This window comes from Oncorhynchus tshawytscha, linkage group LG19 (genome assembly GCF_018296145.1).
Source record: "Oncorhynchus tshawytscha isolate Ot180627B linkage group LG19, Otsh_v2.0, whole genome shotgun sequence".
Taxonomy (NCBI): domain Eukaryota; kingdom Metazoa; phylum Chordata; class Actinopteri; order Salmoniformes; family Salmonidae; genus Oncorhynchus; species Oncorhynchus tshawytscha.
Window position 1 is genome coordinate 7,834,093 of NC_056447.1, and position 144,179 is coordinate 7,978,271.

At 42.4% G+C, this 144,179-nt stretch overlaps 2 protein-coding genes and 1 long non-coding RNA gene across 16 annotated transcripts; all 3 read right to left on the reverse strand.

Moving 5' to 3' along the window:
* Positions 1-4,726: 4,726 nt before the first annotated feature.
* cpeb1a (cytoplasmic polyadenylation element binding protein 1a) lies at positions 4,727-26,889 on the reverse strand. Of its 4 annotated transcripts, none has more exons than XM_024379000.2 (12): positions 26,504-26,889; positions 25,831-26,005; positions 24,259-24,456; positions 14,203-14,405; positions 8,448-8,733; positions 7,975-8,088; positions 7,738-7,827; positions 7,233-7,369; positions 6,776-6,974; positions 6,420-6,514; positions 6,214-6,294; positions 4,727-6,017 (listed from the first exon to the last, which is right to left on the reverse strand). In XM_024379000.2, exons 1-12 carry the CDS (start codon positions 26,516-26,518, stop codon positions 5,907-5,909), a joined length of 1,704 nt encoding a protein of 567 aa, XP_024234768.1. In that variant the 5' UTR covers positions 26,519-26,889; the 3' UTR covers positions 4,727-5,906. The 4 variants fall into 4 exon arrangements, with proteins under 4 accessions (XP_024234768.1, XP_024234766.1, XP_024234765.1 ...); XM_024378998.2 differs by having other exon boundaries at positions 6,214-6,326; XM_024378997.2 differs by having other exon boundaries at positions 7,723-7,827.
* Positions 26,890-27,062: 173 nt separating this feature from the next.
* LOC112218315 (adaptor related protein complex 3 subunit beta 2) lies at positions 27,063-116,975 on the reverse strand. Of its 11 annotated transcripts, none has more exons than XM_024379007.2 (29): positions 116,758-116,975; positions 74,706-74,781; positions 68,063-68,137; positions 67,469-67,564; positions 66,018-66,178; positions 65,845-65,911; positions 65,388-65,570; positions 65,064-65,273; positions 64,853-64,950; positions 63,911-63,965; positions 63,671-63,742; positions 63,508-63,570; positions 63,201-63,333; positions 58,773-58,882; positions 58,253-58,429; positions 56,596-56,782; positions 56,186-56,304; positions 47,982-48,020; positions 47,020-47,134; positions 44,448-44,634; positions 38,836-39,007; positions 36,922-37,009; positions 36,438-36,550; positions 32,529-32,757; positions 32,149-32,233; positions 31,794-31,891; positions 31,257-31,277; positions 29,632-29,770; positions 27,063-29,389 (listed from the first exon to the last, which is right to left on the reverse strand). In XM_024379007.2, the coding sequence occupies exons 1-29, from the start codon at positions 116,868-116,870 to the stop codon at positions 29,203-29,205; spliced, it is 3,468 nt and encodes a 1,155-aa protein (XP_024234775.2). In that variant the 5' UTR covers positions 116,871-116,975; the 3' UTR covers positions 27,063-29,202. The 11 variants fall into 11 exon arrangements, with proteins under 11 accessions (XP_024234775.2, XP_024234772.2, XP_024234769.2 ...); XM_024379004.2 differs by lacking the exon at positions 116,758-116,975 and adding an exon at positions 97,830-98,180 and having other exon boundaries at positions 27,063-29,353; XM_024379001.2 differs by lacking the exon at positions 116,758-116,975 and adding an exon at positions 97,830-98,180.
* A 21,409-nt stretch (positions 116,976-138,384) lies between these two features.
* LOC121840018 lies at positions 138,385-141,837 on the reverse strand. Its single transcript, XR_006079319.1, has 3 exons — positions 141,538-141,837; positions 138,696-138,837; positions 138,385-138,466 (listed from the first exon to the last, which is right to left on the reverse strand). It is a non-coding gene; the product is annotated as an uncharacterized LOC121840018 (long non-coding RNA).
* Between the last annotated feature and the right edge of the window lie 2,342 nt (positions 141,838-144,179).

Below are 144,179 nucleotides of genomic sequence, written 5' to 3' on the forward strand. Positions count from 1 at the left end.
GGTTTTTTTACGTGTTATTTCTTACATTGGTATCCCAGGTTTCATTACATACAGTTGGGAGGAACTACTGAATATTTTTTGCCTCCAAACTCAAGACCCTGGGTCTCGACCCCGCCCTGTGCAACTGGGTACTGGACTTCCTGACGGGCCACCCCCAGGTGGTGAGGGTAGGTAACAACATCTCCACCCCGCTGATCCTCAACACTGGGGCCCCACAGGGTGCGTTCTGAGCCCTCTCCTGTACTCTCTGTTCACCCACAACTGTGTGGCCATGCACACCTCCAACTCAATCATCAAGTTTGCGGACGACACTACAGTGGTAGGCTTGATTACCAACAACGACGAGACGGCGTACAGGGAGGAGGTGAGGGCCCTCCGAGTGTGGTGTCAGGAAAATAACCTCACACTCAACGTCAACAAAACTAAGGAGATGATCGTGGACTTCAGGAAACAGCAGAGGGAGCACCCCCCTATCCACACCGACGGGACAGTAGTGGAGAGGATAGAAAGTTTTAAGTTCCTCGGCGTACACATCACGGACAAACTGAATTGGTCCACCCACACAGACGGCGTGGTGAAGAAGGCGCAGCAGCGCCTCTTCAACCTCAGGAGGCTGAAGAAATCCGGCTTGTCACCAACAGCACTCAAACTTTTACAGATGCACAATCGAGAGCATCCTGTCGGGCTGTATCACCGCTGGTATGGCAACTGCTCCGCCCACAACCGTAAGGCTCTCCAGAGGGTAGTGAGGTCTGTACAACACATCACCGGGGGCAAACTACCTGCCCTCCAGGACACCTAACACCACCCGATGTCACAGGAAGGCCATAAAGATCATCAAGGACAACAACCACCCGAGCCACTGCCTGTTCACCCGCTATCATCCAGAAGGCGAGGTCAGTACAGGTGCATCAAAGCAGGGACCGAAAGACTGGAAAAACAGCTTCTATCTCAAGGCCACTAACATTGATTGGCTGCTGCCAAAATACCGACTAAACTCCAGCCACTTTAATAATGGAAAATTTATGTAAAAATGTATCACTAGCCACTTTAAACAATGCCACTTTTATGTCTACATACCCTACATTACTCATCTCATATGTATATACTGTACTCGATACCATCTACTGCATCTTGCCTATGCCGTTCTGTACCATCCCTCATTCATATATTTATATGTACATATTCTTTATCCCTTTACACTTGTGTGTATAAGGTAGTTGTTGTGGGACTGTTAGGTTACTCGTTGGTTATTACTGCATTGTCAGAACTAGAGGCACAAGCAATAAATCATTATCTACTATTATTCTGACATTTCACATTCTTAAAATAAAAGTTGTGATCCAAACTGACCTAAAACTGGGAATTTTTACTCAGATTAAAATGTCAGGAATTGTGAAAAACTGAGTTTAAATGTATTTGGGTAAGGTGTATGTAAACTTCCGACTTCAACTGTATATCCCAGACAAGACTTTAGAATGGGACAAGTGAATACAAGTCAGTGACTGTAGCCATTTGTATGAATTTGAGACTTTTGCTGTACTCCCAGATACGGCCCTGGCTTCCGGTACCACTGAAGGCTACAGTATTCAGTCAGGCAGCTTGAAGAAGATGTGTGACCATCCAGGCCCATGTCACAGCATGCAGTGGCCTGTTGGGGAGATTACAATAAATGCATGATGCACCTTTCATCACCAAAGCCATGTTAGTGTTTACTGCACATGCTGCTGAACAGTTCTACTCCTTAGTTTGTGTCATTGATATGGAAATTCACCCACAATGTTCAGTTCATAAGCATTGACTATAATACCTCTAGGGCAGGGGTGGGCAACCCTAGTCCTGGAGTGCCGCAGGCACTTCATGCTTTTGATTTAACAAACCAACATGGAGGCAGCAGTACAAAACATGGTACAAACATTATTGGGCACGACCACAGCACAAAGGGCAAGACGGTAGAGACAACACATCACGCTTAAGCAGCCACAACTGTCAATAAGAGTGTACATGATTGAGTCTTTGAATTAAGAGATTGAGATTTTTTTTTTTTAACTGTCCAGTGTGCGTTTTTTTGCAACTCGTTGAAGTCGCTAGCCGCATCGAACTGACAAGAGGAGTGAGGCCTAAGAGGGTTTTATAAATAAGCATCAACCAGTGGGTCTTGCAATGGGTATACAGAGATGACCAGTTCACAGAGTGCAGTGATGTGTCCTATAAAGGAGCATCGGTGGCAAATATGATGGCCGAATGGTAAAGAACATCAAGCTGCTTTAGAGCACCCTTACCTGCCGATCCATAAATTACGTCTCCGCAATCAAGCATGGGTAGGATGGTCATCTGAATCAGGGTTAGTTTGGCAGCTGGTGTGAAAGAGGGGCAATCACTGAACCGATGAATCAGCTGTTTGTCAGGGGTTCAGTACATAAAAACGTAATAGAACATTCAATTGAACGGAAACTGTTGTACTATTCAACCAGTTTAAAAACGGGGAGGGTAGGGGGTTCAAAATGCACCGCTGCCCTTTTAAATACGTCACTCATTGCTTCAAGACACACTCCGGTACACCCACCGAACCGAGCAAGCGTAGCTCAAAGTATGTTCAAGAACGTACAATAATGTTTTGGGGAAACGCACCCCTGGTGTGGCGCCTTGTTGGACAAAATCCGTCAGTACTTTAGGTTTACGAGTGTTTCAACAATGCATCGTAAAAATAATGTCCGAAGATGTCACACCAGTTTCCCAAAACACACAGTGCACTCGTTACAAAGTTACATTTAACTGTGTCGTTACAGGAGCTTGGTCCGTGAAAATTATTCCAGCATATAAACTAAAGAGCTTGCAGTAGCTCTTAAATGATACATGGCATTTCAAAGTAATGTAATGAAACAGCAGGGAGCAGGTCTCGAACCCTCGACCTTCGAGCCCGAGCGCTAATTGAATGTGCCGCAAAAGCATGCTCGTGCGGCAGGATCGATTTCCGCGCTTATAAACCCAGGGTCGTTACAGTAATCTGTTGTACACAATACCGTTTTTTTCAAAGTAATCTATTGTACACAATACAGTTCTCGTCATAAGAATACATTTTGTGTAGCCTATTCTAAAGTATATGTTTGTATTGTTTGCCATTTGTTATGTATTGTTTTTTCGTGCTGTTTTGCATGCAATGTTTGCTTATATAAATTCTGAATTTCTTCAGTTTGTGTGAAAAAAAAGTCGCTATAGAAAATATCAAAGGTAACTAAAAATAGGATATGTTGACAATAGCAGCTAGTGTAACCGATGTGAAAGTTGTTACATTGGTGCCGTGACCCAGCTCACTGGTTGCTGAGGAAAAGGAGGGTGAGTGTAACCGATGTGAAATGGCTAGCTAGTTAGCGGTGGTGCGCTCTAATAAGCGTTTCAATCGGTGACGTCTCTCACTCCGAGACCTGAAGTAGTTGTTCCCCTTGCTCTGCAAGGGCCGTGGCTTTTGTGGAGCGAGGGTGACTTGTGTGCAGAAGGTCCCTGGTTTGAGCTCGGCAAGGGGACAGACGAAAGTCATTGCTAGCTAGCACACATACAGTGCAGATAAATTCTTCACATTCGTCTGATCACAGACAAACATGGCTGACTTTTGGATTATCACAAGGGTGGATGCCATTCTAGTATTGTAATTCCTAATTCTATGGCATTAACCATCATTCAGATATCAATATGCTGCAGCAGCTGTAGAAAGTTGATAACAATGAGACTTAGTGACAGGTGCAATCCATGAATACTAACATTCTGTAAAACTGGCAGGAACTTGGTTTATGCAAGATAGTCAAACAGGACATACAGTTGAGGCCAAATATATTGGCCACAAAACAGGCACTCTACATGGTGATGATTTGTAGAGAGGAACTAGCTAGTTTAGCATAAGTATTGACAAGTGACTTGAACTAATCCCCATTCATACACACACACACACACACACACACACACACACACACACACACAGTACCAGTCAAAAGTTGACACAGCTCATTCCAGGGTTTCTCTTTATTTTAACTATTTCCTACATTGTAGAGACATCAAAACTATGAAACATGTGGAATCATGAAGTAAACAAAAAAAGGGTTTAACAAATCAAAATAGATTTTAGATTTTTCAAAGTAGCCACCCTTTGCCTTGACAGCTTTGCATTCTCTCAACCAGCTTCATGAGGTAGTCACCTGGAATGCATTTCAATTAACAAGTGTGCCTTGCTAAAGGTTCATTTGTGGAATTTCGTTCCTTCCTTTGTTTAAGGTCTACTTGACCAAGGAGAGTGATGGAATGTTGCATCAAATGACTTGGCCTCCACCATCACCTGACTTCAACCCAATTGAGATAGTTTGGGATGAGTTGGACCGCAGAGCGAACTGCTTCAAGACTGTTGGAAAAGCATTCCAGGTGAAGCTGGTTGAGAGAATGCCAAGCACGTGTAAAGCGTGGCTACTTTGAAATATCTAAAATATATTTTGATTTGTTTAGTACATGATTCCGTATGTGTCATTTCATAGCTTTGATGTCTTCACTATTATTATACTACAATGTATAAAATAACACAAATAAAGAAAAACCCTTGAATGAGTAGCTGTATCCAAACTTTTGATTGGTACTGTATATAAATACACTAAGATCATGTGTACATATGTGAATTTACTCTCATATTCCCTTGAAGCCAACACTCAATGCAGGTATTTTAGCATAAACAAGGAACCAATGATAATGCTTCAACACCTTTATTGTGCAATCAGAACGCCCTCCACACCTGTAGGCAACAGCAGCAACATTAGCAAACCAATGAGGTAGACTTTCAAACCCTAAAAAGCAGCACAAGAAACTTGATTAAAAAAAAGAGAAAAAGAGGGATGACAACAAAAGGGGTGGGAGACTGGTATGGGGAGGTAAGCCATGTTTGGTCGCATCATACTAGCAAAGTTAGTTCTAAATGCAACAGGAACCAAGCGGCTAAGAAAAACACTTCTGATGAAATCTGTCCTGCTGAAAAAAGATAACAGGTGATTAAAAAAGTCAAACCTTTTCTCAAATGCAAATCAAAAAGTACAACAGTAAGTTGATTAAAACTATGTTCAGTCGAGATCAAGGTTCGTTCCAGTGTTATTTCCATATTATCTGATCAATAGTTGAAACCCTGTTGGTTTGACTGGTCAGCATCTGGCAATGGATGGCTAAAAATACTGGAGCACCGACAGCTAGGCAGAGCAAAGGCTTCAACCACTTCATATTTGTAAAAAAACTAAAATGTACAAACCGACAGCCCCAGGTAATTACTTTGAAGGGGCAAAAACTAAATCGGGCAAAAAGAAATTAAAAAGCAGTCAAATAGATATTATATTAAGTTACCATGTTAGGACTTAAAACCATGAGTAAAAATGTGTAAAATACCTGCGTAAAAATATCAAGGTACGCTACTGGACAACTGATTCCCAAACTCCTCACCCCCCCAACAAAAACATCTACCTCTGAGGAATTTTGGTAGGTGTGGTGGGATGGTCAAAAAAATAAAAAATAAAAAAGGCAGTCTGGCATCTGCAATGAAGAACATTGGGACCTGAAATATATCAAGTTAAGGATCAACAACAAAATCAACTCAAAATCTAGGGAGAGGAACATCTATGGATGCCTTTTAATGTCCTGCCCTGAATTATAATAGTTGTCTCAACTCCAACCCTTTACTGTACATAAGGGCCATTAGTGAAAACAAGTAAACGGCAAAAACAAAGCACAGTGCAGTAGTGAATATTCCTAGTGGTTCTTCCCCTGGGCCCTGTTGAGGGGGATAACAGGCTCTGGGGCTCCTGTGGTTAGCCTATCCCTCATCCTGGCTCCAGCTCCTGTAGGGGATCTCTGGAGCCCCCTGGAGTGTTGCCATGGCAGGCAGCTTAGCTGCAGTCCAGGCGCTTCTGGTTTCTCATGAGAGGCCTGTGGCTGCGGAGCACGTCCATGGAGTGCTGCCAGTGCCAGCAAGAGCGGCAGAAGTACTTGAAGCAGGCCTGTAGAGAAAACAAGTCACTCAGTCAGTCACCACTTCAGACTGGAGCACTCGCATTTATTTCACTAATAACAATACCTGCAATGAATCATCCCCAAACTGTTTAGTATTAAGTAATAACCCATTGGAGATAACACATCAATAAAATTAGTGCTGGATTAGTGTCCTCTACCCTCTATTGTATGGGGTGTTCTCACCAGGTCTCTGCAGAAGAAGGGCCCTGGTTGTCGGTTACACACTTGGCACATGGAGTCCTCCAAGTAGGGGTCGATCTGAACCTGAGTAGACAAATCAATGCATTGATCCAGCCCTGTAAAGGAGGTTGAGTACTGGGTAAGGCTAGAGAGCTTAGGTTGCCTCAATCCATCTCTCAATGGAGATGCCCAATGGAAGCTCTCCTTACCTTTTTGGTGAACTTTGGAGTCTTGATCTCCACAAAGGCGGCGCTCACAGCCTTCAGGTAGCTCCTCTGGTTGTTGAAGGTCACACGTCCCGACCCTGCCGTTAAGGACACATGCTTAAACATCCCCTTCGTCAAAGTCACAAATAGCTCGGTCAGAATGTCAGCTATTAACAGATTCACTTTCCCTTGTACTATAAAGGCACTATTCCCTTTTTGAATATCATGCTACTTGTTATCCCTGAGAAAAAACAGCTCACGTGGTCCAGTAGATAATGATAGAGCTTGGGAGGGTAAAGACTAGTGTCAGGAGACAAGGCTAACCATTCCCAGAGTGCGTTGGTCCACACTTCACCTACCTATGGGGTACTTGTGTTTGTCCGTGTCGATGCCAGAGTACATGACCCCTCCGAAGAGGTTGTTCATGATGAAGGCCAGGGCCTCTGCGTTGAGCATACCATGCAGCGCACCTACAAACACAGTCTTACTGGGGACCAGCCGCTGGGACGGGCAGCGCACAAAGTTACTGTCAACCAGCACCCAAGGGATTACCTGCACCTGAGGACATGCGGGGAAGGGGAAGATTTAAAAAACGAGAGGAATTTGAATACTGCAGCCAATTATGAAGGCTCCATCCAGTCAGTTACACATGGAAATGAGTCTAACCCTGATGGGGCCAAAGACTGGATTAGTGAGAGCAATATAGCAGAAGAGCCAACCTCATTGCCTTCACCCATCTAATTCCTACAGATCAGGTGCTACAAGAACGTCCTATGGACAGAAATGGAACCAGACGTTTGAAAGGTCACTACTCACGTCCTTGCAGCGCATCCTTCGGCTAGACATCTTGTAGTAATACTCCCTATAGTCATCCTTGTGGAGCAGGTCCTGTGTGCAAGCCTGCAGCAGCCCATGGACAGACCGCTCACTCTCAAACACCAGATACACATAGCCTGCAGAGACCAGTGTCAGTTAAAAAACAGACAGAGAATATCATTCCCTGACGAAGGCTAGACATACAACGTGTCAGTGTTTTTCTAAATTTTTCAATATCTATATCCCTGCAGTATATCCTTACTGCCTACACGCAAAAAAAAAAGAAAAGTAAATAACATTTGCCCATTTCCCTGAAATACAATTCAGGTTGACTATGGATTTTAGGTTATTTTATTCCACCGAAGAATAAACAAAAATAGAAGGCACCACTTACTGTGAAACACCAGAAGTGAATACATGCCAATGTACGTGTCCACCTCTGTGCTCTGGGAGAATGTGTAAAATAAAATTCCTACCACATCAGGATTACCTTTAGGCATATTACCTTTGGGTGGGCAGCGTGGGTGCCTCCCATCCTTACCCGGCCACTCCACACTCAGAGGTCCGTACACGCTGAACGTGCCGACCAGGCTGGCTGTGGAGGGAGGGGAGAGAAGAGGTTAGTCACAGTAATTTAGCAGATGCTCTTAGCCATCAAACCTGGGTTATGTTCAGTAGGGCACAACGTTTTGAAACTGAAACAAAATTAGCATTCTTATTGTTTTTTTTTGGCTCTCCTCACCTACAGTCACATCCCATGGCACACCGCCCAGGAACACTTTACATGAGTACACTTGGTTCTTGTAGTTCCTGGGAGGCAGCTGGCCGCTCCATGTGAAGGTGGCCTCGTTCACAGCTGGAAGAAAAAGTAAGAAAGATGATAGCACAGTACAACTGTAGCATGTAGAAGAATAAAGAGTAAAATGCAACTAAATTACTAGACTCCTGAAATTGTCAATCATTTACATTAAATTGGGCAATCAAGTTGAGTGAGGGGGGAACCAGCAAGAACATGGCTGTGGAGAACTGGGGTATATTCTTTACTTCTTGCAACAAAAACATTTACTGTTTAAGAACCAAAACAGAAGTGAACAGAGCAAACGGAAAGAGGGGCCTACATGAATCTGTCCAATAGAAACTCTTGTTTTCATTGCAAAATGTTTTCCGTTTGGAGTAAACTGTGTTGCAAATTATTTTGCAATCGAATCCAACAACCTGCAGCCTGTCTGTGCAGGCGAGCCTCCCTCTCGATGTTGAAGGGCTTCTGGGGCTCCTCCAGCAAGTCCCAACTGGGCCACACTGAGGCCTGGGGCAAGCACTTGGCCAAGGGCACCCCACAGCGGCTTTGGCCCTTTAGGGTGGGGGGCTCAGGGCTGAGAGCAGAGTTGTCGTTGTTGAGGTCCAGGCGGGAACAGCCAATGGCTGTGCCTAGAATGTGGGGGTCCCTCTGTTGTACCCCCGGCATCATGAAGGGCAGGGGCGGGGAGATCCGCAGAGAAGACTGCAGAGAGGGAACACACACACACTTAACTACAGCCAGAACTGTGCACAGAACTCTAGTGCCCGTTCCAAATCAATACCTACCAGTGTTGTGTTCGAGACCGATTCAAGATCAAGACCGGGAGGGGGACAAGGGGTTGGAGACAGAGTCAAGACCAGAAAAATGCCAGTCCAATTCAAGACCATTGTAATTTTGTAAAATCACCACCATAAGAGCGCAAAATATCCAGTATTTCGGTGTTCATATTTCAGAACATATGGATTCTTCAGACATTCAGAATAGTGAAAAAATACACTGAGGGAAAAATAGAGCCACTACAAATTATTACTAGCCCAAACACCATGGGGAATAATTGGCCTTCTAAAACCTTCAGAGAAGGGGTAAGGATTTATAAAAACGTAATTATTTTTTAAATATTTCCGATTTATTCTCTTTAGTTTTTGTTGGAAAGGGTTAACACGAAAGAGAAAAAATCAGGATTTACAGTGCCTTGCGAAAGTATTCGGCCCCCTTGAACTTTGCGACCTTTTGCCACATTTCAGGCTTCAAACAAAGATATAAAACTGTATTTTTTTGTGAAGAATCAACAACAAGTGGGACACCATCATGAAGTGGAACGACATTTATTGTATATGTCAAACTTTTTTAACAAATCAAAAACTGAAAAATTGGGCGTGCAAAATTATTCAGCCCCCTTAAATTAATACTTTGTAGCGCCACCTTTTGCTGCGATTACAGCTGTAAGTCGCTTGGGGTATGTCTATCAGTTTTGCACATCGAGAGACTGACATTTTTTCCCATTCCTCCTTGCAAAACAGCTCGAGCTCAGTGAGGTTGGATGGAGAGCATTTGTGAACAGCAGTTTTCAGTTCTTTCCACAGATTCTCGATTGGATTCAGGTCTGGTCTTTGACTTGGCCATTCTAACACCTGGATATGTTTATTTTTGAACCATTCCATTGTAGATTTTGCTTTATGTTTTGGATCATTGTCTTGTTGGAAGACAAATCTCCGTCCCAGTCTCAGGTCTTTTGCAGACTCCATCAGGTTCTCTTCCAGAATGGTCCTGTATTTGGCTCCATCCATCTTCCCATCAATTTTAACCATCTTCCCTGTCCTTGCTGAAGAAAAGCAGGCCCAAACCATGATGCTGCCACCACCATGTTTGACAGTGGGGATGGTGTGGTCAGGGTGATGAGCGGTGTTGCTTTAATGCAAAACGTTGTGTTTAGCGTAGTTGCCAAAAAGTTCAATTTTGGTTTCATCTGACCAGAGCACCTTCTTCCACATGTTTGGTGTGTCTCCCAGGTGGCTTGTGGCAAACTTTAAACACTTTTTATGGATATCTTTAAGAAATGGCTTTCTTGCCACTCTTCCATAAAGGCCAGATTTGTGCAATATACGACTGATTGTTGTCCTATGGACAGTCTCCCACCTCAGCTGTAGATCTCTGCAGTTCATCCAGAGTGATCATGGGCCTCTTGGCTGCATCTCTGATCAGTCTTCTCCTTGTATGAGCTGAAAGTTTAGAGGGACGGCCAGGTCTTGGTAGATTTGCAGTGGTCTGATACTCCTTCCATTTCAATATTATCGCTTGCACAGTGCTCCTTTGGATGTTTAAAGCTTGGGAAATATTTTTGTATCCAAATCCGGCTTTAAACTTCTTCACAACAGTATCTCGGACCTGCCTGGTGTGTTCCTTGTTCTTCATGATGCTCTCTGCGCTTTTAGCGGACCTCTGAGACTATCACAGTGCAGGTGCATTTATACGGAGACTTGATTACACACAGGTGGATTGTATTTATCATCATTAGTCATTTAAGTCAACATTGGATCATTCAGAGATCCTCACTGAACTTCTGGAGAGAGTTTGCTGCACTGAAAGTAAAGGGGCTGAATAATTTTGCACGCCCAATTTTTCTGTTTTTGATTTGTTAAAAAAGTTTGAAATATCCAATAAATGTCGTTCCACTTCATGATTGTGTCCCACTTGTTGATTCTTCACAAAAAAAATACAGTTTTATATCTTTATGTTTGAAGCCTGTTTGAAGCTTTTGCCTGTGGCAAAAGGTCGCAAAGTTCAAGGGGGCCGAATACTTTCGCAAGGCACTGTATATACACACAAGAAAGGCCGGAGTTGAATGGCACTTCACCTTAGTGACTGTTCCCTCAGCTCTCCTCTGCTCTATACAAGCTGCCCGCTCTACCTGTGCCCCCAGTGGTGTTCATATGCCACAGTTCATTACTGCAGGCATGACTGTGCCTCAGGGCCAAAAGGGCACAGCATGGAGGCGTCGTTGTGTTCTGTGTCACATGAAATGCACCACTTGTTCAGTTTGCCTCTGCTTTACATCAGAAAGAGACTGCTATGGGACATGGCACAGGCAGCAAAATATTATGACGAGGACTTCCAAGGGGTGTACTGTTTAAAAAATATATATATATTCATTTTCTAATATTTTTTAAAACATTTGTGTGTGTGTGTGTTAGAATTGCTTTTTGATATGTTGTATATAGTTATTTGCACTGCTGTATATAGTTATAGGTCATTTCACCAATTCGGGCCACATTTAGGCAACTTGTGAGGGACACCTGGGTGATTTCATGCTAAATGTCATGTAGCTCACCCATTCCTGAAGTTATCAGTCTGAAACTTTGCACACCTGCAGTTGCCCTCTTGTGTATCCATCAAAATTATCTCCAGCATCCTATCTGACTGTGTGGCTATTCTAGTACATGTGAAAGATGATGCTACAACAATAAAAAACAGAAAACGTATGCTCTTTCTTTCTCTTTTCTTCCAACAGATCTACTGTGTTATATTCTCCTACATTCAATTAACATTTCCACAAACTTCAGAATGTTTCCATTCAAATGATACCAAGAATATGCATATCCTTGCCTCTGGGGCTGAGCTACAGGCAGTTAGATTTGGGTATGTCTTCAGGTGGAAATTGAGAACAAAGGGATGCAGCCATAACAGGCTAAAGTCCATATAAACCCCCTTTACAGCCCTATTGATCAAACAAGGTAGGCTCTCTCCATCAGTTATGCACATCAACTAATGCTATCCAGAGCAAGAGGAGCTAAAAATTTAACGAAGCAACATTAGATAAACCCTCTCAAACCTTTTCAGCTAGTTGACCGTCAAAATTGCACTGATAAACGATGGGGAATTGTAGCCTTGTCATCCTTCTGCAGTTGCCTGCCAATGCATGCTTGTCCCAACCTAGCACCCAAGCTAACTGGCTAAAGTTGGCTAGATAGCTACTTCCAGACAAATGAGAGAACACCTCACTGACCTTAGCGGAGCTGGTTACACGTTATCTAGAGCATTCTTGACCATCACGCTCCCCATCCAACCTGAGAGCTTGAGAGGATCTCCAGAGAATGGGAGAAACTCCCCAAATACAGGTGTGCCAAGCTTGTAGCATCATATCCAAGAAGACTTGAGGCTTTAATCGCTGCCAAAGATGCTTCAATAAAGTACTGAGTAAAGGGTCTGAATACTTAAATCCAGGTGATTGAAGTTTTTATTTTTAATACATTTGCAAAAATGTAAAAAAGGGGTATTGTGTATAGATTGATGAGAAAATGTTTTTTTAATCCATTTTAGAATAAGGCTGTAACATTAAATGTTGAAAGTCAAGGGGTCTGAATACTTTACGAATGCACTGTAAGTTGAAACGTCTTTCCTTCCCTACCGATGTCATTCTTCTGTGAGCTGCTCCTTGCCAAAACAAGTTGAAAGCTGCACAATCTTGCTGCCTGCAGATGATATTGCACTGAAACTAGGCTGTGTGCGGCACGCATGTGAATATATTTCACGCGCTTTGCGATTATGTAGGCAACTTTGTGCATGATTTATCTATTGTACTACATAATTGATAAGTCGTATACCTCCACTACACTACTTTGATACATATCAGTAGGGATTAAGTAGCGAGTATACGCAATTCCCACTGAAAAAAAGGTGGGTATGTTTATACCTGCGTACACCCTCTACACCACTGGCCCTTTGTGAGTGCGCTGGTATTACGTTTGCTGTCCTTTCAGAATCACAAATCTGTCACACACAGAAGGCTTATAGGTTCGCCACTGCGCAAACATGTCTAATAGAAAAGGCTGTTAAGATAATGTTTTCAAGAAAGGAGTCTATACATCCATCCTGGTATGGCAACAGCCTCCGACCGCAAGGCACTACAGAGGGTAGTGCACATGTCCAAGGACATCACGGGCCACGCTTCCTGACATCCAGGACCTATATACTAGGCAGTGTCAGGGGAAGGCCCAAAAAAAGACTCCAGTCACCCAAGTCATAGATTGTTCACCGCTACCGGAGCGCCAAGTCTAGGACCAAAAGGCTCCTTAACAGCTTCTACCCCCAAGCCATAAGACTGCTGAACAATTAAATCAGATGGCCACTATCTATTTACATTGACACACCCCCTTTTTTGTTTTTACACTGCTGCTATCACTTATCTATGCAGTCACTTTACTCCTACCTACATGTACAAAATAACTTGACTTGCCATACCCCTACACCCTGTATATAGCCACGCTATTTGTATTGTGTTACTTTTTAATTTGACTTTTTACTTCAGTTTATTAAGTAAATTTTGTCTTAACTCTTTCTTGAACTGCATTGTTGGTAAGTAAGAATTCCACAAAAAGTTCTACACCTGGTTAAGGGTTTGTAAGTAAGCATTTCACAATACCTGATGTATTCTGCGCCTGTGACAATTCAAATTTGATAGACATTTGGTCTGGCGAAGCAGTTATGCGCTGACAGAATGGAAGCTGAATTATTATTATTTACATTTTTTTTAACGCCGCTGATCTCGGCTGTCTGAGACGGAGTCAAGACAGAGTACAAATGTATCTGACAAGACCGAGCCAATGTATGATATCGAGACTGGTCTTGAGTACTACAACACTGATACCTATCCAACCTTTACTCTGACATACATTTTTCACAATTAGTTTGTTGTTGATGGATCCAGACAGTTTAAGTGCATACCAGGAATATGTCTAGCTGCCTCAGGCTAGCCATAACTGATTATAGTGTAATCAAATGTGGCAAACCGCTATTTCACTATAAAAAGCAAAAAAATGGCCTACACCATCTTGAGTATAGCTGAGGAGTGATCTGATTAAACAGGGCCCCTTAACTTACTGTTGAGCTGGAATTAGACATCAGCAGTGCTCCTCGTCATTCACTAACAGACCGTAGCTCAATTATTAGCCTTTAAACTGCAACATTTTATCTCCACCCCATGCCAAAGTGTGTTGAATTGCAGGAAATTAGCTTTTGATTTGGTTGGTGGGGTGTCGCAAAAGGTCCCAAGGTGGTGGGGCCCCCCCAAAAAATTTGCTTAGAACTCCCAAAAGGCTAGGGCCGGACCTGAATCTGGGCATATGAAACTGCGCCATAAAGACGTCTATTCTAGGGTCTTCAATCAAAACTCACCAGCAGCTCAGAGAGGTGGTCCGATCCGGAGCTAAAGCCGCTGGTTTCAGAGTCGGCCGGGCTGCTGCAGCGCGAGTCCAGGAAGGAGCGCCCCTCCACGCGGGGATTTCCACCCTGACTCAGCCCAGGGAACATCACCAGCAGATCTGTGGTGCCCAGAGGTTCCAGAGCCTGGCCAAGTTGGCTACCCAGCATGCCTAGCACTATAAATACAAAGAATACTCATGTGCTCATCATACTGCAACTTGAGAGGGACATCACTGAAGGAAACCTCAACAAATTCACAGAGCCAGTGAAGACAGCATTTTGTTTCCTCAAGGTCAGCGTTTCTTAATTCTGGTACTTGTGCGAAGGGCTGCACGTTTTAGCCCCAGCACTACACAGCGGATTCAAATAACTAACTCAAGCTTTGAATCAGGTGCGTAGTGTTATGGCAAAAATGTGCACCCCTTTGGATTCCTGCAACCAAGATTAAGAAAGGCTGCTCTGGGTGATTTCAAGTTATTAACCTGGGAACACATTAAAGTGAAGCACACAACCTTAATGTATGGGTTTTAATGGTAAAAGGTTAGAGCAGAGGAGGATTCAGAGGAACAGCCCTGGACCAGATTTCCCAAAAGCGTCAACACTAAGTTCATCATTATAACTTTCATAAGAGCGTCATTAAATCGGGAGCGGTTTCCCAAAAACATTGTTAGATTACGAGCGTTTTTCAATTTCAATGTTAACACCTGCCTAAGACCGCTCATAGAAGAGCTAAGTACGTCATTAGATACTTTTGTCATCCCACGTCACTTTATACAGATCTCCACTATACATAGAATCACATGGATTATCCATATCTCTGTGACAGAGTTAACTTCAGAACAAAGTTGATAAGTTGCCAATGTCTTTGCAATTGATACAAACAAGCAACGTGTAAAACGATGCATCAAATGAAAAAAATCATATTGAAACACATTTCATGTTCAAGCAATTGAGTTCCAGTTTGCTACTTGTAGGCTACTGTCCAATTTGTCTCGATACATTTCATGTGTAGCCAAACAGTGTCGAATCTGTAATTGAGTGCATTTTCATTTTGTAAGCATTAGAATAAGCCGCCTCAATTTGCAGGCATAGGTGGTAATATCCCTAGGAGCTGATCAGATGTTAGTATTGTGAAATTATAATTTTAAGGTAAGAGAAAGTACAGCGCTCCCCTTCTTTTGATCCTATCAGTATTGACATGCTCCAACGACACACTTAGCATCTCTGCATGGTGTTTTGGGAAACTCATGTTACATCTTTGGCCGTTGTAGAAAAGATGCATTGTTAAAACACTCCTAAGCCCCATCGCTATTGGGAAACTGGGCCCTCGGCATTCAAATGTGATTACATTCTGTGGCCTCACTGCCCTGGATGAGGGTGCCACTGCCAGGCCAAACAAAACTGCGTCAGCAGCGAGTGTGCCATGCCAGAGACAAAACTGATTAGTCATAGCAAAGAATTAAGAGACGTGATGAGGCAGAACCAGGGCTGGCCCCTTCTGGAAGTGTGTTTACCCTTGTGCACAGAAATGGGTCTGATGAATCATCCTTGGAAGTAGGAGCTCATTGCTGCCTCTTGCATCAGAGGCCATCCTAATCCAGAGAGCACATTATAGATCAAAAATCATACCAGCACACCCCAAAAGATTAGGGGGTTCTATTAGGAGATTTGAAAGAATGTGATAAACCTGGCTGTGATTCAAAGGGTTATATTAGGGCTGTGGCGGTCACTACATTTTGTCAGCCAGTGATTGTCAAGCAAATAACTGTCGATCTCACGCAAAAATGTGCTTATGTTAATTAACAGCAATTATCATGAACACATTTCACATCTCCCGGCTTCCACACAAGCCACTGATGCATACCTTTGGAACATCTACATTTTAAAAAGTCTATAAGTCCATGTAACATAGGCTACACCTTCACAATAAATCCATTATTTTAGACAGTGTAAGAGCAAAATTGCAAGATTGTTATAACACTTTTAATTGCATCAAATGGTCGTTTTATGCAACAGAATAGAGTTCTTAGAACTCTCTAGTGTCTGTGTGAACTGAAAGTGGGCCTCTGGGAGAGAACACTGACAGGAGATTTACAATGTCTTTGGGGATACCGCATTCTAGAACATGAGTTAATGTTTCTGTTCTATACGGTACCAGAGAGACATGGCTCCAGCATGGAGTTGAGGGGCCAGACACTGGTCTCTACACAATGAAAACCTTTTACAGCAGATACTGTTTGCTGTATATTATCTTTCCTATAAATCTTAACCTCGTGACCCATTCCATACATCTGTTGTGTTTATGTAGACTGGAGGATGGACTTTGCTGGCTCAAACAAGCTTGTTGAGTTTGCAGTGATCACCTCCAGGGGAGGTTACTGACCAGCTCCATTACTGCAGTAATTAAATAAATGTTTGATTTTTAGATTTCCTCAAAACAATCTCTCCTTTTGATTACAATATTTCCACCACAACAGGCCTAAAGAAACATGATATGAAGAAAATGTGGTCTTTTTCAGAAGAACAGAAAAGCATACTCTGAGTTATCCTTATGTTAGGTACTGACCTGCCTATGCCATATGGCTGTGGGCTACAATAGTTCATTTAGCAGACAAGATTTTCTTAGTATTACGTGGCATTATTTTATAGTATGAAGAATACAAATTTAATAGCAAGAATATTTTCTCCAAACGATTTGAGGGAGTGCGCACATGCAGCTATTCCATGTTGAGCGGTTAACAAAGAAATAGATACTCCTATATACTTCATTTAGAGTTATTTAGAGTTGCATCCCTGAGTGCTGCCTCCCCCGAAGCACCTCTGGCTCACGCGGCTCCATCACCTGATCGGATCTTTCTCACAGGCTACAAGTGAAGACAGCCACATCTGGACGCCACTGCGTGCGTCCTTATCCAATTCCAAGGTACATATTGAAGATATTTGAAAAACTGTCCACATTTACTTCGTCAGCCAACAAGATGAGTAGGCCTAACGAACAGCAAAGGCACTAGCCTATGTCAATCTACTAGCATAGTACAAAAGTTGACCCATTCTACTCTGTGCCAGAAATAAATAATCCTCCTATAATCCTGGGACAGTTGTGGGATGTTAATTTGGGATCTAAGCACTAGCATAAAAAACACTTTGTGTAATGAGGCTGACTGATGTAATGTGACTGATTTCGTCACATTATATAAGCAGCAATGTGCACACAGCAGTAGGCTATAAGCGTGAATGGTCCATTAGCGGGAAAACACCATTATCATATATATTAAATCATGTACCATTAAATGATCTTCCCCAAACATGAAACTAACACACTGCATGAGCCAGTTAGGCCCTACACCTGTTTTAATTTTAAAGAAGTTATTCGGCCACTTTAGTTACGATACAAACCTTATGAAAACATACGGCCTATGGGCAAGGCTATATGTGGCAAACTGTGATTAGAAAAAGTTATTTAAAAAAAGGCATGGTTTGCCTTAAGCTGGGCATCATTCCCAAGTGCTAATATATAATTCACAAGTGAGTAGGCTAATATTGTCACCCATCAGACTATTCTTGATTTAACCTTTACATATACTAACTAACATGTGTGAAATTCATTTTGATTTAGAATGGACCATTATGCACGGTCTCTAAATTGGGGCAGGGGAAAAAAAATATGTCATTATTAAATAGCGAATGGCGGAGACTTTTTTCTGTGGTTCATTTTCATGCCAGCCAGGTAGGCTATACACCTGTTGTAAAATCAAATCGAATTTTATTTGTCACATGCGCCGAATACAACAGTTAGTGAAATGCTTACTTACAAGCTCTTAACCAACAACGCAGTTAAGAAAAATAAGTGTAAAATAAATAATTAAATAATTAAAGAGCAGCAGTAAAATAACAATAGTGAGGTTATATACAAGGGGTAACGGTACTTAAGTCAATGTGCGGGTGCACCGGTTAGTCGAGGTAATATGTAGGGATGCAGGATATATCGGAATCGGCCGATATTAGCTAAAAATGCTAACATCAGCCAGCTGTCCAGTTTAACGTTGATGTGCAAAACTGATGTCAAAGCTGACGTGCATACCTATAACGTAGGTACATGAAGTAAAGACGCTACATAAAATGTTGCGCAACACATGCAACACAGCATTCCTAACCGAGACCACAATGTCTTGTGTGGATCAACAAGTCAACAATTTGAGCAGTCATTTGAAATAGTAAGAACACTTCAGCGAGACAACTCAAAGGCAAAATCCATTAACACCAAGATAATGGGATTCATTGCCCTTGACAATCAACTGCTCTCTGTCGTGGGTGATGTTGGCTTCGCGACTGGTTGAGCACCGCCGGAACACACTACCAAGTGTGCCATTTTTCATGTTGCCCTACCGGAGTTACACACATTAGCTTCACGACATACTATGGAACGCCGTTTGGGTCTGTGTGTGTCAAAAAAGACACGTCAATTAACACTATTTGACACGTTAAATAAGCTTTTAATTTACCACGTCAAATAACAGTTCTATTACAGAATGCTGTGTGTTCTGAATTTGCACGTGCAAGCCAAGCGCCACCACTACTATCAGTAGCACTGTCAAAGTCTGCAAACAAGCAAACACTGGCCACGAACGATGTGTTTACAATACCACGTTGGTAATAAAGAATAATTAGTTCAACTGCAACTTCTGGGGTAGCTAGCACCAATACAACCAGCCTGAAGACCATGACCAGTAGAAACAGCAGTTATTTTCATTATTCTTAGTAATGATTTAGGAGTCCCTGTGAGTAAGTATTAGCTAGGTAGCAACTTGTTCGCCTATTGAAAATAAATAGCTAGCGTTATAAGCAGCCAGCTAGCTTCATCTGGCTAGTGAAGCTCGACCGGAACGGGTTGTGTTGTGAAGCTAGCTTCGCAATAAGGATTAGGCACAATAGTGGAATTTGCAGTTGGCCTTCAAGATAAAAAGCACCTCATTGAAAGTGTTGCAGAAGGTTACAAATTGGTGGAATCATGCCATATTTAGACTAGATAATATTAAACAAGGTTGGAATGTGAAGCAATGAAATGGGGTATCAGTCTACTCTGTGATACCCACAGAACACAATTGTTAAGAGTTAACGCGAATATTAGCGTTGTCTCATAGCGGGACTGCGACTGTGAAATCCACTACCCAGTCAGCCTATTGTGTGTATTGACATATTGCACTGTACAGCTTTACCTAAGGATTGGGGATCAATGAAATAAGCTATCAGTCTACTCAATGCCCAATATATTTTTTCCCAACGTCCTCAGACTTCAAAATACCCACGCAGTATTGCTTTTCCTCGGGAATAGTGTTCAATACACATAAGTTGACAAATGTGGCTCAATTTACAGTTGTTTCAGAGTCCCGCAATAAGAGCTACGACGCTAATGTTCTCTGGGTGTCACTGAGTGGACTGATACCCCATGTCATTGATCCACAGTCCATAGGCTGTACAGTGAAATAAGTATGCCCCCAATGCAATTCTAAAGTATAAAACATCTAGTGTGATTTCAACAGATTAAATCATTTGTTAATTTGACACTTTTTTTTTTTTGATTTTATGTAACATGCCAACCTCGATTAACATGATCTATTCAATTATGGCATAATTCTACTATTTGTATTCATTTGCATCACTGTCAATGTCATATTTATATTTTGAAAGCTAACCTCAAAGTCCTCGTGGCTAATCCTTATTGTGGCGAGCTTCACATAGATGGGTCCGAGCACCATTAATCAAGTAAAATAACTTTTATAAACTAGGGTAATTTTAGATGACACCTAGCTTTATAGTTAGCTAGGTAACTATCGCAACTGAGACAGATGTCGTTTTCTATGTTTCTGGGGAAGAACATTGTTTGCATCCATAAACTAGCTTTTTTTTTAAATGACCAGCACTGTAGGTGTGCGAGACAACTTTACCAGCATCATAGCATACGTATCGATGAATCGTTGTGACATATGACATACAAGTGAGTGTAACCAATATGTAATAACTCCGTAAAAAATGTATGAACGTGTTAAATTATTATGTGACATGAGGTCATATTCAGGTCCTGATTGGTCAACAAACTTATTTGACGTGTATCTTTCTTGACACGCAAAGACCCAAACTGTGTTCCATAGAAATCCTGGTTGAGAATGAAACGACTGAACAAATGAAAAACGAAACAGCACAGCAAGTAAGTGAAAGAAATAGGTTTTGATTATGTTTTACTGGTAATGGGGACAAACGTAAAGGCCAACAAAATAACCTTTTGGTCAGTGTGGTGTGTGTGTAACCTTTAACTAGGAAAGTCAGTTAAGAACAAATGATTTACAATGACGGCCTACCCCGGACGACCCTGGGCTAACTCTGCGCCGCCCTATGGGACTCCCTATCACGGCTAGATTTGATATAGCCTGGATTCGAACCAGGGACTGTAGTGACACCTCTTGCACTGATATGCAGTGCCTTAGACCGCTGCATCCGTGTGTGTTAACTATTTAACTGTACTAGAATGCTTAAAAGGCCGCTAAAATGTTGGTTATTGGCTCCAGGATGCTGGCCTTCTAGGCAGCGTTGCAAAGAAAAAGCCATCTCTCAGATTGGCCAATAGAAAAAAAAGATTAAGATGGGCAAAAGAACAGACACTGGACAGAGAAACTCTGCCTAGAAGGCCAGCATCCCGGAGTTGCCTCTTCACTATTGACGTTGAGACGGGTGTTTTGCAGGTACTATTTAATGAAGCTGCCAGTTGAGGACATGCGAGGACACAAATGTACTTGTCCTCTTGCTCAGTTGTACACCGGGGCCTCCCACTCCTCTTTCTATTCTGGTTAGGGCCAGTTTGCGCTCTTCTGTGAAGGGAGTAGTACACAGCGTTGTACGAGATCTTCAATTTCTTGCAATTTTTGCATTTCTCAGAAGTATAGACTGACGAGTTTCAGAAGAAAGTGCTTGTTTCTGGCCATTTTGAGCCTGTAATTGAACCCACAAATGCTAACGCTCCAGATACTCAACTAACCTAAAGGCCAGTTTTATTGCTTCTTTAAATCAAAAACAGTTTTCAGCTGTGCTAACAATTGCAAAAGGGTTTTCTAATGATCAAACAACACAATGTAACTCCAAGTCAATCACACTTCTGTGAAATCAAACTGTCCACTTAGGAAGCAACACTGATTGACAATCAATTTCACATGCTGTTGTGCAAATGGAATAGACAACAGGTGGAAATTATAGGCAATTAGCAAGACACCCCCAATAAAGGAGTGGTTCTGCAGGTGGTGACCACAGACCACTTCTCAGTTCCTATGCTTCCTGGATGATGTTTGTCACTTTTGAATGCTGGCGGTGCTTTCACTCTAGTGGTAGCATGAGACGGAGTCTACAACCCACACAAGTGGCTAAGGTAGTGCAGCTCATCCAGGATGGCACATCAATGCGAGCTGTGGCAAGAAGGTTTGCTGTGTCTGTCAGCGTAGTGTCCAGAGCATGGAGGTGCTACCAGGAGACAGGCCAGTACATCAGGAGACGGGGAGGAGGCCGTAGGAGGGCAACAACCCAGCAGCAGGATCGCTACCTCAGTCTTTGTGCAAGGAGGAGCACTGCCAGAGCCCTGCCAAATGACCTCCAGCAGGCCACGAATGTGCATGTGTCTGCTCAAACGGTCAGAAACAGACTCCATGAGGGTGGTATGAGGGCCCGACGTCCACAGGTGGGGGTTGTGCTTACAGCCCAACACCGTGCAGGACGTTTGACATTTGCAAGAGAACACCAAGACTGGCAAATTCGCCACAGGCGCCCTGTGCTCTTCACAGATGAACAGGTTCACACTGAGCACATGTGACAGACGTGACAGAGTCTGGAGACACAGTGGAGAACGTTCTGCCTGCAACATCCTCCAGCATGACCGGTTTGTCGGTGGGTCAGTCATGGTGTGGGGTGGCATTTCTTCGGGGGGCCGCAGAGCCCTCCATGTGCTCGCCAGAGGCAGCCTGACTGCCATTAGGTACCGAGATGAGATCCTCAGACCCCTTGTGAGACCATATGCTGGTTCGGTTGGCCATGGGTTCCTCCTAATGCAAGACAATGCTAGACCTCATGTGTCAGCAGTTCCTGCAAGTGGAAGGCATTGATGCTATGGACTGGCCCGCCCGTTCCCCAGACCTGAATCCAATTGAGCACATCTGGGACATCATGTCTCTCTCCATCCACCAACGTCCAGGTCTGAGAGGAGATCCCTCAGGAGACCATCCGCCACCTCATCAGGAGCATGCCCAGGCATTGTATGGAGGCCACACACACTACTGAGCCTCATTTTGACTTGTTTTAAGGACATTACATCAAAGTTTGATCAGCCTGTAGTGTGGTTTTCCACTTTAATTTTGAGTGTCACTCCAAATCCAGACCCCCATGGGTTGATAAATTTGATTTCCATTGATAATTTGTGTGATTTTGTTGTCAGCACATTCAACTATGTAAAGAAAAAAGTATTTAATTAGAAAATTTCATTCATTCAGATCTAGGATGTGATATTTTAGTGTTCCCTTTAATTTTTTGAGCATATACGTATACATACATACACAGTGGGGAGAACAAGTATTTGATACACTGCAGATTTTCCTACTTACAAAGCATTTAGAGGTCTGTAACTTTTATCATAAGTACTTATGTCATGCAATAAAATGCAAATTAATTACTTAAGTCATACCATGTGATTTTCTGGATTTTTGTTTTAGATTCCATCTCTCACAGCTGAAGTGTACCTATGATAAAAAATTACAGACCTCTACATGCTTTGTAAGTAGGAAAACATGCAAAATCGGCAGTGTATCAAATACTTGTTCTCCCCACTGTGTGTGTGTGTGTGTGTGTGTGTGTGTATATATATATATATATTTTTTCATCAGCCATTTCCAGCTCCAATAGTAATTTACAACATTAACAATGTCTACACTGTATTTCTGATCAATTTGATGTTATTTTAATGATTTTTAAAAAAAAGTGCTTTTCTTTCAAAAACAAGGACTTTTCTAAGTTACCCCAAACTTTTGAACGGTAGTGTACGTGCTCGTAGTTCGTCTATTTTATAGTCCAATGATTGTACGTTGGCTAATAGGACCGATGGTAAAGGCAAACCCACTCGCCATCGGATCCTTACAAGGCACCCAGACCTACATTCAAGATATCTCCCTCTCCTGCGAATGACAGGGATGAGGGGCTTGTCGGGTGTCTGGAGTAAATCCTTCGCGCCCAACTCGTTAAGGAAAAATAATCTTCTTCCAGTACGAGGTGAGTAATCGCTGTCCTGATATCTAGAAGCTCTTTTCGGTCATAGGCGATGGTGGCAGAAACCTTATGTGCAAAATAAGTTACAAATAACACAAAACAAGACAATAGCACAATTGGTTAGGGGACTGTTAGGGGACGGAAGCCATCTCCTCCGACACCATTATCCTGTCCTAGAAGCAATGTACTGAATATTAGGAAGGTTGAGAAATAAACGTAGTAGGCCGAGCCTACAGAAAGCTGATGGAATCCTCTTTTTAAGAGGCCATCACTTTGTTTTCTCACGCAATTGCATAGCCTATAGAAATGTTACACAACATGAGCTCTCATGAAGTGATTAGATTTTCAATACATTTGTATTGATGTCAGAGTGATTATAGGGACAATAGAGTGCTGAGTACCAGGCAGTTAGCAAGTTTGGTAAGCTACTAATAAGCATCATCGGCATCAGATTGGAAAAGCCTAATTACCGTGACCTAAAGGTCACATAGAATTGGACTGTCTTCATGACCGTGATACGGCCCCCGCTACAGCCCTAGGTCCTATTCCTTCCCAGTGATCCCAAAACAAGTTTCTAACAAAGCAAAAATCATCATTCTTCCATTTATCCAAAACAGACTACTCCCACCTCACCTACATTTCATAAAGGTTTTTTAATTTCTTAAAGAAGAAACCCATTTTCCCTCCCTTATGAAGGTTTTGTAGGTATGTGTATAATATGGCACTGATACTCACTGGAGGGCGAGTTGGTGTGTGACGGAGGCTCCATGGTAGCGGAGGGCTGCTCCCAGCAGGCTAGGCTGAGCGACTGCAGCCCCAGGCCCAGCTGAGTGAGATCAGACAGGCCACCACCACAGATCGTAGAGCCCTGGGCTATGGAGGGGCAAGGAACCTTGCTGCCTATAGGGCTACCCATCGCTGCAAAATCCCCATCTAGTAAGTATGGAGAGAAGGAGAGAGCGAGATAGAGTATAAACGAGGCAGAAAAGGCGTACAAAGAGAGAGAACCAGACAAACCAAGTTGGGAGAACCTGAGTAAGGGAAGGCGTGAATCAGACAAAATGACAGAGAGCAGGTATAAAGGGAGGGTATAGTGAGAAAACATTCACAGCAGGCAACACCAAGAGAAATGCAGAACCTCTGGAAAATCCATTCTACATAGGTACTAGACTAACTACCTACCACCTGATCCACCACACCCCTCCCATCATCTCAGCCTTACCAACCTACTGTACCCGGGCAAGTGCCCAGAGGCTGCCATGCCTCTGTCGGCATCACCACCCAGCTAAGCATGTGACCTGGGCTCGGCTGCCCTCACACACTCCTGACGCTGCCATTCGGTGGTGTGAGAGATGGGTTGAATAAAGCTCTCACTCAGCACATGGATCCAACCAGGCAGCACCCGTGGCTGGGTGGCTCAGGAAGCAATGTGCTCCACTCGGTATCTCTCGGTAGAATGTGTGTGAGCGTGGGGCTCAGTAGTGCTCCCCAGAATCTCTCGTCCGACTGTGTGTGTGCGCGTATGGCTGACTCTCCTGTAGCTCTCGCGAGTGTCCAACCGCCTCTGCGCACTGATCAGACAGGCTGAGAGCTGCTTTCTCTTGCCTACCTAAGCATGTGTTCTAAAACACTGACTGGATTCACACAACAGCGATCTGAGGAGAACAGCAGTCTGAGAAGTTGGACCCCCTCCAGATTCAGCCCCTCCCCATATTCCTCAGTCTGGTCTGACTCAGCAAATCGGACCGGTAGGGAGGCAGACAGATTCAGCTCGCTTGATACCAACACTACTATTCATTCAACACTACAAAAAAAGCCTAGAAACTTATTCAGAAGAGTATAAATTTACTGCTCAGATAAAGATATGTTTTGAGATGCATAATTCTCAGCCTTGTAGAACAGGGCATTATGTCAGTTCAATACATTACAATTCTATCTGCAATGTTACAAAACTTGTATCTTGCTGAATACGCCCTTTACCATTTGGCAAAACTAACAAGACGTCCCTGTAAGGAGAAGGAAGTCAAGTTCTGCCTCGGTATTGGCAGGAGCCAGTACCTGGATCGGTTACAAGAGCAGCATGAATGAGCTTCAATGCTTTCCCAATCTCATTGACAAAAAGAGAATCAGCTGACTGCCATTGTGGTCTCATACTGCTATAGAATGAGTTCTGCAGGAGTTATGAGAAACAATGCTGAGAACTCAGCACATTTATCAAAATAAAACTGAAAAGGGATGCCTCATAGCTGTTCAATTCTAGACTAGGTCCAATTTTACAATGCATTTCTTAAATGGCTTTGGAATTACCTGACAGGTGATGGACACGCTCCCCCTTGTGGTTTGTGGGTGTAGTGCACACCCCAGTGAAGTCCAGAGAGTTGCCCAACATATTGTTAATTCGGCGGAAGATATCACCATTGCTGCATGTAGGCAGGGCTTGAGAGCCTGTATGCCAGTGGTCATGGAGCCTCAGGTCTTCTTTCTGTTTGCAGTATGAATGTAGAATATGCAATGTACAACTGGCAGATAATACTGCACATACATAAAATGTAGGCTTATTCCCCAAAAAAGTAGGTTTATTCCCCGTGTAGTCTAGATAGGAAACGTTGAAATAGGCCTAGTCTTTACAACTTGGCCTTGTTGGCTATTATTTCTCCGGTTGTCACTGCGTTTGAGGTAAACTTATCATCAGTCAAGTGACGGTAAAAACGCTATTAAATATGCACTAGACATAAAAGGCAACCATAAATACATTTACATCGTTAAACAGTTAGAGCTGGACTGGTGATTTATTTATGAATGGGAAAATCTTAAATTGAAATAACATATTGAAAAATGTCTACAGCTAACGTTAGCAGTTGCACCGTGGACAAAAGCTAAAGATGCTAAAGGTTCATTTTACAAAAGGACATAGTCGTTGAACGACTGGGAGGTTTATTTTATAGACAGCGCTCGACTATTCACACAAAAGTCTACTTACCAGAGAAAATGCCATATTATTAGACAGGAACCCGCGGGGATGTGTCAAATATCTGTCTGCCTGCCTCGAAACACTACTTGAAGACTACTTTCAATACTCAGGTGTCATGATTAGGAAAATGTGCGTCAACTTATCTGTTAACGGCATGCAGGGTAATTCATTTGAAATGGCTGAAGCGGCACCACTGAAGTAGAGATGCACAGACCTACAAATCAAATTTTAACTAAATTAAAATGGGGTACATCACGTCGTAGTTTCAGTACTATAACTTCCAGTATTTCATTGCCTCCTGTTAACCTCTGAAAACGGATTTTGAGGCACCTATTGAACTATTTTAAGGTTCAGCACGCGGAGGGAAATCACACTGTCTGCTCATGGGCCCTAGGGTCAATTGCTTCCAGACATGACGTCATATCACATCTAAATTGGATACATTGTACTTGACAAACAGGAAGTAGCTGAATTTGAAGACAAGTCGATAACAAATATCCACATCAAAGAGTATCAAGTTAGGTTTTCCATCTCTCCGGTCCATATACAAAAAGGCTATAGACATTGACACATTTCATCCGTTTTATTTCATTATTTTCATTTGAATAATAAATAAAAGCTTAAACATCACATTATTTCATAACCACACAGAAGATATGGTAGACCATAATCATGACATCAGAAAGAGAAAGCGAGTGTGCATTAAAATAACAATACCCTTTAAATGATTGCTCCATCCACTATTATCTTAAATTCATTGCAAAGTTTTCATTTTGAGAGAAAGGTTTAACCATTTAAAGTTATATATAGCTTTGTATTTTAGGGGAGGAAATAATAGACCACTGCCACGTTTAACAGTACTTTCAATAAGGTACTTTTCATAAGGTCAATAGTATGAGTTAAGCAAATTATGTCCTCAAATTGTCTGCATACCAGTAGTAAAATGAATTTGAAATGACATGTATATTCAACTTAAATGATTTGTTCTTTGACGGTGTCATGACTTCACAAACCTGTGAATTAAGTTCACAAGCTTGAAAGATTTACCAGTGCGATACTGAACAAATAAAACAATTCAAATTTCAAGGAGTAAAAAACTGCTGTCATTTTCCCTTTTCTTTCACTCTCCAACTTTCTATGATAACTGTTATTGATGCTTGCTGCATTGAACTCCTTTGGTGTGACGATACAAATACATGTTCCTATGGCAAAGAAAATCTAAACAAATAAATAAATAACATCAGTTATGTCACGAAGGCAGCTCGCAGATATGCAGGTGGGTTATGTTATATCATATCACGTGTCTCCCAGATACAGAGCAAGGCCCTTTACCTGGTGTGACCCATAGTGCAGTTTCCTTAGGATCCCATTTCCATAGGTCTCATTATGACAACATCAGTGGGTTTATAGCATGATAGAAACCACTTTTAAATATAGCATGGTTAACCTATACTGGAAATACAGTAAGTATATGCAAAAGTCATTGGAAAGGCAGGAAAACACAGATAGATGCTGATTACAGAACAGTTTGCCTTGGGCCATGATGATTTAACATTGTCATGTTTGGAAATCATTCATACACACAGACACAGACACACACTAACACAGACCTTAGATTTTGTATTAAATATTGCAATGCATTCAATCACGTTTACTGTATATCATTTTCAACTGCAGGACTCCCACTCAATAACATCTATTCTATGTGTGTGACATTTAGCGGGCCAGGCGGTAGAGATTGAGAATAGAGAACTACACTATTCAAAAGGGGACTTCCTTGAACATTCAGCAGACCAAAGTAAATTGAGGAGTGACCACTTTTTTCTTGATGATGATATACCCTGTTACTGTACCTAAGTAATGTTGGTAATGGTACCACACTACATTTTTAAAAAGGCATGGTGTTTTCTACATAGTACATTTGCGCTTGGCCGAAACAAGTATAGCAAGAGTATAGGTGAGGACTCGCAGTCTTTAGTTCAGACAATAATGTACTATACATCATGAGCCATTCGTAGATATGGCTAAAGAGAGCATGTCAAACCTTTACAGCAGTCATGACAAATGAGAAGGAGGAGTTTTGGTTAGGATAAACATCCCACTGGGCACTGACCTCAGTTCAATGTCTAGTTTTGATTAAAACATTTTTGAGTTAACATGAATTCAATGTGAAATCAACAAACAAATATAGGTTAAAAGTTGTGTGAAAAAAAAAATCCCTTACGTTGATTAGTTTTTGCAAATCCAATCAGTTTTCCATGTTGATTCAACGCCGTCACAGATTTTATTTGATCAGTGGGATGATTCTTAATGACTTATTGTCTTTACAAATCGTGTACAGTAATGCCATTCTGTAATTTGTTACGACGGTTCGTAGGAAGTGATTTTAAAAGTCAAAGTGGGGCCTATTATTTCCCCCAGATTTGCATCTCTCGTATAAGTAAAAAATCATCATAATTTGTTTGAAACCTGCATTACATGGAGAATATCAATTGAGCGATGGATCAAACCTGTCTTCTACATATTCTTATCAGACTACCAGTATCTTAAGGAAGAGAAAGAGGACTCTAAGTATTGGGGTATTTGGAATGGGAGTGGATGAATGTGTGGTTGTATGTATGTGAGTGAGCAAAGGGAGACAGAACCGAGCTGTAGGAGAGGAAGGAAATTGCTGGGGTCAAAGGTCAGGGGTCAAGAGTTAGGGGTCATCACTGTGTGAGGGCCTGAAGGATGTCCTTGACCAACATCGTGCCAATCACCATTTTCTCACAGTTGACCGTCAGCTGGGCGGCCCCGTCCTCTTTGGTGACCACACTGACCAGTACAAGGCTGCCACTGGTCACCGTCTTCCCAGCGAACCTGTGAATCGGAAATGGGGGAGGAGGTACAGGAGGGCTAAGTTCAAAGATCAAAGAGCAGAAGTAAAGATGAAGTTGAATAGTTGAATAAATATGACACAAAACAGCAATATTCTTTCATGATATCATAACTTCCTATTTGACACATTCCCCTACTATCTCCCCTGTCTAATAAAACATGCAACATACTAATCAAATAAAAATAAAAATGTATATCAATATTTATTCTGGCGACATCTGCCAACTTTGACAACTTTTCCAAATGCCCGCCACCCTCACCTGCACTCCTTGTCTGAGCCACAGGGCACTCGGCTGAGGTTGGCGGCAGTGGTAACCCTTTGAACGACAGCGTGCTCGCCCTGACACTTCTCCTCCAGGGTCAGCTTCTCTGTGATCTCATTCATGCCCATCAACTGACCTGAGGACAGTACAAAATAGCGGTGATCAACAGACGAGTGGTCAAGGAGTCTGCATCAGCATCTCAATTGATCTTCCCGCGATTCCTTGCATCCTATCTCCTCGGCTCCTTCCCCTCCGTATTGGAGGAGACGGTCCAAGGTCTCTCGCCTCAGACCTTCTTCTCCAATACCTTTTTAGGGATGCAAGGAAAGAGGATGTGAGGAATCGAAGATGAATTACAGGTTCCAGCTTGAGTGAGATTGAACATGTGTTTGAAGAAGGTGAACTGAATTTTTGTTTTTATGAATGCTCATTGTCACCAGACTCCTTCGAAATAGGAGACTGTCCCGTGAATACCTAACGTTTTAACCAAACCTCCTTGTGTAATATCTCACACTATATGGAGGCATTTGTGTCCATATACCATTTGATACTACAACAATCTAAAAGCCATACAACTCTATAGGATCTACTACCATAAAAGTGTTGGGTTTTACACAATTCTCTTAGGACTACACTAACTATATAATGCCTTAGGATTAAAAGACTAGAGATATGAGCCATTACATAAGCATGAAAAACCATCTCGCAAAGCAGTGACACTTTCCTAAGAATAAGAACGTAATCTGATATTTGCCAAAAAACAGGAGTTTGAGGGGGAATAGCCTGCATGTGGATTATTTTATTTATCATGTTGCAGGTCTATAACTCATATTTCTATCCTGCTCGTCTTTTTGTCAAACTCATTTTCTCATATATCACTGTCAAACTTCCTTGAACATAGAAAAGGCTCCCTGAAAGAAATTGAAATGTTCCCTCTTCGTTCTGTGACGTCTTAGTTGTATTTAGCTGAATTCAGCAAACTTCCTCCACACTAAATCTAGAATACAATGACCATTAACTTGAAATGTATTATAAAACACCATTATATGCATTACAGCATGCTATACTGCATGCTATACTGTCCTCTCACCACTCAGACAAAGTTAAGTTAGCTCTACTTCTCTAAAACATCTGAATGTGGTCTACAGTATGCATTAGTTACAGCCCATGTGTCTTACAGCCCGTATAACACAATCAATGCTGTGAAAGAAGAGCGCAATGGTTTCAAATGCAGTGCCTTTAAAAAACAAAATGGACATCCTCTTTGCGCATTCCCGGAACTACTGTAGGACATTGATTTGGGATTAGTGGATCTAAGTGGAGCATTCCCAGTCATTCCCAGTGGAGCTACAGTACATGTTAGAGGCTGGGATGCAGGTTAGGTTAGGTCAGTTGTGTCTGCCATTGAAGTGAACTGGAGATACATAGTGCAAATAGTCATTGGCACCCAGGCATTAGATATCACTGTGGGGGGTATAGGAGGGAACAGCTTGAAGCAAGGGGGGAGATGTTGAGGGGAAGGATGGGGAAGGAGAGGTTGAGTCTCGTATGGGGGGGTAGGTTGTTAAGGCAGGTGGCACATAGACAGCTGACGAGAACAAGTTCTATCAAAGGAAACTTACCTAGACTTTGTAATAGCATCTCTATTGGGGCCAGTATCAAGAGGGAAGAACGGAGGATATGACACGTTTAAACACACAATATGGTTGGATTTGAGTTGAAAACCTTGCCCAGTGTTAGTGATTATGCTCCAAGGGTGACCATTGCTATTAAACCAAGTTAGAATGAATACCAAGGTTTCCTGGTGGATGTGGATTTGATCAAGTCAGAGGTGATAGTGCGGTAGTAGTCACATGCCATTGTTAGGGTTAGTTTGTGTAGTGACTGGTGGAAACTGCCATTCATCACTGACAAAAAAATAAATCTACTATGATTTGCCTCAGAAATGTATTAATTCTTGAGTGTTCTTTTGGATACCAACTCAAAACAACACCCAGCGAGGCAAAGACATCTCAAAACACACTGCATCAATTCAGGGATTTTACTATTACAAAACTGTAAAGTTGTATTACTCTTTGTTGACACTAGCATTGTTTCTTTAGCGCAGTCAAAATGGGGCCCATATTGTTTGATTTCCATGCATTGGTTCCTGTGCTCACCTTGCTCCTTTTTGAACTCATTTTCTGTCATAAAGATTGGCATCATCAGCTCTCCAACCGGTGGCTGGATCGACACAAAGAACTTCCTGGTGTGAGTGCTGCAAAGGAACAATAAGACATGACATGATTCACTTATAGGAGAATAGAGCAATAGGACTGTGCAGTGATTAGGGTTGCAAAATTCCAGAAACTTTCCCAGGAATTCTCTGGTTTTCCAGAACTCCCAATAAGTAAAAAACAGGATTTCTGAAAAACCAAGTTTCCAGAATTTTGCAACACTAGTTTGATACTTGACTGGCCATATAGGGGGAGGGGGGCTCTCCCTACAGCCATCAGGGAGCAGGCTCTTTCTTACCAGAGCTGGAAGTTGGCTGCCTGTGTGGAATCACAGAAATCGATGCCCATCACCACGCTGACAGTCTCGCCCGCAGGTAACACCTCTGAAGACAACACAAGATACTAGGTAAAAGAGACAGTGCACTAACTAGCCCAGAACAATGACAAACAGCTACCTAGATAGATCACTGAATGACTGAGGTGTAATTCTAATTTAAACGGACCCCGTTGCAAAACTTAACCCAACAAAGAACCATTTCTTTCAATTAGCTTTTCAAAAAAGTATTCTTCAGATAAAAAAGGGTTCCATGTAGAACCCTACCGGTCCTCAAAGGATCCTTTTAGAACCCCTTTTCAAAACTATTAAAAGAGGAATTCTGTTGTGAAATGTTGACTGACCGATCTCAGGGAACTCTTTGATCCTCATGCCTGATTGCAACTTGGCGTCCTCCACGTGCAGGCTCTTGGCCTCAGAGGTGGCGCTGTTGGTGAACTGGATTTTGACTGCCACCATGTGCGGGTCGGGGCTGAACGGCTGGCGGCTGAAGCAGTACTCCACTGACAGGCCCTCGCCGGTGATACGGTGGAGCAGCTCGTAGGTCTTCAGATTGCCGGATGGGATGATGGTCTGTGGTACGGAAACAGGTAGGGGGGGGGGTTGAGTAAAAACTGCATGTACAGCCAAGCAGGCTTACATATTGTATCAAACACCTGGACACTGGCTATAGTGTTGGGTTGACTGTCGCTGGACACAGTTTAGAATCCCATTTGGGGTTACTGTAGTAGGTTGGTCCTTGTGGGTATCCATACCTATGTATGACTATGTATGGCATGTGCAGACTAGGCTAGTAAACATGCTGAAGCAAGCACCTCGTTGTTGTACCTCCTTATTTTAGATGATACTGCATTGTGTCAGAAGTGGCTTTAATAATCACATAAACGTGAAGGACTTACCAAGTAAATCATACATTCAGTATGTAGATGACGTGTGAAATGCTTGATAATGTATGTGATATCAACAGAGAGGTATATTTTCTGGGTGATTTAAATATTGACTGGCTTTCATCAAGCTGCCGACTCAAGAAAAAGCTTCAAACAGTAACCAGAGCCTGTAACCAGGTTATCAGTCAACCTACCAGGGTAGTTACAAACAGCACAGGAATGAAATCATCAACATGTATTGATCACATCTTTACTAATGCTGCAGAAACTCTATTCCACATCAAATAACTCATGCAATCAGTTAAATTAGATGTAAAAAACGGATAAAAAAACATCTTATGGAACAGCGGGGACTGTGAAGCAACACGAACATAGGCACAGACACATGCATACACACACACACGATAATATACACACTATACACACACGTACACATGGATTTTGTACTGTATATATGTGGTACTGGTAAAGTAGAGGCCTGAGGGCATGTGGATGTATTGTAATGTTTTTAAAATTGTATAAACTGCCTTAATTTTGCTGGACCCCAGGAAGAGTAGCCCCAGGAAGAGTAGCCCCAGGAAGAGTAGCCCCAGGAAGAGTAGCCTTGGCACCAGCTAATGGGGATCCATATTAAATACAAATACAAAGCAAATGCATGAGGTCTCAGAGGAGGAACAGCAGCTACAGTGGGACAGCATCTTTCTGGGACAAGTAAGGAAAAAACAATGATGGCGGGCACTCGGATATTAAACTCAATGGGGAGGTTGTGTCATTTAAACCAGACACATGGGCAGCAGTGACCGCAATCCCCACAAAACTATATAGCTATAGTAGAAATGGCCCTTTGCTCTCTACAAACTAAAAACTGTAAGATATTACCAGTGGTAGGGCAGTTGGTGAGTAAACTGGAGAGTAAAGACAAAAAGTGCCATCCAACCTGTCTTCGCCATTCACTCTCTGGCCAGACCGTTGCTGGGGCTGCCAGCAATTGAACTGGAGGACCCAAGGGATGTTTTCCAAAAGACATTCCCAAAAGGGTTTTCTGGCCTAGGAAGGTGACTACAAAATCCCCCCGGTGTGCCTATCCCTTTATTGGCAAAAGTAAAGGAAGAGTTGGTGAGTATGGAAGAAATTGGGGCTGTCTAAAATAGAGAGTCCCACTGGCAGGCGTGCAGGGATGATGGTGGTCCCAAAAGCCAATGGGGACTTGAATGAGACTCTCTGCAGAGAGAGACACATCTTACCATCAGTGGAGCAGTCGCTAGCTCAGTTGGATGCCTCACAAATCTTCACAAAACTGGATGCCCGCTCAGGACAGTTTTAACGTTTTGCCATTTGGAATCGCTTCCGGTCCTGAGCATTTCCAAAGACACATGTTCCAATTGTTGGATGGGCTGAGTGGAGTCAGAGGTCTTGTTCTTGGGACACAAAATCAGTGCAGCTGGAATAGAGCCGGGCCCGGAGAATGCGGCTGAAGTCAGGACCTTCTTAAGCATGGCCACATATGTGGGTAAGTTCCTCCCACAGTTTTCAGATACAACCAAACCCCTGAGAGACTTACTAGCCAAAGAGAATTACTGGTCATGGGGTCACATGCAACAGGTGGCATTTGACAAGATCAAAGGAGACCTGCTGTCACAGAGAGTGTTGACCCAGTACCGTCCCCACGCTATGACAAAGGTGTCAGCAGATGCATCATCCTTTGGGCTAGGGGCGGTCCTCACACAGATGCAGAACAACATGGAGTGGCGTCCAATAGCATACATCTCACAAAGCTTATCCGACACAGAGCAAAGATATGCTCAAGTGGAAAAGGAGGTGTTGGCTATCACATGGGCAGGTGAAAGGCTCAGCCAATACCTTATTGACCTGCAGTTTACAGCAGAGACTGACCACAAACCACTGTTGGCTCTGTTAGGGACAAAAGCACTGGACGACTTGCCTCCCAGAGTTCTGCGCTTCCGCCTCAGATTACTGAGGTTCACCTACAATATGGTGTATGTGCCAGGGAAGGCACTGATCACAGCAGACGCACTCTCCGTGCCCCAATGAAACGTCCATTAACAGAGGAGGAGCCATGTCTAGAGGGGGAGGTACAGGTGTCCATTAATACAATAAGGGACAGTCTACCTGCATCTCAGACCAAACTGCAGCAGATTGCAGAGGAGCAACAGCGAGACCCCATCTGCCGACAGATAGTGCAGCAGTGCAAAAAGGGATGGCCCAGGCAGGAGGAACTGCCTCAGCTACTGAAGCACTATTGGGTGCACCAACGTGACTTCCACTGTAATGGAGACCTTCTCATGAAAGAACAAAGGAGAGTTATCCCAGAGACTCTACAACCGGAAATTCTAGAGAGTGCATGAGGGACCCATGGGGATAAACAAATGCAGACAGAGGGCTCAACAGTCGGTGTGGTGGCTGGGTCTGAGCACTTAGATTGCCAAGCTGGTGGCCCAGTGTGAGGTGTGTGCACAATGTTAACCTTGTCATCCTGAACCAATGATGGCGAGGGAGCTGCCAAAACAGCCATGGCAAAAGGTAGGGGCAGATAAGAACTTATGGAAAAAAAGACACCCATAACCACATCAGCTGGTGTTATCAATGTACTAAAGTAATTTTTTTTCTGGGCAAGGGGTTGCGGAGGTCCTGGTTACAGATAACACTCCCCAATTCTCCGCAAGCTCCTTTTCTGCATTTGTCGTAGAATATGAACTTCACACATGTGACCAGAAGATCTTCTAGGCACACAGGTTGAGGAGGCCACAGACAACGCACAAAAAGAGGGAGAAGGAGAGAGAATGCTCACAGAGACACAAGCTCGCCCAAAAAGGGATGTGAAGCCACCAGAGTGGCTGAAATACTATGTTACATGAATAGAATGCATACTGTTGGGGACCATACCCAGCAAAAAGAGACTGTACCTAAGTTAATGCATAGGTGTTAAAGAGAATAATAGTGGTTTCCAAACTGCATTTCAGTTATGCTTCAGTGGTTATGAATGTTGAATTATTTTTCATTGGAGAGGGGAAGATGTAGTAGGATGGCCCTTGTGGGTATCCATACCCATGTATGACATGCACAGACTAGGCTAGTAAACACGCTGAAGCTAGAACCTTATTGTTTTGCCTTCTGATTTTAGTTGATACTACAGTTACCTGCTCAAATTTGCCAGAAAATACTATACATCTTCAAAAATATTCAGTAAAATTGGCACTCATAAAATGTTATAAAGCTTGGAATGTATGGTACTTAATTTCTCTTTAAATCTACATTATCTTTCTCTAGCAATCTACATCTATATGAAGTGCTTAGGCCTTCAGGGGTTAGGGGCTATGGGTAGTTTGTCCTAGAAAGGGTACTCACCGTAGGGGACAGAACGTTGTCGGTCAGGGACAAGCCCTCCAGATCTGTCACTAGGCTGCTGGACAGGAAGTTGTTGAGGGGCGTGACTTGAGACGGAGATGGAGCGGGGTCAACTAGGAAGAGGAAAGAGCACAGCGTTTTCTCAAAGACTGGGGAGCAATCATGTATAGTCTGATGCTGCGCTAATGTAAACAAACAAGCTATAGCGGCGATTCTGCATCATGGACAATGGCGATTGTGGACTTCTGAAGTTGCAATGTTCAGTACCACAGACACGGATATATTAGATTTTAAACATTTGATTTCGAATTTGAAATAATAGGGAATAAATCTGCACATACTTAAAATAGACTTATCAAGTGACATCCATTACTAATCGTTCATCATCCCATTCAAATTCTATGTAGGACCACTTGAGGGGGAAAGTGTAGACTGTCACTGTATTCCTGGTATCGTGGATTTAGTAAAAAGGAGGTGAACTTACAGTCATCAAAATCAAGCAGAGACATTTCTTTCTTTTCTTTCTTGTTCTCTTTTTTGGGTGGTTTGGATGGAGGTTTAGATGCTGTGGTCTGAAAAGAAGAGAAAGAGAAACTAACCCACAAGCAGAAGGAGACCTGCCACCTGAATATAGTGTATAAAAGGAGGGAAACAAGTAAATAGATATGAACTATATTACCACTTGTGCATGAAAGCAAAGGAATATGTTCATACAGTCCCACGCTGGCGCGTTTTGGACTTCTAACCCTTTTTAAACATAGTGTGTTTGAGCTACTGGGTTGTACCATTGGATTCATCTATCTCTTCTGCATCCATTGAAACCAATCACTAGTCTGTGTGATTAACTTGGGCTGAGCAAGGGCAGTGTTTGTGAGACAAGGGCGGGTCCCAAAGGGGCCTGCGGGCGGTTCTTCTCACAAAAAAGTCTCTAAAGCCAGAGTGGTTTGAGCGGAGACTCTTTTGAACACGTACATGTAATCGTGCATGTTTTGCATGCATTGTTTGCTCTATGACGCTCACAAGCCATACAACAGTTTTTTGAGGGTAAGGTGTTTTTCTACATTGAAGATCATAGGAAATCCCAGGACATACTGTCTATAATACTGTAATAGGCTCAGATAGTTGCTGTCACGAATTCCAAACTTCACATTTGCCACTGACTAGTTGGATATTCATTTCCCAATGAGCAAACATAAATTCATTTTTATCAGGTTTTTACATTTGTCAATAAAACTGTTTATGTCAAATTGTAAAACACTTCATTGTGAAGCTAAATATAAGGGCTAGACATGCAGATAAATGAAAGTAGTGCCTAGGGCAACTGCACGACTTTTCAACCTCATTCTCATTATCTCCAGCACAATACCCGTGTCAATATATGTGAAAATGGCGAATTTTGACATTTTGTATAATTTCTTTGTTAACAAGTTCTACCTAATGACATCATCAAAACTTAAAACATTTTATTTGACGGGAGCAAGAACACACCCTCCCTTGGGCTAGAAATTCACTGCAGGTTTTGATCCTACCTTGTGATGTCATTGAGAAGCATTTCTATTTTAACCATGGATCGCTCATAGAAACACTGTTTTCACATATGTAGAAACTGGTTGGTGGTGGAGATTATGAATATGAGGTTGAAAAGTGGCAGAATTGCCCTTTAAGTTTATTAGTTTACTGTATCCATTGGGAATGTTGACATCAGAGAATATCTACGTGCTTTATGCCAACCATCAGATAATGCCAATGTAGAATGGGTGTTACGTTGTTCCTTTATGAAGTCTTATAAATTGAAAAGTTATTTACAGCTTATTAGCGTACACCTAATATGTTCCCCCTGTTGACGATGCTCATTATAGATTAAGGTTGAACCAAAAGATTACATGTAACAAAAATAAAATCCGAAATTATTATGTGAAATTGAATGAAACAATTTATGTTGATGCTAATATGATGTACAATATTCCATGTTTCTATATGATAACAATAGCGTAATATATTTAATATTTTTTAACTATTTTTTAACAGTTTCACCAATTAATTTGAATTAACTCAATCATTATGACACACCCCTCACTATTGTCATTGATTACACTAATAGCACTGTGTGTCTGTCTACATAACCTGGTTCAAGTATTCATGACATTACACTGAGGAAGGCACAGTGATGCCGAAACGTTGGTAAATACCCATTACATTGCTGGGAGTTTATTCATGGAGTGTGCCACTTTCTTTATTTGATAGTCCACTGGGAATTTTGACATCAAAGAATATCTATGTGCTTTATGCCAATATCAAATAATGCCAATTTAGAATGTGTGTGTTACATCTCTCACTGTGTGTGTGTGTGTGTGTGTATATCTGTAGTACGTGTATTTTCGAGTCTCTCATTACCCACCTTCTTTTTCTTCTTGGTCTCCTCCTCTGACTCCTCCTCTGACTCCTCCTCCTCTGACTCGCTGCTCTCTGACTCACTATCGTTGTCCTCCTCGGATTCTGACTCGGAGCTACCGATCCGCGGTTTGCTCTTCTTCTCGCTTTTCTTCACATCCTCTCCACTGCTCGGCTCACTGTGATGCATTGGTAAACAGGTATAAAACGGTTTAATGAAGGAATTTCACATCTTTAGAGTTCATGTCATAGCATTGCATTTCCTAGTGCTCTGCTACAGATTTTGACTACATTCTTTGGGTTACACACATCAGATTGAATATGAATTAATAGGTAACGAAAAAAATGTGCAATTTAAACTTTTGACTGGAATTCCTCTTGAATCATTATCCAGTTGATGTATAATTGAGATTAGGGCCAACAATTCATCGTCAATGGCTGATATTAAAGATACATTATAACGGTTTTGTAGCCAGTAGTTTTGAATTATAGCCAGTAGTTTTGAAAGTAGTGCTCACGAGCCAAAACGTGTCCCGGAAAATTGGGCACAATTGTGTACATCATCACATCATTGTTCTCGAGCCTCTGTAAAGTGTGAGAAGAGAAAAAAACTATGTGGTGTGCATGTGGGCTGTTCATGTTGGGCTCATTGGACAATACTGTGCTGACCTGATCCCACCTCCCACTTTAATCTTGCAACCTCATTGGACATCGTTCCACCTGCCAATCAACATTGTCTATCAGCTTCGGTTGTCACGCATGGTCTCGTCAGGTTAGTATGGCAAACCAGCAAGCGAATGTGATAATGTAATTTTATACAACGGAAAATGTATACTTATGTTTGCATCAAATGTCTCCTTGAAAGTCAGGTATCAATTATATTATATGCCTACGTGATGAATGATGATCGCTGGCAATTAACAGCTGTAGTGTTGCCTACATTGCATTGCCCCATATCATAGAATATAAGTGTGAAAGTTTATAAAGACAAAAAGTGGACACATTAAATGATTTGATTTGGATGGACGGTTGAGACAACATAAAGGGGAATCTGGTAATGAATGGTGTGGCTGTTGAACAAGTTGAGACTAAATTACTTGGTGTTACCTTAGATAGTAAACTGTCATGGTCAAAACATATCGATTCAATGGTTGTAAAGATGGGGAGAGGTCTGCCCGTAATAAATAGATGCTCTTTTTTCATAACAACACATGCCAAAAAGCAAGTCCTGCAGGCTCTAGTTTTGTCTTGATTATTGTCCAGGTCGTGTGGTCGACTGCTGCAAGGAAAGACCTAGTTAAGCTGACCCAGAATAGAGTGGGACGTCCTGCTCTTCATTGTAATCAGAGGGCTGATATAAATACTATGCTGCCAGTCTCTCTTGGTTAAGAGTTGAGGAGGGACTGACTGCATCACTTCTTTTTATAAATTGTTTGCATAGTCAACATACACACACCTCTGACACACACACACTTACCCCACCAGACATGCCACCAGGGGTCTTTTCAAAGTCCCCAAATACAGAACAAACTCAAAAAAGCATACAGTACTATATAGAGTCATTATTTCATGGAACTCTCTTCCATCTCATATTGCTCAAATGAACAGCAAACCTGTTTTTTTTAACTGACAAAGCAACACCTCACAGCACAAAACCTCTCCCCTATTTGACCTAGATAGTTTGTGTGTATGGATTGATATGTAGGCTACGTGTGCCATTTTTAAATGGATGTACTTCTGTTCTTGAGCTGTTCTTGTCTATTAATGTCAAATCAAATGTTATTGGTCACATACACATGGTTAGCAGATGTTAATGCGAGTGTAGCGAAATGCTTGTGCTTCTAGTTCTGACCATGCAGTAATATCTAACAATTTCACAACAGCTACCTTATACACACGTGTAAAGGACTGAATAAGAATATATACATATAAATAAATGGATGAGCGATTGCCGTGCGGCATAAGCAAGATGTAGTAGATGGTATAGAGTACAGTATATACATATGAGATGAGTAATGTAGGGTATGTAAACATTTCATAAAGTGGCATTGTTTAAAGTGACTAGTGATACATTTATTTCATCCAGTTTTTAATTATTAAAGTGGCTAGAGATTTGAGTTGGTATGTCACTCAATGTTAGTGATGGCTGTTTAAAAGTCTGATGGCCTTGAGATAGAAGCTGTTTTTCAGTCTCTCGGTCCCAGCTTTGATGCACCTGTACTGACCTCGCCTTCTGGATGATAGCGTGGTGAACAGGCAGTGGCTCGGGTGGTTGTTGTCCTTGAGTATTTTTTTGATATCGGGTTGTGTAGGTGCCCTGGAGGGCAGGTAGTTTGCCCCCGGTGATGCGTTGTGCAGACCTCACTATCCTCTGGAGAGCCTTACGGTTATGGGCGGAGCAGTTGCTGTACCAGGCAGTGATACAGCCCGACAGGATGCTCTCGATTGTGCATCTGTAAAAGTTTGTGAGTGCTTTTGGTGACAAGCCAAATTGATTCAGTCTCCTGAGGTTGAAGAGGCACTGTTGCGCCTTCTTCACCACGCCGTCTGTGTGGGTGGACCATTTCAGTTAGTCCGTGATGTGTATGCCGAACTTAAAACTTTCTACCTTCTCCACTACTGTCCCGTCGATGTGGATTGGCGGGTGCTCCTTCTGCTGTTTCCTGAAGTTCACAATCATCTCCTTAGTTTTTTGGACATTGAGTGTGAGTTATTTTCCTGACACCACACTCCGAGGGCCCTCACCTCCTCCCTGTAGGCCGTCTCGTCGTTGTTGGTAATCAAGCCTACCACTGTAGTGTCGTCTGCAAACTTGATGATTGAGTTGGAGAGGTGCATGGCCACGCAGTCATGGGTGAACCGGGAGTACAGGAGAGGGCTGAGAACGCACCCTTGTGGGGCCCTAGTGTTGAAAATCAGCGGGGTGGAGATGTTGTTTCCTACGCTCACCACCTGGGGGCGGCCCGTCAGAAAGTCCAGGACCCAGTTGCACAAAGCAGGGTCAAGACCCAGGGTCTCGAGCTTAATGACGAGTTTGGAGGGTACTATGATGTTAAATGCTGAGCTTTAATCGATGCACAGCATTCTTACATGGGTATTCCTCTTGTCCAGATGGGTTAGGGAAGTGTGCAGTGTGATTGCGATTGCGTCGTTTGTGGACCTATTGGGGCGGTAAGCAAATTGGAATGGGTCTAGGGTGTCAGGTAGGGTGGAGGTAATATGGTCCTTGACTAGTCTCTCAAAGCACTTCATGATGATGGAAGTGAGTGCTATGGGGCGATAGTCGTTTAGTTCAGTTACCTTAGCTTGCTTGGGAACAGGAGCAATAGTGGCCCTCTTGAAGCATGTGGGAACAGCAGACTGGGATTGATTGAATATGTCCGTAAACACACCAACACACCAGCATGCTCTGAGGACGCGGCTAGGGATGCCGTCTGGGCCGGCAGCCTTACGAGGGTTCACACGTTTAAATGTTTTACTCACGTTGGCTGCGGTGAAGGAGAGCCCGCATGTTTTAGTAGCGGGCCGTGTCAGTGGCACTGTATTGTCTTCAAAACGAGCAAAGAAGTTGTTTAATTTGTCTGGGAGCAAGACGTAGGTGTCCGAGACGGGGCTGGTTTTCTTTTTTTTTGACTGCGACTCTACTTTGTCTCTATACTGACGCTTAGCTTGTTTGATAGCCCTGCGGGGGGAATAACTACACTGTTTATATTAGGTCATGTTTCTGGTCGCCTTGCCATGATTAAAAGCAGTGTTTCGCGCTTTCAGGTTTGCACGAATGCTGCCATCAATCCACGGTTTCTGTTTGGGAAAGGTTTTAATAGTCACCGTGGGTACAACATCACCGATGCACTTGCTAATAAACTCGCTCACCGAATCAGCGTATCTATCAATGTTGTCTGAGGCTATCAGGAACTGGGCGAGGCAGGGATTTGTATGCGTTGCGGAAGTTAGAGTAGCAATGATCCAGAATGTTGCCAGCCCAGGTCGTGCATTTGATATGCTGATCAAATTTAGGGAGCCTCGTTTTCAGATTAGCTTTGTTAAAATCCCCAGCTACAATAAATGTGCCTCAGGATATATGGTTTCCAGTTTACATAGAGTCCAATGAAGTTCTTTCAGGGCCGTCGAGGTGTCTGCTTGGGGGGGTGGGAGGGGGGATATACACGGCTGTGTTTATAATCGAAGAGAATTCTCTTGGTAGATAATGCAGGTGACATTTGATTGTAAGGAATTCTAGGTCAGGTGAGCAAAAGGACTTGAGTTCCTGTATGTTGTTATGATCACACCAAGACTCTTTAATCATAAGGCATACACCCTCGTCCTTCTTCTTACCAGAGAGACGATTGTTTCTGTCGGCGTGATGTGTGAAGAAACCGGGTGGCTGTACCGACTCTGATAACATATCCCGAGTGAGCAATGTTTCCGTGAAACTGAGAATGTTACTATCTCTGATGTCTCCCTGGAAGGCAACCCTTGCTCGAATTTCGTATACCTTGTTGTCAAGAGACTGGACTGGAGCAGTGAGCGATGTGCCCGTCATTGGAGCCTGACCAGAAGACCGCTCTGTCTGCCCCTTCTGCGGCGCCGTTGTTTTGGGTCTCCTACTGGGATCCGATCCATTGTCCTGGGTGGTGGGCCAAACAGAAGATCCGCTTTGGGTAAGTCATGTTCCTGGTCATAATGTTGGTAAGTTGACGTTGCTCTTATATCCAATACTTCTTCCCGGCTGTATGTAATAAGACTTAAGATTTCCTGGGGTAACAATGTAAGAAATAATACATTAAAAAAACAAAATACTGCATAGTTTCCTAAGAACACGAAGCGAGGTGACCATCTCTGTCAGCGCCATCATCTCTGGTCTGTTCTGTTTTTTGTCATGTTTCATGTGGACCACAGGAAGAGTAGCTGCTGCTTTGGCATAAGCTAATGGGGATCCTAATAAAATACCGAATACCAAGGTAGGCCAATAATTTTTCATCTAAAAAGTGAGTGAAAGTTTGAGGTACACATTTCTCGAGCGCATCAAAGTTGTATGTTGTCTTGCGATTCACGAAAGGGATGGATGGACACGTGCCTTGTAAAAATCTTAGAGCTTATTCCACAATATATTCCAAAATGTTAACAAAAATACACCAAAAACATAATTTAGGAGATACAAGTTGTGAGCATAGTTTTTCTGATTGGGTTAACAATGATCTTCTAATGTGTGCCTACAATGCCATCTTTAGCGCACAACATTTTCTGGTTTACAGAGAAATACATTGAAAGAGATCTATGAAACCACTACCGAGGTCTAATACATCTAACTTATAATTTTAAATGTTTTATCATTTATGATGCATGGATTTCATTGATGCATTCAATGTATTTTCACATTTATCAAAATAACTAAATGGTAAGCCATGCAGCCACTTGAAAACTTGCTTCAGAGTGGGGGTTCACTACATCACAGGAACGAGCACATTCTGAAGGATGGCAGGTTAGAATGTAGATGGTTCATAAATGCATAATAAACAATACACTGACATGTCGATTCCAAAACGTGAGGTTTAAAAAAATAACAAGGTAGTTTTCAATTTTCCGGAAACATTTCTTTAAGTGAAAAATGTGTGCTACCTTTCACTTTCTGGAACAGGTTTCCTTGCTTTGATCTTCTCCACATTCTTCTTTTTCTTCTTGCCCTCTTCCTCCTCGTCCTCCTCGCTTGCAGACTCAGACTCCTCGTTGCTCTCCTCACTCTCGGATCCCGAGCCGCTCTCCTCACTGCCACTGCCACTCTCTGAGCCGCTGGCTGTGTCTGAGGCTGGGGGGTGGAGAGGATAGGTTTCTATTCATCCCATCCTACACAGATTCTGTCTCATATACTTAAAGGTATGGTTGCAAAAGACCTGTAGGTTATTGGCATTTTCATAATTTAAAAAAATGAACAGGTAATCTACGGCAACTTTGGTAATTTATACTTGAATAACTTTTTAAAAAACGGATTCATATAAAATATACATTTTTTGTTCATCTTTACATCTGTCTCCACCTTTTCTATGAGGTTGTCGTGGAAAATAAGCGAATAAATTAAAAAAGCATGGAATCAACAATGGCATAATTTTCAAATAACTCTGCAACGGTCACAACTATTTACTTTTTTCACAACTGCCTCCAAAACATTTACAACAAAGACATATTGACATAGTAAAATAAATAAAAGTGTGTCAAAATATAAAGGATATTTCAAGCTGAAACCCTAATATTAAAAACCAACAGTATTCACTAAGTTGATGGAATATATTTAGGATAATGTTATACAGTTTTTTCATAATTTTCTTTAATTTAAAAATCATCTTCTCTTATTTATTGTATGAAAATTACATAAAATCGTTGAAAGTTTCCCAAATTCCTGTGGTTTACTGGTAAATGTAAAATACCCTCCCTTTGCAACCCTACTCATAGGACATGATAAAAACACATACAGTGGGGCAAAAAAGTATTTAGTCAGCCACCAATTGTGCAAGTTCTCCCACTTAAAAAGATGAGAGAGGCCTGTAATTTTCATCATAGGTACACTTGACAGACAAAATTAGAAAAAAAATCCAGAAAATCATGTTGTAGTTTTTTTAATGAATTTATTTGCAAATTATGGTGGAAAATAAGTATTTGGTCACCTACAAACAAGCAAGATTTCTGGCTATCATAGACCTGTAACTTCTTTAAGAGGCTCCTCTGTCCTCCACTCGTTACCTGTATTAATGGCACCTGTTTGAACTTGTTATCAGTATAAAAGACACCTGTCCACAACCTCAAACAGTCACACTCCAAACTCCACTATGGCCAAGACCAAAGAGCTGTCAAAGGACACCAGAAACAAAATTGTAGACCTGCACCAGGCTGGGAAGACTGAATCTGCAATAAGTAAGCAGCTTGGTTTGAAGAAATCAACTGTGGGAGCAATTATTAGGAAATGGAAGACATACAAGACCACTGATAATCTCCCTCGATCTGGGGCTCCACGCAAGATCTCACCCCGTGGGGTCAAAATGATTACAAGAACGGTGAGCAAAAATCCCAGAACCACACGGGGGACCTAGTGAATGACCTGCAGAGAGCTGGGACCAAAGTAACAAAGCCTACCATCAGTAACACACTACGCCGCCAGGGACTCAAATCCTGCAGTGCCAGACGTGTCCCCCTGCTTAAGCCAGTACATGTCCAGGCCCACCTGAAGTTTGCTAGAGAGCATTTGGATGATCCAGAAGAAGATTGGGAGAATGTCATATGGTCAGATGAAACCAAAATATAACTTTTTGGTAAAAACTCAACTCGCCGTGTTTGGAGGACAAAGAATGCTGAGTTGCATCCAAAGAACACCATACCTACTGTGAAGCATGGGGGTGGAAACATCATGCTTTGGGGCTGTTTTTCTGCAAAGGGACCAGGACGACTGATCCGTGTAAAGGAAAGAATGAATGGGGCCATGTATCGTGAGATTTTGAGTGAAAACCTCCTTCCATCAGCAAGGGCATTGAAGATGAAACGTGGCTGGGTCTTTCAGCATGACAATGATCCCAAACACACTGCCCGGGCAACGAAGGAGTGGCTTCGTAAGAAGCATTTCAAGGTCCTGGAGTGGCCTAGCCAGTCTCCAGATCTCAACCCCATAGAAAATCTTTGGAGGGAGTTGAAAGTCTGTGTTGTCCAGCAACAGCCCCAAAACATCACTGCTCTAGAGGAGATCTGCATGGAGGAATGGGCCAAAATACCAGCAACAGTGTGTGAAAACCTTGTGAAGACTTACAGAAAACGTTTGACCTCTGTCATTGCCAACAAAGGGTATATAACAAAGTATTGAGATTAACTTTTGTTATTGACCAAATACTTATTTTCCACCTTAATTTGCAAATAAATTCATAAAAAATCCTACAATGTGATTTTCTGGATTAAAAAAAAAATCATTTTGTCTGTCATAGTTGAAGTGTACCTATGATGAAAATTACAGGCCTCTCTCATCTTTTTAAGTGGGAGAACTTGCACAATTGGTGGCTGACTAAATAATCTTTTGCCCCACTGTATAGGCAAACATTTCCAAGGATGCACACACGCAAACGCTTTTTACGTTATCACAGTATTATTCTTCATGCTAGCACGTGTGGTGAAGCGGGTTGTGAGGTTGTGAATGGAAGTAAGCAGCCTTAGTCACCACTGTCAGCAGACTCGGTCGGGCCAGACTCGCCCTCCGAGTCAGAGTAGAATGGCTTGTCCGCCTTCTTTTCTTTCCTTTTCTCACGGCTGCTGCACTTGGTCCACTCCGGCACCTGGCAAAGAGGTCAGAGGTCAAAGAGTCAGCCATGTCACCACCATGTCCGAAGCATTTCAATGGAAGCAGAGAAGAGGGGTTCATCCGAAATGCCACCGTATTCCCTAATGCAATACTTTTGACCAGGGCCCGCATAGGGCTCAGGTCAAAAGTAGCGCGCTATAGGGGAATGGGGTGCCATTTCGGATGCAGCCAAGGATCGAAGACGCAGCATGGCCATGACTGCTTCCCCCTGGGGCCGACCCTGTGAAACAAACCAACCAGCCATAATGGGCATCCATTATGGTACAGTCCCGGGAAGCTTTAGTTTACACAATTGTCATAACATGTACTGTATAACATGTTTAACTTGTATTTATCGTTTTCCACAGCTAGGTGGCAGCACCAAGGTGATGCCTTCATGGCCAGTTTGGTAATAGTGTTTGATTTAAATTTTTTAAAGGGAGTAGTTCCAATAAAGGTGTGATGTCCTCCAGGAGTAGTCAATGTCCTGGCACTGAAAAATGTAACAACATTAAAATGTATTGTATTAACCAGGGTGTATTCTTTTCTATTCTTACTGATACGGTATGTTAGTTGTTTATCTCACATGCAAAAAACAACAACCACAAAAAGTAAGAAGAATAGAAGTTTCAACAAGTGCGAGGACCGTCAACTCTTCTGAAGGAATCGACTCTTTAATGGTAGAGGCAGAGGAGGTTGCTGAGCTGGGGAGTTTTTCTGAGTTAGCTAGGCACAGAACAGCAGCTACGGTAGGCCCGGGGTGTCAAAAAGCACTTTGGCGCTTTTGGGGAAGGAGGGGGGGGGGCTCAAAGAGGCAAGCTCTTTGCCACTGACTGACTCACGCTGGTTAAAGTTGTGACTCTTTCAAGCAGCGTAATAACCTGGCAGGACGGAAGAAAGAAAAAGATTCGGATGGAAGTGAGATGACAAAAAGGAAGAAAAGTCAAGAAAGAGGTATAAAAAAACAAGGCAAAAAGGAACAGACGGATTCAAGATGCACTTACTCAATACTGTAGATGTTCAAAAACAGTTTTCACTTCTAAGCGATTGCTACTACAAGGCCTTATCTTACTCTCTTTAAAAAAATATTATTTAACCACAATAAAGCATTCATTAAACAACATTACCAAAGTACTTTAAACATTACTTCAACAACTTGAAATTACTTCAACTAGCAATTTGTTAACTTACTTTAACCAAGTTATTAAATAACTTAATACAGTTCAAGTTAACAAATTCACAATTACTTATGGTTATCATAATCATTACGGTACATCCAATATCTAAGACTATACATCAATGGTAAAGCATGAGGTGGTGTTTGCATATTGAACTTCACTATGGTAGTGCAACCTTGATTGAATGAATCCAGCAGGGGTTGAATGGTGGAATACATGAGGAGAGGAACATAGAAGATCGAGAGAGGCAGATTTTGGATTGGAAACAAGGTTGGCACACACCGCACAACAAGAAAGAGTCAAACACAGCAGTTCACACGCAAAATACACAAACTGTACCACTAACACAAGTCCAATTAAAGTTACTAAAATTAGAGACCAGAAGCCTAACTATCCATCTAGCTACGGTCCATTTCAAAACTGAAACTTTCTCTTTATATAAATAGCTATAAGAGACAGAGCTGACTTGGACTTCTATAGCATTAATTCTTGAAATACGTTCATAGAATACCTGTAGCAATTTACCATCCTTTATAGGCTCCGCTAAGTAATAAGTGAATTCCCATCTAAACCAATCGGCACTTTGACATCCAACACCAATCTTTTTTAATATGGTGCCACAGCTGGTGTGCGATCTTTAATATTTACATCCTGCAGTACTGCTCAGCGGAGTTGGAATACTTAATTAAAAACTGTAGACCATACTATTTACCAATAATTTTCATCTATTTTTTTCGTAGCTGTCTATTTACCACCACAAACCAATGCTGGCACTAAGACCGCACTCAACGAGCTGTATAGGGCCATAAGCAAACAAGAAAATGCTCATCCAGAGGCAGCGCCCCTTGATGCGTTTTTTTTAACGCAGGGAAACTGAAATCTGTTTTATCAAATTTCTACCCGCATGTCACCTGTGCAACTACAGGAGAAAGAAATCTAGATCACCTTTACTCCACACACAGAAACAAATACAAAGCTCTTCCTCTGCCTCCATTTGGCAAATCTAACCATAACTCCATCCTCCTGATTCCTTACAAGCAAACACTCAAACAGAAAGTACCGTTGACTCAGTCAACACAGAAGTTGTCCAATGAAGCGGATGCTAAGCTACAGGACTGTTTCCCTAGACTGGAATATTTTCCGGAATTCATCCGATGGCATTGAGGAGTTTACCACATCAGTCACCGGCTTCATTAATAAAGTACATTGATGACATCATCCCCACAGTGACAGTGCGTACATATCCCAACCAGAAGCAATGGATTACAGGCAACATCCGCACTGACCTAAAGGCCAGAGCTGCCACTTTCAAGGAACGGGACATTAATCCGACATAGACGTAGAGCCGGAGTAGTAGGATTTGATCTTAGTCCTGTATTGACGCCCTGCCTGTTTGATGGCTCCTGCTATGACCTTTGACGAGCAATCAAACAGACAAAGCGTCAATACAGGCCTAAGATCGCATCCTATTACACTGGCTCTGATACTCGTTGGATGTTGCAGGGCTTGCAAACTATTACAGATTACAACAGGGAACCCAGCCGCGAGCTGCCAAGTGATGTGAGCCTACCAGACGAGCTAAATACCTTCTATGCTTGCTTCAAGGCAAGCAACACTGAACCATGCATGAGAGTAACTGCTATTCCGGATGACTGTTTGACCACACTCTCCGTAGCCGATGTAAACAGGTTAACATTCACAAGGCCGCAGGGCCAGACAGATTACTAGGACGGGTAAGAGCATGAGCTGGCAAGTGTCTTCACTGACATTTCCAACCTCTTCCTGACACATCCTGTAATACCTAAATGTTTCAAGCAGTCCCTGTTCCAAGGTAACCTGTCTAAATGACTATCACCCCATAGCACTCACATATGTAGCCATGAAATGCTTTGAAAGGCTGGTCATGGCTCACATCAACACCATTATCCCATACACCCTGGACCCACTCCAATTCGCATACCACAGATGACACAAACTCTATTGCACTCCACACTGCCCTCTCCCACCTGTACCAGAGGAACACCTTGTGAGAATACTGTTCATTGACTACAGCTCAACATTCAACACCATAGTGCCCTCCAAGCTCATCCCTAAGCTAAGGACCCTGGGACTGAACACCTCCCTCTGCAACCTGGACCATCACATTCGCCATGCTGAACCTTTAACATGTGGCCCCTCAGGGGTGCATGCTTAGTCCCCCCTGTACTCCCTGTTCACCCACAACTGCGTGGCCGCACACAACTCCAAAACCATAATTAAGTTTGCTGACGACAAGACAGTGGTAGGCCTGATCACCGACGACGGTGAGACAGTCTATAAGGTTGTTTCGGAGGACGCACGACTCTTGACCGTCGCCTCACCCAAGTCCGTACGGGAGTTGCAGCGATGGGGCAAGACTGTAACTACCAATTGGATACCAATAAATTGGGGATAAAAAGGGGTAAATAAAAAAAGATTCTATAGCTGCATTACTGAGAGCATCTTGACTGGCTGCAACACTGCTTGGTATGGCAACTGCTTGGCTTCGACCACAAGGGGCTACAGAGGGTAGTGCATATGGCCCAGTACATCACTGGGGCCAAGCTCCCTGCCATCTAGGACCTCTATAACAGGTGGTGTCAGAGGAAATCCCTAAAAATTGTCAAAGACTACACTCTGCTACCGCACGGCAAGCGTTAACAATGCAACAAGTCTGGAACCAACAGGACCCTGAACAGCTTCTACCCCCAAGCCATATGACTGCTAAATAGATAACCAAATAAAAATAGAAAACGTATCATGCAACAATTCCAAAATTTGACTGAGTTACAGTTCATATAAAGGAAATCAGTCAATTGAAATAAATTAATTAGACCCTAATCTATGGATTTCACATGACTGGGAATACAGATATGCATCTTTTGTTCACAAACACCTTAAAAGAAATGTGCCTCACAATGGGCCTCAGGATCTCATCATGGTATTTCTGTGCATTCAAGTTGCCATTGATAAAACGCAATTATTTTAGTTGTCTATAGCTTATGCCTACCCCACCGCCACCATGGGGTACTTTGTTCAAAATGTTGAGCAAACCGGTTCCCCACACAACGCAATACACATGGTCTCCTGTTGAGCGGCTGGTTGGACGTACTGCCAATTGCAATCTGTGGCATTGTGTTGTGTGACAAACCTGCACATTAGAGTGGCCTTTTATTGCATTTACATGTTGCGTTTATATATTTTTCATAATTACAGTATTTTACTAGGTGAATTTCACTTTTACTTGAGGCATTTTCTATTAAGGTGTCATGACTCTCCTGTGAGGATCGAAGGATCAGGTTACTGTGGGTCCGCTCTACAGCGCCCTCTCTCTCCCGCAGAGGGGGAGAGGGGTGACGTTGGCCATTTTATGACGCTCGTAAATACCTTGTAGAAACAGGATTGAGGGGAATGAAACCTTTTGTTTCAAGGAGATCAAAAAGGCTGGATAATTAACAATATTTCTGTAATCCAAACATTGGGAATGGTCTGTGTGTATTTAAAGAATAATGATGTTAGCCTTCTAAATGAAAAAATTGTTTTTCATATAAAGTCTTAACCAGTCAGTGACCACACCCACGTGGGCAAAGACATTATGTCGGCGTCATGGAACGCCCCCTTTGCCAGAGTGCATAAAACCCCTCGTGAAAATTAACATACAGTGGGGCAAAAAAGTATTTAGTCAGCCACCAATTGTGCAAGTTCTCCCACTTAAAAAGATGAGAGAGGCCTGTAATTGTCATCATAGGTACACTTCAACTATGACAAACAAAATGAGAAAAAAAATCCAGAAAATCACATTGTAGGATTTTTAATGAATTTATTTGCAAATTATGGTGGAAAATAAGTATTTGCTCAATAACAAAAGTTTATCTCAATACTTTGTTATATACCCTTTGTTGGCAATGACAAAGGTCAAATGTTTTCTGTAAGTCTTCACAAGTTTTTCACACACTGTTGTTGGTATTTTGGCCCATTCCTCCATGCAGATCTCCTCTAGAGCAGTGATGTTTTGGGGCTGTTGCTGGACAACACAGACTTTCAACTCCCTCCAAAGATTTTCTATGGGGTTGAGATCTGGAGACTGGCTAGGCCACTCCAGGACCTTGAAATGCTTCTTACGAAGCCACTCCTTCGTTGCCCGGGCGGTGTGTTTGGGATCATTGTCATGCTGAAAGACCCATCCACGTTTCATCTTCAATGCCCTTGCTGATGGAAGGAGGTTTTCACTCAAAATCTCACGATACATGGCCCCATTCATTCTTTCCTTTACACGGATCAGTCGTCCTGGTCCCTTTGCAGAAAAACAGCCCCAAAGCATGATGTTTCCACCCCCATGCTTCACAGTAGGTATGGTGTTCTTTGGGTGCAACTCAGCATTCTTTGTCCTCCAAACACGACGAGTTGAGTTTTTACCAAAAAGTTATATTTTGGTTTCATCTGACCATATGACATTCTCCCAATCTTCTTCTGGATCATCCAAATGCTCTCTAGCAAACTTCAGACGGGCCTGGACATGTACTGGCTTAAGCAGGGGGACACGTCTGGCACTGCAGGATTTGAGTCCCTGGCGGCGTAGTGTGTTACTGATGGTAGGCTTTGTTACTTTGGTCCCAGCTCTCTGCAGGTCATTCACTAGGTCCCCCGTGTGGTTCTGGGATTTTTGCTCACCGTTCTTGTAATCATTTTGACCCCACGGGGTGAGATCTTGCGTGGAGCCCCAGATCGAGGGAGATTATCAGTGGTCTTGTATGTCTTCCATTTCCTAATAATTACTCCCACAGTTGATTTCTTCAAACCAAGCTGCTTACCTATTGCAGATTCAGTCTTCCCAGCCTGGTGCATGTCTACAATTTTGTTTCTGGTGTCCTTTGACAGCTCTTTGGTCTTGGCCATAGTGGAGTTTGGAGTGTGACTGTTTGAGGTTGTGGACAGGTGTCTTTTATACTGATAACAAGTTCAAACAGGTGCCATTAATACAGGTAACGAGTGGAGGACAGAGGAGCCTCTTAAAGAAGAAGTTACAGGTCTGTGAGAGCCAGAAATCTTGCTTGTTTGTAGGTGACCAAATACTTATTTTCCACCATCATTTGCAAATAAATTAATTAAAAATCCTACAATGTGATTTTCTGGATTTTTTTCTTCTAATTTTGTCTGTCATAGTTGAAGTGTACCTATGATGAAAATTACAGGCCTCTCATCTTTTTAAGTGGGAGAACTTGCACAATTGGTGGCTGACTAAATACTTTTTTGCCCCACTGTATCAGACCAAGCAGGTGGACGGTGTTGAACCGGACGTCACAAATGTTTAGAATCTATGAGACCAGAAAAACGTGGAGCGTGGCTGCACGTTGAAATGGTAGGAATTTAAATCTCTAGATATAGTACATTGCTGGGTTGCTACAGGCGTGTAAAATGGTTAGACTCTACATTAGACCAGCGTGACTGACAGCGTGAGCTGAAAGATACGAAATGGTTAGAAACTCTCTCTCGAAGAAGAAGAAGAAGACGACAACACAGGAACATTCAGTCTGCAGCTGTTTAAGTATTATTCAACTGTATGTACAATTGTGGAATTACTTTGTTTTTCCCTTTCCTTCTCTTTTGAATCCGCCATTTTGTGTAACAAACCGTCATATCGGTTTAGTCCACTAGGGACCTTTCATTGCATTGTGTTAGTAGTAAACAATAACTATACTGTGTGTTTATGTATTTCTGTATGATTATATAGTTAGTTAGTAAATAAATAATTACGCCAATTTGTATATCGCTGATTCATCATTTATGCTAGGGTTCATGCAGATATCCAAGAATATTGACTGTGACTGATGTAAGAGATATTGATATCTTTAGAGTTTAGTCAGGAGATAGTAACTTGTTAAATAACTTTTCCCGTGGTGCCCCAGATTACTACTTAATGAATTGTTATATGATTAATTTAATTGCGTAATAATTGAACGTGGTATGTAATTATTTTATAAAATAACAGTCAAACACATTAATGATAGTCATGACACGACAAAGGTATTTTTACTTTCACTCAAGTATGATAATTGGGTACTTTTTCCACCACTGGATAGAATCCTCTGCAAAGGGTTCTACCCAGCACCAAATAGGGTTCCCCTATGGGGACAAATCAAAAACCCAGAGATGGTTCTACTTAGCACCTTTTTTTCTAGTGTAGCTAGATTATCCATACGATAAGATCAACTAGTTATTTGGGCAAACTACCCCTTCAAGTGTCTGGAATTAGTCATTTGGATGAACTCTCTCTTTAAGTCACTGAAGTGCCCTGTTTGAGTGGTACAGAGAAATTAGAGAGAGAGTAGGGCAGTCAGCAGAAATACACTGCACTCTCAAACGGGAGGCACCTCTCGCGTGTCTCCAAGCAAGCCGATCCGCCCCTCACTGCTGGTTATGACCTCCTCTATCTGCGGACCGAGGGCAGAGAGAGAGGTCATGGGGTCAAAAGTTACCAGATACAAATCCACATGTGAACTCGTCTGGAAATCTTCTTTGGTCATGAATGACACATTCATGCAGAATCATGGGGAATGAAAAGACATTGTTAAAACAAACAAACAGTTCACGGAGCAACGATAAACCAATGGAACAAGCAAACCAAATCAAGAATTCAAGTCTCTCCTCCAGCGCAACAAAAACATTGTTTTAAAGGTTTCTGTAGGCGGATTTGGACGTAAGGAGCGAGACTTAAGGATATTGATTTGATGTCAGCCTTTGGCACATATCGTTGAAAATGAACCGATGGCACATGGAATGATAATGTGGAAAAAATGGGAGCCTCTGTGGTTTGGGTAATTAGAGGTGTTTAGGTGAGACATTACTGCATGGCGGTTATTTGAGTCTGTGTGGTGTGTTTTAGTAACAGTACATTTGCTGGGTTGTTTTCATTAGGCATCAAACAGAAGAAAACTACTTGGAGTTGTCCAATAAACGCTTGTTATCGTTTTCCGTTGTAAAATGAATAAGACCCTGTTTTCCCTCTTTTCTGTGTGTTCCAAGCTGAGCTGCATTGCTAGAAGGTACCCTTCAACCCCCTTATGCCATGTGCCATTGGCTCAAGCAGGTGAGATATCACCAAAGAGGGTGGGGGTGTGGGTGATTGAGTGTTTGTTACCCTATAGAGGCCAGAGGAGCAAGGGGTCTAATGGGTAGCATGGTATTGGATAAACTTGGCAAGTAGGCCACAGCTAGGCCAGTTAGAGTTTACTAGCGGACACCTGACAGGGATTTCCCAATTTCACTAGTGTGTGCTCAGGTGTGATAGCTAACTAGCCTCAGCTGCCATTAGCATAACAATATTCCACTCTGTTACCAGTTGATCGGAGTTCACACTGGGACAGGTCATTCCTGTTGCCCAGTCAATTTCAGATTCATTCTGTTACGTTATTAGCTGTTACGTAATCATGTTTACTGGGCAGATAATATGGCAACCATACAGTTCAAGCATCTGGGTCCTTGAACTTGACTAAAACAGAATTAACCTTTTCAGGACACATTCTGGCACCACTGGCAGTATATGCGGAAGCAGCATCCCATTGACAATGCATGGGAGACAATAGGGATGTGCGTAGTGCATACGTGGATGACGTTATGCTAATGAACAGTGAGTGACCAGTGAATGACTGGCAGGTGGTCATGATTAATGAAGTCAGTGTTATATGTCAGTGTCTGGGTGCTACTGCAATTTGGTGGTGGTGCTGCGCCCCCTCCAAGGCATTGCCCAACTAGAGGAGCGCCCCTCGGGCCCCCCTCGGGTTTTGGGGTGCCCCTAGAGGCCCCCTGTCTCTGGCTGTTACTGTTTCCACTGCACGCACAGACTCCTTCACCTCCACGTTGCGCACAGAGGGGTCTGGGGCGGCCTCGGGCCAGTCAGGCAGCACCTGGTAGCCGCCGGCCTTGGCATTCAGTAGGTGGGACAACGAGCCCAGCTGGAAGTGGTCTCGATCTGGAAAACACAGAGAAAAAAAGACAGTAAGATCCACAGAATTACATAAAACATTACTATATTGTACCTCTATGGTATGAATTGAATTTTACAATTTATTTTAAAAGGCTCATGTCTGACAACACAAAACAGAAGCAGAAATAGCAAGAGACTCAGATCTGAGTCCCTGGTCTCAGATCTGGTTGTGCCATCTTGCCAACTCTGCAGTCATTATCGCCATAGACGTTGGCAGTAGAGCACAAACTGATCTGGGACCAGGCTAGTAAAAAAAGAACATCTGATGAAAGACACCTTTAAATGGAGATTCGAGGACAGGCGCAGGCTTAAGGGCCAGGAACAGCTTCTTGGCATACTTGCTGAGGGCACCACTCTTGTCAGTGGGCACGATGAGCTGGCGGATGAAGCGTGCCCGGTCTCGAATGTCATAGTTCTGGTCGTACTTGGCCAGGTTCAGCACGTACTGAGTGAGCAGTTTTGTCTGAGGGAAGAGAGGAACAAGGGAGGAGGGAGTGTGGGAGGAGAGGAAAAGAGAGAGAATGTTACTTTCAACTGGAGGGAGGTGACAGCTTGGTGCTAGAGACACAGAGAGAGAGACACAGAGAGAGAGATATTTCAACACTGTGGACAGTGCCATAGGGATGACTGTATCATACCAGTGGATCATTGGTGGAAGTCCCATAGACATTGTAACGACTGTACAAGAGCCTTGGCTGTACCATAATGAATCATGCTGGAAGTCTAAATCACTCCCTACCTATGGAAAATATGCTTTAATGGTGAGATGGAAGTGTTTTTATCCAAAAAGGGAGTAAGCCTGCTTGTGCAGTAAAATGAGAACAACATTACTTGCTTCTCTGCCATCTTGGGAAAGGGTTTAATACAAGACACTGCTGCGAAGCTGGGGAGCTAAAGGACGTGGCCATACTAAAGTGTTTTGGTAAAGGCTTTACAAATACAAGCTGCTGTACCAGCTGTTCCCTAGAGAACCATGGGATAGAAGGGGGAATAAAGACAAATGGAAAATATAGCCTAGTGCTGTGCCTGTCTTATTCTCATATGCTGAAACATGAGGTGATGGCGGCAGCTGAATGGCACGAGAATGGGCCTCAAGATATCTCTGTGCATTCAAATTGCCATCGATAAAATGCAATTGTGTTCGTTTTCCGTTGCTTATGCTGGCACATACCATAACCCTATCATGGGGCCCTCAATGTTGACATCAGCAAACCGCTTGCCCACACAACACCATACACGTGGTCTGCGGTTGCGAGGCTGGTTGGACGTCCTGCCAAATTCTCTTAAACGACGTGGGAGGCAGCTTATGGTAGAGAAATTAACATTCAATTCTCTGACAAAAAGCTCTGTTGGACATTCCTGCAGTCAGCATGCCAATTGCACGCTCCCTCAAAACTTGAGACATCTGTAGGATTGTGTTGTGTGACAAAACTGCACATTTTAGAGTGGCCTTTTATTGTCCCCAGCACAAGGTGCACCTGTGTAATGATCATGCTGTTTAATCAGCTCCTTGATATGCCACACCTGTCATGTGGATGGATTATCTTGGCAAAAGAGAAATGCTCACTAACAGAGACATAAACAAATTTGTGGACAACATTTGAGAGATGTAAGCTTTTTACATGTATAGAACATTTCTAGGATCTTTCATTTCACCTCATGAAACATTTTACATGTTGTGTTTATATTTTTATTCAGTGTAGATGCTGGCACCTGTTCGGAGTTGGCCAGGTAGAGTTGGTCAGCCAGGAGATGGTTATAACACATTATAACGGGGTCATACATGCTCATCACAAGTCCTAAATGCATTATAACTGCATCACCTGTTTGGAGTTGGTCAGGTAGAGTTTGGCAGCCAGGAGATGGTTATAACACATTATAACGGGGTCATACATGCTCATCACAAGTCCTAAATGCATTATAACTGCATCACCTGTTTGGAGTTGGTCAGGTAGAGTTTGGCAGCCAGGTTGATGATCTGCAGCTTGACGATGTCTTCCTCGTTGGTGAAGGTCTTGGCCATCTTCCTCAGGACATCCGGAGCGATCTTGGGAACGTGCTCGCAGTACTCCCCGATCAACCACAGGATACTGGCCCGTGCCATGGGCACCTGTGTAGGCAGACAGCGCATGAACATTGGGCATGCAAACAGGCTGGGTCAAGTGGAGAAACTGGAAGAGCTAGCTCTGGCTCTCAGTCATATGTTACAATTCCTGAAATACAATCATAATACAATACAATTGTAACACAATACAATTAACATTTCATTTTTTCAACAAAAGTGCCTATTTGTTGCTTACTCAAAAAAACTGACGGCACAACCAAGCAGGACTGTTGTGAAGGTTTGGGGACAAATATGCTTTAAAAAAACATGAATTATGACAAGAAAACGAGCACCTCATGTCGTTACACTATGGGGTCAAAGTTAAGATCAGAGGCCTACGTCCACGTACCTGGATGTTGTCAGTGAGTTTGGCCATGTGCTTGATGATGTCACTGTGCTGCTCGGGCTGCATCTGCAACAGCTTCTTAATCACCACCACCGACTCAGCCACTACTAACTCTGCAACCGACACATGTTCATGCTGATATTTCACAACCTTCATTGAACTTTTGTTATATCACATGGGTCGTTGAGAGGAAATGTTTGATATGATGTCAGCTGAAGCACAGGGAATCCTGATATGTGGAGGCGACATGAACGTACGTTCAAACCCAAAACTTGACTCAACAGGAATGACCCCAACACAGCCAAAACCCATTTGTAAGAAAATCAATACTTAAAAAAAGATGTTTACCAGCCGTGACTGTACTTGCTTTTCTTCCCCTTTTCTTCAGTTTACAATAGGATTCACTGTATCTTTACCTTTAGTAAAGATAGGCACATAATTGAGGAATATGATATAGGAACATTTTCAATAAAAAAATACCTTGTTTACATAAGTATTTAGATGTTTCTACAACTTGGAGTCCACCCGTGGTAAATTGAATTGATTGGACATGATTTGGAAAGGCACACACCTGTCTCTATAAGGTCCCACAGTTGACAGTGCATGTTAGAGCAACAACCAAGCCATGAGGTCGAAGGAATTGTCCACAGAGCTCAGAGACAGAATTGAGTCGAGACACAGATCTGGGGAATGGTACCAAAAAAATGTCTGCAAGACAAGAACACAGTGTCCTCCATCATTTGTAAATGGAAGAAGTTTAGAACCACCAAGACTCTTCCTAGAGCTGGGCGCCCGGCCAAACTGAGCAATCGGGGGAGAAGGGCCTTGGTCAGGGAGGTGACCAAGAACCCGATGGTCACTCTGACAGAGATCCAAAGGTTTTCTGTGGAGATGGGAGAACCTTCCAGATGGACAACTATCTCTGCAGCACTCCACCAATCAGGCCTTTATGGTAGAATGGCCAGACGAAAGCCACTCCTCAGTAAAAGGCACATGACAGCTTGCTTGGAGTTCGCCAAAATGCACCTTATCGATTCTCAGACTGGGGGCGAAGGTTCACCTTCCAACAGGATAACGACCCTAAGTACACAGCCAAGACAACACATGAGTGGCTTCGGAACAAGTCTCTGAATGTCCTTGAGGGGCCCAGCCAGAGTCCGGACTTGAACCTGATCAAACATCTCTTGAGAGACCTGAAAATAGCTGTGCAGTGATGCTCCCCATCCAACCTGACAGAGCTTGAGAGGATCTGCAGAGAAGAATGGGAGAAACTCCCCAAATACAGGTGTGCCAAATTGTAGCGTCATACCCAAGAAGACTCAAGGCTGTAATCGCTGCCAAAGGTGCTTCAACAAAGTACAGGAGTAAAGGTTCTGAAAACTTACGTAAATGTTGTATTTACGTTTTCATTTTTAATAAATTTGCACAAAAAAAAATGATGGGGTATTGTGTGTATAATGATTCAGGAGGAAATACAATTGAATCCATTTTAGAATAAGGCTGTAACGTAACAAAATGTGGAAAAGGTCAAGGGGTCTGAATACTTTCCGAATGCATTGTGCCTTTGAACGGGGTATGGGTAGTAGGTGCCAGGCGCACCAGCTTGCATCAAGATCTGCAACGCTGCTGGTATTTCCACGCTCAACATTTTCCTGTGTGTATCAAGAATTTTCTACCACCCAGAGGACAAGATACAACTGTTGGCGTCAACATGGGTCAGCATCCATGGGGGGTGCAACTCAATATTAGGAAGGTGTTCCTAATGTTTAGTATACTCAGTGTTTGTCCATGTGTTTGAATAATAGACCAAGATCGACCCTCCGGAGGTTGAACTCAAGTATTTTGAATAACCCACAGATGAAGGTACAAATGAATCTGGACATTTAAACCTATTTGGAACAGAATGACAACGGTGTGGTGTCACCGACTGTGCTCTGGGATGTATGCAAAGCTGTAATGAGGTGGGAAATGATCGCCTCTACATCTCTTTTAAAGAACAATAGACGAGAGAAACTTAATAAACTGCAATCTCAGTTAAAACAAGCTGAAACAAGAAATGAAAAAGATGAAGAATAAAATGGAAGAAAATGTACTTCCAAGAAGAAAATAAAAAGTATATTCCTACAACAGAGGTACTATGAAGTAGGCAGTAAGTGAAACTATTAGACTATAGACTGAAAAAATAACAGGGCAACAGTCTCCCACAAATGATTCAGCACCCCCCCCTGGGCCAATTAGTGACAATTCATATGTATGTTGCGTGGGTTAATGAGAGAGATAAAGAAAGAAAGAAAATCGAATCAAAAAGTCTAATTTGCGGAAAATATAATGGGCTGAGCTAAAAGGTCCTTATGGGGAAATGGTTGCTTAATTTCCTTATGGGGGAAGCAGATATAACTGTCTACAAGATAAGGAACCCACGAACCAAAATGATTCAACATAAAGTAGAAGGGATACAAGAGAGCTTTGAAATACTGTACAGAAACCTACACTTCCAATCACACTTTGACAATGACTTACAAATAGACACATTTTCTTACTCACTGATCTTACAGGACCCACCATCATTGAAGAACAGAATGAGATGTTAAGCTCAGAAATGACCACAGAGGAATTAAATACAGCTATTACTGGTACCAAAGCAAACAAATCCTTGGGTACGGACGGTTTCACCTCTGAATGGTAGAAATCATTTAGAGAATAGATTATCCCAAGTTTACTTGCAGCCTGTAACTGGGCATTTCAGAAAGGTTAGATCCCCTCGTGGATCTCGGTCCTAAATTTGCATTAAAACTATACACATCTATTCTAACTAGAAAAATAGAAAATATCTTACCAGAGCTCATTCACTTAGACCAGACAGGCTTTATCCGACAGACACACTCAGTACAATATTACACGAACATTACAAACGATGATACATTTCCAAAAGAATAAGGTAGAAGCCATTGCATTGGGCCTAGATGCTGAGAAGGCTTTTGATCCTGTCAGATGGGCCTTTATCTATTCAGTTAGGACATTATTAAAGCCTTTCAGGCATTATATGATAGACCATTAGCAAGAATTAAAATCAATGGTGACCTCTCAAACCAGTTTGTATAAGAACAGGGTTTGACACAGGGATGCCTGGCCTCGCCCCTCCTCTTCGCCCTATTTATAGAACCCCTGAGTCAATGGATTAGACAGAATTACAACATTAAAGTGATGGATATGGTGGGAGGAGAGAAGATATATGAGATAACCAGTTTAAAGGATGGGCAACAAGAGGCCTCTCAGTCTACTGCAATTTAGTACACAAGGGGGCACTTCAAAGCTTCCAAGTATTAAGAGAGAGCCAAGGATTAGAACGTGACGATTTCCATTAATATCTCAAAATATGTCACCGATTTGATGAAATCATAAAAGGTGGAGGACTCTGAGACTATAGAACATGCCATATTCAAATATTAATATCTGCTTATAAATCGGAAACATGCAGCAAAACTATCTCCAGACTATACAATGACTTCTTAAAGTACAAATCTGAAAACACACTATACTGTGTATATAAAAGGAGAAATGGGAAAGGGAGGGTAACATGGTCATTTCTGTGGATGAGTGGGAAACCCTATGCCAATTACAATGGAAATCAACAAGCTATTTGACTTGTGGGGAATTTGGATGGAAAAATATGATGCCGTTCTTTAACACTCAGGGTAATGGAATGGAGTGTTGGAGATTATGAGGGCCTATTGAAGCAAACCATTAACACATATTTTGGGAATGCCCGAAGCTTGTTCCATACTGGCAGGATGTCCATAAAGGAATGGAAGCCGTATTTAGGGTTGATGTCCCATTCAGAGGGGAGGTCCTGTATTTAGGGTGCATTACATTTGATCTCAGCGATGCTTTAGGCAAACACTTGATTGGGATACTTCTAGCAGCAAGTAAGAAAGCCCTGTCGATGATTGTACAGATGTGATACGTGAGATCTTGGTGATGGAGAGACTGACCTTTTCTCTGAGACTACGAAAATGTACAATCATAAATATTTGATTGAAATGAGTATAACAGTGTTAAGATCCGTTTTAGTTTCATGGTCAAAGTGGAAAAAAACAACAACATCCCCCTGTTCAACTGTTAATACTTACTGTAAGAAGAAGAAATTAAATCACGGGGATGAATGCCGAATTATTAAGACCGTCGATCGACTTGTTTTTCACTTATTTTTTTGTGCTCTTTTCCTTTTTAACTGTTAACTGACATCTTGCATACTCTCGCTGTTCATTAACGGTGGCAGCTATGTATGGACCTAGTGGTGCGGCCCTGAGGGCTGCATTGCATGAATAGACCTGCATCTGGACTATTGCCAAACTATGGAGGGGTATAAAAGAAGTCTCAATGATAATGCAAAAATGTCACGCGTGTCGGAACGGGAAGACGTCTACTCACCATCGCGGTTGGAGAGCAGCTGCACCAGGCCGTTGAGACAGGTGTCCCTCACCTCCCCAATGTTGGTGGCACAGCGGCCGATGGCTTGGATGGTGGCTGCCACAAAGTCCTTATCATTGCTTTTAATGTACGTCTGCCAGAGAGAAAACATGGAAGGAAGTTAACCCACTGTAGACAGACGTGTACTGTACCGCCATGTACCCCTAGCGACAAATGTATCCAAACACACAGGAAAGCAAAACAAATGATCATCCTTATCACAAATGGCAGTCAAGCTAACCAGAAGTCTTAACCATTTTTACTATACCTGAAATTCTCTCAGGATGGTGGATATATTTGTCTCGTTGGCCAAATTGGTCAAAACCTCCAGCTGACAAAACAATCAAGACTATAATTAAAGTTCTGAAATGTCAACGTGTTGCAGCATACTGTAACACGAAAGGATGTCAATGTGAGACGTGTTTGGTCACCTTGAGGACTTTAATCTGGGTTGGGTCTGTGGAGCGGATGTAGAAACTCTTCAGATAGGGCTCAAACATCCCCTGGGAAACACAGAGACAAATAACATGTACAATTTTAGATTGTGCTGCAGACCCCATGCAGTACCTCCTCGGTTCCAAACAATCAGCCCCTAAACAATTTGGAATCAATTTTACCATTCAATACCCCTTTTTGCACCCTTTGGAGATATTGTTGAAGCTATGACTCACCCTTCTCTTGATGGACATTGTTGCCACATTCTGAAGGACGACATATTGCACTTCACTACATGGGGATAGAAAGGGGGGGGCAGGGAGCGAGAGAGAACATTAATATAATTAATTACATGCAGCTGCCTCTCCACACACAAACACACTGAGATGTAGCTGTTGTCACGTCACATGGTGACAATACTGAAGTCATCCCTGGGCAGATGGATGTAACCTGTTCTCTGAGCAATTTCATGGTGACATTTCCTCGTTGCTGACTGATGACCTCATCACTGTGCACGCAGCTCCACAACACCAGAAATAAACTAAAGAGCAGGTGCTAGACAGCCAGGATGAGAGACAACAATTTCCTTGCTTTTTGTGACATTGTTTACTGTTTGTGCCTGTTCTTGTCTATGGCCCCATTCATGTGGACTCTAGATTAGAGTTATATTAATAATATTCAAACAATATAAAAAGTCTAATTCACAGGTGTGGGATCTTAATTTGATCACCCTGTTGTGTGAAATACAAACTTGTAGCTTATTCAAGGTTTAACAAGGCTTCTAAAGTTAGTAATTTCCTCTAAAATATCAGACTTGATTTGCTCTGAAAAAGGGATTAACCCCTACAAAAATGTACATTAATTATTTTCCACATAATGATTCCCATTCCCTGTTGCTGCAGGATTATTTCGCTGCTGTGAGAAACTGGTCAAATTAAAACTCTACCTATGTAAATGAATGACACTAATATAACCATAGAAGTTATGACAATGTAGTAGATAAGATAATTCTCTAACAAATTTAGAACAGGGTGTTGAGTTTCTCTAATGGAAAGAGAGCACTGTCTCACGTCATATAGCATGACGACGCTGTACTGAGTATAGAGAGTTCATGGCAACACGTCGGGTACAATGACTCCATCTCTGGGAAGACAATAGGAAAGAAAGGCGTCACTGACCTGTGACTCCTCATGAGGCGCACCAGAGCCTTGGCAATGACGCCTACCTCCGCTTTGGGTGCCAGGTGGAAATATAGCTGAGCCACAGCCATCACCACCTAGAGAGAAGAGAGAAGGAAGAAGAGACAAATAATCATTAGAATAGTAGTAGTAGTAGTAGTACTGGTAGTAGTAGAAGTCGTAGCAGTAGTAATAGTTGTATTATACTCACTGCTGCATTTCGACTCTGCAGTAGGGGCTTGGTATTCCTCAGCAGTAGCCGGTGGTCTGGGTCCATGACGTAAGGCTTCCTCTTGACAATGGCAGTCGCCTCAGTCTTCTTCTTCTCCTTCTCCTCTTTGTCTTCCTCATCATCGGTGTCATCATCATTATCAGAGCCATAGAAGGCCTTCTCTCCACCACCCTCCTCCAACAGGGATTCCTATAGAGAGAGGGAGGGATGAGTGGAGTAACACAGACACACACACACGCACACCCACACACAAACAAACACACAACCACGAAGACACAGTATGTGGGGACCTGCTGTACTCACGTTCATGTTGGGGTTGAGGAACTGCGTCCGGGCGTAGCGAGTGAGCATGTTGATGATGACCACCTGACCCCACTCCTCCACGTCGATCAGCAGGTTACACAGTTTACGGTAGTTCTTATGGATCAGGTCTATGCGCTCAGGACACACCTCCTCAAAGGCCATGACAACACTACCTGCCACTAGCTGCAGGCACAGTCAGAGGGAGAGAAATTCTCTAAGTCCTGTAGATACCTTAAGCTCAAAAAATGGCCATATGTTGGATTGGCAGAGGCATGAAAATTGGCACATCAGTATCATTTTCACACTTAACACAACCTGATATGGTACCATTCACGCAAGCCTGTAATGCCACCAATAGGCCAAAGCAGAATATGGGTTTAACTTAGCTTAAGTTTTCAGTCATAGTTTCCCTTGTAAAGAGCGTACAGAGTTGGCTAACGGGAAATATTTAACCTACTGTGGTTTTATCAGCCAGGAGCTTCTCAATGACCTCAATCAGACAGTCCTTCTGCTCTGGGTCCAAGCTGAGGGGAGACAACAGACATGTGTCAGGAAGTCAAGGAGCTGGATTCTATCTCTCTCTTTCTGTCTATATCTCTTTCGTACAGACACCCCCCCCCCATGTTATACCTGTAGAGTTTGGGGATGGCGTGAGCTGCCGTCTTCCTCACATAGGGGGACATGTCAGAGGCAGCCTCTTTGATGGCCAGCATCATGATAGGGACAATAATGGTGACTCTGATGCTGGAGAGCACACGCAGAGCACTGGCCCGAATCAACTGGTTAGGGTCCTAGAAAGACAGACAGAGAGAGAGACAGCGAGAAACAGAGAGAGGGAGACAGAGACAGAGAGAGAGAGAGAAATGTTATGACTCAATTAACTCAATTACTTCCTTTATTATACATATGGTTATTATTTACTGCTGGGAGGCTCTGTAGGTCCAGTGTGAATTCAGTGAAGTGTGACCGGCCTCCCGGGTGGCACAGTGGTTAAGGGTGCTGTACTGCAGCGCCAGCTGTGCCACCAGAGACTCTGGGTTCGCGCCCAGGCTCTGTCGTAACCGGCCGCGACCGGGAGGTCCGTGGGGCGACGCACAATTGGCATAGCGTTGTCCGGGTTAGGGAGGGTTTGGCCGGTAGGGATATCCTTGTCTCATCGCGCACCAGCGACTCCTGTGGCGGGCCGGGCGCAGTGCACGCTAACCAAGGTTGCCAGGTGCACGGTGTTTCCTCCGACACATTGGTGCGGCTGGCTTCCGGCTTGGATGCGCGCTGTGTTAAGAAGCAGTGCGGCTTGGTTGGGTTGTGTATCGGAGGACGCATGACTTTCAACCTTCGTCTCTCCCGAGCCCGTACAGGAGTTGTAGCGATGAGACAAGATAGTAGCTACTAACAATTGGATACCACGAAATTGGGGAGAAAAGGGGGGTAAAAAATCAACAACAACAAACAAACAAAAAAAACAAAACAAAACACCATGACCATCGATCATAGAGAAACCTACTGATATGCTACATGTATCAACCTTCCAGCTTTTTGGACCAAGTTGGACCTTATGTGTGGCAGCGAGGATAGCGTGACAAAAAAACAAGAACTCTAATCTCAGAATTAACTATCGATTGGCTATTAATCTGTGAGAGAGAGAGAGAGAGAGAGAGAGTGGAAGGGAAAGAAAAAAAGAGGTGAACACTGGAAATGGAAAGGGGAGAGAGAGATGAGACCTAGCTATTTTTTTATTAACCTCCTCTAGAATCTCCTCTCAGCTTCAGTAGGAGAGCAGGTGAAACAGATGGTTATTGTAAAATGGCTGGAGAGAAATCCCCTGCTCCTGCTGTGTCTGTGTCTGAAGAAAGAAATAATTGACTTTGATAATTGAACTCTTTTTGTCTTGTCATAACACCACCATCGGATCATGTCACGTGTTCCCAACTCAATGGACTCCCTTTACTCCAGAGTAGACAGAAGTTGCCGCTGACCACAGGTCCAGGGTCAGATATCTTTGTCTCCCTCCAATGGTTAAGGTTAGGATCAGGGGTAGGATATCTAATGCTAGATCTGTGGTTATGGGCAAGGTGACTGACCTTCAGGCCTCTCTGAAAGGTTGAAATGGAGAGCAGAGCCAGATCCTGCTGCTCCTCAGCATAGCGCACCAGGTACACATAGACCAGCTTCTTCACCTGAGATAGTGAAGAGGTCGGGGAAGAGGAGAGAAAGGGGGGAACTTGAGACATGACGGTACAACACACCATTGGATATATTCCCCAAAACCTGCCATTTATCAATCTACTATGCTGTTATTCATTGCCATTCACTGGCATTCATAGGCAGTCTATAAGAAAAACCATCACCTTAATATTTGCCTCGCATGCACACCTTGTTTCACATGAAACAGAGCAATATTCAGTCTGGATGCAAGACAACCTAAACATTGCCAAGCGTTCAACTACTCTTGTGCCTCTATATTGTTTGCTTCATTGTCTGCTTGAGATAGTTTACAAAATGAAAATAACAGGCAATTTCTCCAATGAAGGCATTAACAGTTTGATATATAGGCCTATGCACGGCTCAAAGATCTAAAAAAGTAATGCCGGTACCCCCCTGAAAAATAAATGTATATGTGACCTCAACTTCATGCTACAGTATATGTGGGATGGCTGGCTGGCTCCAAGACTTACCTCGATGTTCTTGCAGGCCACATTCTTCACCACTGCTGGGAAGAGGTCCGAGGCATTCTTCCCTCTGGCGATCATCTGGGGATCACAAACCCAGTACAGAACAGTCACACACTGGACTGCACTGTCAAAACCATCCATTTAGCCGTATGTTATTGGACTAGTGAGATATGATGAACACTCAAATGCATAGCAGCAGACAGTAGCCTGAATCTCAAATGACAGTGTGGGCTTTAAAGAAATATATTATGTCCATGTGGAATGGAGTCAAACACATGATTTCATGTGTTTGATATGGTAAAAATGTATTCAGTTCTAGACATTACAATGAGCCCGTCCTCCTATAGCTTCTCCCACCAGCCTCCACTGTAGTACACGTTCTGCTGTTCTATTGGGTATGCAATGATGTTCGAGAGAAAAAAAAACAGTGTTTGTTGTTTGCAGTAACTTTGTTGTTGTGATATCCCAAACTGACGTGGCAGTTTCCGCAATTAAGGATTCCCGCTTTAAAGGTAAACCCAGCAATATGACATCACACACACACACACACAATGAGATGTAGCTGTTGTCACGTCACATGGTGACAATACTGAAGTCATCCCTGGGCAGATGGATGTAACCTGTTCTCTGAGAAATTTCATGGTGACATTTCCTCGTTGCTGACTGATGACCTCATCATTGTGCACGCAGCTCCACAACACCAAAAAAAAACTTTGGGTTTGCTAGATGTTTATCCACACCGACCAACCACCCTCCTATCGTTGTTGACTTAAGTAATCATCTGTTTTATGTAACCATACCAAACTAAATTGGGTTTCTCGGAATTACGTACAGAATAATACGAAATGCTCTGAGACCAGGTCGTCGCAGGGTTAATAAGCCCGCCACTCACTGCACTACTATCTACGAAAAATATAAACGCTCTGTCACAACAAAAATACTAAATTGGATAAGTCCAATCAATTGTGAGATATGGCATATACATTTTATACGATACATTTTGGGTTGCAGGTTCACAATTTGACCTTTTCTGAGATTGCTGCCCATCAAAGAGGAAAAAGCCACCAGTTTATGCAACAGCACACGCAGGAGGGGGCTGCTCATAAAACACAACACACCTGCAGTTTTCAAAATAGCCTACATCAGAATTTTGCACACCACAACACGCCTTTTAGCCTACTATATTGTCAGAAGCATCATCAGACCTCGGTAGTAGCCTATTTATCTCTCTTTCAATGCTCTGGAAACCAAGCAGAAAATCCTGTGCTCTAAAGATGGCATCATAGCCACACAAATACATTATAAGATAATTGTCGATCTGATCAGAAACAGTGTGCTCACAACCTTAATCTCCTAAATTATGTCGCTGATGTATTTTGTTTGAATTTTGGAATATATTGCGCAATAGAGCCCCACGGTGGAGGTGTCATAATACCCATAAACCCTAGCAGCCAAACAGGGACATGGTTTTTCCACCATTCATTTTTCCCATAGGGAATTTTAGAAAATAAGGGCTGTGTTTCGTGTAGGCTTACACTGGCGTGATGTTTTGATAACCATGTAAATCTCTCTCAGACAAGGTGACTTATCAATATATTTGGCTCTATTTCCTCTTGGATTCAGAAATGCTAATTAGTAAATCCCTGCAAGCTCCTGCACGTCATCGCTAAGAATACATTTCCATTTGATAAAATTTGCCTACATTCTCTTGCTCGCTCGAGGAAGGCAATTTGGGGTAATAATAGTATATTTGATCTACCCCAATGAAAACTTGGATGCGAGCATGAAACACATTTCAATAGATGCATGCATCAGTACCTAAGCTATCTATTATATCTGCAACAGAAATTCATTTACAAGGATATGTTCGGTGTCAGCTGGCTTCTGGATGAAATGTATAATCAAATGATACATTTGTTTGATAAATAATCCTTATAGCCCATATATGTCATCCCATGAAGCGGAGGTTATGTTGTACACTCACTAGTCTTTCCCTATCAATTTACTAGATATATGATATGATCACACCATGCAATGACGGAAGTAGCCTACAGTCAGAGAGGGAAGACGGACAAATGTGTAAACTGCAGCCCGCAATTTGAGGCGTTCCTGCATGTGGGCATTCTTGCATCTGCAGGACTGCCCCACCCCCAACCCCTCAAGCGTCCCATTGGTTCCTTCATGAACAACCCCCCTCGAGCACCCCATTGGTTCCTACATCAACGTCCCCCCTCAAGCATAACATCTTCATGCTTGTGTGACATTTTGAATGTGGGTCAAAAGGGAAATAAAAGTATTATGCGAGTGTCCTTCACTCACGCCTGCCCTCACCGTCGTTAACAGAACTGCAGGAAAACAGTGCCCAACAGGTAGGGTCAAGAGGACACTGTCTACCGGTTGCCCCGTTTCCAGTTAGTACAGCAGGCGGGAGGCTGGAGTGAGACCATGTGCTAGCTAACTAGCTAGTGTTACCGGTGTCAAATGGGTAGCGGGGTGCACGCTAATAGCGTTTCAAATCGGTGATGTCACTCGCTCTGAGTCTTTGAAGTAGACATTTCCCTTGGTCTGCAAGGGCTCTTGTGGAGCGATAGGTAACGATGCTTCGAGGGTGTCAGTTGTTGATGTCTGCAGAGGGTCCCTGGTTCGAGCCCAGGTTGGGGCGAGGAGAGGCACGGAGGCAACACTGCGACACCATGTGCTTGCTTGCTAGTTAGCTAGCAGATTGTGTAACCCCCGCCTGATGTGTACCGGAGAAAACCGTGCCCGACAGGTGGGGGCAAAGGACACTGTCTACCAATGTTGTCCCCACTTACTGCTAACTACTCTGGTACACCGCATGCGGTGGCGATAATGTGTGCTTGCGACACAGTATGCTAGCTTACTAGTTAGCGAACCAGCACATGGTGTCGCCCCCACATGTCGTGTACCGGAGTCCTATTTAGGACTAGCTGGCTAAGCTAGCACACAGTGTCCTTCGCTCCCGCCTGCCGAATACCTGCCCTTGCCGTCATTAACAGAGCTGCGGGAAAACACTGCCAAACAGGCAGGGGCGAAGGACACGTGTGTACTAGTTGTAGCTAGTTACCATTGTTGCCCCCGGAATTAGGATTAGGTTAGCGCCTTTCCTCATTGCTTAGCAGAGATCTCAGAAAAGGTACAATTGTGAACCCACCACAGGAGGTTGGTGGCACCTTAATTGGGCAGGTTGGGCTAGTGGTAATGGCTGGAGTGGAATGGTATCAAATACACGGTTTCCATGTGGTTGAGCCATTTGCACCGTTCTGGCAATTATTATGAGCCGTTTTCCAATCAGCAGCCTCCTGAGGAACAGATTATTTCAATTCACTGTATCACAATTTCAGTTGGTCAGAAGTTTACATACACTAAGCTGACTGTGCCTTTAAACAGCTTGGGAAATTCCATAAAACGATGTCATGGCTTTAGAAGCTTCTGATAGGCTAGTTGACATAATTTGAGTCAATGGGAGGTTTACCTTTGGATGTATTTTGGAAGGCCTACCTTCAAACTAATTGCCTCTTTGCTTGACATCATGGGGAAATCAAAAGACCTCAGAAAAAAATTGCAGACCTCCACAAGACTGGTTGATCCTTGGGAGCAATTTCCAAACGCCTGAAGGTACCACGTCCATCTGTACAAACAATAGCACGCAAGTATAAACACCATGGGACCATGCAGCCGTCATACCGTCTCCTAGAGATGAACATACTTTTGTGCGAAAAGTGCAAATCAATCCAAGAACAACAGCAAAGGACGATGAAGATGCTGGAGGAAACAGGTACAAAAGTATCGATATCCACAGTAAAACGAGTCCTATATCGACATAACCTGAAAGGCCGCTCAGCAAGGAAGAAGCCACTGTTCCCAAACCGCCATAAAAAAGCCAGACTACGGTTTGCAACTGCACATGGGGACAAAGATCATACTTTTTGGAGACATGTCCTCTGGTCTGAGGAAACAAAAATAGAACTGAAAAAGGGGGAGGCTTGCAAGCCGAAGAACACCATCCCAACCATGAAGCACCGGGGTGGCAGCATCATGTTGTGGGGGTGCATTGCTGCAGGAGGGACTGGTGCACTTCACAAAATAGACGGCATCATGAAGAAGTAAAATGATGTGGATATATTGAAGCAACATCTCAAGACATCAGTCAGGAAGTTAAAGCTTGGTTGCAAATGGGTCTTCCAAATGGACAATGACCCCAAGCATACTTCCAAAGTTGTGGCAAAATGGCTTAAGGACAACAAAGTCAATGAATTGGAGTGGCCATCACAAAGCCCTGACCTCAATCCCATATAAAATTTGTGGTTAGATCTGAAAAAGCGTGTGCAAGCAAGGAAGCCTACAAACCTGACTCAGTTACACCAACTCTGTCAGGAGGAATGGGCCAAAATTCACCAAATGTATTGTGGGAAGCTTGTGGAAGGCTACTCGTAACGTTTGACCCAAGTTAAACAATTTAAAGGCAATGCTACCAAATACTAATTGAGTGTATGTAAACTTCTGACCCACTGGGAATGTGATGAAAGAAATAAAAGCTGAAAGAAATCATTCTTTCTACTATTATTCTGACATTTCACATTCTTAAAATAAAGTGGTGATCCTAACTGACCTAAGACAGGGAATTTTTACTAGGATTAAATGTCAGGAATTGTAAAAAAAAAACTGAGTTTAAATGTATTTGGCTAAGGTGTATGTAAACTTCCGACTTCAACTGTATATGTCATAACCAATTCAGTATTTTGATTGTGAGAGAACGTTTATATTTTTTATATATTTGCGTTATTCCAAAATGTTCTATCTACCATTGCAGTGAATGTTGGGGATGTATATCAGATTTGTTATGGTATTTCCACACTATGAGGTTGAAAATGATAATGCCCTTTTAGTGTAAAAAATAAACACCTAGAATTTCAGCCTGTTCAGGTGAGATGGAGTTTTTGGCCCACAGCATGACATCACATATTTTATTTGCATATGTATCCTCCTACTTTGAAGGGGTAAGCAGGGTAGACTCTGGAGTCTAGACCTGGGTGTCAAACTCATTTTGCCCTGGGGGCCACATTTGGCCACACTGACAATTAGTTATATTTCCAAAGCCATCAACATTTTTGCTAAAAATAGTCCTCTATCTATTATTTGGGGAATTTTCTATGCTCACTGGCAGTGAGTGATTATTAGTGAGATGTAAACAGTCAAGAAACTGTATGAATAGAGGTCCATTATCATTTCTACATCATTTCAATTTAGTTTGATTTATTTTAAAGTATATTGTCGCCCCCACCCACACATTTTTTAAACTCAAACCACACGAGGGCCGGATTGGACGCCCTCACAGACGGATCCGGCCCATGGGTCGTATTTTTGACACCCCTGGCCTAGACGATTATATCCGCCAATCAGGATTGTGTATATAAAAATAAATATAAGGAGGTTCAGCGAAATGATAAAACCTGTATTTGGAGTTATTTTCATAAAATAAACAGTATTTGGTTTTTTTGACATACAGTGATGATATTATTATTTTTTAAGACAGCATGGCTTTAAAAGATGTTAACCAATTATCCTATCCTTTTGTCAAAGTAGACTGAACATAAAACCTTATACTTTGTGTAACAGTACTGGCGGCAGGCAACCTACATTCGCAGTCGAACGGACTTATATTTGACCACAAACTTACCTCGGCCTAGCTTAATTTTCCCCTCCACCTCTCTAACTATTCTCAGATATAAATTATGCAGTGACGGCTGCTCTGCTTCAGTAGTAAGAAACTGACACCAATAATGAATATTCTCTCGCCTTCTCTTACAGCTGTCGTCCTTGATGGGACGTCTGGGATCAGTCTCAGGAACGGCAGATATTCAACCTCAATACCTCAGGCTATTCTTGTTATCAGGAGCACATTTTCGACAGTAGCAGAGGAGGAAATGATTTATGCCAAAGAGGAAAGAGAAAGCGTACTCCAGAAAATAAACTGTTCTGCCTTTACAATTACATAATTAATGTCATGAATATTTTAAAAGCTACTGTATTCATAATAGATGTCGATTGGAAAATGCAAAGGGTGCCTCTGACGTATGTGCTAATTGGGACAGCCAGGAGGGTAACTCACACAAGTTTGAAGACTAAAGCCTACGGATGGTTGTCGAAGCTTGGACTATGACCCTTTATAAGCCACCAGAAGGATATAAGATATGGAAGGATATAGGATGAATGCCATCTATGATATCCAAAATAGTGTGGGCTACTGTGTTTACAGAAATCAGAATTACTCAACGAGTAAGATCTGAAACTTTACCAAGGACATGGGGTGGAAAATTTCAAAATTACAGCAAAAGCACTGAAAACAGATTTGAAAGTATGTTTTTTTGAGTAATTCTTTATGATGGACAGAAGGTGTCAAGGTGACAGTGAATCCTCTTCTAAAATATTGAGTCTGTTTCTCTTTTTACTCCCGTTTGGTTATTTTGAGAGAGAGAATATTAAACGTTTTTTTCCAAAGATTCCCCATGTGTTTGATTTCTCGCCTCCACCTGAGTAATCAAGGACTTCTGAGATTCACCCAGTGAGTTTTTTGTTGTTGAAGATGCTGGCGGTTGACAGTGGAGATGAAGACAGCAGTACTCACAGCCACAATCCTCTTCATAGCTTCCAGCTTCAGGGAGTCTTTGTTGCTGTCCAGCATCTCTTTCAAGTCATCATGTCTGGGGGAAGAAGAAGGAAGAGTCTTCAATTACTGAAGTTATCCAGACTAGCCACTTTCTGGTGTAAAGGTAATTAGCAACCTTGTCTGAGACCTGAAGACTCACTTTAGCTCCCTGAGCTTATTCCTAAGGCTTTAGCTCAGGAGGCTAAAACAGTTTGTGGAGTGCCGATGACCCCGTTTTCACACCCAGTTGATCACACTAACAGACATCTACGTCTGTGGTTGAGAGCAACTTCTACCTCGAGCATGTAACTATGGCAGCTGATGGGTAACGAGATACTTCTGGGTCCCGTTCAGTAGGCACGAAACCATCATAATTTTTCAATAAGAAGCACTCATATTTGTTTTCTAATTTAAAATAGATGTAGGAAAAAAACAGGATGAGGGACATGTCAAAATCCATATTTTTTTGCACTTTAGCAAGTCTTTATTCATATCAAAATGTATTGAACTTTCCATGTGGTCTATATTAAAGGGTACAATTCAATATTGGTGCACAATTCTTACTTTAAAAGAAATCAAAGGGATGCAAAATGTACTCTGTTCTTGGAACGACCCATGAGACGAGATTTGGAAGGATGGCCACGCGAGACTATATTTGACATGCTCCATAAATATTGCAATGTAGGCTTGATCGAATATAGAGCTATGAGTCTAGGTTGACAATATTAAACTAACTGAAATCTTTCGAACAGCAATCCCAACCTATTTGTGACACTGTTTTCCTTTTAGTAGCGAAGCACGTTTTTGCAGTGGCTTGACTCATTCACTCATCGTGGCTCTACTCTGTATTGTGGAAGCTTTGTTATTGTTTCAACTGCGGCTTGCCCCTTTAAGGCTGTCACGAGAGACTACCTGTTCAGTAAAGCCACAAAGTCAGTCCCAGTGACAGCACAATGGTTATGCTATCGAGTCTGAAGATATGAAACAGTATATCAATGACAATTTGGTTAAATGGTTTACTCAGAATATAGAAAAAAAGCTAGACTATAGATATGAATTATGTGAATTATTCAATTAGAAGTGCAGTGACCATCTCAGTATATATCACAGGCTTGGATGTGAGGGATGATGCTTTCCAATCTGCCTCATTGATACTATAACTGCCTATTTAACTTTCAGTCTAGAGGTACTGTATACTCAGCAAATAGTTAAGTGATTAGTTTGGGTTGGTCATCATTTCTGATCATTACCATTGTGCCACCCCCACCCCCCTCGATACACTTCTAAGGAGCAGCAACTTGGGCACTAAGTAACAATGCTATTTAAGTAACTACGCAATTCCAAGTAACAACGCTATTCATGGCTAATTGAAACCAGTTTAGACTAAATAGTGTAAGGTAGGGGGGCAATAAAGCAATACATCATAAGACAATAAATCAAAACCATGACTCTCCGTAAAGAAAGCATGGAAGACAGTGGTTTTCACTTTGTTTTACTAAATGTAATCAGTTGGTGAGCTAAATATGGGAGAAACGTGGGAAGAATGCAGAGGGACAACAGAAGACCAAGCAACTCGCAGTCCAATTCCCCCTCTTCATGGATATATTCACTAACTGTTAAATACTCATCTGAATTAAGCCTGAACAGTGTAAAAATAGGCCTCAACACGATGGCACATGTCGCAAAAATGCTCCTGCTCCTGTACACACACATGTGCACATGCATACAGACACACACACACACACACACACACACACACACACACACACACACACACACACACACACACACACACACACACACACACACACACACACACACACACACACACACACACACACACACACACACACACACACACACACACACACACACACACACACACACAGAGCCCTCCTGGAGCCTGTTATTCACACTTGGATGAGGAGATGTCCAAACAGGCCCTTAGAGAGACAGTCCAACACCACAGCACAACACTCTATAGTTTGTGTGAAAGATAAAACACACACGGTGTTTCTATGGCAACAGTCATTTGTTTCTTTAGCACAGGTGATCAATGGAGTCGTTAGTAAGATCCCCCCCCCAGCTAACTAATTTCACATAAGAGATAGGACATGCAGGCAGAGTGTGAATTATACTGTGACATTCGGGGGTGTACATTTTTTTAATGGGAATTCCTATTTGGCGTGCACTTTTTTTTTATGGGCCTAATAGTAAAAGACATGTATTTTAACAGTACACATGTAGTGCAATTTAATGTGGAGTTAACACAAGCAGTCATGATGTTCTCATCTGATTGTTAAACAAATCTCTTAAAAAAAAAGTAGGCTACCTGTGCACAATCGTCCACTCCAAAAGAATTCCAGCATCTAAACAGTGCACTGTGCAGCTGCCATTTGATGGGAAAGAGACATCTGTTACAAAACACCAAAACGTGTAAAGACATTCGACGATTGCCATTAGACCTACAGTCTGAATTCATTTGATGCGTCTTGCTGACTAATGTACCTTTTTTTTGTCAAAAGAAAAGTCGGGACACCTGAAAAGAGGCTGAGATACGGGATTCAAGTACAGCTGTGTCTGTCCCGAGCTCATCCATGCAGAAAACTGTGAGGGCCCAGTTGAAACAATGTTGCAAGTTCGCTAGCGAAAGCTCAACAAACTGGGCACACGCTGGTTGAATCAACATTGTTTCCACGTCATTTCAATTAAATGACGTTGAACCAACGTGGAATAGACATTGAATTGATGTCTGTGCCCAGTGAGAGGGAGAAAAAGACAGAGATAAAAAGGCAGACAGAAGATGAATGCGATTGAAAGAACCTAAACCAACTGTGTCACTGGTTTAAACCATGTCAGAGATGTGGGGGTGTTCGTTTCATTTGGAATAAGCTTTTATTTTCATATTTGACACTGTAGCATAACAGTACACAATGGCATTTTAAGCAACTAGGAGAATGGTTAGACTAACGTTTGACGAAAGTTTGAGTTTTGTTGCATCTCATTCGGTGGCCATGATCCCCTGTAATTCATGCACTTTTACTATCATAACTGATTTGGTATTGACCATGCTCTGTTTAAAAGCCGCCTATATTAATATGTTACTGGAAAAAGCACACAGATGCCTGCTCATTTGCCGATAGACTCAATAGTGTACTCTACAGACACTTTACGGTAACTTACTGGCAGCCAGTTGCCTGTATGTTACCGTTAATGAAGATGCCGTATGTTACTGTACAGTATTTTACGGTATCCAATACTGTTACTGGAACTGATTTATTGTACCAATAATGCTACTGTAGCCATTTTACGTTAACATATACTCTTACCGTAATCTTTGGTATTGCTGTTTTAAGGTAACGTACAGGCAACCGGAACATCACTCTTACTAACGGTACAACAAATGTAGCCTCTTACAAGGCATGCCTATTAACATGTTAATGAGCCACAAACAACAATATCATGCACCAACTAGTGGTCAAAACGTTTTTGGCACTCCAAAAATACGTTAGGGTACTGTATTCTGTCAAGTAGAATTACAATACCATTTGAAATAAAGCAAATATTTACAGTAATGTACTGTTAAACTAAAGTTAATTTGGAATTGATGGTATCATTTAACAGTTATGCCTAAAATCATCCAGAGTGTATTGCGATTTACATCAATTTACTGTAAATGCTTGTCATTGTTCATTTTATGTGTTTGTAGGCAGTCCCCTGCCCCTGTAATATGTTTGGTGGTACTGTACCTTCCTTTCTAACTGAAAGCAATACCTCATTATTAGAAAGATGGGAGGAGTCCATAACCTGTGGGTTCAGTGCTAGGATCCATTCACTTAATCTATACATGCTGTACTGTAGTAGTACCTTCTCAATATCACACTTACACTCCTATGTGGTAAAAGCTTACAACGATACACCCATGCATAAAGACACTTGAATTCTATCCAAAAAGAGGATGATATCACATTGATACATTTGTATTCAGTCCGGGCCAGCCTGAAATGGTTCTGTAAAATTCCTAATATGTAGCTATTTGATCTGTTCCGTCTTAATGTGTTCATGGGCCATTTGGGGAGCAAAGACACAAAGACCTTGGTTCCATCCCAAATCACAGCCTATTCCCTATGCACTACTTTTGACCAGAGCCCTATGGGCCCTGGTCAAATGTAGTGCACTAAATAAGGACTATGGTGCCATTTGGGACACATATTTTCTCTAAATAGCAGCCCCATTTGCTGAGAGCCTGCTGAATGTGAAAGGAGATGGGTTTTTCATTGGGCCAGGGTGAGGGAGATTTGTTCATCTGTCATCCATGCGAGTGGCAATGGGGACAGACTAGCTGCAACACGTGTGGGCTTAGAATCATGCTGAGGGGATCTGAGGTGATATTTTCTCTTCCCCCTCACCTCCCTACACACACGCACACACAATGTCTTCCAAATTGATTTTATTATATGCTACACAGAGATTCTCTACAAATCCTATGAGAATAGGAACAATTGATCATTTTTAACCATGGCCTGATTATCTTACATGTTTGGCAGAAACTCATGAGATTACTTATTCCAGTAAACTAGCCTATGGATAAGTCATCTCGTCCCCCAAGCCGGCTCTCACTCTGTTGAACCAATTGAGCCTGGGGACGAGGTCAATGTAGAAGCCATTTCTGATCAATACACTACTGCATGCATTCATACAAACAAAACTCTGACCTAATAATACGTAGTCCGTTTGAAAAGCATTCTTCCATTAATATTGCTCAAGGACATTAATTTTTTTGCAGTATGAGTTTTAATGTGTATATTAAATCATATTGCTGTTTCTGTTCCTCTGCTAATTATAATAATTACTGGGATGTTTGGATGCAAGTCTTAAACACTCAAGCACATTCAAAGTCAACAGCATTGCAATGCAATGTGGTGTAGCACACTGTTCCAATGTTAGTTAAAGCTGTAACTTTTTGGGCGACGCAACCCAAAATTCACATAGAAATGTGAGTTATAGATCTGTCATTCTCATTGACAACAAGTCTAAGAAGCGGTAGATCTGCTCTATGTGTGCTATTTCTAAGCTTCCCATTCTTAAACCTGCACTGCGTAACTGTGTGTACATTGTCTTTAGAGACCCCTCTGGCAAGAATGCAATATTTTTTTATAGATTTGAACACGATATCCCAGAAACCCCAGCTCTCATTGGTTGTCGCCGCTGGGATGACGTAGCACAGGCCTGGGCAATTATTTTACATGGAGGGCCACATTAGAATAGATTTTTGCCATCGTGGGCCAGAATCATATTACAGGATTATACATCATGTGTTTGACTGTGTTAACAGATATATCTACTGTAAATGACATCCAGATATGCTACTTATTTTACTTTTTTAACATGCACAGAAATAAACCACTTCTATGTTTTCTCCTTTTGGTAGATATTTTCATTATTAAACATGCAATGAACTACACGGAGGGAAAAGTACACTGTGCATTCAGCAACACGGACAGAACTCTTGTTAACTCTCAAGGATCCGCCCCTTTAAATTTTTTTTTTGCCTAAAATGACATACCCAAATCTAACTGCCTGTAGCTCAGGCCCTGAAGCAAGGATATGCATATTCTTGGTACCATTTGAAAGGAAACACTTTGCAGTTTGTGGAAATGTGAAAGGAATGTAGGTGAATATAACACAATAGATCTGGTAAAAGATAAAACCAACCGTTCTTTTGTATTTTTTGGTACCATCATCTTTGAAATGCAAGAGAAAGGCCATAATGTATTATTCCCACCCAGGTACAATTTAGATTTTGCCCACTAGATGGCAGCAGTGTATGTGTAAAGTTTTAGACTGATCCAATGAACCATTGTATTTCTGTTCAAAATGTTGTATCAAGACTGCCCAAATGTTCCTAATTGGTTGATTAATAGCTTTCCATGTTCAAATTTGTGCACTCTCCTCAAACAATAGCATGGTATTCTTTCACTGTAATAGCTACTGTAAATTGGACAGTGCAGTTAGATTAACAAGAATTGAAGCTTTCTGCCAATATCAGATATGTCTATGTTACAACCTCATGCTAATCACATTAGCCTACGTTAGCTCAACCGTCCTGTGGAAGGGACACCGATCCCGAAGAAGATTTATTAACGGGTATGCACAAAAACACAAGAAAGAGAGAGAGCTCAACATTACATTTAAACTAGTCAATGTGAGGAATGAAGTCTCTGAAGTGCATTGACTAGAGTAGTGAAGTCAGGTATAGTTTCTGACATCGCTATGCACAGAATTGCTGAGAGGTGCGAGTCAGTAAGAGATGATCTGTGCCTTGACTTGTTATATTTCATCACTGAAAATGTCTGTTCACATACATAGGTTGACCCAAACAGTACAAACATCTTCTGAGCATGACCCCTAATCTTTGGAAAGTTTTGTTAATCGAGAGATGCATAGAACCTCATCAGTGACATTATTTTGAATAGTTCTCCAACCACTACATCAGACTGAAGATCAATAAGCTCAAGTTGCATGTCAGTGGGAGCGTTATCCACATTGAAGGTGAAAGGAGAGGAAACCAACAGCATGTCATTTTCCAAGCTTTTTAAATCCTCAAAACGGAGAGAAAATTCACCGTTCAAAGCACACAGCAGCGATGTATACTTCTCCCGCTGGTCATCTGATAGGGAACAGACTAGTAGTGTCGGAAGGTGGGTGAGATTGTTAGATTCTACTTGGCGGTTCAGGAGGAGTAATTTTCCCTTGAAGGCTTTGACAAGGCTGTACATCTGATGTGCAAAAAGGCCCTTCCCTAGTTTGGAATTCAGTTCATTCATGTGGGCCATGATGTCCACAGTGAAGACAAAATCAGCCAACCATTCTTTATCTTGAGGTTGAGGGAATGCCACATATTTTCCTTTAATTTGCAAAAATTCAGCAAATCTCTGACTTCAGGTCCCACACCTTTTAAGCACCTTTCCCAAACTCAGCCATCTCATGTTTGTGTGGTAGGGGAGATCTGCATGACCCAACCCTGTCTCTTCCAACAGTGAGACAAACTGCCTGTGGTTTAAAGATTTTGCTCTTATGAGGTTTACCACTTTAGTGACTGTATCCACAACAAGGCTCATTTTCAGAACACCCTCCTGATGAATAATGCAATGCAGGAAAATAATTTTCTGATCTGGTTTCAGCTCAGCTACTTGATCTTGTATCCTTCTCAAAAGGCCAACGTTTTTTCCGGGCCAAGTTTGGGCACCCATCAGTGGTGACACTGGATAACTTTTCAAAACTCAGTCCCAGCTTTGCCACAAACTTATTAACCTCATCCAATACATATTTCCCTGTGGTTGTGTGCTTCATTGACTGCACTGAAGCAAGCTCCTATGTAATTTCAAAGTCTGGGGTTATGCCTCATAACATGGAACCCAAACAGGCTGCGCGAGTGCGCCATCGTGCATACATTTATTTTGTCCCCCTACACCAAACGCGATCCCGACACACAGGTTAAAATATCAAAACAAACTCTAAACCAATTACATTATTTTGAGAACAGGTCGAAAAGCATTAAACATTTATGGCAATTCAGCTAGTTAGCTTGCACTTACTAGCTAATCTGTCCTATTTAGCTAGCTTGCTGTTGCTAGCTAATTTGTCCTGGGATATAAACATTGAGTTGTTATTTTACCTGAAATGCACAAGGTCCTCTACTCCGACAATTAATCCACACATAAAACGGTCAACCAAATCATTTCTAGTCATCTCTCCTCCTTCCAGGCTTTTTCATCTTTGAACTTATATGGTGATTGGCATCTAAACTTTCATAAGTATTTGGCTGCATTCTGTAATTTCATGTTGCTTATTTTCTTATCATTACAGGCTAAATTGCAAGAGATGTCCTTTAACGAAAGGGGAGAAGCGCTGGAGCTGGCCTCTTCCCATCTACATGGAGTGATTTTTGACATCATGGAGTACCGGAGAGCTATCCCGGGTTCTCCGGACAACCTCGCTGGTGCACCTGCATGAATTGCAGGGAGACTCCTGCACCTTACAACACACAACTTCTGCCATTTCACCACTGCAGTATTCCATTGATTTATTACCAAGTATGTTTACATCGTTGGATGGCCCTCGCTTCATATTGGTCGCCAAACCCACTGACTCCAGGTCATCTATAAGTCTTTGCTAGGTAAAGCCCCGCCTTATCTCAGCTCACTGGTCACCATAGCAGCACCCACCCGTAGCGCGCAGGTATAATTCACTGGTCACCCCCAAAGCCAATTCCTTCCAGTTCTCTGCTGCCAATGACTGGAACGAATTGCAAAAATCACTGAAGCTGGAGACTCATATCTACCTCACTAACTTTAAGCACCAGATCAGTGCAGAGCAGCTCACAGATCACTGCACCTGTACATAGTCCATCTGTAAATAGCCCATCCACCTACCTCATACTGTTATTTTTGTTGTTGTTGCTCCTATGTATCTCAGTATCTCTACTTGCACATTCATCTTCTGCACATCTATCACTCCAGTGTTTAATTGCTAAATTGTAAATATTTCGCCACTATGGCCTATTTATTGCCTTACCTCCGTTGCACACACTGTATGTAGACTTTTTTCTATTGTGTTATTGACTGTATGTTTGTTTATTCCATGTGTAACTCTGTGATGTTGTTTGTCGCACTGCTTTGCTTTATCTTGTCGAAGTTGTAAATGAGAACTTGTTCTCAACTAGCCTACCTGGTTAAATAAAAAGGTGAAATTCAAAAACATAACAGATTAATACTTTCCATGACTACACTGTACTTTATTCTTCATTTGGATCCCAATTGTGAAAAATACTTAATTCAGTGATATCTTTAGTTTTCCTTTCTTTTTTGAAATATTTTTATGGGGTAGATCAGCTGTAATATTGCAGATAGATTGTGGCTTCTATCAATGTAATTGTCTGCCTCATTTCCAATCCCCTTTCAGTGCATTCGGAAAGTATTCAGACCCTTTCACATGTTCCACATTTTGTTATGTTACAGCCTTATTCTAAAAACGATTTAATCAATCAAAAAAAGGTTCCTTAAATCTACATAGAAAACCGTTTTAGAATTTTTTGCAAATGTATTAAAATATTTAAAAAACGGATATACCTTATTTACATAAGTATTCAGACCCTTTGCCATGAGACTCGAAATTGAGCTCAGGTGCATCCCATTTCCATTGATCATCCTTGAGATAGCCACAGCAAGATTCTGCCACCACCATAGAGATGGTGCCAGGTTTCCTCCAGATATGACGCTTGGCATTCAGGCCAAAGAGTTCAATCTTGATTTCATCAGAACAGAGAATCTTGTTTCTCATGGTCGGTCTGAGAGTCCTTTTTGTGCCTTTTGTCAAACTCCAAGCGGGCTGTCATGTGCCTTCACTGAGGAATGGCTTCCATCTGGCCACTTTACCACAAAGGCCTGATTGGTGGAGTGCTGCAGAAATGGTTGTCCTTCTGCAAGGGTTCTCCCATCTCCACAGAGGAACTCTGGAGCTCTGTCAGAGTGACCATTGAATTCTTGGTCACCTCCTTGACCAAGGCCCTTCTACCCAGATTGCTCAGTTTGGCCGGGTGGCCAGCTCTAGGAAGAGTCTTGGTGGTTCCAAACTTCTTCCATTTAAGAATGATGGAGGCCACTGTGTTCTTGGGGACTTTCAATGCTGCAGGCATTTTTTGGTACCCTTACCCAGATCTGTGTGCCTCGACACAGTCCTGTCTCGCAGCTCTACGGAGAATTAATTTGACTTGGTTTTTGCTCTGACATGCACTGCCAACCTTATATAGACAGGTGTGTGCCTTTCCAAATCATGTCCAATCAATTGAATTTACCACAGATGGACGCCAATCAAGTTGTAGAAACATTGTGAAAACACGATGCACCTGAGCTCAATTTCAAGTCTCATAGCAAAGGGTCTGAATATTTATGTAAATACGATATTTCAGGTTTTTATTTTCAATACATTTGCAACCTTTTTTCGCTTTGTCATGATTACATGTTGTGTGTAGATTGATGAGGGGAAAAATATTGTATCCACATTTTAGAATAATGCTGTAATGTAACAAAATATGGAAAAAGTGAAGTGGTCTGAATACTTTCTGAATGCATTGTAATTTTTTGTAAATATACAGTACCAGTCAAAAGTTTGGACACTTTCTTTCTTTATTCTTTATTTTTACTAGTTTCTACATTGTAGAATAATAGTGAAGACATCAAAACTATGAAATAACATTTTTGCAATCATGTAGTAAGCAAAAACATGTTAAACAAATCACAAAATATATTTCATATTTGAGATTCTTCAATGTAGCCACCCTTTGCCTTGATGACAGCTTTGGCAACTCTTGTCAGCAGTGTGCTGACAAGCTATTAGCTAACGTTAGCTAGCTAATACGAACTATTGGACAAGTGGCTTGAAAACAATCAAAAAAGTAATCAAAATATTACAGGCATACATATTTACAAAAAAAGCGATTTCTGCATATTTCACCTTTGATATGAAGCTCACTTCAATAGTTTCCTGTCATACATAAATCAGTGGATGATCCTCAATCTATTATTCCATACGTGATTTTTAAATTGAGAGACTGATTAAAATACAGTATATCAAAGTTTAAGGCTTCCAGATATACACAATTCCAAACAAGTTTAACCTGGAACTGATCAAATGTGCAGCAGTCTTTTGACGATGAGTGACAAGTATCTCTAATTAAATCATTTAAATCAACTTTGTTCTCATATTCAGTTTGCTTTTCATAATGTTCTGCATCTGATTATTGCAAATGTCAATGTAAATTAGGGCTGTTACTAAACATAGGGTTTTTGTGTGTATAACTGTTTGTTTCTTTACCGTGTGTATCTGTTTGAATGAATGTGAATATTCGTATAGGTGTTTGTACAGTATGTGGTAGTGGACTTGTTTGTGAGAGTGGATGCTTCTGTGTGTGTAGGTCTGGGTCTGCAGCAGCATAGTACATTGACAATGACCATTTCTGATACTAATTAGCTGTGTGTGTGTGTGTGTGTGTGTGGTGCGCATGTCACCTAACAGCTGAGGCACATATGTGTTTGGGATCTGTTGTTTTGATACTACTCGCATCATTAGATATGTACAGTGTCTTCAGAAAGTGGATGTATTCATACTCCTTGACTTATTCCACATTTTGTTGTGTTACAGCCTGAATTCAAAATCCCCTCACCCATCTACACACAATACCCCATAATGACAAAGTGAAAACATTTGTTTATTTCGGCAACTTTATTGAAAATGAAATACTGAAATATCTCATTTACATAAGTATTCACACCCCTGAGTCAACACTTTGTAGAAGCACAATTGGTGGGGATTACACCTTTGTGTCATTTTGGGTAAAGTCTGTATCAGTTTTGCACATCTGGATTTGGGGATTTCTCCCATTTTTCTTTGCAGCTTTTCTCAAGCTCTGTTAAATTAGATGGGGAGCGGCGGTGAACAGCAATCTTCAAGTTTTTCCACAGATTTTCGATGAGATTCAAGTCTGGGCTTTGGCTGGGCTACTTAATGATTTTCACATTCTTGTTCTGAAGCCTTTCCAGCATTGCTTTGGCTGTATGCTTGGGGTCATTGCCCTGTTGGAAGGTAAATATTCATCCCAGTCTAAGGTTGATTGCACTCTGAAGCAGGTTTTCATCAAGAATTTGCCTGTATTTGGCTCCATTCATTGTTCCCTCTATCCTTACTAGTCTCCCAGTCCCTGCCACTGAAAAGCATCCTCATAGCATGATGCTGCCAAGCTGTGCCCGGTTTTCTCCAGACATAGGGCTTTGCATTCAGACCAAAGAGTAACATTTTTTGTCTCATCAGACCACATAATCTTTTGTCTTATGATCTCAGAGTCTTTCACGTGCCTTTTTGAAAATTCCAGGCGTGCTTGTCATGTGCCTTTTTCTCTGGACTAGCTTCTGTCTGGCCACTCTCCCATAAAGCCCAGATTGGTGAAGTGCTGTAGAGACTGTTGTGCTTCTGGCAGATTCTCCCATCTCAGCCAAGGAACTCTGTAGTTCTGTCAGAGTGGTCATTCGGTTCTTGGTCACCTCCCTGACCAAGGTCCTTCTTACCTGGTTGTCAGAGTCTGGCTAGTTCCATATTTTTTCAATTTTCCAATGATGGAGACCACTGTGCTCTTGGAAACATTCAACATTCTTGAAATTGTTTTATATCCTTCCCCATATATACTGTATGCCTCATCACAATGCTATCTCACAGCTCTATGGACAGTTCCTTGGTATAGTTTCTGCTCTGACATGCACTGTCAACTGTGGGACTTTATACACGGCGTGTACAAAATGTTAAGAACACATGCTCTTTCCATAACATAGACTGACTAGGTGAATCCCTTATTGATGTCACTTGTTAAATCCACTTGAATCAGTGTAGATGAAGGGGAGGTTAAAGAAGGATTTTTAAGCCTTGAGACAATTGAGACATAGATTGTGAATTTGTGCCATTCACAAAATATTTAAGTGCCTTTGAACAGGGTTTGGCTGTAAGTGCCAGGCGCACCGGTTTGTGTTAAGCACTGCAACTCTGCTGGGTTTTTCACCCTCAGCAGTTTTCAAGAATGGTCCACCACCCAAAGGATATTCAGTCAACTTGACACAACTGTGGGAAGCATTGAAGTCAACATGAGCCAGTAACTCAATATTAGGAAGGTGTTCTTCATGGTTTGTGCATTGAGTGTATAGCCAGGTGTGTTTCTTTCTAAATCATGTCCAAACAATTGAATTGGCCACAGGCGGACTCCAATACAGATGTATTGACATCAAGGATGATCAAAGGAAATTGGATCCACCGGAGCACAATTTGGTGTGTCATAGCAAAGGGGTGTGAATACTTATGTAAATGAGATATTTCTGTTTATAATTTTCAGTACATTTGCAAAAAATTCTAAAAACATGTTTTCACTTTGTCATTATGGGGGATTGGGTATAGATGGTTGATAACCGCTCCCCCACTTTAATCAATTTTGAATTCATGGCTGTAACACAACAAAATGTAGAATAAGTCAAGGGGTATGAATACTTTCTAAATATAGTGGGGTCCGAAATTATTGACACCTTTGATAAAAGGTGAGCAAAAATTACTGTATAAAATAAATAATTCAAAAAAAGTGAGCTAAATAGAATGCTAGTGCTCAGTGCTTCACCGAAATGTTGGTTACTTGTAGTTTTTTAAACTACTGTAATTGACCTACGTTGGTTCAATTATTTGAATTCCATTTCTTTTTCTTCTTATTTTTTTAGCTCAAGGAACATTTTGCAGTTTCTCTAGAGATAAATCACATCAAGCCCGAACTGTGCATTGTAGTAGGGAGTTGTAGTTTCCAACAGGCCAGTCTTCTCCATAGTTTAGAGCAAAAACTTGGTAATTAACGACGATGACCACAATCCATTGCACGCCTACTTGTCCGGTCTGTGTTTTTTTTTACGCCTGCTACATTAAAAAGAGACAGAAGAATGCGCAATCGAGAGGGATAGAGAGCAGTTGCTTTGTGAGGTATTTCTACCTTAAAATACACGATCTAAGCAATTGATAGTTGGTATTCAGAAGTCATAAAATAATGCCTTATTTACTTCGAAGAACTACTAAAATTGTGATTTTCTCAGACAGCATAAGCAGCAGCTCTATAGAGAGGAGATGATGACTTGGAGTGAAATAATAAAGTCATCAAATAAAACAAACGTAATATACACAACAACTGAAATATGTTAACAATTATATGTTAACAATTTATCACGGTTTTCGATTTCGGTTTAGCTATTTTTTAAACATGAAAATGCACTATGCATTATGTGGGTTGAATGCTGTAACAACATAATAAACTATTCATAAAAGTCCCATGATGGTATTGTCTGCCCATTACTGCTTATCACATCATTTACTCACATTACCTTACTTTAATACAATATTTCAGTTGTTGTGTATTTGAATACTTTATTATTTTATCCCAAATTCTAATATCATCACTATAAAGCTGCATGCTGCCTATGCTGTCTGACAAAATCACTATTTTAGTTGTTTTTCAAAGTAATTAAGGCATACTTTTATGACGGCTCAATACTAATTATCATCACTTATATCATGTATTTTCAGGTAGAGATACTTCTTGAAGAAACTGCTATCCCTTTTGATGGTGCATCCTTCTGTCTCTGCTTGAAGCAGGCGTAAAATAGGCGTGACATGGATTATGGTCATTGTAGTTAATTACCATGTTGTCTGCGCTAAACTGTTGAATATTAGACGGTTGGAAATTACAACTCCCAACTACATCGCACACTTTGGGCTTGATCTGATTTATCTCTAGAGAAACTCTGCAATGTGCGCGTTGAGCTCACAGAAAAAAAACGGGTAAATTAGTTGTTTAAAAAACATATAGAAAATTGCTCATCACTAGCCAGCAGAGACCTCACATGAGTATCTGTACAGTTTTTCCCTTGGCAATCCTCTACTGACCAAACCACCCCAAGCCAGTTTCTCTAGAAGACACGTCATAGCACTGAGAAATAACAATACAGTAGCCGCCCCTGAATGTCCCCCACTCCCACCTCTCTTCCAAATGAACGTCTATTGAAATGAGCCAGACTACAACAGGTTAGGCGAGGGAAGCAGACCTGGGTTCAAATACTATTTGAAATCTTTCAAATACGTAGTGTTTGCTTTAGCCAGCCTGGAGTGCCAGATGGGCGGGGTTTGGACTTTTGCCGCTATTCTATTGGTTCCATTGTGCCAGACAAACTCAATCAAACCCAGTTCAAGCATTTGAAATACATTAAAATAGTATTTGGACCCAGGTTTGGAGGGTAGCAAACAGAATTTAAAAAACTGGCTAATTGAAAAGATTCCCCTGGGATTCCGGGCTCTCCATAATTTAAATAGCTATGATATCTCTGCACAAGCCCAGGTTCTCCTGACTAGTTTCCAAGGCAACATAGAATGTGATAAAGTGAAGGGAAGTGATTTCCTGCCTCCGTCATGTCTTTGTTGCAGCTGCATGCAGAGAAGCAGGCATGAAGTGTCTAACTAGGTGTGACACTGCAGTCTTAAGAGATCATTCCCCCAGGTACATTCCTTTGAGGAAGACGGTCGTTCAAATTCACCTATCAATCAAGTCTCTTGATGTCATCTTTTGGGAGGCTGCTTGTTTCAGATCCCAGGTAGTGGCACTATCTCCTGCTATTGTGCCATTGAGCAACATACTTGTAAACAAAATCTTTACTTCAGGGGCACTGTACTATGGACCCTGACCCTGGGTTGCTCCCAAAATGTGGGCTGTCTGTTGGGGACAAAGCAGCATTTCCATCTCTGCAGATGGACTAATGATTGCTGACTAAAAGCAATATAATCAAAACAGTCATTAAAAGTCCATTAAATAACAGGACAGAGAGCACATCTGGCAAAGTAGACAGCCAAATAGACAGCCAAATTGAGAGCAAAATAGCCCTAGTCAATTGTGGGTAAAATAGCCAAGTGTGGGTGCGAAGACTGAAAAGACCATTCTTTCTTTCAACATAGCACCCATCTGCCATTGTCAGGAAAGCTCTTCTATAGGTCGTTATCAGTAAAACGTAACAATAAGGTGCAGAGCATTCTATTTGCCTTCTGGGGTGCAAGGAGACCCGCCGCTCCTCTAAAACCATTGCCAACTGCGTGCTATTTCCAAGGGATTGTTAAATAAATGTTAACTATTTGGTTGTAATGCTATCACCTCTTGAAGAGCATAGTCACGACTACACATTTCTGATTATTCCATGCAAAACAATTGCACGCATTTAGCTCAATCACGAGAGTTCTAGGCCAACAGCAAGTAGACCTAACTGCATGCTTTTTATGATCAGTATACATACATTGATCGTGTAATTTCAAATACGTGAGGGAAGCTTCATGATATCTCCCAATATTGGCCATCATTAATTGGATATTTGAGTGATATAAAATGGAAGTGAACTATACCTGACAAGTATGAGTGGTTTTGGTTAATTTCCCAGCCTTTGTGGGATCTGCCTGTCAAGCAGCAGAAGGGCGCATTTGCCGATGTAACATTACTGTAGGCTGATAATGTTTACTTTGCAAGCTACCGGTAAAAACGTTGTACAGTTGGCTAGACATAAATTGGTGAGTAGACCTTTTTCTCCAACCAAATGTTGGATTACCTAGCGAAGTTAACTACCATTATCCCATTTTCAATATTGTATTTAAATAATGTTTAAACATGATTGCTGCTGACAGACATGATAGACTACATTGACTGATGGACCATATCAAATTGGCTACCTAGCTAACAACATATCAGGTCAATATGGCTAACAAGCTAACTTTCAAGGGATAAACTAGATCGCCATATTCAAATATTGTTTGAGTTGCTTGCTATCTATATTAGGGATGACCATTAGGCCGACTGACAACTTTACCAGGACGATGTCAAGCTCTTTCCAAAAGCCTTATCTCTGATGAAGCAAGCTAAATTACACATTGTTTGCTTTAGCTAGCTAGCTAGCCAAATGGATGTGGTTACACTCACGTATCTGAAAATAAATGATGAATTGATGTTTACTGATTGCTATATAACTCTGATGATGGAGATAATTGTGGAATAGTCTGAAATGTGTAGTTTGACTATTCTCTTCAATAGGTGATGATATTAAAACCAAATAGTTATAACATTTATTTAGCAATCCCTTGAAAACGGCACATAGTTTTCAACGGTTTTAGCAGAGCTGGAGGACTCCTTGCCTCCCAACAACCAAATCAAACGCTAGTTTTATTGATAATGACCTATAGTGTTGAATGAAGCTTGGAGGGTCAGACAGGGAAAACTCTAACTTGGTAGATGATGAAAAACGTCATATCTTTCTACATGGACCATTGTTTTGAGTTGATGTTGAGGCATTTTCTTGTTGACGTTTGATCTTTACATGCAAAGCGTTCAAACATATCAAAGGCTAAATCTATTTCACTACAATCTGTTATATCCTTCGGTCCATATTTGATTAATTAAAAGATTACACAAAGGTACATAATCAAGTACAGGCAGGATTTCACAACAAAAGCCAGTACAACTTTAGGAGGGTATTATCCATGGGAGATTGCCTTAATTCCATTCAATCAGAAAAAGACAGAACATTTGATGCAGGCAGATAAAGACATCATTAAATGTGGCTGGGCCTGAGAAGAGGATTAAAGATTCAACAGAGCCAATTTTGCAACATTGAGTTCAGACTGAACTGAAATAGCTTATTCTCTCCTGAGGGTTGATGAGCATTTCTAGCTGAATTATGATTAGGAGGAACCCCTACTTTGGTCTCGGTACACTTCAGTGGAGGCTGTTGAGAGGAGGACGGCTAACAATAATGGCTGGAATGGAGCAAATGGAATGGCATCAAACACATAGAAAATGTGTTTTTTTGTATTTGGTACCATTCCACTAATTCCGTTCCAGCCATTACCACTAGCCTGTCCTCCTTAATTAAGGTGCCACCATCCTATTGTGCTACACATTCATGCAGTGGCGACCCGTCATTCAGGGCAGGTGGGGCAGAGTTATTTTGGCATTAATACGTGTGACATATCAGTTTGCAAACAATGTCCAAAAAAATAAGCATTGGGTTAATAAAGCCACATACAAACATAGTCTCTTTTTTGCTTTCTTGAGTAAGTGCTTTCTGTGGTGGTTGGGCAGCCAGCGGAAAATATGGAGCATAGGTGTTGGTAATGTTCTCTAGTTGCACCATGATTAGCTCAGTGTTCTCACTCGTGGGGACAGTATGTCACCACCAAGTTTAAGGGTAGACCTCGAAAATTCAAGCTCCTTGGATGCTTTCATAGAGTTACATTAGAGGTGCCCATCTAAGAAGGCTTACGATCATTGGCCACAGATAAAATGACGTCAAATCACATATCTACAGTAGCTTTGATTGGACTGATCATGTCAACATCATACTTTAGCAGACATCATCATGAATCAAGTTAACAATCTACTGGCAAATCCTTTTTAATCCTTGTCATATGAAGATAAACTATTAAGATAAATTATAGATAAAACGTATCGGTGCTCATCGGCCATTGGACATAAACATTTCAAAGGAATCAGTGACAGTGGCTAACTGCAAGCATTGCAAAGCAATCACTACTGCTATTCAGTGGAGTGGCTGTGTGGTCCTAAATCTGTGATTAAGTGTCTCTTTTCCAAGTTTAAAATGATAAGCATTCAACATTGGCCATGCTGTCAATGAAGCATGATTTGTGCCGTGCTCAAAACAACTGTTAACTCGGAACTGCGAAGTCTTGAACTCACTGAAGTCAAGTTAACTTGGAATTTCGGAAAAAAAGAGCTCCAACTTGGAAATACATTTTGAACGGTTATCCAACTCAAAATGTTAAGTCGGGAACTCTGGCCTCTTTCTAGAGCTACGACCTGAAGATCAATGACGCCATCATGATTTTGACCCAGACAGGAGACACCGTTGAAAGCACCATAAATCCAGAGAATGCCAGACTTTGATGGCAAAATTTGCCCACTAAGGACCGCTGTGCCACCTTCCTGTTCAAGTGAGCACAACACAACAAGGTGAGTCCAAAAATGTATTGTATGCTGCTGCATAAATGATGTAATATGCCAGGGAGATATGTATACTGTAGCTAAGAAACTAATACTAAGTGTATGTTGTGTAGTAAGCTGTTAGTAGCCCATGTGACTCACGCCAAATAATTTGGTATATTTACCCCTCTTAATTTTGCCTACTGTTCTGACTTGGTGTTGCACGATGTAGCCTACATCTTGTTTTAGAGAAATGTAATCATCAAATTTCGTAAGAACTTTCATTGTTTGCTTATATGCCCCATTTATTTATCCTACGGTTCTGACTTGGTGTATAGGGAGAACACCATAACAACAGCCCATGTTCTGAATTCCTTCGCTGTACATTTCAAAAGTGCTAAACAAATAGTTATATTGACTTCATCTGTACTAGCTCGCTCATTAATGTCTAAATCGAAATTACGGATTGCCTCTTATACACTTGTTGTCCCTTTATGCCATAGTTTGTACATCTCAATTGCCATTAGAAACCACAGTTGATATGGCTGACTTGCTTAAACAAACATGTTTTCTTACAAGGCAGTAAATGAGGCTGAATGAACTGTTGAACCGAATGAACCGTAGCCAGACAAGGCTCCACTGAAAGCCAGGTGTAGCGGTGGTAAGATGTTGGGACTGCTGTTGGGACAGCTTTATGTAGGCCCTAACAGTTTGTGGGCACCGTTTGTTACCGTTATAGTGCAACTAATATGTTGTTTTGTTGTGTTGTGTAGTGGCTTTTCTGGCATGCATCCCACTTTTTGCCCCCCCCCAAGATTTACATGTTAAAATCGCCACTGCATTTATGTTCCTCCGTGGCTTCTGTTGGTAGACTGTGCATTATTCAGTTATTTCGAACGGAACACTGGAAGCTTCATAGAGGAGAGCTAAAGGAGGACTACAGTTCCCATAAAGCAATGCACTGAACCATGCTTCCATGTAAAATTAAAATCGGGTAATAACTTAAAGTCAAAGTAAAAATGATTTTAGTGCTAGGTTAACTATCTTGCATTTGTCTCCTTATGAATACAAGTCATAATGTACATGATTGAGCCAAAATTGACATCCTGCATGACCAAAGAAGCCTTTTTGGTGGCCATCTTCAAAACTAACACTTGATTCACTGTCGTTGTCAAATGTTAGTTTAGGAATGCCTTACACTCTCGTTGTCTCCTGCCAGTAAAGAAAGACAGGTGGGTGAGTTGATCCAGAGCTAGTCAGATATCAAGTTCCACAGAGAAGGAACCTTACACCTATACTGGGTTTCACTGTCCTAGGTCTTTGTCTTGCCCGGCAGAGAATAGCTTAATTTACAAACCCAGTACTCAATTATTTAACTTACCGAGGCATTGTAGAGCACTGGCCCAATGTCTAAATTGGTGGTCAGGTTACTGGTGGTCAATTTATAAGATCAGCCAGAACTTTCTAGCTATTTTGAACTACTTTAGAAGCCTTTCACAAACGCAAAGTAGGGTGCCTATGGCAGTTACTACAAAGTTAGAGTATGTTCATGTATGTTTTACTGTGTATAAACCCATGGCAATGGCAGGGTAATTATACTGTATGTTTGTGCTAATGGATACAGTGCCTTCAGAAATTATTCACACCACTTTACTTTTTCCACAATTTGTTGTGTTAAGCCTGAATTTAAAATAGAGTAAATTGAGATTTTGTGTCACTGGCCTACACACAATACCCCATAATGTCAAAGTGGAATTGTGTGAAGACATTTTTACAAATTAATAAAAAATGAAAAGCTGAAATGTCTTGAATCAATGAGTATTCAACCCCTTTGTTATGGCAAACCTAAATAAGTTCAGGAGTTAACACTTTGCATGTTTGGGGCAAACCAACACAACACTCTTCATATTTTCAAGCATGGTGGTTGTTGCATCATGTTATGGGTATGCTTGTCATCTGCAAGGACTAGAGTGTTTTTTTGTGGATAAAAATAAATGGTATAGAGCTAAGCACAGGAGGACCTAGAGGAAAACCTGGTTCAGTCTGCTTTCCAAACAGACACTGGAAGACAAATTCACTTTTCAGCAGGTCAATTGCCTAAAGCACAAGGCCAAATATACACTGGAGTTGCTTACCAAGACAACATTGAATGTTCCAGAGTGGCTTAGTTACAGTTTACACTTAAAATCGGCTTGAAAATCTATAGCAAGACTTGAAAATGGCTGTCTAGCAATAATCCACAACCAACTTGACAGAATTTGAAGAATTTAAAAAATAATAATATGCAAATATTTTACAATCCAGGTGTGCAAAGCTCACAACTGTAATCATTGCCAAAGATGATTCTAACATGTATTGATTCAGACGTGTGAATACTTATGTAAATGAGATATTTCATGGTTTAATGAAAAACTCATGAGGTTCCAGCCGGAGTCCTGATCAGTAGATCAAACAACACAAAAGTGCTGTTGTGTTGTGAACCTCAACATGCAGAAACTTCCTAAATGAAGTAGTCAGTTTAGCTTCCAGCTAGAACAAGCTCGTACTGTGACAGCCACATCCATAAAACAAAAACATAGAAGCGGCCTCTTCTTGCATTCGAAATTCGACTAAAAAGGCTCATGTAATTTACACCACCCATGAATTCACATAAATTGACTAAGAAACTTTGAGAATCTACAATGCCCTCATGCCTCTGCTAAACTATCCATTGGTTCTCAAGAACAGCTACATTTGCTTGAATTCTCTGATGTATTGCTGAGGAGACACTACTAGTGTTTTTTTTTTTACGACAGCGCAAAAACAGACTGAACCCTTTGAACCCTGTGTACAGCTCAAACCTCTGGGATCAGGAGAGAGGCCTTGAGATCACAAAAACAAAATAAAAAAATACCTCTAGAGCAACTGTTTCATACCCTGTGCTCTTTAAACATTTACTCTCTTACGGCAGCTGAGCTGTACACATGCACACACAAAAACAGAAGCAATTCAGGTGAGAAGCTTACATTCTGTTGGCGATGGAAACACAGGAGTAAAGAACATAAATTACTAATACGTGTGAGCGCATGTGTCTGAGTAACTCCAGAGCAGCAGGTGCGACCAAGGTTTTTTTTAGGCATTTTCAGCAGTACATAACCTAGCGGTGTGCTTATTTCTGAGGTCCAAATACTAGCCGATGAGTCACGTAAGTACGCGTGGCCTTTTAAAAGACCCCCCCCCCACCCAATTTTATTAACAAATTGGGTGTGCGAATTTCCATGTGGAGTTGGTAAACATCAACAAATAGGGCACTGACAGCTGTGTGTAGCTAGCTAGCTAATGTTATCTGTTGTTGCATTTATTTTATTTGAACAACACCGTATTCAAAAGATTAACCAGCTGTCTCAATGGCTGGATTTGTCATAAGCATTGACTTAAGGAAAGCTACTGGCAACGAATCTGCTATAGAAATACTTAGAAATAATAAGATGACATTCCTGGTTATATGGATAACTGTTGACAGATAGCTGACATGCGTTTTTCTACATTGTAATGGACACGGTGCAACCATTGGTAGGTAGGCTGCTGGCATACTTCGGTTGTGGTACAGCAAAGCCAGGTCAGCCGTGCTCATGTTTCTCACAGGGGAAGTGAAAAGTGAAGCAAAACTTTAGTGGTCAAAACCATTCATGTTGGGGCAACGGGGGGGGGAGCGGGTTTTCAAAATGCTATCATACCAAGTCATTATATTTCTAAAATGGTCACACATATTTTTAATACAAACTATCTCAAATTGTTAACATTTTCAAATTATCCAGTAGATTATGATAATTTTCTGTTTAAAAAAAGTGGGAGTGCAAAACAAGTTTGCGCACCTTATTTTAATTTGCTCCATGGCTCAGGCGGCCAAGTAGATACAAGGCTGTTTGGCTCATCTCAGTCATGAAGAGGAATAACTTTGCAGTGGTTTCTGATGAATACAAATGCCATGCTGGTGGGTGGTAACAATCAAATAAAACCCAGGCCTGTAACGAAACGTAGGCTGATAATAATTTGTATGTCATATCATAGGAATAGTCACCGCAGTCACACGCATTGTACAAAGTCGGCAGTTTTGATTTGTTACTTCAAGCTTAAATATATCATACTTTGACTAAAATGATGACTTACTGACTTAAATCGTTGTGCAGCATCATGGGTAAGCTCTGGCCATCGTCTTTCAGCTCAAAAAAAAGTAGATTTCTACTGGTGTGGGCGTTTAACAGCAGTATTATTAACATAGATTACTGTTTTCACAAGGCCTGGAAGCAACAGGCATATAGTGTTAAGAGTTTGTGTGTGTACACAAGGTGTTTTCCCAGGTGTGTGTGTGTTTATGCTTATCTAATTACGCTGGTCTCTTTCTCATTATGTCTAATTACTGTCGTCTGCATACTCACTCATCAGTAACACACGTACGCAAGCGTTTTCAGGTCTGTTTATGCATATTTACACGGCACATGTGTCTCATGCTGATGGCACCCTACCGCAAAGGCTGGGTCACAAGGCTGGATAAACTGCCTCCCCCTTCCTCCAGGTGGGCCCGCTCCTCCTGGTCTCCACCTCCGCTGCCAAACCGGATGTGGCGCGGGTCGTTGGGCTCCCCGTTGTACCAGTTATGGTTTCCTCCATCCGGGGTCATCACAGGGCTTTTGGCCTCATCCTGCTGCCCCATCTGGTCCTGCGCCGTTTTCACCATATTCATCGCGTTCACCGGCAACTGGAGGAGCTTTTGCATGGGCGTCATGGCTAGCGTCGTAGAGTCCTTTCCCGAGAAGAAGCCCAACCTTATGGACTGAAGAACTCAAAAAAACCTAGACCTTCTTAGATCGTTTCCATATGGCGTAGCTGTAGATGTGGGGTACTGGAATGAGGATTGGAGAAGGTAGATCCAACAGTGGGTGTCCACTTTCATTCTCCAGAAGCTAATGTGGTGAATACAGTCATCAACAACAAGCCCAAACTATTGGTATCTTCCTTTGAGATGGTCCTACTGAGCTGGAGATAATGACTTATTCACTATGGATATTCCTTTGAAGAGGAAATAATGATGCGTCAGGTCTTGCCTTGGATGAAGCCTTAATGATGACGAGTGCTGACAGCTTCCTCTGACACCACATAGAAACACAGCCTTACAGTTGCTCTTCTCGTGTGAACCGTACGCTCTGCTATGCTAGGGCTGTCTAAGGGAGTCCAGTGAAGCAACAGTAGACTGCACAGCACAGTGAGTAGCAAGTAGGTGCTGAGGATAGAAGGCGTGGATGGAGTTCCCTCCCTTTATTTTTCCTCCTTCGCTTCCTGTTCTGCTCCTTCTCTTGCTCCTCTCATGGGGAAAGGAGCTCCGTCTGCCTCTCCGAGGGTTTGGCGTCTGGCGCTGATCTCCAGTGTTGCTCTGCACCGATGGCATAGCCCCCTTCTCTCCCTCCTTCCTCCTTCTCCGCCACGTTAGCAGCTACCACCCCTCCCTTCTCCTCTTCACTCCTCCCCCTCTCCCTCTCCATCTCGTGTGTACGCAGGTTTTCCGACGCTCTGCTCCGTTTCATCTCTTGCTCTGCCTTGACTCCAGTGCACTCCTCTCGCCTGAAACTGTATTTGTCTCTCATCGCTTGCTCTCTTCTCCCCACCATCTTTATCTCCATCATGCTTAGTTCCCCTCTTCTTCACCTGATCTTGTTCTCTTCGTTCACCACCCCTCCCTGTTTCCTTGCTTGCTTCCTTCTGGTTACATTATCTTTGTCCATGCCCTCTTTTCTCTCCCTTCGTTTTCCTGTTCCCTCGCTCTCTTGCCTTACATGACTCAGCTTTCACAGCAGTGTCGTGGTGATGATGTTGCTCTTTCTCACACGCACACTCCTCCTCGTTCTTCCGATCAACAGTGCCACCTAACAACAGGACTCCTTTCTCTCTTCCTCTCTCTCATTCCTTAATCTCTCTCATTCCTTCCCCTCTTCCTCTCTCATTCCTTTCTCTCTCTCATTCCTTCCCCTTTTCCTCTCTCATTCCTTTCTCTCTTCCTCTCTCATTCCTTCCCCTTTTCCTCTCTCATTCCTTAATCTCTCTCATTCCTTCCCCTCTTCCTCTCTCATTCCTTAATCTCTCTCATTCCTTCCCCTCTTCCTCTCTCATTCCTTTCTCTCTGTCTCTCTCATTCCTCTTTCTCCCGGAGGCTATAATGTAATGGGTTAATTTATAGCCAGAGAGAGACTGTGGGATTGTGGAGGACTGATGGCCGTGTGTGTGTGTGTGTGTGTGTGTGTGTGTGTGTGTGTGTGTGTGTGTGGGCTGATCGAGGTAAGGGAGTGCCGCACTGAAGCAAGGGAACATTAAATCACATCCTTTACTAAAGGGGCCTAGGTTGCTAGGCAAGGGTACTAAATTACCCCCTTCAGTAAGGGGCTAGGACACAGAGATGTGGCCCATGTTCTGTTCAGTGCTAAGGTTCCAGAAAACACAGATTGAGCATCAAAGTCAGGTTTTATTGCTTGTATCTGTACTGAATCTAACACACTAAATTAAACATGTCAGATGCATAAAACCTCAACAATTCTCCAATTTGCTTTTTCATGGTATGGTATGTCTCTCCTCTCTCTCTGCAGTATTACTGGTACCATCCCCCACCTATCTACTTTCACCATTTCTCACCAGGATGCCTGAAACTGTGACATCACGCTCTAGTGAATTGCACACACACACACACAGTCAGCCAATGTGGCACATAAACAGTTTCTCCTCACAGCTCGACATCATCTCATCAGTCAGCCCTGCTGCACTCTCTGCTACTCATGCCAAGTAAATTGCCCACCATCCAACAGACAAGGATACTATGACATTTCATCTTCAACTGAATTTGTCCGATACACACTCCCGTTTCAGAGACCGAGAAAGAGAGCGAGACAGAGACACAGAGATCTAGAAATTATAATTATTAGTTAGATAGGATGCAAGGTGATTTACAGATCTCCTCAAACACACACAGATAAAGAGCCCGAGACTGCGAAATCAATTGAATAAGAGGAATTGTTCAATTATTCATTGACAATTAACACTGAGTGACATTGTTGTAATCAACAGTCAAGTGAACACTGCAAACAACCAAACCAAGATGGCCGCTTAGATGGCGTACAAACATATTGAGTCTTCTGAGAAATAAACAGAGAGGATGAGTAGGTGTGGGCCACTGGAGAGAGACATTTTTCAGAGAAAAAGCCAGACAAAAATCAATGACATTTAGAGAGGCAGGGGAGGGAAAATAAAGACGATATCAGAACAGACAGTCACACGTACTCCGAGGAGGTGAGAGAGAGGAGAAAGATCAAGTGAAGTGAGCAAAAGTGAGGGAGTCAGGGGAAGCAATGTATTATACACAGTGCCTACAGAAAGTATTCGCACCCCTTAACTTTTTCCACATTTTGTTGTGTTAGATTTTGTGTCGGTGGCCTACACACAATACCCCATCATGTAAACATGGGATTATGTTTTTACACATTTTTACAAATTAATACAAAATGAAAAGCTGAAATGTCTTGAGTCAATAAGTATTCAACTCCTTTGTTATGGCTAGCCTAAATAAGTTCAGGAGTAAAGATATGCTTAACAAGTCACTCTGTGTGCAATAATAGTGTTTAAAATTATTTTTGAATGACTACCTCATCTCTGTAGCCCACACATACAGATTGTAAGGTCCCTCAGTCGAGCAGTACATTTCAAACAAAGATTCAACCACAAAGACAAGGGAGGTTTTCCAATGCCTCGCAAAGAAGGGCACCTATTGGTAGATGGGTAAAATAAAGAAAATGCAGACATTGAATATCCCTTTGAGCATGGTGAAGTTATGAATTACACTTTGGATGGTGGATCAATACACCCAGTCACTACAAAGATACTGGCGTCCTTCCTAACTCAGTTGCCGGAATGGAAGGAAACCACACCATGAGGCCAATTGTGAATTTAAAACAGTTACAGAGTTTAATGGCTGTGATAGGAGAAAACTGAGGATGGATCAACAACATTGTTGTTACTCCACAACACTAACCTTTATTACAGAGTGAAAAGAAGGAAGCATGTACAGAATAAAATATTCCAAAACATGCATCCAATAAGGCACTAAAGTAAAATACAAAAAATGTGGTGCAAATCCAACACAAACCATCACTGAGTACCACTTCATACACTATGTATACAAAAGGATGTGGACACCCCTTCAAATTAGTGGATTCGGCTATTTCAGCCACAGACGTTGCTGCCAGGTATCTAAAATCGAGTACACAGCCATGCAGACAAACATTGCCAGTAGAATGGCCTTATTGAAGAGCTCAGTGACTTTTAATGTGGCACTGTCATAGGATGGCAACTTTCCAGTAAGTCAGTTCATCAAATGTCTGCCCTGCTAGAGCTGCTCCGGTCAACTGCAAGTGCTGTTCTTGTGAAGTGGAAACATCTAGGAGCAACAACGGCTCAGCCGCGAAGTGGTAGACCACACAAGCTCACAGAATGGGACAGTCGAGTGGTGAAGCGCGTAGCGCGTAAAAATCGCCGGTCCTCGGTTGCAACACTCACTACCAAGTTCCAAACTGCCTCTGGAAGCAACGTCAGCACAATAATTGTTCGTTGGGGGCTTCATGAAATGGGTTTTCATGGCAGAGCAGCCGCACACAAGCCTAAGATCACCATGCGCAATGCCATGCGTCGGCTGGTGTGGTGTAAAGCTCGCCGCCATTGGACTCTAGTTTGTCAAGATCGGTGTGGAAGAACTTGACTGGCCTGCACAGAGCCCTGACCTCAACCCCATCGAACACCTTTGGGATCTATTGGAACGCCGACTGTGAGACAGACCTAATCCCCCAAAATCAGTGCCCGACCTGACTAATGCTCTTGTGACTGAAAGGAAGAAAGTCCCCGCAGCAATGTTCCAACATCTAGTGGAAAGCCTTCTCAGAAGAGTGGAAGCTGTTATAGCGGCAAAGTGGGGACAAAATCCATATTAATCCCCATGATTTTAGAATGAGATGTTCGACAAGCAGGTGTCCACATACTTTTGTAATGTAGTATATTTTCAAGCATGGTTGGTGGTGGTTGCATCATGTTATGGGTATGCTTGTTGTCGGCAAGAACTAGAGTTTTTTTAGGATGAAAATAAATGGAATAGAGCTAAGCACAGGCAAAATCCTGGAGGAAAATCTACTTTCCAACAGACACTGGGAGACAAATTCAACGTTCAGCAGAACAATAACCTAAAACACAAGGCCAAATATACAATAGAGTTGCTTACCAAGATGACATTGAATGTTCCTGAGTGGCCTAGTAACAGATTTCACTTAAATCGGGTTGAAAATCTATGGAAAGACTTGAAAATGGCTCTCTAGCAATGATCAACAACCAAATTGACAAATTAATTATTTGCAAATAATGTGCAAATACTGTACAATCCAGGTGTGCAAAGGCTCTTAGAGACTTACCCAGATATATCCAGAGCTGTAATTGCTGCTGATTCTACAATTTATGGACTCAGGGGTGTGAATACTTATACTTTAATATTTCTATATTTAATTTTCAATAAATTTGCAAACATTTCTAAAAACATGTTTTCACATTGTCATTATGGAGTGTTGTGTGTAGATGGGTAAAAAACAACAACATTTAATCCATTTTGAATTCAGGCTGTAACAAAATGTGGAATAAATCAAGGGGTATGAATACTTTCTGAAGGCACTGTAGACTACTGTCGAGATCTTACTCCGAGGGAGTAGTTCGCTGGGGTGAGAATGGTGCTGTTGACAGGTTGAGACCTCAAATCCCACAAACCTTAAAACCTGCACTCTTCCATTATCCTTGTATACAGTCTATGGTTCCTCCACAGAGAATACAATGGATTTAACTGGACTTAGCTTCACAACCACGCCTCAACCAACGCAGGCTTAACAAGACATTTATTCTCTTCCTTCTCCTGCCTGTTAGTCGATGACTCATTGCTAATAGAAGAACACATTACGTAGGGACGTACAGGCCTCCGTGACTAGAGAATCTTCTGATGTTTAGCATCATGCTAACAGAGGATGATACTAGTCGGCTGGCGTATTGCTCAGCAGGGTGGGACTGTAAATTAGATTTCAATAGATAATGAAGTTATCGATTTTGACAAATGAAAGGAAGGCAAAACTTGTAGAGATTCCTAGCCTGGTCCCAGAGCTGCATATACTAGAGTTGTTTTGGCACAAAACAGATCTGGGACTGGGCTAGTAGATTACGCCACCAAGACAACAACCTATTCAAATAACCTACCCAAAATAACGAGGAGGAATATCTTGACTTTACTGTGTGTAAGCGGTTAGTGGTTTGTCTTTGGCTTACATGACAACATGGAGAATGTTTGTGCAGAAACATGAACATTCGTTCATCTGCTACATCCATCTCCCAGCTGTGTGAATGGCACATTGAAAAAGCAATCCTCTCCAAGGTCTTAATGCTTTTTCTCCACGAACGTCACTTCATCCTACATCTCAACTCAAAATGTTATATTGGAACCAATGTTCAATATATTTTTTTATCTTGAGAAAATTTCAGGTCTGCTGACAGAAAACGCAAACATTCTGTGCATCTTCCAGCACAACGCATTTAATGTTAACAATGGGACTGTACCCGCTTTAAGTTAGTTTTAACAATCGTCAACTAAGCTACTGTGGCTATTTGATCATAATGTAGGCCTACCAGAGTGTCTCAAAATACAACAAAATGAGACAAAAGCAAGCACTTTAACTTACTCGCTCTTCAAAGATGTCTAGAAATGCACACGTTTTGTGCTCTTGTAGGAAGCAATCACTCCCCCATTGCTGACTACAAATGATCTATAACTGGGCTAATAACTTACTAACTAGCAAAGGATATGAACAAATGTACAAATGTGGACACCTCGCTACATGTAACTCACTTTGATCTCAAAACAAGCGCATCTACCCACAACCGCTGATGCTGTAAAAACAGTCCAGTTTAAAGTGAATGACACAGATCCATAAATGGCAATGGTCGATTTTCATATAAGCCTACTGCATCTCTGATTGGTTATGGCGCACCGGTCTGTGCAGAGTACATGCCTGAGTCGTGCCAGTCAATTAAATAAAATCATACTCTGATGTGTTCTGCCTACAACAAAATCTCCTGTATTGTTAGTTTTGCATACTAAGTCTTGCGTAGTTCATTTTGTTTTGTTATGTTGCATTGAAAGTGGCTAATATTGCGTTGATTCGATCACAATTCCCAAAGTAAAGGGAAAAGTTGAGTGAAATTCAATCTCGTGCTTCTCTGCGCATGCTAATATTTCTTCTGCTTGGCAGTCCAGGAGAACTGTGCTTTAGAGGGAACATTGATTGTAACCCCACTTCATCCTAATTCATTCAATGCAGAATTTAAGGATTCAAATGGACAATTTGTGAAAGAGCCAAACAGATCCACAAATGGCATCAATCTGTCACGTTTGCGATGACACGGCAGAGAAAAATGCCCTGAGCAACATGGAATGTGGTGGTGACTCGGGCACGTTTCCAAGGCAACAGCATTTCCTCTGCCATGTTTATACAGAGACCAGCCGACTTGCTATCCTGTGCACCTGGGATACAACAGAACAATGCAAACATGCTGGGTAATTGCACATCAGATAAAAACTAGCTGTCGAGTGGCCATTATTGAACAGGTGACTATGTGCTGCTGCTGCTATGACAATCTAAAACTGGATTTAAAGCTGTATGATGGAGGTATATTTGTGTGTGTTGTTGTTTCATCTAGACATGTCATATAAGCAAGGTTTAGGGTCCAACTTTAAGAAATATCTCGTGCACAAACCAGTTTGTTCAAGCTCTCTAGTAATTGTTGTTGCTGCTATGACATTCTAAAACGGGATTTAAAGATGGACGATAGTAGTATATTCTCTGTGTGTTGTCTCAACTAGACCTGCAATATAGGATAGGCTAAGGGTTAAACTTTTAGAATGTCCATGCACCGGTAGTTTGTTCTCCATGTCCTGTAAAAGCACATTTTCTATGGTATACATTATACGTGCCACTGCCACTAAATCAATCTCTCATTTGAAAGGCCTGAGCTAGATATCTTTCCCATTATGTATGAAATCATAAAAAATCAACTGAATGTACAAAATATTAGGAACACCTGCTCTTTCCATGACAGACTGACCAGATAAATACAGGTAAAAGCTACAGTATGATCCCTTATTGATGTCACTTGTTAAATCCACTTCAATCAGTGTAGATGAAGGGGAGGAGACAGGTTAAAGAAGGATTTTTAAGCCTTAAAATAATTGAGACATGGATTGTGTATGTATGCCATTCCAGCTCTCTCTCCAGATTTTTAGAAGTTCAGCTGTGGAGCTATGAAGAAGACGGGATCATTTTTTAAAATGACATTGCTGCAAAATAAATTCTCTGCTTAGAACATAAGATTGCACAGCTAACCAAACATTTCTGCTGAATACATGGTATATACTGTAAAGCTTTGATACAATAACCATGTTTCCATCCACATTTTATATTTGAGTAAAATCATACCATATGAAAAAAAAATCACAACAGCTGTGATGGAAACAGGATGTTACTGTACATTTTTATAAATGCCGACAGATCATTTGTTCGTTCGACAGTGTGGGATATTTTTTGTGTCGGTAAAATGAGTTACAGTGGGGGAAAAGAGTATTTAGTCAGCCACCAATTGTGCAAGTTCTCCCACTTAAAAAGATGAGAGGCCTGTAATTTTCATCATAGGTACACTTCAACTATGACAGACAAAATGAGAAAAAAAATTCCAGAAAATCACATTGTAGGATTTTTTATGAATTTATTAGCAAATTATGGTGGAAAATAAGTATGCATGCGATTGTGATGGACGCTGTAGGAGAGAGGAATAATGTCGTAGGAGAGACAAAACGTGATTAAAAAACTCCCTAAATATGTTTAGAACTACAAATGAGCAAGCTGCAGAGAGTGGCACAACACAACGAATAAGAACCAGATATTTGAGGCAATACTCCTTCCTCCTTCAGCACTTTATGGACTCCATTGTTAATCCCCATCATAACAGAGGCATTGTTAGTCCCTATCCCCAGGAGTTACATCTGTGGACTCATCGAGGAGGAGGCTGAAACGCTGGTCACCCACATCTGCGACCAACGTTTTCAGAAAGTATGGTGCTAGAACACCATTAATCATTGCTGTGCACTTTGTCCTGTGCATTTTGAAGTGGGTAGCAGCAGTGGAGTCTGAGAAAGCAGCTCTACATGCTTCTCCAATGTGATCACATCCCAGCATGGAACAGTGCGATAGCTAATACCATGGTGGCCTCAGCCTTTTTTGCAGTCAACTTTTTTAACCATAAATGGCAGCTTGTTTTGGGTGGAACTGTTATATAAGGCTTTGCCTTTTGAGTATGTTTTTGAGTTGTCATGTGTTTTTTTACATCATTACGTTTGGCATAGAAATCAGCCTTACAATACAGGCAGTATGCCCGTGTATCAACTCCAATAAACGGCTTCAACCAGCCTCTGAATTCAGAGTTTGATTACCACTCCTTTCTGTATTTTGGGTGTACAGTTTAGACTGAGACATGATGAGCTAGCCAGCTAGATGTTTAGCTTATGTCACAGAGAGGCACACACACAGTGGACAAGGTGAGTAAGTGACTGAGGCTGTGTGAGTCAAATGCAGTGATTTATTTTCGTGCAGTTTATTTATTTTAGACAAAAAAACATTTTACATTTACATCCCACCCAGAATGTAAGCCAGGGCGGGGGGGAGGGGCACGGCAGCACCCACTGCTCGTTGCGAAGAGTAAGAAGAATATGTGCCCTTCACATCAGTCTCCAAAAGTCTCCATTAACACCAGAAAAAGTCGCTAGATTTGTCGCTAGTCAATTTTTAAAAAATTTGTTGCTAGAGGGGTCTGAATACTCGCTAAATATAGCGACAAAGTCACTAAATTGGCTACACTGGCCAAGACCAGAGTAGGCACATTTGCTATTTAATGCAACAGTTTTTGTAGCAAAACTACGGTAGAGTTGAAAAAGCGATGGAAACACATTTAACTTTAGATTTTTATTCGGTACATGAAAAATGTTGTGTGCAGTACGTCATCACGCACTGAATGGAAAATGCGCATCTTTTCTTTTTGCAGATTTGAGAATATTTGCATTAAAATCTGTAGCCAATTGGATGGAAACCTAGCTATTAATTAAGTGGCCAAGAATAATTATATTGTTTTTGAAAATGGTGAATTTACACTTGATATCCCAATTCACTAAATTCACCTTCACTCTTTCTGTGTGAAACGTTCAATTAGCTTAAATCAATTAGTTGATCTAAAATTGGATTATTTGTGATTTTCATAGTTTTATCACAGGTTGCACTCTGTCTCACTAGGGTTGCAAACATGGCCAGCAAAATCCATGGAATATTTACAAAAATATTATAAGTCAGAAACTTGGCGTGCCTAGCTGGTTGGGGGCGCGCAGTCTGACTGTGTGTACCCATTGAACCCACTCAAGGCCATCCTGCCATGGAATAAATAGCAATACAGTGAAAAAGCCTTCAACACAGTGACTTAACTGTGAGCACCATCTGCTGGGGTAAATGCTTCAGTACACTTTAATCGAAGGTTATCTATTGTCAATAACATTGACTTTTGTGCTTATGTCAACAATTGCAGGTTAGTATGTCACTGCAAATATGTCAACGTATTGTATATTGATGGTATAATAAGGGGTATTGAGGGTTTGTGCATTGAGTATTTCACAATTGCTTTTGCAGGGGTGCTTTTATGTAATGGAGGCTAGTTTGTTTTGCCATTACTCATCCACTAAAGCCTAAAGAAGACCAAAATATGTCATATGTGAAAAAAGTTTATTACAAGACAATTTTTATGCCAATTGTTTATCCCAATAGACAGTTGAGTATTTTAGACCATCATGTCATGGTTAAAAAAGCATGGAGCTTGCTTGCAAATGAACTCTGGGATCACAGTTATGGCAATCATTTCACTGTGAATACATCATGGCAATCTCCAAACGGATCTCCAAACAGCCTCTGTTCTATTCCACCAAAGGAGAGTAATGGTATGGTCATGGTGATGGTGATGTAAAAACTCCATCAAAAGTGAGCTGGCCTATTTAACGTAAGAGCAATTTGAATGATTCCTCACCAATTAGTGGTTGTGATTAACACAGAATGTTTCTGAGTGAAAATCTTTCAAAAGATGTCGAAGGAAAAACATGAAAGGTGTTCAAACAAAGGAAGAGAATGTGTAATAAAACATGATTAATTTCTAGCTTAGTCACTACATACAGTAGGCCAGTCACTAGACTACACGGCTCCCCAGACACATATAAAGGCTACACTTCTAGTGCTGTGAATCAGATATCTAGACTAGGATCATCAAATATACCAACATACCAGACCAGAACCTCTACATGGCCAGGAAATTAACTTTTTTTAAATCACACAAGGTGATAGCATCTTTGCTCTTGGCTTCAGCAACACACACACACACGCCTCCCATTTCGCATATTTAATGCATTAATTTCACAGGCACGTAAATATAGCCCCTACCTGGAGTGCATCCCAAATGGCACTTTACTCACTATATCGTGCACTACCTTTGACCAGGGCCCATAGGGAATAGGGTTACATGTGGGACACATGACCAGAGTTATGCGTGCGTAAATGGAACATAATTCCCTTTTTTATGGACTTTTTTCTCTCAACGCATCTGCTGACCTTAGACTAAGCATGAGAATGGCATGCTATTTGTTTGGGGTGGAGACCAAAGAAATGAACGTGGCGAGGTGTGTCTACAGATACGCCGTATTCCAACCTAGACTTAATTCCCTAATAATTCCACCACCTTTATGTGCGATAAAGCGTTGGAATAAGGTCAAGCAACCTGTTGGTTCCAAGTGGAAAACCATCAAATTTATTTTTCCCAGATAGAAATAAAACCATTCTCCATGAAATGTAATTTACAAATTGATCAGAGCGATTGATAAGATGAGTAAGCCGTTTGGATAAGGGGATTGTAAACATAAATGACCATTTAAAAAAAATCTATCAATCTATTTTATCTTGTGATTGCTGGAGATAAATGTTAAACAAGTCATAATGGCAGCAAACTGAAGCATACATAGCTTATCACCATTTCCACAGTGAAGTTTATTAAATGCTAGCCTTTATAATTTGCAAGGATGAAAGAGACTCACTCTATAGGCTTCTGTTGACATGCACAAATAACAGTATAGTGCCAAACCTACCTAATTGATTTATAGAATGTTTTAATTATATTACCGGACTTTCCACTGTATTTTTTTTATTTTTTACAATTTTGTTCATATCAAATTTTTTCCACTAATCGGTAGCCAGAGTCGGGTATACCCACATACAGTGCCTTGTGAAAATATTCAGACCCCTTGACTTTTTCCACATTTTGTTAGCTTACAGCCTTATTCTAAAATTGATTAAATTGTTTTTTTCCCCTCATCAATCTACACACAATACCCCATAATGACAAAGCAAAAACAGTTTTTTAGAAAAACTGAAATATTACATTCACGTAAGTATTCAGACGCTTTACAAAGTACTTTTGTTGAAGCACCTTTGGCAGCGATTACAGCCTCAAATCTTATTGGGAATGACACTACAAGCTTGGCACACCTGTATTTGGGGAGTTTCTCCCATTCTTTTCCTATCAAGCTCTGTCAGGTTGGATGGGGAGCGTCGCTGCACAGCTATATTCAGGTCTCTCCAGAGATGTTAGATCGGGCTCAAGTCTGGGCTCTGGCTGGGTCATTCAAGGACATTCAGACACTTGTCCCGAAGCCACTCCTGCATTGTCTTGGCTGTGTGCTTAGGGTCGTTGTCCTGTTGGAAGGTGAACCTTCGCCCCCAGTCTGAGGTCCTGAGCCCTATGGAGCAGGTTTTCATCAAGGATCTCTCTGTACTTTGTTCCTTTCATCTTTCCCTCATTCCTGACTAGTCTCCCAGTCCGTGCCGCTGAAAAACATCCCCACAGCATGATGCTGCCACCACCATGCTTCACTGTAAGGATGGTGCCAGGTTTCCTCCAGATGTGACGCTTGGCATTCAGGCCAAAGAGTTCAATCTTGGTTTCACCAGACCAGACAATCTTGTTTCTCATGGTTTGAGTCCTCTAACTCCAAACGGGCTGTCATGTGCCTTTTACTGATGAGTGGCTTCCGTCTGGCCACTCTACCATAAAGGTCTGATTGGTGGAGTGCTGCAGAGATGGTTGTCATTCTGAAAGGATCTCCCATCTCCATAGAGGAACTCTGGAGCTCTGTCAGAGTGACCATCGGGTCCTTGGTCACCTCCCGGACCACCTCCCTCACCCCAGAGAATGCAATTCCACTGCTCCAGAGGCCAATGGTGGCGAGCTTTACACCATTACAGCCGATGCTTGGCATTTCGCAAGGTGATGTTAGGCTTGTGTGCGGCTGTTCGGCCATGGAAACCCATTTCATGAAGCTCCCGATGAATAGTTATTGTGCTGACATTGCTTCCAGAGGCAGTTTGGAACTCGATAGTGAGTGTTGCAATCAAGGACAGATGATTTTTATGTGCTACGCGCCTCAGCACTCGACTGTCCCATTCTGTGCGCTTGTGTGGTCTACCACTTTGCGGCTGAGCCGTTGTTGCTCCTAGATGTTTCCACTTCACAAGAACAGCACTTACAGTTGACCGGGGCAGCTCTAGCAGGGCAGAAATTTGACGAACTGACTTGTTGGAAAGGTGGCATCCTATGACGATGCCACATTGAAAGTCAGTGAGCGCTACATGCAATGTTTGTCTATGGAGATTGCATGGTCATGTGCTCGATTTTTATACACCTGTCATTAACGGGTGTGGCTGAAATAGCCAGATCCACTACTTTGAAGGGGTGCCCACATACTTCTGTATATATAGTGAACTTAGTGCGGAAAGTGTCGCCAAAGCATTTTAAAAATGATTCATAACTACTTTCCTTACCCTAAATGATATACAAGATCAGAGAATTTTTAAATATACCAATTTGTCACACCCTGAACTGTTTCACCTGTCTTCGTGCTGTCACCCATCCTCCTCATTATCCCCAGTGTATTTATACATGTGTTCTCTGTTTGTCTGCCAGTTTGTCTTGTCTTGTCAGGTCTTACCAGCGTGTTTTCCCATCTCCCTGTCTTCTCAAGTTCTATTTCCTAGATTCCCCGGTTTTGACCATTCTGCCTGACCCCGAGCCTGCACTTTATAGACTCTGCCCTGGATTACAGACCTCTACCTGTCTTTGACCTGTCTTTTGCCTGCCCCCTGTTCAGGTCAATAAACATCTGTGACTCTAGCTGTCTGCATCTGGGTCTTATCCTGAGTTCTGATACCAATTAGTGCTGAAAAGGAGAAGAATATGTGTATATTTAGGCCTACGTGGCTTTATTTCATTGATCCCTAATATTCTGAACTGTTCTCCATATATTCCATGGAGTCTATCGAGAAAATGCTTATTAAAAAAGGTACACCAAATTTAAAGGACTAACCGCAAGTTTGAATCCCCGAGCTGACAAGGTACAAATCTGTCATTCTGCCCCTGAACAGGCAGTTAACCCACTGTTCCTAGGCCGTCATTGAAAATAAGAATTTGTTCTTAACTGACTTGCCTAGTAAAATAAAGGTAAAATAAAAAATGGGATGGCTTTAGACAAATTTACTGAAAACCATTTTGAATGAACTTCATGAGAAAATCTGTTGGTTGGAGGGTTTTCAGCGGTTGAATTCAATTTATTCAGGGCACGCATGGGAACCAGGCCTGCAAAGCCTGTTATGCACCTACATAAGGTAAGTCTGAACATCAACTTCTGAGAAGTGTGTAGGAAAGGCGTAAATCTGAATCGGGCCCATAGTATATAACACAGTCTGTCTCCAAAGGATATTGTAAAATGTATTTTAAAATGTATTCAATGAAATATCAGGTGCATGATACATTTTTTATCACAACATTAAATATATTTACAGGGATAGTTCACCCAAATTACAAAATTACATATTGGTTTCCTTACCCTATAAGCGGTCTATTGACAAGGTACGACAGCAATCCAGGCCCCTATTAATTTTTTGTTGTTGAAAAAAGCATAAATTGTCTCTTAGTTTCCCTGGCGTGGTTAACCACATACTTAGGGATGTGGCGGTGATGAGATTTTGTCAGCCGGTGATTGTCAAGCAAATAACTGCCGGTCTCACGGTAGGTAATCAAACGTTAACTAACATGAATACATTTAGCATCTCATCGCTTCCACGCATAGTCTACAAGCCACTGATGCAGAACTTTGGAACATCTACATTTTAAATAGTCTAATAAATCCATGTAATATAGCCCACACCATCACAATAAATACATGATTTATTTTAGACAGGTCTAAAGAAACATGATATGAAGAAAATGTAGTCTATTTCAGAAGAACAGAATAGCATACTCTGAGTTATCCTTATGTTAGGTCCTGATCTGGTTATGCCATATGGCTGTGGACTACACTAGTTCATTTAGCAGACAATATTTGCTTAGAATTCCATGGCATTCATTTATAGTATGAAGAATACAACTGAACATAGCTGAATAAAATAGAAAGGATATATTCTCCATCGGGACTTAAAAATAGATATATTGAATGTTAAAACATACAATCAACCTGTAGTGAAGCCACTCAACATGTACATTGCATTCAGTCATCTAACAGACTCCCATCCAGAGCGACCCACAGGCGCAACCAGGGTTAAGCCCCCCGCCCAAGGGCACGTCGACAGATCTTCCACCAAGTCAAAACGGGGACCCGAACCAGCAACCTATCGGCCACCGGCCCATGCTCCCAACTGCCAGGCCACCCACCACCAGGCCACCAACCATCCAAGATCCCCCCCACAGTTCCCTGTGATCGGGTCTTTGTCACAGGCTACAAGTGAAGACAGACACATTGGGGACACAACTGTGATCATCCTTATCCAATTCTGAGGTGCATTTTGAAGATATTGGAAGAACTGTCCACCTGTACTTTTCGTCAGTCAACAAAATGAGTAGGCCTAATGAACAGCAAAGGCAGTAGCCTATGTCAATCTACTATCCCCCCATAGTACAAAAGTTAACCTATTCTATTCTGTGTGAGGAATAAATATTCCAAGCATAGTCTAGGATGTGATAGATTCCAAATTAATACAACCACTACCATCAAAAAAAGTTTTCAAGCAATGTGGCTGACACAACAGATCAGAACATTTGGCTTAAAATGTTGATAAACTATTAGGCTATTTCTTCACATTATAAGCGCAGTAAAGCGCATATGTTCGAAAATACTGTCAATTAGCAGTAAAAAACACCAAAGTCAACTCCAATTCAAATATTCATGTAATGCTTTCATTAAAAAGGTTCATTTTTATAGTATGCATGACAGTTAAGCCCTACACTCATTGTAAAACTAATTAATGTGCTTAATTTAAAAAAGTTGTTTGGCCACTTTAGTTGTGATACAAACCTTATCAGGCCTATGGGCTTGGCTACATGAGGTGTGTGACTATTATTTGAAAAAGGTCACAAAAAACAAGGCATGTGCTGTTTCTTGCCTTACTGCACAAAAGCTGGGCATCATTCACACGTGATAATATATAATTCACAAGTGATAGGCTAATATTGTCACCCATCAGACTATTCTTTATATAATCTTTTGTCTTTACATATATTAAATAATATATGCGTGAAATTTGTTTGGATTTAGAATGGACCAGGGGCAGGGGAAAAAATACATGACATCTCTGCACTTAAATAGCGAATTAAGTACGCTTTTCCCATGGTTCATTATCATGCCAGCCAGGTAGACTATACTCCTGTTGTAAAGAGAAGCAATGTGCTTAATATTAGGAAGGTTGAGAAATAAATATAGTTGGCCTAGCCTATAGAAAGCTGATGGGATCCTCCTATTTTTAATAGAGAACATCACTCTGTTTTTTCACGCAATTTCTTAGCCTATTGAAATGTTGCACAACATGAGCTCATGAAGTGTTTGATTAGATTTTAGAATACATTTGCATTGATGACAGAGTGATTAGAGGGACAATAGAGTGCTGAGTACCAGGCAGTTAGCAAGTTTGGTAGCCTACTAATGATCAGCAGCAGCATCAGAGCTTGGAGAATCCTAATTACCATGACTAAATGGTTACGTGGAATTTGACTGCTGTCACAACTTGTGACCGCCGGTGTGGCGGTAATACGGTCACCGTAACAGCCCTACACATACTGACGTTTTAGCATTTGTGGCACAAATACCATTCAAGTCATGGGACCGATATAAGCCATTTTCACACATCATCTTCAAATCATCTATAAGTGACTTTGTTGAGCTTCACAATCAATTTTAAATACTTGTGTACGTTATGCGCAAAAAAATGCTAATATTGGTCCTATAATTTGAATGGGACTTTTTTGTCACAAATGCTAAAACGTTAGCATATGGAAACGGTGCCATGAAAACTAAACCAAAGAATGAAATATTGTCATATCTTGTCCATATGCTGCTTAAAAGGTAAGGAAACCAGTGTGTCATTTTGCAATTTGGGTGAACTATCCCTTTAAGTATAAAAATGGGATTACCCGATAAATGTATAAACATTGCCACATTTTTGCAAAAGCACCAGATGTGGCTTAATGACCTTTTATAACACCCTCTATGTAGTACTATAACTTTGCTTACGAATGATTAGTTAACCATTATGTTGTGATTGTGGAGACTATGAAGCCTTTATAATTTGTTGTTATGCCTGTTTTAAAGGTGTGACCAATGAAACAAACACCTACAAAGCACAGATGCAAAAGTTGGACCTTTATGAGGTTCTTATTTTACATGAAAAATTGTTTGTGGTCCTTCCAATGCAGCCATGCAGGCACATATTTTAATAGTGTTACCAGTGCTCCTTTTCTCCAATGCACTTTATTGCATTGCACTTAGAGCAGGTTGGGGTTGATGCCTGCAGCAATCAATGAACTGCAGATAAGAGCAGAAGTGACAGGTAGGCAGACTGCCCTTTCCTCTGCCCTGCACTCTTCAACCAAATCAAATCAAATAGATCCAGGATCCAAGAGAATACACTCGACACACACACTAAGCTACAAACTAGTTTCAATAGCAGCATCAGCGTCTCCCCCTACTCCCTCATCAATCTCAAATAACATGAATACAACAATACTGATAAATAATACAGTACAATTGAATAGCACTGTCTAGACCTGCAATGATTAGACTCAACAGAGCATTGAGTAGGGTCAAACATCAGATTCAGACAGCACAGTTAATCAACTGAATTATTTAAATGGCAAACTTTATATGTCAGATATTCATTTTTTGTTAATCAAATAACATTTTATTAGTGTAATATCGCAGTGAATATCGGTTGATAGCAGCCTATTAATTGTCTTAGTTTGCCTTCGCTTTCTTAACCTTTTGCCAAGTAGCCAAAAATGGAAATTATATTCATCACAGTTCCCTAATTGCCCTTCAAGAGTAGGCTATACAGACAAGGCCAGTTGAAACGACCTTTCTGGAGAGCAGCATTCTGTGAACACAAGCCACTTCGCCCAACACACACACCGTCCTCTTCAGCACCACGGAGCTGTCCGGTCCGCGGTTCTGCAAATATATAGAAAACGAACGCTCCTTACGTAGACTATTATGAAGATTATTATGCCTAGTTTCATTTGTAGTATCAATTTCCAGCAACAATCTATCGCATATTTCCCCCTCCTATCATGTTTGGTTGACTAGGCACTGTAAACTGATTTCTAATGGGACAGCGTTTTGGACGAATAGGCTATGCTACACACGAGTGAGTGGTCAGCCCGATTCGCGTTCAACTCAGATTAAGAATTTAAAATGTAACCTATAGCCTAGATAGAATACTGAACAATTACGCTATGTGATAGCAATCTGTCAATAAATAAACCCCCTCTAACAGAATATGCATATCGCTTCTGCGGCCTAGTCCCATTTTAAATTGGCCCAACACCAAATCACTGTAAGATTCAGAGCTTCAGCCCTGATGGCCTTGTCGTTGGTAGCAGCATACGGCAGTTTTCCCAAGCAAATAATCTAGGACTCAAGAAAATACACAACTATGACTCTTCAAACACATATTTTTCAATCGAAGTAAACTACGTTGGAGACATTGTTTATTCTAACGTCCCCAAGCCTATAAAGCCCGTTCAAGCGCCGCTTCCTCTCCATCTTGACAGGCAGGAAATTGCATCCACCTCGCACCTCCCCCATAAACTGCCCATGATATTTCAATATGACAACATTAAACATAACCGCGACAAACGCAAGCGGCGACGGGTTTTTGCACCTACCTTTTGTAGTCGGAGGAGAAAATCCCTCCGCTGGCCGGGTCGTGGCCATATTCGGGCTCCCCGACATTCGAGGAGCCCCCTTTTTCATCATTGAAAGCGGAGCTAGCAGACATTTCAGCAGCTTCTTTGGAACACAATGATGGAGATTTAGTGCGGCGGTCAGGGCACCTCTTAAAGGCACACTACCCGCTATCTCCCCTCTATTCTCTGTGACACACCGTCACCAAGTAGACTAGGTTATCCCCAACATTGGAGCTACGTAAGCCTACAGTCGACAACATAAGGTCTGGGGACTCTTTAACAGTTGCGTAGATTTCTGTGTGCGCCATTTCTGAAAAGTCTGCGCATGTACACAAATATTGAGATTTATAAACTTGCCATATATACATGGTTGTGTTATAAATCAGACCTGTTGTAAAACTGTGCACATGAACGAGCATTAAAACTCCGTTTGGAAAACGCCCAACATTCACCTTTTATGGTGACAATAATGCCATTTATTTGCTGTAAAATGTGAAACTATTTGAATTAGGCCATGGCAGTTTCTATATATATATATATATATATATATAGTGGCACACCAGGGGTTTGGTCAAGACGTTTACACAGATCAGACACAGACAGAGTAGGATTAGCTCGGTTTCAATGGTGTTTATTTAAATAATCAATAAAAATTAAAGGATAGGTTTCCCCCATGAGACCCTCTCCGGGATACCGTCTTCTGGGCTCCGGGTCTTGCTGTATCCTGTCGTGCACAAAAACGGAACTCCCTCCTTTTAGCTCGGGCACCGTGTCCAACTATACGGAAGTCACCTTTCTGCCCCCAATCCCTCCCTTTGTGTGCTGCCCCTCTAGCAGCTTTATGGGACTCGTACAAGCTGGTGAGCAATCAGCCCCAATTAGTCCTGGCCGGAGAGCCCGTCGAGACCTGGCACGTCCAGCAGAGGGAGCCATCGCCTCGTGATGTAGACTCCTGTCTGCCACCAGGCCTCGACGAATCTCCCCCTGGTGGCTGACCTGCCTTACGCCACAATATTGTACCAGTCAAAGTTCTACTCATTCCATGTTTTTTCTTTATTTATACTATTTTCCACATTGAAGTCAATATGCCTTGTCTATTGCTGTTTTGGTTAGTCATTTTTTGTCTTATTTCACTGTAGAGCCTCCAGCCCTGCTCAATATGCCTTAGCCCTTATGTTCCACCCCCACACATAGAGTGACCACACCTGGCTAAATTGGTGCCTCTAGAGACAAAACCTCTCTCATCGTCACTCAATGCCTAGGCTTACCTCCACTGTACTCACATCCTACCATACCCTTGTCTGTACATTATGTCATGAATCTATTCTTCCGCACCCAGAAACCTGCTCCTTTTACTCTCTGTCCGAACGTACTAGATAACCAGTCATTTTATCCTTTAGCCGTACTCTTATCCTACTCCTCCTCTGTTTCTCTGGTGATGTAGAGGTGAATCCAGGCCCTGTAGGCCCCAAAACCACTCCCTGTCCACAGGTGCTCTCATTTGTTGACATCTGTAACCGTAAAAGCATTGGTTTCATGCATGTTAACATTAGAAGCCTCCTCCATATGTTTGTTTTATTCACTGCTTTAGCACACTCCGCCAACACAGATGTCCTAGCCATGTCTGAATTCTGGCTTAGGAAGGCCACCAAAAATCCTGAAATTTCCATCCCTGACTATAACAATTTCCGACAAGATAGGACTACCAAAGGGGGCAGGGTTGCAATCAACTGCAGAGATAGCCTGCAGAGTTCTGTCATTCTATCCAGGTCTGTGCCCAACCAATTCTAGCTTCTACTTTTAAAACTCCATCTTTCCAGAAACAAGTCTCTCACTGTTGCCGCTTGTTATAGACCCCCTTCAGCCCCCAGCTGTGCCCTGGACACCTTATGTGAATTGATCGCCCCCCCATCTATCTTTAGAGTTTGTACTGTTAGGTGACCTAAACTGGGATATGCTTAACACCCCAGCCGTGCTACAATCTAAGCTAGATGCCGACAATCTCACAAAAAATAATCAAGGCGCCTACGAAGGGAAAAACCCTAAATCCGTAACCATGGGCTCCCTCTTAGATATCATCTAGACCAACTTGCCCTCTAAATACACCTCTGCTGTCTTCAACCAGGATCTCAGCGATCACTGCCTCATTGCCTGTGTGCGTAATGGGTCCGTGGTCAAACGACCACCCCTCATCACTGTCAAACTAAAACACTTCAGCGAGAAGGCCTTTCAAATCGACCTGGCCCGGGTATACTGGAAGGATATTGACCTCATCCCGTCAGTAAAAAATGCCTGGTTATTCTTCAAAAGTACTTTCCTCTCTATCTTAAATAAGCATGCCCCATTCAAAAAATATAGAACTAAGAACAGATATAGCCCTTGATTCACCCCAGACTTGACTGCCCTTGACCAGCACAAAAACATCCTGTGGGGTTCTGCATTAGCACCGAATAGCCCCCGCGATATGCAACTTTTAAGGGAAGTCAGGAACCAATATACTCAGTCAGTCAGGAAAGCTAAGGCTAGCTTTTTCAAACAGAAATTTACTTCCTGTAGCACTAATCCAAAACGTTTTGGGGCACTGTAAAGTCCATAGAGAATAAGAGCACCTCCTCCCAGCTGCCCACTGCAATGAAGCTAGGAAACATTGTCACCACCGATATACAGTGGGGAGAACAAGTATTTGATAACCTGAAAAATCGGCAGTGTTTCCTACTTACAAAGCATGTAGAGGTCTGTAATTTTTATCATAGGTACACTTCAACTGTGAGAAACGGAATCTAAAACAAAAATCCAGAAAATCACAATGTATGATTTTTAAGAAATTAATTTGCATTTTATTGCATGACATAAGTATTTGATACATCAGAAAAGCAGAACTTAATATTTGGTACAGAAACCTTTGTTTGCAATTACAGAGATCATACATTTCCTGTAGTTCTTGACCAGGTTTGCACACACTGCAGCAGGGATTTTGGCCCATTCCTCCATACGGACCTTCTCCAGATCCTTCAGGTTTCGGGGCTGTCGCTGGGCAATACGGACTTTCAGCTCCCTCCAAAGATTTTCTATTGGGTTCAGGTCTGGAGACTGGCTAGGCCACTCCAGGACCGTGAGATGCTTCTTACGGAGCCACCCCTTAACTGCCCTGGCTGTGTGTTTCGGGTCGTCGTCATGCTGGAAGACCCAGCCACGACCCATATTCAATGCTCTTACTGAGGGAAGGAGGTTGTTGGCCAAGATCTCGCGATACATGGCCCCATCCATCCTCCCCTCAATACGGTGCAGTCGTCCTGTCCCCTTTGCAGAAAAGCATCCCCAAAGACTGATGTTTCCACCTCCATGCTCAAATCAAATCAAATCAAATTTTATTTGTCACATACACATGGTTAGCAGATGTTAATGCGAGTGTAGCGAAATGCTTGTGCTTCTAGTTCCGACAATGCAGTAATAACGAGCAAGTAATCTAACTAACAATTCCAAAAAAAACCAAAAAAAACTACTGTCATACACAGTGTAAGGGGATAAAGAATATGTACATAAGGATATATGAATGAGTGATGGTACAGAGCAGCATAGGCAAGATACAGTAGATGATATCGAGTACAGTAGATGATATCGAGTACAGTATATACATATGAGATAAGTATGTAAACCAAGTGGCATAGTTAAAGTGGCTAGTGATACATGTATTACATAAGGATGCAGTCGATGATATAGAGTACAGTATCAACGTATGCATATGAGATGAACAATGTAGGGTAAGTAACATTATATAAGGTAGCATTGTTTAAAGTGGCTAGTGATATATTTACATCATTTCCCATCAATTCCCATGATTAAAGTGGCTGGAGTAGAGTCAGTGTCATTGACAGTGTGTTGGCAGTAGCCACTCAATGTTAGTGGTGGCTGTTTAACAGTCTGATGGCCTTGAGATAGAAGCTGTTTTTCAGTCTCTCGGTCCCAGCTTTGATGCACCTGTACTGACCTCGCCTTCTGGATGGCAGGTAGTTTGCCCCGGTGATGCGTTGTGCAGACCTCACTACCCTCTGGAGAGCCTTACGGTTGAGGGCGGTGCAGTTGCCATACCAGGCGGTGATACAGCCCGCCAGGATGCTCTCGATTGTGCATCTGTAGAAGTTTGTGAGTGCTTTTGGCGAATTTCTTCAGCCTCCTGAGGTTGAAGAGGCGCTGCTGAGCCTTCCTCACGATGCTGTCTGTGTGAGTGGACCAATTCAGTTTTGTGTATGCCGAGGAACTTAAAACTTGCTACCCTCTCCACTACTGTTCCATCGATGTGGATGGGGGTGTTCCCTCTGCTGTTTCCTGAAGTCCACAATCATCTCCTTAGTTTTGTTGACGTTGAGTGTGAGGTTATTTTCCTGACACCACACTCCGAGGGCCCTCACCTCCTCCCTGTAGGCCGTCTCGTCGTTGTTGGTAATCAAGCCTACCACTGTTGTGTCGTCCGCGAACTTGATGATTGAGTTGGAGGCGTGCATGGCCACGCAGTCTGGGTGAACAGGGAGTACAGGAGAGGGCTCAGAACGCACCCTTGTGGGGCCCCAGTGTTGAGGATCAGCGGGGAGGAGATGTTGTTGCCTACCCTCACCACCTGGGGCGGCCCGTCAGGAAGTCCAGTACCCAGTTGCACAGGGCGGGGTCGAGACCCAGGGTCTCGAGCTTGATGACGAGCTTGGAGGGTACTATGGTGTTGAATGCCGAGCTGTAGTCGATGAACAGCATTCTCACATAGGTATTCCTCTTGTCCAGATGGGTTAGGGCAGTGTGCAGTGTGGTTGAGGTTGCATCGTCTGTGGACCTATTTGGGCGGTAAGCAAATTGGAGTGGGTCAAGGGTGTCAGGTAGGGTGGAGGTGATATGGTCCTTGACTAGTCTCTCAAAGCACTTCATGATGACGGATGTGAGTGCTACGGGGCGGTAGTCGTTTAGCTCAGTTACCTTAGCTTTCTTGGGAACAGGAACAATGGTGGCCCTCTTGAAGCATGTGGGAACAGCAGACTGGTATAGGGATTGATTGAATATGTCCGTAAACACACCGGCCAGCTGGTCTGCGCATGCTCTGAGGGCGCGGCTGGGGATGCCGTCTGGGCCTGCAGCCTTGCGAGGGTTAACACGTTTAAATGTCATACTCACTTCGGCTGCAGTGAAGGAGAGACCGCATGTTTCCGTTGCAGGCCGTGTCAGTGGCACTGTATTGTCCTCAAAGCGGGCAAAAAGTTATTTAGTCTGCCTGGGAGCAAGACATCCTGGTCCGTGACTGGGCTGGGTTTCTTCCTGTAGTCCGTGATTGACTGTAGACCCTGCCACATACCTCTTGTGTCTGAGCCGTTGAATGGTGTTCTTGGGGTTGTACTCATCCTTCTTCTTCCTCCAAACATGGCGAGGAGTTTAGACCAGAAAGCTCTATTTTTGTCTCATCAGACCACATGACTTTCTCCCATTCCTCCTCTGGATCATCCAGATGGTCATTGGCAAACTTCAGACGGGTCTGGACATGCGCCGGCTTGAGCAGGGGGACCTTGCGTGCGCTGCAGGATTTTAGTCCATGACGGCGTAGTGTGTTACTAATGGTTTTATTTGAGACTGTGGTCCCAGGTCCCAGCTCTCTTCAGGTCATTGACCAGGTCCTGCCGTGTAGTTCTGGGCTGATCCCTCACCTTCCTCATGATCATTGATGCCCCACGAGGTGAGATCTTGTATGGAGCCCCAGACCGAGGGTGATTGACCGTCATCTTGAACTTCTTCCATTTTCTAATAATTGAGCCAACAGTTGTTGCCTTCTCACCAAGCTGCTTGCCTATTGTCCTGTAGCCTATCACAGCCTTGTGCAGGTCTACAATTTTATCCCTGATGTCCTTACACAGCTCTCTGGTCTTGGCCATTGTGGAGAGGTTGGAGTCTGTTTGATTGAGTGTGTGGACAGGTGTCTTTTATACAGGTAATGAGTTCAAACAGGTGCAGTTAATACAGGTAATGAATGAAGAACAGGAGGGCTTCTTTAAAAAAAACTAACAGGTCTGTGAGAGCCGGAATTCTTACTGGTTGGTAGGTGATCAAATACTTATGTTATGCAATAAAATGCAAATTAATTACTTAAAAAAACATACAATGTGATTTTCTGGATTTTTGTTTTAGATTCCGTCTCTCACAGTTGAAGTGCACCTATGATTAAAAAAAATTACAGACCTCTACATGCTTTGTAAGTAGGAAAACCTGCAAAACCGGCGGCGTATCAAATACTTGTTCTCCCCACTGTATATACGATAACCGACAATTTCAATAAGCATTTTTCCATGGCTGGACATGCATTCCACCAGGCTACCCCTACCCCAACCAACATCTCAGCACCCCTGGAGCAACTTGCCCAACCCCCCCCACTTTTCCTTCACCCAAATCCAGACAGCTGATGTTCTGAAATAACTGCAAAATGTGGATCCCTACAAATCAGCTGGGCTAGACAATCTGGACCCTCTCTTTCTAAAATTACCGCCGAAATTGTTGCAACCCTTGTTACTAGCCTGTTCAACCTCTCTTTCGTATCGTCTGAGATCCCCAAAGATTGGAAAGCTGCCGCGGTCATCCCCCTTTTCAAAGGGGGTGACCCTCTAGACCCAAACTGTTATAGACCTATATCCATCCTGCCCTACCTTTCTAAAATCTTCAAAAGCCAAGTTAATAAACAGATCACCGACCATTTCGAATCCCACCATACCTTCTCCACTATGCAATCTGGTTTCCGTGCTGGTCATGGGTGCACCTCAGCCATGCTCAAGGTTCTAAACGATATCATAACTGCCATCGATAAAAGACAGTACTGTGCAGCCGTCTTCATCGACCTGGCCAAGGCTTTCGACTCTGTCAATCACTGCATTCTCATCGGCAGACTCAATAGCCTTGGCTTCTCAAATGACGGCCTCGTCTGGTTTACCAACTACTTCTCAGATAGAGTTCAGTGTGTCATATCGGAGGGCCTATTGTCCGGACCTCTGGCAATCTCTATGGAGGTGCCACAGGGTTCAATTCTCGGGCCAACTCGATTGAACTATTTGACCTGAATGCCAAGCGTCACATCTGGAGGAAACCTTGCACCATCCCTACGGTGAAGCATGGTGGTGGCAGAATCATACTGTGGGGATATTCTGTCCTTGAGTTGGGTTCCCATGCAAAACTAGACAGATAGCTAACAACTAAGTCTTCAATAAAACTCCCAAGGCGTGACTTTTCTTGAATGAATATATTGAAAACGTTTATGTTGTGAAACTGCAAAATACAGAAAAGAATATACTTTAGTATTCAATTCACACCGACATACTGTAGCTGTACATTAAACATTTGAAGTTGCATAAATACAAAGCACGTGCTAAGGTACCATGCATCTGGCATGATGCCAAACCATATAGCTAATTGTTACTCATATGGTAATTGGCTCCTTTCATTACTCTAATAATGTACAACCATTTATGTAGAATAACAAAGCATATTACACTAGGAACAGTAACAAAACTACAGTATTGTATATTTTACAATTCGTTTGCATGACGCACGAGCAATGTAATACAGCTAACGACATACATTTAAAGGCATTGCAATTTGTGAGTAAATGCAACCAATATTGATATGTAAGCAACTCTATCAATAACAAGATTATCATCATTAGCTAAATGCTTGAATCGAACTTACAAACAAATATGTTTCCAAGGCTGAAGCGTGACAAGAAATAACTACATTGAAAGACCTGCACCGTAGCGTTGTTTGTAGCTGCTTCTATGCGTGCAAAACAAATTCTGTACTTCCTGTTTGCGTCGTCTTTCTAAGTACCAGAAAGCGCCACTAGGGGGCAAATAACACCATTGAACACAATGAAAATCCAATTTAACCATTGTAATAAAATAATCTGTTACCTTCTAACAGGATGGCAGCACACTCCCCGCCTGGCATAATGAAATTGTGCCACTATGAAATAAAACATATCAAGAAACAAATAATGTCCTTTCTATTTTTATCTTTTGTCTCTAGGATGCTTCAGAAAGAAGAACAACAATCTCTGAGATTGGTCTCAGAAACACCTTAGCAGCTCCTTGCTTGACAATTTTTAGTTCTACTTTCCTAACCTTTTTGTCAGTACTGGGAAAGGTTTTTACCACAAGCCCGACTGGCCAGTCATTTCTGTGTGCCTGACTGTCTTTCAATAAGACAACATCTCCCACTTTTACATTTGGCTTTTCTGCAGTCCATTTTCTGCGTCTCTGCAGCGTTGTCAGGTACTCCTGTCTCCACCTTTTCCAAAAGGTGTCAGCGAGACACTGGACTTGCTTCCACTGTTTTCCATGAAGGTCGTTCATGCTGAAGTATCCAGAAGGGGCTGAGGTAGCGCTGGTCTTTTGTGTAAGTAACATTGAGGGTGTGAGAATGGTAGGCATGTCAGGGTCGGTTGATACTGACACTAAGGGTCTCGCATTGATTATTGCCATAACTTCAGACATAAGAGTGCTCAAGACCTCATGTGTGAGACGAGTGGAGCCCGTCTGAAACAGCATAGCATCAAGAATACGTCTGGCAACCCCAATGAGTCTCTCCCAAGAACCACCCATATGAGACGAGTGTGGAGGATTAAATATCCAAGTACATCCCTTATCTGAGAGGTATTAAGTCAGTTCCGAGTCATTTGTGTCGATACCCAGTTCCCTGCAGGCACCTATAATGTTTGTACCTCGATCAGACCGTAGCACTTTTGCTGGACCACGGATAGCGAAAAAACGCCTCAGCGCGTTGATGAAGCTGGATGTGGACATGGATTCGATAAGCTCGATATGGACTGCTCTAGTAGACATACATGTAAAGAGCACCGCCCAGCGCTTGGAGTCTGCACTACCACCTCTAGTGCGACGAGTTATGACATTCCATGGTCCAAACACATCAAGTCCAACGCTGGTGAATGGTGGTTCAGATGTGAGTCTGTCTGCAGGCAAGTCAGCCATTTTTTGGTCAACTAACCTCCCTCTAACCTTGCGGCAGGTGACACACTTGTGAATGATACCAGAGACCAGACGTTTGCTCCCAATAATCCAGAAGCCTGCTGCTCGAATAGCTCCATCTGAAAAATGACGGCCTTGGTGAGCCACTTGCTCGTGATAATGTCTTACCAGCAGAGTGGCAACATGATGTGTCCGTGGTATGATGAGAGGATGTTTTGGTCTTGTAACATGTCGGCGGAGGATAAGCGGCCTCCCACCCTCAGCAACCCATCCTCATCAATCACTGGGTTCAGCTTTTTGAGTGTACTTTGCTTTGGGAACTCTTTTCCTTTTTCAATGCATTTGAATTCCTCTCTGAAGGCTTCATGTTGCACACAGTGAATGATTGCTGTTTTGGCTTGTGACAACTCACTTGTACCGCATGGTTTATTACAGTCATGCCAGCCTCTGCAGCTGGTGTTGTCTGCACCTTCATGGAAGGATCTTGCAACATGAATGAGTCGTGCTGTGGCTCGATTGAGAGTTTTCCAGCTTGAGAACCTCTCAAAGCGATGAGAGCCGAGTTGAGCTCCAGAAACTTTAGAGGCAAAGACAGTGACGTCTGGTCGAATCTCTGCATCTGTGTGAGGCTCTACAAGGTCAAAATTGATGTTCTCAGGCTTACTCGAGTTTGTTTGGGTCAGGAACGGTGGACCTGAGAACCAACTAGTGTGTTTTAAGAGCGCAGCAAGTATGGGCCTGGTTGCATGGTCTGCTGGATTGCTGTCAGTGTTTATATAGCACCACTGATCTGGATGGGTAGACTTCCTGATGCGAGTTATCCTATTGGCAACATAAACATAGAATCTTTTGGTGACATTGTGGATGTAACCGAGAACTATCTTACTGTCTGTGTAGAACTTGGCTGCATGTATATCAATGTCAATTTCGTCTTTGATCAGTTCATACATCTCAACAGCTAGCAAAGCCGCACACAGTTCTAGGCGTGGGATAGTGTGGGCCGGACGAGGGGCCAATTTTGATTTCCCCATGACAAATCCAACATGGCATTGACCTTCCGAGTCAATAACTCTCAGGTAGGCTACCGCTCCTATGGCTACTGTAGAGGCATCCGAGAAGATGTGTAGCTCTCTTCTTTGAGTGGTAGACAAGGAGACTGGGATGTAGGTCCGCTGAATATTCATATGTTCCAACTCCATCAAAGATTCCTTCCACATTTTCCATTTCTCTTCTTTTTCTGTGGGAAGAGGGGCATCCCACTCACTCTGATCAGAAGAGAGTTCTCTGATTAAGGCTTTACCTTGCATTGTTATTGGAGCCACAAACCCAAGGGGGTCATAAAGACTATTCACTGTGGACAGGATGCCTCTCCGCGTAAAAGGCTTCTCATTGTGGGACACCTGGAATGAGAAGCTGTCTGTTTCCAGGTTCCAGGAAAGTCCCAGACTCCGTTGAAAGGGGAGAGGATCCACTCCTAGGTCCAGATCTTTTAAGTCTTTCGCACGGTCCTCCATAGGGAAGGCTTCCATAACTGTTTTGCTATTGGATGCAATCTTGTGTAGTTTCATGTTGGACTCCGCCAACATTGCTTGTGTTTTTCTTAGAATGTTGATAGCTTCTTCTGTAGTAGCTACTGATGTCAGACCATCATCGACGTAGAAGTTCCTCACTACATATTGCTTGGGTTCTGACCCATGTTCCTTCTCACCCTGTAGCGCTGCTCGTCTCATGCAGTAGATGGCTACGGCTGGTGAAGGGCTGTTCCCAAATACATGCACTTTCATCCTGTACTCAGTTATGTTTCTATCTGGGTTGTTGTCTTCATACCAGAGAAACCTTAAGTAATCTCTGTGATCCTCACGTACACCAAAACAGTAAAACATTTGTTGCACATCTGCTGTTAGTGCAATGCAATCCTTGCGGAAACGCATTAGGACACCCAAGAGTGTGTTGTTTAAGTCTGGACCACTGAGCAGAACATCGTTAAGTGACACGCCTTGACACTTAGCACTGGAGTCAAATACTACTCGTATTTGTTCAGGCTTTTGTGGATGGTAAACACCAAATATGGGCAGATACCAACGTTCTTCGTCTCCCTCTAGTGGCTGTGAAGGTTCGGCTTGGTCGTTATCCAGCATCTTTTGCATGAAGTCAATAAAATGACGCTTCATGTCAGGCTTTTTGTCTAAAGTCCTGCGAAGTGATGTGAGACGGTTCATGGCCTGCTCCCTGTTATTAGGTAGGCGACGTCTAGTGGGGCGAAAGGGTAGTGGAGCCACCCAGTTGTTTCCATCATCCTGGAAAACCTGTTTGTCCATAATGTCCAAGAAGGCTTTGTCCTCCACTGGTTTATCATCGTCTTGTGTTTTGTCGAACAAGGAACATCCCAGCCTGTCTGTGTTCACAGTTGTGTTTGGATCTCTCAAGTGCACTGTAGAGGGAGAGATGTGTTTCTGAGCTACGCTGTTGTAGTTCTCTTTCACCTGGATGATGTCAGGGCAAGGGCTCAGATAGGATGTGCGACCATTTTGAAGTATGTTTGTCCTGAACACGTTAACATTGGCTGGTCGGTGAGCCGTTCCCAGACAGACCTCACCTACGATGACCCACCCGAGGTCGAGTCGCTGTGCATAAGGAGTGTCGTGGGGCCCATTGATTTGCTCTCGTACCTTGTGTACCCTTAAGATGTCTCGTCCTAAGAGCAGGAGGATGGGAGCGTCTGGGTCCACAGCTGGAATTCTGTCCATAACTGGTTGCAGATGGGGATGATGATACGCAATGTCGGGGGAGGGAATCTCCATCCTATCGTCTGGCATCATATCACACTCTATCAGAGTAGGGAGAGTGAGCTGCATGTGTCCATCTATAGACTCTACCATGAAGTTGACGGCTCTCCTGCCTGAAGTCTCTGTTACCCCAGAACACGTCTTCATGGTGTATGGAGCAGAGTTGTCATTGATGTTGAAGAGACTGAAAAACTCTGTCTTGGCCAGAGATTTGTTACTCTGTTCATCAAGCACTACATACATTTTGACAGCTTTCTCTCTTTTCCCAGCCGGATAAGCTTTGACTAGGCATATTTTTGAACATGATCTTGGATTGACTGCCTCACCACAGATCTCTGTACACTTTGAGGTGACAGATAGAAGAGCATCGTCACCTTGCTCCCCGCCATGCTCTGTCTCTGCTGTAGCGGTGTCTGTATTTGCAGGGGCTGGGCCTGGATGCAGAGCAGCAAGATGCCTGTCGCTGTCGCACTCAGAGCACTTGATTGAAACCTTACAGTCTTTAGCTCTGTGCTGAGTTGACCCACAACATCGGAAACAAATGCCATTGTCTTTGAGATATGATTTGCGCTCATCTAGAGTTTTGTATCTAAACCCACGACACTTTTTAAGAGGATGAGGCTTGTTATGTATTGGGCAGTGACGGTCAGGGTTTTCAACCTTTGTCTTACTGGGTTTGGTTTGGAGGTCTGAGGCCTCAGATGACACATCTGTCTTGTATACAGTCACAGGTGTCTTGCTGCTGTACCTGGCAGGTTTCTCACTTTTCATGGACACCTGGTTAGTTGAGGTGTAGAGGGTGAAGCTGGGGTCATTTCTTATTTTCGCCTGGTTCCTGATGAATCTCGAGAAGAACGAGAATGGTGGGAATGCTACCCGATAGTCCTCCTTATATTTGGATCCCTGTGCTATCCATTTTTCTTGTAAACTGAATGGAAGTTTCTCTACAATAGGGTTTATCCCCCGAGATGTGTCCAGATAAGCGAGGCCTGGAAGGTACCCTTCTACTTTAGCACACTCCAGTTCGAGAAGAATGTCACCTAGTTCTCTTAGTTTGTGATTGTCTTTGTTAGCCAGTTTTGGAAAATCATCAATTTTCTTCAACAGTGCTTTCTCGATCACTTCGGGTGTACCATAGCACTCTTCTAGTCGTTGCCAGACCATGTTAAGTCCTGCTGTTGCGTTGAAAATATGGACAGATCTAATTCTGTTTGCTTGCTCAGATGACTCTGCCCCTAGCCACTTGGTAATTAGATCTAACTCTTCCCTGGCTGATAAATTCAAGTCTCTGATCGCATTGAGAAAGGATGCTTTCCATGCCCAATAATTTTCAGGGCGATCATCAAACTTCAGGAGTCCGGAACTCACCATCTCACGTCGTGGGAGGTACTTGGTGAGGTCTGGTGCCACTTGTGACTCAGGGAAGTTGTGTGTGTGTGACTGGAAGTGGGCTTGCTTTCCATTTCCACCAGGCTGCTGTTCATTTCTTTTGAACGGAGAGTCTCTGCTCATGTTCTGTTGTTTGCTACCTTCTGGATTATGACATGTAGCTGGGTCAACACTAAGCTCTTGTTTCTCCACTTCAAATGGAAGTTCAGCAAAGTAGGGCCTAGCATGTTGTTGCACATACTCACATGTACGTTGGACTGGACTTAAGGGCTGTGTCCCTGTGTCTAGTTCTTTGCGAAGCTCTCTGCATTCTGATCCTACAACTTCTTCAAAGGCTGCAGCTTCAGCCAACGCAGCAGCAGCTGCTCTCTCAACATGGAGAACATATAAACTTGGCTCGAGGTCAGCTTTTTGCTTCAACAAGCTGGCCTCTATTTCTGCCTTTTGTTTCATCACAGAAGCTTCCTTCTCAGCATAAGAGACTTGTGCGCGTGCTGCGTCCGCCTTGGCGCGTGCTTTGATGGCTGCAGAACTCGCCGTTGAGGATCTGCTTGACTGTTTTGATGACCTTGATCTTGTAGATTGAGACTTGGTCCCAATGTGCTGAAGATCTCTCTTCCATCTCTCTCTCTGTTGAACACCTGGCTCTGGTTGTTGCATCATAGACTGCTGGTCTTCCCTAGGAAGAGAGGCTTTGTTTGCTGATGAACGTAGAAACAAAACCACCGTGTGTGGTTATTCTTGAGCTTGAGCCCGCTGTGATGATGTTTTTTCACTATTCTGTCTAGTTTTGCATGGGAACGCAACTCAAGGGCAGAATAGGGGATGTTTTTCAGTGGCAGGGACTGGAAGACTAGTCAGGATCAAGGCAAAGATGAATGGAGCAAAGATCCTTGATGAAAACCTGCTCCAGAGCACTCAGGACCTTAGACTGGGGTGAAGGTTCACCTTCCAACAGGACAGTAACCCTAAGCACACAGTCAAGACAACACAGGAGTGGCTTCGGGACAAGTCTCTGATTGTCCTTGAGTGGCCTAGCCAGAGTCCGTACTTGAGCCCGATCTAACATCTCTGGAGAGACCTGTAAAATTGCTGTGCAGCAACACTCCCCAATCCAGCCTGACAGAGCTTGAGCGGATCTGCAGAGAAGAGTGGGAGAACTCCCCAAATATAGGCGTGCCAAGCTTATAGTGTCATACCCAAGAAGACTCAAAGCTGTAATCACTGCCAACTATGCTTCAAAAAAGAACTTTGTAACTTTTTTGGTCTGAATACTTATGTGATAGTTCTTTTTTTATATATTTAAACATTTGAAAAAGATTCTAAAAACCTGCTTTTTGCTTTGTCATTATGGGGTATTGTGTGTAGATTGATGAGAGGGAAGAAAACTATTTAATACATTTTACAATAAGGCTGTAACGTAACAAAATGTGGAAAAGGTCAAGGGGTCTGAATAGTTTCCAACGGCAACGGTAGATCTACTTCAATGTAAAAGATCAACTGTTAAATTCGACTATATATGGAACGAGTGCGCTGAGAGTCGGGAAGCAATTACAGAGAGTGAGGGTTTTAATAAGTAAACAAAACAATAAACTCGAAACACAAACTACGCACCAACATGAAACAAAGTCAATAACACCCGAGGAAAGAACCCAGGGGAGTGACAGATATAGGGAAGATAATCAAGGAGGTGATGGAGTCCAGGTGAGTGTCATGAGGCGCTGGTGCGCTTGACGATGATGACAGGTGTATAATGATCAGCAGCCTGATGATCAGCAGCCTGATGATCAGCAGCCTGATGATCAGCAGCCTGATGATCAGCAGCCTGATCAGCAGCCTGATGATCAGCAGCCTGATGATCAGCAGCCTGATGATCAGCAGCCTGATGATCAGCAGCCTGATGATCAGCAGCCTGATGATCAGCAGCCTGATGATCAGCAGCCTGATGACCCAGAGGCTAGAGAGGGAGTATACGTGACAATATATTATAAACTGCGCTGCCTATGGGATTGCAATACGTATGCAATGTCTATCAGGCATGATTAGGAAAATCATTTTTCTAGTTAAACCAGTTTAGCAATTTTACAACAGTGAATTGTTTTATTATTGTTTCTCCTTACTGTTAGTAAACCTAGCTAGCTTGCTGGATAGCAAATAATTGTTTGCTGTTTGGAATTCTATCTTGCGCCATGCCTATAATTTTGTGAGATTGAAACGCACCCGCTGTCATAATCTTAACCAATGTCAACCCATGTCAATTATGTTACATAGGTAGCTAGAAGAGGTTTTACAATCAAGATAAAATAGATGTCCTATTGTTAAACCTCTTCTCTTTTTAGTCATAGATATGGCTATCGGTAGCTGTTTAGCTAGCTAGCTACCTAATTTAGCAAACAGAGAAATCATTAGATTTTCCCAGAGCAAGAGGCACCACCCCACTCGAGTTTCAGAGACTTTTAGCAATTAACGAAAATCGCTGAAAGACCTCCAATGGCTCTATCAAACAAGGATAACCATATCTACACACAAAAAAAACATGTAGTGCGATCGGTATAACATGGAGCCTTCCTGAAATGTCACAAAGCAGGACCACATTTATTTTCAGATGTCCTCAATATGGCATCAGAGAAGTCAGCTGTGGTGGTGATGAAGTCATCCAGAGGACTACCAACTGTGGGTTATAATGCATAGCCTTCAAAATCAGTCTCCTCCGAGTCAGTCATTGTCCTGTATGGCCTTCCCAGTCTACCTGAGCAGCCAGTCAACACCAATCAGGTCTCCTGAAAATGAAAAAAAAAACAACAGAATGCAAAGCAAGACAAAAAATCTATGAATGATTTCTCACAATATCTTCATCATACCAAAACACTGACACATAGTTTTGTTTCTGCTATGTTTTAATGGATGTAATGATATTAATTAAGAAATTACTGTGTCACACCCTGATCTGTTTCACCAGTCCTTGTTATTGTCTCCACCCCTCCAGGTGTTGCTTGTTTTCCCCAGTGTATTTATCCTTGGGTTTCCTGTCTCTCTTTTTCCAGTTTGTCTTTTATGTCCAAGTCAACCAGCGTTTTTTCCCGTTCTCCTGCTTTTGCTATTTCTCCTTTTTCTAGTCCTCCCAGTTTTGACCTTTGCCTGTTTCTGGACTCTGTACGGACCTGCCTGACCATTCTGCCTGCCTTGACCTCAAGCCTGCCTGCCACTCTGTACCTCCTGGACTCTGATCTGGTTTTGACCTTTTGCCTGTCCATGACCATTCTCTTACCTACTCCTTTTTGGATCATTAAACATCTAAGACTCCAACCATCTGCCTCCTGTGTCTGCATCTGGGTCTCGCCTTATGATACTGTGTATTATGCACTGAGGTTTCTATTAGAGGCTATAGTAGAGGAGAGCACTTACAGAGTCTGTAGAAGAGCTGGCGGTGTCTTGAGAGACAACAGAGGCAGTGGTGGTCTTCACAGAGGCTGTAGCAGAGGGGGTCCTGGAGAAAGGTGAGGTCTCAACAGAAGCCTGTTGCAGGCTGGAGAGGAGCTGGGAGAAATGGGAAATGGTAAACTATTATATAACCAAATATGCAAGTTATTTGAGGTGTGATGACCGTCCCACTCTGTCTGCCGTATTCTTTCTCTTCGCTCGTTTTCCTTATTAGGTTGTCGGTGGGCAGAGCCGGGAGTGTTGTCAGCGAAATGGGACACCTGGGCTCGGGTGTGTCCTGGGGATAAATACACTTTTCCCCCATTTGTTGGGACTCTCTCCATGCAGATTTGGATTTTGGTTGTGGCATTTTTGAGGCTTGTTTTGGCTTGCTTGGTTGCTTTGGCACCTTTCAACACCCCTCATTATCACATCTATGCACACACACACACATCATTGTTACTTGTTTGAAGTTTACTTTGGTTAATATATTTTTGTTATTCCTTAATCTCCATGTTGTCTCCCTTTTTTTTTTGTTATGTGCTACGAGCCGGTTCGTGACAAGTAGGGGCTCATCCTGGATTATAAGGTTGGATTCTAGACATTTTGGTGTACAGTATTATGTGGTAATGTTATTTGGGATGCACTTTGATTGGTATTCACTGCATAGTCTTATAAATGTTCGGTGTAGTGCCTTAGAGGCGGATCAATGTTTTTGGTTGTCCGGTGATGTCATCAAAGCGGTGTGTTGCATGGAATAAAAAGGGCCGGTAGGCCCAATACTAGTGTTGTTGAGCTAACTGGTATGAGTCATTTTTTGGTTTGTGAGTTTGTGTTTGAGAACTGTGTAGGTGCTTTGTTTACATCTTTGGTGACATCTTTTTTTGAGTTGCGCTGTTTGGTAGGCCCAGTGTTGGTTGCCTTTTGTTTTTTTTGTTTTTTTTTCTGGTAGATTTACCACTTCGGTGGATAGTTGGGGTGTGCTGCGTTGGAGAGAGTAACATTGGTTAGTTACCAGGCCCCTGCCTAGGCTGGAAACTTGCTCTACTCGCTGTTGGGACATCGGTCTGAGGTGATGCATACGCTACAATGCATAATTACCCACCGTGAATCCGCACAAATTCCCAGCTGCCGTCTCCTAATCTGCAATGGCATATCCCCCACCTCCACCTGTAGTGCAGCCACAGTGGAGGTCCGAAATGCCCCACTGCATATTCTGAGTCCTTGCCCCTGTATGGCATCTAGCCTTTCCAATGAGGTCTGGACTGCCGAACCATACGCTATACTGCCATAGTCTATTATAGATTGGATCAATGCAACATACATGGTCCTCAATGAGGAACGCCCAGCCCCCCACTCCTTCCCTGTCAGACAGCGCATCACATTTAGCACCTTCTTACACTTTCCCACCACTCTCTCAATGTGTTCTGCCCAGGTCAGCCTAGTGTCAAAGTATACTCCAAGGAACTTGAACACAACCCTGGTTTCTCCCATAAAACCTCAAGTGTACCTCATCTCCCACCTTCCTCCTAGTATAGAACACTGTCTGAGTTTTCTACAGAGAACCTGAATCCCCACATTAATGACCACTTCTTGAACTCATCAATTGCTTCCTGTACCTTCCTGACTATGTATGGCAAATTTCTTCCCCTCTTCCATAAGGCCCCATCATCTGCAATATCCCAATATCCGTCTGTATGTGAGAGTAAACATAATTGATCATGGTTGAGAACAACAGAGGCTCCCCTGCAGTGTACCGTTATCTACCAGGTAGCTGCCTGATAGAGACTTCCCCACCCTCACCTGGATAGACCTTCCAAACTGTCACATTGTGATCATAGTTCTGTTATTTTATCTTTGTTTCAGTATGGACAGGGCGTGAGTTGGGTGGGCAGTCTGTTTGTTTTTCTATGTTGGTTTTTGAGTTTGTCGCCATACGGGACTGTTTCGTTCATTTCACGTTTATTGTTTTGTATTTCGTAGTGTTCAGTTTGTTTTAAAATAAGCATTATGGACACTTACCACGCTGCGTTTTGGTCCTCCAATCCTTCTCGCTTCTCCTCCTCAGAAGAGGAGGACAAGATCCCTTACAGAAACACCCACCACAAAAGGACCAAGCAGCGTGGTAACGGGCAGCAGCAGCGATCGCAGGACTCCTGGACATGGGAGGAGATTCTGGACAGCAAGGGACCATGGGCACAGGCTGGAGAATATCGCCACCCCAAGGCTGAGCTAGAGGCATCGAAACCCGAGAGGCGGTGGTATGAGGAGGCAGCACGGCAGTGTGGCTGGAAGCCCGAGAGGCAGCCCCAAAAATGTATTGGGGGGAGGCACACGGGGAGTGTGGCGAAGGCAGGTAGGAGACCTGCGCCAACTTCCCATGCTTACCAGAGAGAGAGAGGGACCGGGCAGGCACCGTGTTATGCCGTGAGGCGCACGGTGTCCCCAGTGCGTGTGCATAGCCCGGTGCGGTACATCCCAGTTCCTCGTATCGGCCGGGCTAGAGTGGGTATCGAGCCAGGTGCCATGAAGCCGGCTCAGCGCATCTGGTCTCCAGTGCGTCTCCTTGGGCCGGTGTACATGGCACCAGCCTTAAGCATGGTGTCCCCGGTTCGCCCCAGTCCGAGGTCGGCGGTGAGGGTTGCCGCTCTTAAGAGGCCACGGAGGCGAATAGAGAGGCGGAGAAGGACTATGGTGGAGTGAGGTCCACGTCCCGCGCCAGAGCCGCCACCGCGGACAGACACCCTCCCCTATAGGTTTAGGTTTTGCGGCCGGAGTCCCCACCTTTGGGGGGGGTACTGTCACGTTCTGACCATAGTTCTGTTATTTTATCTTTGTTTTAGTATGGTCAGGGCGTGAATTGGGAGAGCAGTCGGTTTGTTTTTCTATGTTGGTTTTGAGTTCGGCCCAGTATGGTCCTCAATCAGAGGCAGCTGTCAATTGTTGTCCCTGATTGAGAATCATACTTAGGTAGCCTGGGTTTCACTTTTGGGTTGGTGGGTGTTTGTCTTCCGTGTCAGTGTTTGTTGCCACACGGGACTGTTTCGTTCATTTCACGTTTATTGTTTTGTATTTCGTAGTGTTCAGTTTATGTTTTAAAATTAACATTATGGACACTTACCACGCTGCGTTTTGGTCCTCCGATCCTTCTCGCTTCTCCTCCTCAGAAGAGGAGGACGAGATCCCTTACACAAACAGGAAGTCCTTTATCTAGTTGCACGTTCTTCCTCCTACCCCCACAATATCAAGCTTGATTAACAGCCCCCACTTCCAGATCATAACATACACCTTCTCCACATAAAAAAAGACAACAACAACTGTCTTCTTGTTCACTTGGACCTTCCTGACCTCTGCTTCCCTTTATTCAGATTACAATCGCTCACTTTTGGTTATTTGAGATGAAATCATCTCCAAATTTTTTTAAACAAGCCATAGAAAGTTGGTTGCAATTTCAGTAAAAAAAATTACAATTAAAAGGAAGGAACTTGACTGTCAGCCCTGCATTAATGACACAAATTGCGCCCGTCCTGCCACAGGAGTCGCGATGAGACAAGGGAGGGCTTGTCCGGACGACGCTAGGCCAATTGTGCGTCGTCCTACGGGCCTCCCGGTCGCGGAGGGCTGCGAACCCAGAGTCTCTGGTGGCACAGCTACCACTGCAATGCAGTGCCCTAGACCACTGCACCACCCGGGAGGCCCCTCAAACACTTGTTTTTCACAAGTTTACTGTAGTACTGTAGCAGGTGTAGCCCATCATGCAAAAAATGTTTTAATAGACTCTTCATGGCCTGGCTACTGTAGGTGTAAAAAATTCCCCCGAACTTGCAATGTATTCGATGCTTAAGTACTCGATGCTTAAGTACTTAAGTACTAAGTTTTACATTTCTAACTCAAAACCTCATGCAACCCCAAAATGTCGGATACAGTATACTGTACAGTATCTGTCCATTAAACATCTTTATGCTTTCATTAATGAAATAACGAGAAAAAGATACTTTCAAAATACAGATGTTTATTTCAACTACAATTTAATTGCACTCCCCCCCAGCTCCACGACCACGGGTAAAACCTTGCTGAGATGATCAATGTATTTGTTGCGTTGTTGTATTGTCAATTTCTCAAGCCAAAACGTCTTGATAGCTGTTGGGGAATAATCAGAATAGTTGGGTAACATAGATAAGATGTTTTATTTTCATTATATGCTTGTGAGTTACTTCTCATTTAGAATGTATATTGTTGTACTATGGTGGTGGCCATTTGCAGTTATCCTTTCTCTGTCATGGGGTCAGTTACTTGGGCCGCAGAGAGGGGAGAGGTCAAGCTTGTCTTCATATGTAAACATATCTTTTAAACCATGTTAAGGGATGATTGAGGGGGAACCAATTATCTCTTGGCTCCACAATGTCTGTGTGCCAGTCACTGTGTCTCTGTGATCTTGTCCAGGAGGGGTGTATTTGATATATGCCTGTTGATGAGGTTTTGTTTTATGGTCCTGAGAACGAGATAAGAACATAGTTTAGGAGACAAAGCTGAACGATAATTTATAGCCAATGCTGTCTGGCTATGTGTGTCTTTGCTATAAAGGATCTCAGTTGCAATTTGTAAGGACTCTCAGAGAATTCATTTATAGACACTGAATTAATCTGAGAGTCACAGGGTTGTGATGGAGCTCATATAATTAAAGATGGACTTTATGATAACTCTGACTTGTGTGTGGTTTGCTCTCATGATTTGGTAAATACAGGAAATTTCCACTACATAGCCTTTACCAGTTCATCTTTGCTTGTAGGCTTGGCAGAGTTACGGATTAATGTTTTCAGTTGATGCCAAACAAGTTCGATCAGGTTTAAATCAGGAGACCTACATGTAGAGATGAATTATTATTATTTTTAAATGTACTGTAGGCCAATATACTGTAGGTCTACTGTAGGCGACATAAGTCTCACTAGTGTTGAATAAAGTGTTGTAGGTTATTTATTTTTATTTAACCTTTATTTTACTACATAAAGGTCAACTTACTCTGCGGAGTCTTGACCCAGTTTATGCCCTCATTTGCAATGCAAACCCGGGTGGCAGTGTGTTTTGGGTCATTGTCTGCATTTGGAGAAGATAAAAAGACATTTAGCCTAACATCCAACATTAGTTACAATACTAGAAATATACATATATATAAATGTAAATAGGGCTACATATAACAAAATATTGCTGTAATCCTACCTTGAAAGAAACGAAGTGGTGAATTATTGTGAAACACATAGCAGTCCATGAGGTGTAGGCTACAATATTTAATGTACCTTTTTGCTTTGTAAATAGCTAAACTTACCATCAAAACTCAAATATGTGCCTGGTCCCTGGCAAGAAGTTGGCACCCCCGCATGACGTTTGAGGGGATGCTTGGGACTCCAGATGGCCTTTGCTGATAGCTCATCATCTTCATGCATCAGTGAGTCGATCGCTTGAATAGTCTGTGTGGAAATGGAATACAATGTAAAAATGTGCAGCAGACAGTAAAGACCAGCAGTAGATGTATTTAAGCATTCTTTTTTTAGCATTATTAGGCCTACAGTACAGTATTGTAGCCTACTGTACCTGATCATTTTCCTGGGCTTTCGCATTCGGCTTAACACAGGCATCTGATGATAGTGTTTGCGAATAGCATTGTCCGTGACCATAATCATAATACAGTCTAACAGTATTTTACAAATTACAATTGACTCTTACCAAATGCACTGTTTTCTAACCACACCTGGATGGATCCATAATGAATTACTATGGGAATAAATATCACTGAATAACATAAATATTTGAGTAAATCATTAAGCTCGAGGCCCTGGGTCTGAACCCCGCCCTGTGCAACTGGGTCCTGGACTTCCTGATGGGCCACCCCCAGGTGGTGAAGTTAGGAAACAACACCTCCACTTCGCTGATCCTCAATACTGGGGCCCCACAAGGTTGCGTGCTCAGCCCCCTCCTGTACTCCCTGTTCACCCATGACTGCGTGGCCACACACGCCTCCAACTCAATCTTCAAGTTTTCAGATGACACAACAGTAGTAGGCCTGATTACCAACAATGACGAGACAGCCTACAGGGAGGAGGTGAGGGCCCTGGGAATGTGGTCCCAGGAAAATAACCTCTCACCCAACGTCAACAAAACAAAGGAGCTGATCGTGGACTTCAAGAAACAGTAGAGGGAGCACCGCCCCATCTACATTGACGGGACTGCAGTGGAGAAGGTGGAAAGCTTCAAGTTCCTCGGTGTACACATCACCGATAAACTGAAATGGTCCATCCATACAGACAGCGCCTCTTCAAACTCAGGAGGCTGAAGACATTTGGCTTGGCACCTAAAACCCTCACAAACTTTTACAGATGCACAATTGAAAGCATCCTGTTGGGCTGTATCAACACCTGATATGGCAGCTGCACCGCCCTCAACCGCAGGGCTCTCCAGAGGGAAGTGCGATCTGACCAATGCATCACCGGGGGCAAACGAACTGTCTTCCAGGACACCTACAGAACCAAATGCCAAAAAGATCATCAAGGGCAACAACCACCCGAGCCCCTGCCTGTACACCCCGCTATCATCCAGAAGGCGAGATCAGTACAGGTGCATCAAAGCTGGGACTGATAGACTGAAAAACAGCTTCCATCTCAAGGCCATCAGACTGTTATTAAATGGCCATCACTAACACAGAGGCTGCCGCCCTATATACATAGACTTGAGTTTACAGGCCACTTTAATAATTGGAACACTAGTCACTTTAATTATGTTTACATGTTTTGCATTACTCATCTCAAATGTATACTGTATTCTTTCCTATTCTACTGTATCTTAGTCTGTGCTGCTCTAACATTGCTCATCCAAATATGTACACCACCGTTCAAATGTTTGTGGTCACTTAAAAATGTCCTTGTTTTTGAAAGAAAAGCATTTTTTTGTCCATGAAAATAACATCAAATTGATCAGAAATACAATGTAGACATTGTTAAATGTTGTAAATGATTTTTAATGGAATATCTACATAGGCGTACAGATGCCCATTATCAGCAACCATCACTGCGGTGTTCCAATGACACGTTGTGTTAGCTAATCCAAGTTTATTATTTTAAAATGCTAAATAATCATTAGAAAATCCTTTTGCAATTATGCTAGCACAGCTGAAAACTTTTGTTCTGATTAAAGAAGCAATGAAACTGGCTTTCTTTAGACTAGTTGAGTATCTGGAGAATCAGCATTTGTGGGTTCGATTACAGGCTCAAAATGGCCGGAAACAAATAACTTTCTTCTGAAACTCGTCAGTCTATTCTTGTTCTGAGAAATATAGGCTATTCCATGCGAGAAATTGCCAAGAAACTGAAGATCTCGTACAACGCTGTGCACTACTCCCTTCACAGAAGAGCGCAAACTGGCCCTAACCAGAATAGAAAGAGTGGGAGACCCCAGTGCACAACTGAGCAAGAGGACAAGTACATTAGAGTGTCTAGTTTGATAAACAGACACCTCACAAGTCCTCAACTGGCAGCTTCATTAAATAGTACCCGCAAAACACCAGTCTCAACATCAAAAGTGAAGAGGCGACTCCGGGATACTGGCCTTCTAGGCAGAGTTGCAAATTAAAAGCCATATCTCAGACTGGCCAATAAAAATAAAAGATTAAGATGGGCATAAGAACACAGACACTGGACAGAGGAAATCTGTCTAGATGACTGGTTGTGTTTATGCCACATTAAAAGGCATAGGTGGCAGGTCCATAAAGTTAGGGGAAGCTTTCCCTAAAGTAAATTGCCAAAATTATATAGCCTAATTAACTTACTTCTGTCTATACAGAAATACATAAAATCTTTCAAAATAGGCTACTATACCAGAAAGCATGATTTAGCCACAGAGGATCATTATCTTCTTTAAAAAAATAAGCTGTGGATTGTTTTCAATTGCATAGCCTGCAATTTGTAGGGCCTGCAATTTGGGCAGCATGGGCTGCAAATAACCAATAGAAGATTGTTGCGTTGCGACTGTCAGTGAAAAGCTGAGACCCAGCGAGGCATATCGCAATATTTCAAAAAGCAATCACAGAAAAACTGTTTGTAAAGCAAATGGCTGTCCCTGTAAAGAGATAACAATGAAAATACTCCAATCTTTCTTTTAGTTTTCAAAATTCTTACCTTGAGGGAACAGTGGCATATCTTATTAGCACCAGCGGGAGAACATCAGCCATATCCCCGGTGCATATTCACTGGGTCAGTGCCCCTTTTCTGTGTTTTTGGACAATCGTTTCTCCTCCAGGTTAGATGGTAGTCATATTGTATTTGTGTTTCCTCTTTTCGCAGGCTGATTATATGGATCAGACAGCATAGTTTTTATTGATCTGTCGTCAGTGTCAGCAGAGTTGGCTACCCTGTCATTTTTGTAGTATAAAAAAAAGTGTGCGCGCGCACTTGGGTGTTCAGTTCCAGTACGAAATTACATCTACTTTCCCCCCTGGACAATGTCTTTGTGCAAAACAAAGACATCAACGATTGGATTGTCTCTAACAAATCAGAGTATCAAAGTCAATGATGAATTTTCAAACTGTTGTTTGAAATGTGTGTTCCATGTGTGTTCTGGCTCTGGCCCAACTCATCGGTTCCTAGGCCAATCAGACTGGTCCGAATGTGTTCCCATTCGGTGAAGGGTCAGGGAGGTACTCAGATTCAGACCAGAGATACTTTTGAGGAGATGGGAAACTCCATTGGAATTGTATTAACGCTCATTGTGTGCTTTGCCCATGCTTCGTCAAAGGGCAGCGTGGTCCATTTTGAGCGATTCTGGGACAAAGAGAGCTCTCCTTCAAGGAGTGAATGGGAGTCAATTGAGTGCTAGCGCAAAAACCCAACATTAGCATGAATTTTGTGAACAAGAAGTACAACGTTACAAATCTTTTCCAGGATGTGAGATAATTAACTTGTTCTCTGTAATATCGTATAGCTTTTGACTCGTGACATTACGTACTTCTGAGGAAAATACGCAGGTTTCTCATACTTTACTGTACTGAACACTACTGTACTCTACTGTATTGTACTCTACTGTACTGAACTTAACTCTACTATACTGAACACTACTGTACTGAACACTACTGTACTCTACTGTTCTGTACTCTACTGTACTGAACTTAACTCTACTATACTGAACACTACTGTACAGAACTCTACTGAACTCAACTCTACTGAACTCTACTGTACTGAACTCTACTGTACTCTAATTCTACTGTACTGAACTCTACTGTACTGTGCTGTGTTGTACTCTACTATGCTGTAATTTGATGTCCAAACTTGTAAAACATCTGTGATTGGTTCCGATTTGGTCCGGTCCAACCAAATTTGGTCTTGTTTGGGGGCAGAGCTCATTCAAATAGCCATTGTGTAGAACAGGGCTGGGCAACTGGCAGCATGCGACCCCCATTTTGAAGGCCCTCAGTCGGGGTCTCAACTTGTGAGTTAGAATAGTACAATGCTTAAGGTGCAAGTTCAAAATTTGGTTGTGCATCAGTGTCAGTCACTGATAGTCACCCATGTCAGCAATATTTTTTTTAGATTGGTAGCAATCATGGTTGAATTAGAGGCCGGGGACCCCCATTGAGTTTGATAGCCAATGTCACTGCAAACATTTCACTGCACCCTTTAGAAAAATGCGTAGAATTGCAGGAAATTCGCTGTAAAACAAAATGTGTAGAATTGTACAAAATTAACTAATAAAATGGAAAGAGCAGGACAGCTAATGTTTTCCTCCCAAGGTAGGGGTGTGTGGTGGTGTATGGATGTGGGTACGCAGAACTGCGAGCAACTGCGGCCCCTCATGAGTTCAGATTTTTTGTGGCTCCCACCCCCGTCAAAGTTACCCATCCCCGTGGTAGAATAATATTCAAATATGCAAAAGAAGGATATTGCATATTTATACCTTTGTGTACCTATTAGGATACATCACCATGAAGAGAATGACATTCATATCCATAATTAGGCATTTCTCTGCAGTAGAGATCAGGGACCCATGATGAAATTCCATTACTGCAGTTTTGTTACCGGGTGTAAATCCACTTCACTTACTGTAGTTCAATAACCAAAATATATTTTTTCAAAGTCAATGTGTCATGTCACTGCTGACACCACATTCTTTCTGCAGACATCATTCCATCTTAATTTGGAGAATATACACTATAATATATATATACAGTACCAGTCAAAAGTTTGGAAACACCTACTCATTAAAGGGTTTTTGTTTATTTTTTACTATTTTCTACATTGTAGAATAACAGTGAAGACATCAACTATGAAATAACACATATGGAATCATGTAGAAACCAAAAAGGTTTTTAACAAATCTAAATATATTTCATATTTGAGATTCTTCAAAGTAGCCACCCTTTGCCTGGGAGGTGGCAGGTAGCCTAGTGGTTAGTGTTGGGCCTGTAACCGAAAGGTTTCTGGATCAAATCCCTGAGCTGACAAGGTAAACATCTGTCGTTCTGCCCCTGAACATGGCAGTTAACCCACTGTTCCCCAGTAGGCTGTCATTGTAAATAAGAATTTGTTCTTAACTGACTTGCCTAATAAAATAAAAAAATGCCTTGATGACAGTTTTGCACACTCTTGGCATTTTCTTAACCAGGTTCACCTGGAATGCTTCTCCAACAGTCTTAAAGGAGTTCCCACATATGCTGAGCCGTTGTTGGTTGCTTTTTCTTCACTCTGCAGTCCATCTCATCCCAAACCATCTCAATTGGGTTAAGGTCGGGTGATTGTGGAGGCCAGGTGCAGCACTCCATCTGATG

Bases quoted from the DNA above. Each gene is read 5' to 3' on its own strand.
- cpeb1a (XM_024378996.2), bottom strand. The intron at 14,406-24,258 runs GTGAGTATCAGT...TTGTATTTATAG, and splicing joins ACACACCAACTCGCCCTCCA to TGCTAGGCATGCTGGGTAGC. The intron at 6,018-6,213 runs GTGAGAACACCC...TTTTCTCTACAG, and splicing joins CCTTCTTCTGCAGAGACCTG to GCCTGCTTCAAGTACTTCTG.
- LOC112218315 (XM_024379001.2), bottom strand. From the start codon at position 98,089: ATGACGCCCATGCAAAAGCTCCTCCAGTTGCCGGTGAACGCGATGAAT. The intron at 56,783-58,252 runs GTGATGCAGTTA...CTCTTCCCTCAG, and splicing joins ACCTGACCAACTCCAAACAG to ACAAAACTGCTCACTCAGTA. The intron at 32,234-32,528 runs GTCAGTCAACAT...TGTTGTCTTCAG, and splicing joins CAAAGAGTTCCCTGAGATCG to AGGTGTTACCTGCGGGCGAG.